This window comes from Passer montanus, unplaced genomic scaffold (genome assembly GCF_014805655.1).
Source record: "Passer montanus isolate IOZ18808 unplaced genomic scaffold, ASM1480565v1 scaffold31, whole genome shotgun sequence".
NCBI lineage: Eukaryota > Metazoa > Chordata > Aves > Passeriformes > Passeridae > Passer > Passer montanus.
Genome location: NW_024367819.1, coordinates 8,465,353 through 8,609,531, shown reverse-complemented (window position 1 = coordinate 8,609,531; position 144,179 = coordinate 8,465,353). Strand labels below are relative to the sequence as shown.

General features: G+C 39.9%; 2 protein-coding genes and 1 long non-coding RNA gene across 3 annotated transcripts in view; 1 reads left to right on the top strand and 2 right to left on the bottom strand.

The window, feature by feature from the left end:
* Positions 1–34,402, top strand: part of ANKRD33B (ankyrin repeat domain 33B) — a 46,893-nt gene extending 12,491 nt beyond the window's left edge. Inside the window, exons 2-4 of the mRNA XM_039714908.1 lie at positions 17,854–17,983; positions 23,506–23,646; positions 31,226–34,402. Coding sequence (XP_039570842.1) covers positions 17,854–17,983; positions 23,506–23,646; positions 31,226–32,076 — 1,122 coding nt within the window. The 3' untranslated portion in view covers positions 32,077–34,402. The remainder of the gene's footprint in view (positions 1–17,853; positions 17,984–23,505; positions 23,647–31,225) is intronic.
* Positions 34,403–48,174: 13,772 nt separating this feature from the next.
* On the bottom strand, positions 48,175–50,243 carry LOC120504923. Its single transcript, XR_005628143.1, has 2 exons — positions 48,809–50,243; positions 48,175–48,676 (listed from the first exon to the last, which is right to left on the bottom strand). It is a non-coding gene; the product is annotated as an uncharacterized LOC120504923 (long non-coding RNA).
* A 52-nt stretch (positions 50,244–50,295) lies between these two features.
* On the bottom strand, positions 50,296–101,999 carry LOC120504922 (death associated protein). Its single transcript, XM_039714874.1, has 4 exons — positions 101,842–101,999; positions 95,365–95,461; positions 53,031–53,073; positions 50,296–51,331 (listed from the first exon to the last, which is right to left on the bottom strand). Exons 1-4 carry the CDS (start codon positions 101,894–101,896, stop codon positions 51,212–51,214), a joined length of 315 nt encoding a protein of 104 aa, XP_039570808.1. The 5' UTR covers positions 101,897–101,999; the 3' UTR covers positions 50,296–51,211.
* Between the last annotated feature and the right edge of the window lie 42,180 nt (positions 102,000–144,179).

Here is a 144,179-nt window from a genome sequence, read left to right as displayed (position 1 = left end):
CCTGCTCACAAGGCCACATTTACAAACACTAACTAGTTATGTGCAAAGCCCACTTTGTTTACCTGTTGTGCATGTATCACTGAAGTACATCTCCCCAGCAAAGTGAGCTGAGAGCTGGTGGCTTCAGGCTGGACTGCTTAGAGGGAAACACAGACATTCTGTTTGAACACTTCACAAGCTGGGTGTGACAGGAGCACAGTTCACAATCTTGTAATGAATATTCTCGGTAAGCTAGCCTACTGTCATTTATCTGTCAGTCTGCGGAGTCTGAAAATTTAGGTCAAATATATCCAAATTCGAGCTTTGAGAATTTATAAAATTAAATTAATTGTTTTGAGAATTAAAAAAAAAATCAATGCTGGATTTTCTGTAATGTAAAATAGTAACTCTAATTGCAGCTGTGAGTTTACTGCATATATTGGCCCTTTTTTTCTGTTTACTCCCTGCCATCCACAAAACACATTTCTCTGGGGAGGAGGTTTTTAAAATAGTGCTTAGTTACCCTGTTTAGATTTTGAGTACTTGCCTAAAAATACTGTATTTTCCTCTTTCTCATGTAATTTCTATTTCTAGTACAGTGACTTCATCAGTTGTGATTTATTACTAATTGTTAGTGTTTATCATAAAAGAACTAAGGACTAGAGCAAAGCCTGTACAGTTTGGCAGCTTATCAGTCACAGGGGAAAGGGCAAGTGAGCATTGTTCATATGATGTAAACCCTTACAAAAACATTAAAATACTGTCAGCATTACATTCACAAACTTGTTTCTCTTCCCAGAGCTGTATCATGCTATTGCCTTTCAGATTTTAAAGTCCTCCGAGAATGCATTTGGAATGATTCTACCTCATTACTGGTGGTACTCCAACCAGTAACACTCCAAAATACATGATTTTGAAGTCTACCTGTATTGGGTGAGCTTTCAGGATTATTGCTACAAAGCAATAACAATTAGTATAACACTGTTATTTACAGAAATTCTACAGTAAGTTCAAAAATCCAATGTAAGATTTACAAATATTAAGGGGAAGAATGTGATTTTAGCTATAGGGTTTTGATACCAATGTTAGTTAGATTCAGTTAATTGCAACGAGCCTTCATTTTGGATATATGCTACTTATAGAAACTATCCAGAGATAGATTGAAGGAGTCAGACTCTGAAGGTAGCAGGAGACAGTCTGCCCATAATTTTCAGGAAGAAATGAAAAGACCAGATCTGGTCTTTAAAAGGTTTCCATATTACCAAGTAGCATTCTCTCATTTTGTGTCAGAGAAATAGAAAAATAACTCCAAAAAAATAGAAAAATTTCTCCAAACACTGAGAAAAACATTCAAAAATATTCTGTTACTGCTTCTAGGTGCCTGAATACTGAGGGAGAAAAACATAGGTTTTACCATTCTTCCACTGCTACTTTGTGGTCTCTTTAGCTAATAGAGATATAGAGTTCTCAGAAAATCTGGGATGAGAAATTGCAGCGTTTGGTTAGTAACTGTAAACCCTCTAAGCATGTCAACTTCCACTTCTCAAAGAAGAGAGAAGAAAACAAAACCCAAACAATATCTTCTGAAGTTGTGAGAGAGATGAACTATTAATTGGAAGGAGACCATATTTATTTTTTTGATTCCATTGATTTCCATAAAATTTTTCCTTTCTTGTTGATGTGAATAAAGGAAGATCTTAGCAGACCTTCCTGTTGATTTACTACACTGCAGCTTTTCTACACAAACCTAAGTGACCTTTCCATAAAATTTTTCCTTTCTTGTTGATGTGATTAAAGGAAGATCTTAGCAAACCTTCCTGTTGCTTTTACTACACTGCAGCTTTTCTACACAAACCTAAGTGACCCTAATTCCTGTTGAACTAGAAGTAAAAGCCAGTGGAAACTGACATCTCCACAGCCAACCTCCAGATCAAGGCGTTTTGAAAGAGTGATGAAAATTTTAGCAGTAGTGAAAGGGGAAACCAGGAGTTACTTAGGAAATTGATTATATACTCTCTGAAAAGATCTTAAATTAACATGAGGTATTTCTCCTAAAGCAAATATTTTATCCAGAGATCTATGATGCAGAAAGGCACATATTGATGAGGTTATTAACGCCATAAAAATGTAATATGAATGAAGATATACAGAAAGTAAAATACTGTAAAATCAACACTTTTCAAATCTGGGAGTACAAGTTTTCCTTGCATGGAATTTGAAAAGAGAAGGAAATTATAAGTTGTTAGTCTTCCAGTAGAGGCAAGATCTTGATATTTCCTCCCAGTGCTTTCTAATATCCAGCTGTGTAGAATAGGTTAGAACACACTTTTTATATGGGTGGATGTGAGACATGACCCTCCTGAATCAAAATTAGAAAGGATCATAACCTGTAAATGAGTCTTTGAAGTCATTAAGGTACATGTCCTTCAGTTTACTGCTCTATGAGTCATTGCCTTTGTGCAGTTGATACAATCTCATCTGACCTCTGTCTTCTGACTGAGTCATGGAAGGGGTTTTTGGCTCTCATTTGGTAGAACTGGGCAGAGCCTGGTAGCCTTCTGTAGCAAGTGGAATGTTCTCTGTGGAATAAAGAGCTCAGAGGCTTTGAAGTCTACATAGTTAGAATATCATCTCACATTTTCAGAAATGAAAGCATTATTTGTACATTTCTTTGGCCAGAGAACAAGGTGGGAATCAGACCTAGGAAATGAGACATTTAGCACTAGATGATAAAATGCATATTAGAGGAATTTAAAAAATGAAGAACAGAAGGTGTAAGTCTCAATGCCTATGCTTCTAGAGGTCAGGGCTGAAGAAACTGCACCTTTGTAGATTTGGTGGTAAGGAAGCAGAGCATTTGTTGGTGCTGAGCCCTGTGTCCATGCCCAGGGCAAGAGAAGAGCAAGATTTGGCAGCAGACTGTGCTGCTGGTTTGCCTCACAAGCTCCTGTGGCTGAGCTGCTCTAGTAGAGGGCTCTGTCTGAGCAAACAGGCTGGCAAGCTGAGGCTCCCTGGGGAGCTCTGCATGGAGCTGGGAGGTTTAATGCTGCTGAGACTTACTGTCCTCAGACCATGCGTAGACGGATTTAAGGATGCTCCTTAAAGGTCTACTGGTGAAGGAGAGCAGCTAGTGCTCCACATACTCAGTTGATATGAAATGGAAACCAGTGCCAAAAAAAATATATCTGGGCATAATATCTACTATTTAGCACCTTAATTGTGGTTGAATGTATTTAACTATCAATCAAATCTAGAAAAGTCAATCTTCTGTTTTTTCCTCCATCTTCTCTAAAACTGCTTGATTTTTTCTTGAGTATGGCTTGTGAGTGACTGCTAAATGGACAAGGGCTAACATTAGAAAAAACATTGTTATTCTTTATGGAGTAGGTACATAGTGAGTTTTGTTCAGTGCAGTGTATGCAATTATGTTGCACAGCTGAAAATTTATGTTGTCATACATTGCTAGTAAGAGAATACCCAATTTATAATAGAACAGTTAATTACACCAGCATTTATTATCTTCCTTTGAGATACAGAAATACCTTTTCATCCCAGCTTTTTATTCTCATTCTTCCTATTTACAGCTAACCACTCTATGCTTATTTAATGGTAGAAGAGTTTCCTTCTCCATCATACTCTTCATCATTATGAAATGTAAAATTTTCATAAATAATAATGGAATCTTCTTTGCAGTACTTTGTCAAAGCAAGTGTGCTTCTTCTCATCTCATGGAAATTCCATAGCTTTGGAGTTGGGCACCACAAAAATGAAGAAAATTGTGTTTATAAGTCACCTCTCTACTATTTCAATGAACAAGTCAATGAACCAATCATTGCAGTTGCAGCTTCCTTGTGAAGGTGAGAAGAGAGACAGACACTGATCTCTTCTCTCTGGTGACCAGTGACAGGACCCATGGGAACGGCCTAAAGTCGAGTCAGGGGAGGTTTAGGTTGGATATTTAAAAGGTTCTTCACCCAGAGGGTGGCTGGGCACTGGGAGAGGCTCCCCCAGGCAGTGGTCACAGCACAGAGCCTGACAGAGCTCAAGAAGCATTTGGACAATTGTCTCAGGCACAATATGACTCTTGGGGATGGTATTGTGTAGGGCCAGGAGCTGAACTCGATGATCTTGATGTGTCCTTTCCAACTCAGCATGTTCTGTGTGATTCTGAGTTTTAGTTTCCACCTGTACACTGAAAATTTCCTATAAGCCAGCTATCTTTTCTTTGCTCCAGGGCCTGCAGCATCATTCAAAGGTCCCACAGTGTGTTCAGATACTGCTCTCATTAGTGAGCTGCTATCAAAAAAAAAATGCCAACCTGCAGTCGAGCGAAGTCTTGACATACCCAAAGACTCTTTTAATTCCACTGCTGTGGCACACAGAGATGTGTCAAGCTCACTGCAAACAGCTGTGAGAAATCTCCATCAGGTTTTTTGTAGAGTGCTTCTTTTCAGCAAAAGCTGTTCATTTGTTGAGAAAGCTGTGCTCTAAAAATGTCTACCATTTCTCTCATAAATATAGGTCCCTAAATTAAAAAGCAGAGCGTTTGTATGAATTCCTGGACTCCTGTCTTAGTACTATCTGTTTTACAGTTCATCTAAATATTCTCCAATTTTATGGAGTAGGAGAATTGTTTCTGGATTGTTTGACTGGAACTGTTTTATAAAGTAATTTATATTAATGCAATAATATATATTGTATTAATGATTTAGCTGTTTTAACAAAGGCAAGTGATTTCTAGAAATCCCAGCTATTTGAACATAGATGTGAAATTGCTTCTCCCTCTTTTTTCCCAGATATTTAATTCTGTCTTCTTCAGATTCAATAGTATGTTAATGTTCAATTGCAATGGGTTGTATTCATTAGAAGATTAGGTTTTTAGATCCAAGCACAGAGGCAGAAGATGCTTTCCTGCCTTTCATTGCATGGAGCTAGACTCAGCTGAGATGAACAGGGTGGTCACAGGCTCTGCAGAAGAGGAAAGACTCACTCTGCTCTTGCCACCAGGCAAGCATGTGCAGTACCAGAATGTGCTGCATTTGCTTATTAAATTCAAGTTGTAATACTGTAGTTAACTTGAGACAGATAAGATGGTGATGCTACTGTGTCCCACTTGGGCATTTCAAACATGATTTTTATCTTTCTCAAACTGTCTACTCACACCCTGATACCTGTTACCTGTTACAGCTACAATGAATCCTGAGATAATAATACAACTGAGATAATAAAAGGGACATTTAAAATGGGAATGCACACTTAAGAAAAAAAAGAAACCCAACAACAAACCCCAAGCCTGCTTTTGAACCACATTATTCATGATTTTTAAAAAAGTTGAGTATAAAAAACCACTGAGCTACTGGTTCACCATTTTTCAGGAAAAAATGTCCCTCTGGACAGATTGATTCTATATCACAGTGTGTGCTTTCTCAAACAAAAAACGCCAGACTGAGCCTCTTTCAGATTAATAAGGTGGATGAGTCTATTCCCTAAATACAGTACTAAATTAATGTGAAGCTATTCACTAGGACTTGCAAGCCAGTAGCAGCAGTGTTCTTGGTTTAGCCAGGTGCTAGTCTCTGATCTTTCAAAACTGTAATTCTGCCTTTTCTTTAAATAGATGTATTTTTCACAGGGTGATGCTAAACCTTCAGGAAGGAACCATTTCTTAATGAGAAGCCTGAGGCATGCTGGATTTCCTCTCCAGTGGCTGTGCGCAGCCTATCAGTTACTTTATTACTTAAATAGGCAGGATTGTAGGTTTATGGGTTTTATAGTATGAGTCCTTGCTCTCTAATCAGCCATGAACATTACAGAGCCAACGTTGTAGGTGTGAGTCACAAGAGAACAGCCCTGTTTGCCCTTGACCAAAGAACATTTACATAAAAAATAGAGGTCTTACTGAAACACAGGTCATGTGTTGTGCTGTAATTTAAAATGTGATCACAGTCACCAGTAGTTCTAACAGCTATAAAAGATGAAAACAATGAGAATAAAATTTAGAGTGTTCGTGAACCATGCATTACTGCAAAATTGCATACTTTGTTTGAAAGTAGTGCTTTCACCTAGAACTGAAAATCCCCAGGATTCAGAAACTGTGTATTTTTCAACATTGTGTTTAAAAAAATAGTTTTTACTGCCTCTTTTCTCTCTCTCCCTCTCCCCACCTTTTTTTTTTTTTCCTTTTTATGGAGACTCACTTTTCAACGCAGTTTGTGGAGCGCTACTGATAAGCCATGCACAGATAGGAAAGAGCAAAAAACTTCCTGTGAAGTCAGGAACTGTGGTACTTTCCTCCAAGTTTCACAGGCCTGAATACTAGAAATACTACCTATAAAAATACATTGTTTTTGCCTCCAGCATGGTCATCTGTGATATTCCACAGCAGCTGCATTACATAGAGTTGTAGGATTACAGGATTGTAACCTTTTAGGATCACAAGAGTGGACACTAATCCACACACACAAAGCTCCACTTTAGGTCTCTGAGTGAAAAACAGTCCCATCCATTCAGCAGAGATTCATCTGTTGCTCAAAAACATTTGTTTTCCGATTAAAAAACAGAGACTTTTAAAATACTTATGCACAAAAAAAATCTTTTGCTTTGTTACAGCTAGGGAAAGAACAGGAAGGGACATCAATGAGTGGGAAACTAGTCTAGGTAAAACCAGAAGCATAACCTAGATGAAGGAAGCTTTTTCATTGTGGAAAGCATAATGAAACGTCTTTCAAGAACCTGGACACTTTGACATCCAAAGAACCATTGTCACTTGAAACAGTTGATGATAAACTGAAGAGGCAAGACAGTAAGATCCCTTCAGTAGGATCTCTGCTTGATAGAGGTAAAATAGTAATGGCTGGTCCAGGTGGAGGATCTCTTTTATATCTACCAGTAATATTTCAACATACCTTTCGTTCTGAACATTAGTATTAACCTTGCATTTCCATCAACAGCAAGGTTGTTGTTACCATGTTATCCTCTTGTTTGAAAAGAGGATTTTGGCTGTTGCTATGTGATAGCACATCTAGACAGAAGGATGTAAGGTGAATCCTATAGGGGAAATACTAATACTCTCATCTGAGACATATGTGCCCTTCGGCTGTGCAAGAGCAGCTGGTCCTTTTCCCCTGTCTTTTTTTTACTGGGAAAGAAAGTTTACCACATTTTTCTGGTCCATTCGGGTCAATTTCAGGATCAATAAGCTTATTATTAGAAGATCCAAGATCAAGAGGGAGGGTTATTATTAGAAGTGCTAGAGAAAAGGATGCAATGAGGTTCAAGAGGCGGAGCACAGGATTAGTTGGGAAGAAGATACAATGAGGGAGTTAGGTTTCCACTCATGCCATTGTGAAACTCATTGTCAAATGGCAGTCTGGTATGGAGACTGAGCTTCTAGTGCTCCTACAGCTTCTTTGGATCAAAGGGTGAGGAAATAGGCTGGCACTATTGTGTGTGGTATTACTGAATGACAGAATCATACAATGGGTTGGGATGGAAAGGAGTTTAAAGCTCCTCTAGTTCCACCTGATTGTGCAGCCCTGTGTGCAGTGTGTGCTCAGGTCCCCTATTTGCAGTCACAAGAAGGTTGTACAGTTGCTCTTCTTTCTGAGAATAGGGTCTCTGCAAGGTAGAGATTCCACCCTGATGGGTATTTTACTTCTTCAAGATGATTTTCTTCTGAGGAAAAAGAGCTTTTAGGTGTAAGGTTTTTGGTTTTGTTTTTTGGGTTTATTATATGGTTGGGATTTTGAATTTGTTTTTTCCCCCAGTGGCAGATTAGCCACTGATGGACAGAATTGCTCCTGGGCTCTTTCATTACAAGGTTTGGGTCTGGTGCGATTTCACAACCAAAAGACTCAGAAGAACAGTTGCAAAATGAATTTACAGAAGTTGGAGGAAAATTTGGGAAACTTCTTGGGAAGGTCTTTCCTAAACAAAACTACAGTACCTTACTGCCACAAGAGGGTGCTTGCAAGCTCATCGCTGGTCATTTCAGAGACTTTCACAGTGAAAATGTTCTGGGGGCTTTAAAATATTCTTTACAGAAGAGACGGATTAGATACAGTGGTAGATTCTGATGGCATGAAAGGTTGTACATTCATCTTTTGTTCAGTGTCAAGTTGAAATTTATCTTTATGAAGATTTTGTGAGAGGTCTCCTGAAAAAAACCTATGCATTCAAACACTCTATTAAGCTTCTTGCAACAGATCTCAACTACAACCTGCCTGCATCTGACAGAACATAACAAAAAGGAAAATGCATCTATTAAACACAGAAAGGAGTTGAATCATATGCTTTAAAGCCAAAGGGAGCTCTTTTTGACAGAGTTATGTCAGTGCACACAATGCATTTCATGTGGCTTCTGAATGCCCTACAAAATGCTTTTAAAATGATGTAAACTCTCCTTTTCATCCTAAGTGTGTATGAAGGTGTACATATATTTAAAGGCAAGGAGAGAAGTTGACAGCAGAGTTTGTCAGGCACAGGAGCTGAAGTTCACATATAAACTTGTTTCTAAATGTTCCCAGAGGTCGTACATGCTGAGAGAGTGCAATGCATGCAGGTCACACCAGGTTTGGTTATGCTGTTAGATGATCCAGCTTTGACTATCATTTTTTTTACCTTTCAGGAGGTTTGTCTTTCTGAAAATTGAGTAAACAAAATGCTTCAGTGTTAGAATTCATGGAAAGGCTACAATTTTGACATCGGATTTTGAAGTAATTGACAATTGAGAGACTCTCCAAAATGTTTTACATATAATTATATGCACAAAAGGTATAGTTTGGGCTTTATTACAAACACTCTTTCTTCCAGTGATGCCCAAACCCACTGCAGCTTTGTGCAGCAAATAGCCAAAGCAGCAGGTGATCCCAGCCTCAGGTGTCCTCAAGAGGAAGCAGTCAGCACTTTTCTGTTTTGAATCTATTGGTAGCTGGAAACAGCTGGTCCGAGCAAAGCACAATAAGATACTGTTCATTTAAGCACCCAGAAATACATTAACCTTGTGCACAGAATGGTTTCCAGCCATTGGGAGCCTTTGTGAGTGCTGCATATCAAGCCAGTGAAAGAAAAAGAAATGAAATTAAAATCCACTCACCATTTGCTGCAGCAGGATCCTGATGCTGGCGGAGACTGTCACATTGCCTTCCCAGTCCTCCGCAGTTAATGATTTGGGTTGCTAATGTTCAAAGCACCTTGAAGTAGACATGGGATTTGTGGTAGAAATGCCTTCAGAGTTTATATCGGGACCCTCTCATTAAATTTCAGTATCCCGAATCACAAAATAGTTTCGGTTCGAAGAGGCTTTAAAGGTCATCTGGATTCCAGCCCCTCTGCGATGGGCAGAGACACCTTCCACTAGAGCAGGTTGCTCAGGGCCCATCCAAACTGGACTTGAACACTGCCAGGAATGGGACATGCACAGCTTCTCTGGGCAGCCTGTCCCAATGCCCCACTACCCTCACAGTACATAGTTTACATTATTTTCTGAAGCCAGACCTCTTGTTTTTTTTTTAAAGCGGAATGTCCTGCATTTAGCACTGATGCCAAAACAGGCATAACATAGAGGACTGTATAAATTTGGTTGCTATGGATCTTGTGTTACTACCACCAACACTTTGAAATCTTAGCACTAACATTTGACAGTACTAACACTTATTACTACATGCAGTACAAACAGGTAAGCTAGGATTAATAAAGGCTGCATTATTTATCAGGGACCATCACTATTTATTAGTTGTACCCAACATGACAGTCTAAATAAAATTAAAATATGAAATGTAATCTGATGAAATTTGTGTTGCTTCCCTACCATTTTCCCACACTACTTTCTGTTCTTTGCAGCCAGGCACCTAATAAACAGAACACAGAACCCTTTCTCAAAAATGGAATTCTGGCCTGTTTTGCCATGTTATTGAATCCTGATACAACTTCCTTTTATCTCATATATAATGATAGTAACCTCCACTAGATGACCTGTTGGTTCATTTGAAGGATATTAAGCAGTATTTCCCTAAATTTTCCTTACTTAGTCCTTCTCTAAAATTATGCCATGTTTAGTTCTGCTGTGACCAGAATCTCGCATACATTGCAAAGCTTTATCTTGGACTGATTACACACATCAAATATCACTCTGCAGGAAAATTATCCCAGTTTCCTCTCTTTCCATATAAACTTCTTGTTTCTGTATATTGCTTTGTTGCATGTCATTCGGCTGTGACCGGCAAAGAAACTTCTTCCTGCTGAACTTCAGATTGATGAGTAGATTCCTAATCCTTTACCAGCTGTCACTGAAAAGTAATATAGTATTTTAACAAAATTGATATTGATCATGAATGTGTTTATCCACTAACATCTTGAGCATTTTTTTATTTTTATTAAATATATGTTAATGGAATCACATTAAATTTCCTAACTCAAGCATCTCAATGTTAAAATATGCCCAAGGTATTTGTGGCTGCTGCTGGTTCTTGTTCACGTGTTCAGTTCCAGCTGAGGTTCAGAGGAAAGAGAAGAAAAAGATTCTTCCTGTGATAACAGATCCAATTGCTGCTTTTTCAAGAAGTGTCATCAAGTGTCAGCATAAGTCAGAGGAAAACAGCTGGCAATGCAGCCCGGGCCTCCTGCCACTCAATCAGCACAGCATCCCTTGGCTCATACTTTTTCTGCAGGGTTGTTCCCAGTGTTAGATGTTATCCTGAGTGTCCTCTGCTTCTGGCCTACTTCTGCCATGGAAATGATTGTCCAGAGGATGCTATACAGCCAGGAACAAAGCAGCCCTTTTGTCTCGTGATGGAGAGAGGAGGTGACAGCCACCACAGGCTGCTGGTCAGGTTGTACAGTCCAAAAATGTCTTCTGTGCTTCATCAGCCCTCTAGGCCCCTGGACATGGTGTGATTTGGGGTGAGAGGTGGCAGTATGTAGGGTGAGAGGTGGCAGCAGATGGAGCAGATAAAGAAGTGTGAGAGAGAAGTCACCCTCCACGGCTCCTGGAGCATCCCTGGGCTGCAGGATGAGGTGCTGGGCTCCCGAGTGCCTGGATGTTGTCTTACCTGGACTTTGCCTCATGGGAAGATTAGAACTCCCTGCAGGAGCAAGGAGAAATGAAGGATCACTATTTTTACTGTAATGCTCCTGCTCTCCTCTCATCAGGCTTCCCATGGGCTGACGATCATCTCTTCAGCTGTCCTTTCTCCCAGACTTTGGTCAAGAAAGCTGTGTCAAAAGGCAGTGCACGGCTGGGAACATATTCCGGCCTCCCATGGAACAGTGAGTCCCCCCTAGGTCCCCATCAGCTCATGGGGATTAGATTTCCTACTGAATTATTTGCTTTTATTATGTATCTTGATATTATTTAAAAAATAAATAGAGAAGGGTTAATATCTCATAAGCATCTCTCAGAATTGCCATGTATTTCTTATATAGCCCACCCACTGGAATATCTCTGACTATACAGCATTTATTTATTTGCCTTGTAAGTCCCTTATGGCTCTTAGCAGTTACTTCTGAGGTTTCTGCCAGCTGCTTGCATCACCAGTGATGCTGAAACTAATTCAGACGACCTACACATTAGTAAATAAAGAAAATCCCACTATTTTTATTACCTTTTCCTGTTGTCTGCTTTATTACACAAGTGGCACGGGTTCTCTTTGTTGTGTAATGGAAGCTTTTGCAGGCATAGTAAAAGGAACTTTCCTGGGACTATTTTTAGAGGTGATCATGGGGATTTGGATTAGAATAGATTAAGTAAGGATTTCTGCAGAGATGATACATATACCTTTCCTTAAGACATGTGGCCTGACTGATTGAAGAGGTGTTTATGAAATAAGTGAAGATGAACGCATCCCAAAAATTGCAGCAGAAAAATGATGGGTCATCATCAGTGTGTCCACGGACTGAACTGTGTTTTTGTGTAGCGGAGCACGGTCCATACTGGGAAATGGATCTGTAAATGCTCATAACTCTGCAAAGCAAAGGGGTCCAATTTTGTGCCTTGGGTATTGAGGCAATGACAGGGGCAGTGCCATTTGAACTCAATTTTGGATACAGGATTAGGCTTTGGGCTACTCTGTTCCTCTGCAGAGCAGGCAGAGAATTTTTCACACTGGCACTCCATCCATGCTTGGATACCGTTTTGTACTTCTCTGATCACTTTCCCTGGCAAAATTAACCTCTCCCCCCTCTCCCCCTCTAGGCATGTGGAGTTTTGATCAAGCAACTGTTGGACAAAATTTATTTAATTTTACAATTCTTTTTTTTGTCACTTTCCCAATACAAATGTGCATGTGACTAAGCTACTGGCAGTCCTCTCTTTTAAAGGTCAGCCTAAATTATTTTCTGCAGATAATATTAGGGCTTATGTACTTGATGGATTTCTGTAGCACATAAACACCACTTCTCGCAGGACTGATGACCTGAATAATTACTTCATCTCTGTTGCTGTTGAAATAATCAACCTAAACCAAATATAAAACAAGCTCAAGCCACTTTTGAAAGTTTCTCAGATTGCCATTTTTATACTGGAAGGTTTTGTGCATGACACAAAAATTAGTATATAGCAGATCATGGTGCTCAGTGCTACATTTTGCTTTTTTTTAATACAACATAAATGTAGAATCTCTGTTAGAGTGAAGTTTCACATGGTTGCAGAGCTTTTACTGGAGATCAGAATTATCAGAATTACCCTGAACTGATTTTGGGAGATTTGCTTTGAAATACATGATCTGATTTAATTTTTTTTTCTTTGTAGAAGAATTTTGATTATATATATACTTCTGTTATAGTGTGAGTTTTGTATAAGACAAAATATTAAACACATGAATTATTATTTGAATGAATCAACAAGAAAATGCTTCAACACAACTTTTTATTCCTTTATTCTTTTTTATTCTTTCATTTCTGCTACTTTTAATATTTTTTAAATAACATGTTTTTAACTTAGACTTAATTTTCAATGTTGTCCTTGTATGTGATTATGGATTACAATGAATCATTATCTCATTTAATTCAATTACATGTGGTTTTAATCACTGCTAGTAAACCAGCCTTGCAGAATTGTCATTAGTACTTGCAGATGCGTGCAAAGCAAACTGGACAGTTGTTTATTGCAATGCTTGTGGAGAGCAACGGGTAATACCAATTTAGCCTTTTGCTAGACTCATTTTCTCTGGGGTAATTGGCAAAAAAACTATAATAAGCCGTTTTCATTCTCAGCATCTTGGTGGAAAATAAGTTGCCTGAAGAGAACTTTTTAAAAGCTAAATTAATTGTATGCTGTATGTGATTCACTTGTTATTCAGCTTGAGTTCAATATTGATCCTTGAATCTTTCTTGTGATCCCTATTACCTGTAATGATCTAGTGTACAAATAGCCTTACATCAGTAACTTTGTCATAATATCTGATTTATAAAATTGTCTCCTGAAATATCCATGACCTCACTTAATCAGACATGTTATTATGTCATTAGCCAACACAGCTGAGCAAAACAGAGTTTATTTTCATAGTGGCAGCAGTAATCCAGTCTTGCATGAAATCAAAGGCACATGGAGAATTATAATTTTAAACAGAATCAGAAGATTCAGTGCTTGAGCAAGGTGTTGCAACATCTGATTAACTTCAGGTAGTCCCATGCCTGCTACATTAATTTGTGCACTGTGAGAAGAAAAAAAAAAAGTAATTATACCTTATTTAGAATATATAAAAAGCAAGCATTTTATCTGTGACTGTTTTGTCATATATTCTAAATATTGTTAATTTTGCTGTCACTTCAAAACAAAGGCGGATCTTTCAAAACTGTGCTGGTTACACAAAAGATCAGATGCATCATATACTACAGAAAAACTGTGGGAAAGCTCTTTGTAATGCCAAATATTTACCAAAGGAAAGATAGAGCCCCCAACACCTGGAAGTATTGTGGCTTCTACTTGGAAAAAACCCATTCCTGAGAATGGGGAAAAACCCTTCTGTGGAAAAATGACAGTAAATGTTAATGTAGTTAGTGTGATGGATGGCTCACACATTCTTGTTTGTCACACAGGGCCTGTGCATGGTATTTGAAAAATGAAATAGGATCTGTTGCAAACCTTGTTTCATATTTTAAGTCTCTTATGCAGAGGATCTGTTTCATTGGTCTGGGAGAATGATGGGCAGCAACCCTGGCCACTGATGGGGGGAGAGCAAATCAGATAACAGAGTATCCTTGAAAAGCAAGGATACTGTGCTTGCACGTTGTGACATATGTACAGTTACACTAGTAATTGATGTTTATTACTATATATTAATGGGAATAGTTTGAGTTTTATTATTATTTAAAATAAGGTGTGTTTGAGGACATGCAGAAGGGAAGAGAGGCGAAAGGATGCTGTTGAAGGAGAAAAGTCCTTTTAGGCAGAGAATATTCTTTGAAGAATTATCAATCTTTCTTTCTCCTAAAGCATTCCATAAGTAGTGAGTACTTCTGAGAATTGATCTTACTGACAAAAATAATGGCAAGATTCAATTTTAAAAAATACATTTTTTTTTCATGTACACTGACCATTTCATAATTGCACTGTGGCTTTTCATATGAGGAGCAGAATAATGGATGCCTTTGGTAGAATATTAATGTCATCTCTCTTCTCAGGGTAACCAGATTGTTCAGGTTCAGTATTTTCTAACTAAAACTCATTTATTTTAGATTTTGAAAAGACATTAAGTGCACAGCTCTATTTTCCTGCACACTGCTGTGATACAGGCTACTGCTTTACTGATCTCTTCAAAAGGCAATTTACTGGCGGCGATTTTGTATCACTTATTAATTGAGACTGTTGAAGGAGTTTTTAATATATGGAAGTATTTATTGGTATATGAATTTAAAGATTCTAGACTAAGTCACTTTGATAGTGAGTGATTTCACATGCTGGGCTGATCTGTTTGTACTAGCTTTCAGCAAGCAGAATATAGACAGGGTTGGAAATGGATGCAAAGGGAAAAAAATAGGAAAAAAACCCCAATCTGATAACACAAATTATCATTGTATCATTGCACAAGGATTCAGGAAATAACCATCAAATCCAGAAGTTTATTGCAACTTTCATCATAAAGCTGCAGCCTCCTGCATCCCATTTCAGTATCTGACACGTTTGGAAGGGTTATGCAAAGGAAAGCAGTCCCTCAGCAAGCAGTCTGTCTCACCCACCTCCCACAGAACTGCAGAAAGGGTAAAAAAAGTCCACATCAGCTTTAGAGAAGGGACTTGTTTTTATTTTCTCATGCCATAGCTTGTTTTGCTTCTCAGCCAGGGACTTCTGGGCATACACTCTGCTGAATATTGGGTTCTCACACTCTTATCTGGCTCACTTCAGATTTGTAAAACTGTTCTTCAAAGATGATTTTCTGTGCTACTGCATCATGTAATCCCTCAGAAAGCTGCTGCTCTCTCTTGCCTTTCTTTATCCTTAAGCAAGCAGTCTTTGATAACATCTTTGGAAAATAAACTTCAGAAAATGTTGACACCTAAGTAATCCTTCTGGTTTTTAAACACAGATTGAGGAGTGAGTTTGATTGATTTGAAGATAATTTGTGTCTTGTGTCTGCTGAAATCAGAATTCCACTGTTAGATGCATTAGTTCCTATCTGTCCACTAAAAGTAGGAGAAAATCCCTCCATACTGTAATGCAAAGACCTCTTGTCAAAAAAAAAACTCCAAAAACCAAAAAAATCCCCACAAATATTTGTTATTAATTTTTTACACTATTTTACTATATTTTTCAAAATTTTAACTTTACGCTTCTACAAACAGAACACAAAAACCAAACGTTTTAAGCATCTGGTAACTATTTTTAGAACACAAAAATGATCTGTGAAAATATCCTCTAGATATTGGGTGAAGTAGGGGTTTTTTTCATTAGAGGTGATAGCTACTCTTCTTACAGCCTTTTTGAAACTATCTTCAAAAAATGCCATTCTTTTCAGGGAACAATAGAATCTCTCTTCTTATTGTTGAAAGCTTTTGGTCTCCAAAAAATTGTAAACTTAATTTTCTGCTAGCATAAGTAATGGACATTTACTGAATGACTGCATGGTGTTTTAAATCTGCACAGTTTTGGAGTTGTAAAGACCTATATCCTGATCATCAGGTGAAAAATTAAATTATTAAAGAATTTGAAATAATGCTCAAGTCCTTAGAAAATGGACATTGACACAGTTTTCTTAAAAGCTAAAAACTATTACATTACAGTAAAACTTGGATTAATCTGCACAATCCCACCAGGAAAGTACATATGTTCATAAAAAAAAAAAAAAAGCTGAAAATAAATTACTTTTGGTGAATCCTCTGTACAGAGTAAAACTTGGATTAATCTGCACAATCCCACCAGGAAAGTACATATGTTCATAAAAAAAAAAAGCTGAAAATAAATGACTTTTGGTGAATCCTCTGTACAATTTCAATAGAAGGCTTTGAAGTCTTACAGGTACTTCACAAGGAAATGAAGATGCCCTTTAAAAGCAGTGGTAGGTGTCGCTTCATGCTGAGGGAAAGAGTGAATTGAGAACAAAAGAAAGCAGAGTAATTATTTTATTGAGCGATGTAATTGAGAAATAACCTACATAGGCTGTGAACAGCCTGAAGAGCAGCTATCACTCCTGTACCTCAGTGAAGGTGTTTGCCACCTCAGCCAAGAGAACTATCCAGAATGACAGTGAAACAGGACATTGAATAAATAACCAGCTAGTTAAGATGACAATAAATCGGAAGCCACAGTTGTCATCTGGTGAACATCTCTGGCTTCTTAATGTCCATGGGGAGAAGAAATAAAGACAATGTGTAGGCAAGAGAAAAATGATGGAGGAGTCAGGGGGGGCCATTCTGTTTCCATAACCAGGTTCTCCTTGCAAGTGTTTCGTGTGAGTGCATTTCAGGCAGGCAGGGTAAGCAGGCAGTTTGAGATTTGTGTCTCTGCCCTCATCTTTTGGGCAGTCAGATGCTCACGCTGAGCTCAGGCTCACTGAGTGGCACACTGAGGGCAGCGAGGAGCGAGCGCTGATTTATCTGCGCCTGCCCTCCCCTACACCCATCAGCCCCAGGCAGATGAACGAGGGCTGCCCAAGCAATCCTGAAGACTGGAGATAATGGCTTTAATCCTAGTGGCCAAGAGAGCAGCCAGGATTAAGCACTGTGGTCCCATTTAATTAATGACAAGTGTATTTTGCTGTATTTTAGGAAAGCTGTCAGTTTGCTGCTGTGGAGTGAAACACTATCTGGGTACCAAGCGTAGTTACAAGGTTTACTCCTGGCTTGGCTTCCTCCTGGAAATTTTACAGCCTCCAGATGTCATAAAACACATTAAACAGGACCTCTAAAAGCAATTTAATTTTATTTATGATTATAAAAAAAGGAGGCATAGTTCTAATGGGAAATTTGAATTATTTAAAGGTAGTAACAGGCAGTATGAACACAACTCCTGCCTACCACTTTCCCTTCATGGAACAAATAGCTGTTTTTCAGAGAATTAATATTCAGAGCAGGTCCAGTTCATCTTACCTGCTGGATTCATTTTATTATATAATAAAATCAGATTTATTCTCATTTGGGTATAGAGTATATAGCCATATAAGCATAAGCCGTTTATAAACAGTTACTTTGCATGTAGCATAATGTAATACCTACCCTCTTAGGTATTTATGAGGAGTATCAAACATTACTTGCCAAAGGGCAGAGATAAAAAGAAGTGTATGGATCTGAACATTGTGCCTGGAGGTGATCACTTGTTGTGCTGGTACCTTTTCAGTTCTTCAGTCTGTAAGAAAAAAAAAATAAACAGCTGTCTAATAAGCTTCTTCAGTGAACATTTCTCAGTCTGGCAAACCTAAGTCTCTCTTTATATTTTGCTTACAGAATGGTCTTATCATTGCCTGTTACCAAGGCTATGTGGATATTGTGATAGCCTTAGCACAATGCCCTCACCTTGATGTGAACTGGCAGGACAATGAAGGGAACACGGCTCTAATTACAGCTGCACAGGCAGGTAAGGCTCTCTGTATCACCTCTTACATGCAGGATCTTGGGAGGAGTGTGTGTTTAGGCTACTTTATTTTAGGATTTTTTTTTCAAATCCCTGAAAGAAATTGTTTTGTGTAAAATAATTCTGGCCAGGGCCACTCCCAAATAGGTTTGTAGTGATTTTCCTTGAACTAATTAATCTACAGTAGTATATATCCAGTAGATTTAAGGAGTAAAAGCTATACATTTTTAGTAGATGCCGTTGATTATTTTAAGTTAAAAATAAAGAAAATCTCATCCCAAGTGTGCAGCATTGTAGTGCTTTGTTCCTTTAAGCTGATTTTCCAATGTTTGCTCTGGCAAACAACTATTGAACACTGTGGACGTGTAATGTGCTGCATTAGTTCTTTTCTGCCATACTTGCTGCACCCACCTCAGAGGGTCTGTAGGAAGTGATGACTGTAGGAAAACGTATCATCATTAAGAAATACCCTATCTGCTAAGACATCCTTCATCCACTCCACACCTGAAAAGTAAAAAACTTCACCAGAGTTTAGGATTTGCCAATGATCCTTTTGTAACAGCTAATGTCAACATTGACCATATTAATTCTGATGCAGGCTGCAGTTTAGCACAAGGTTTTTCTTTTATCCCACCCAACATGGTAATATACAGTGAACAAGTGTAACAGATCACTTAGATGTAAGAGAAGCTCCCAGAAGAGTTCCTTGCTTCCAGTGTTCAGTTAGAAAACAGTCATTTGATTATTTCTGTTTAAACTGAAGGGCTGTGCTTCAATCTTTAAGGGAAGGTTTAGTTTCCTCTAATGAGTGTTAACAAAGTGCTAAAGCATGTAAATCAGGAAAATTTTCTCCAAGGAAGGATGCCATCACTTCGTAGTCTAAAAGCATTTTCAGGGGCTGCCTGGCTCTGCATCTCTGGTTTCCTTTGCATTCTTCAAGCACACTCTGCAAAGACAGTCACTTTACAAGGAAATGCATAGCTGGCCTTTATCATGTCTGCTGTCTGGTGAAGGGTCTGGGATGTTTGTGGGAGCTCGTGGGACATAGTCCTCACTCCCGGACATTGGCTGCCTGAAGGGAACAAATTTCCATGAGGGAATATCAATGGGCTTTACAAGCCATGTCTGAAGATTGGAGCAGTTTGGTTTCCATGTCAATTTAGTAACAGTGCCACTGGACATTTCCTGGTAGTACCTAACCTACTTTGTGTTGTAGCAAAAAGTGAACTCTGAGAAAGTTCCTGCAAGATGGGTCTTCAGTACTGGAAGAGAGAACTGTGATCATGTTCATAGCAAAGTCATGAGTACAGTAGCTTCCCAAAGAAGGTGGAAAAGTCCCCAAAACACTAATCTACTTTTATTTATCTACCCTAATATAAATTTGAACTAAAAAAGGTTTAACACTGCCTCCTTCTTGATCTTTATAACTCATGATAATGAGCTCACAATTAATCCAGCAGGCTGACATTGACTTGACACTCTCTGCCAGTACTTGCTATTGATCCCAAAAGCAACTGGAAATGACTGTACTCAACAGAAACTTATACAAACCCCCAACAACTTGGATATTTTCCCCTGCCTGTGCTAATCTTGAGCTACAGGGTTTACATCAGTTATTTAATTAATTATCACAAGATACTGCTGTCGCATTAATAGAGATTACTGTGAGGCTAACATTGCCACCAGAGGAGTTACAGTGCAATAGATGCTGCTTAATTATTGCTTGATGTTAAATAATAACACTGAGCAGTGTATTATAAAGACCTGAAAGCAAAGCTTATGCAAGTTCACCTTTAGTGAAGAATTTATTTGTTGGGGGAGGGGTTAACTTTAGGCTGTGAAAGTAATTACACTTTTGCAAAATAAATTATTCTGAGATCGCTGGTATTTATACCAAAACTATGGGTTTTGCTGTGGAAAGTCTAATAGCAAATTCACCTTATTTCTGTGAGATGGTACTCGAAGGTTTCAGAAAGTGCTGCCATTTTTGTTAGGATCCATTGCCAGGTGGGCAGAATGTATGGCCAGACCCCAAAGAGGAGCTGGATGGGAAAAAACGTGTGGGTCTGAGAAGGTGTTCCTTGTGTTTTGGAGTCTGCATCCGCATTATGAGGTGTAGATACCAAAAGAGATGACAGAGACCTCTCTTCACTTGTGCTGAGGAGTTTAAAATCCACACTTGCCTATGCCATTTCATGACTGCCCAGCCATGATGCTCAAATATGAGCATCAGCTTGAAATAAATAGGATTAAATTAAAGAGCAACTAGAGTCTCAGAAGATGAGTTAATTCAGTTCCTCCTATTGCTTTTGATAATTTGAGATTCTCATCCTCCAACAAAAGTATCTAAGGCTGAAATTTTCTGCATGGGCTGAACAGAGAAAGACAAGTTGGAAGGATCAGTGAAAAGCAGTTCTGTCTTAACAAGCTTATTAGTACAGAAAAATGGTCACAAAGTGCTCTGCTTTGTGTATAGATATCACATCAGAAAATGGGTCTGTTTGCCTGCTTTCTCTATGTTTCCTATTTCTTATATCTCTTTTCAAAGAGAGCTTGCCTTCCAGAACTGTAAATGCATTGCAGTCTGCAGCAGGTGGTGCCCAGAAACGGGTGGCAATGCTATTGAAGCAGAAGCAAAATCATTAAACATCATTACAAGGAAAATGCTGAAAAAAGGGGAGATTGATACAATCATGCGATTGAAATAACAAGTGGAAAAGGAAAAGAAGGAAAATTACTTTTTTTTTTCTCAGTTCTGCTGCTGATGGAGACACAGCTACATCAGGGTATAGTCATTGGCACGCACTGGTGCTCGGAGGGAGTTGTATTCACTTACAAAGTATAGATGTTTTATGTTACAGCCACCAGTTCAGGAGTCTTGCTGGGAACACAAAATTGGAAGTTATCCCAGTTTCTGTTTATTAAGAAAGACATGAGAACACAAACACCTAAAACACCCAGAGGACAAAGCCTTCTGGGTGTCTGTGCTTCCATCCATCTGTGAGGCAGCATTCGCTACCTGCAGGCCAAACACAGCGTTTTGCAGGTACAGTTCAGGAGTGAGATGTTATTTGACAATGGGTCTTCCTTACTCTGCAGCTTATCCTTCTGCCTGTATTACACAGATTATTAGGTAATACTGTCATCATTATAGGCCTTTCCTTTGTGGCAGCAATTAAGTGAATTAAGCTATTACAGACATCTGTGCTGATCTCTAAATATGGCTCGCAGGGAGAAGAAGTGAGCCCTTGGCATGCCAGTTCTGGTAGGAAGTAGATCTGGCTTGCAAACAGCAAGAGCCTGCTTTGAATTCAGTATCACCAAACAGGCTGAGCCCAGGCTCATTTATTTTAGAGCTGCACAGGGCTTTCATAGCAGACTTTACATCACAGGAGGCTCACCCAGTTTATAAATTAGCTACAGGCTGCTTGTTCACGCAGACAGAGGAGAACCAAAGCAAACTTTGTGGCATTAAATCAAAAGCCTATGACAGGGTTTGAACTAAAACTTGGCAGCTCTGAGTTTTGCTTTGAATTTGATATCTGTTTGAACTGGAAATCTGAAGCAAACCTCAGAGGACAGAAGATCCTCCAGATTAAATCTGGTTTTCAGGAATCCCTGAGACACAAAACTTCTGTGAGTCACAAACTTCTTAATTTTATTTCTTATTATACTGCTGATATTTTTTTTTCTGTCTCATTTGAAGCCATTTCTAGTCCCCTGGAGAGTTTGGTTAAGAAAGGTCTTTCAGGATTAATTCTTAGGATCACCCCAGATTTGCAGAATATCTCTTACTGTAATTATACTTTTGGCAAAAGGAAGAACATCTTTAGTGATGTAATAACTGCTGAAAAATCTTCCATTTTATTATTTCCACTTGTTTCAGCTTGTCTCTGGTTTCTGTGGTCAAAAAGCAGGATTTCAACTGTTCCAAAACCTTCATGAAGACACATGTTATACATCACTGAATCAGAGCATGTCCTGCAAAAAAAATTTGGCACAAAGATTCTCCCAGTAGCAACTGACTCCTTTCAAGGATTTGATTTTATGCCACAGAATCAGCAAAGCTGAAATCTCTGTATTGAGTAAGCAGGACCAGGTCACTTGATCCTGCCCTGAACACAGTTCACTTCTGCTAGGTTGAGCTTGTTGTGGTTTGCTGAAACTTTATATTTCATTCCCATCGGACTGCTCAAGGGACAGGGAGCTTTTTATTTGGTTTTCTCTGGCTCTGGAGTTGCTCATCTCATCTGCATTATCTCTACATCTGCTCAGGTTTCATGAGAGTCTCCAGTTATGCAGAAAGGTAATAGAGTAAAAAAATTATCGGAGAGAAAGAGTAACACCTGCAACACAAATTAATTGGTAAAGACTTTCTTAACTTGCTTTTCAAAGTGAATGGAGAACTGTGTTGGTACAAAGTGGCTGCTGATTAAATCTATACCAGATGTGATGCTACAGACTTTTAAAATTGTCCTGTATGAATTATAATCTGCTTCAGTAACATTTCTAGATGAATTTGAATGGCATGCATCACAGAATAGTCATCTGGTCTGCAGAGCAAAATGAGAGAATATTTTTTACAGCTCTTACTAATTAAATTGTGATTGTTGCAGCTGCCTGACAGACGGCATTATTTTATAGAGCATCAAAGCATCATAAAATGATTGACAAGTGAAGGGAAAACTGTTATGAATGAGTCATAAAGGCCCTAGCTATTCATCTGATAGTCCAATTATAAAGATTTGGTGTCTTAATTGGTCTTCCAACCATTTAGCCAGAGATGCGTTCAGCTTCTCAGTATAGCCTTGTAGACACCAGTTATCCTGGCATACAAGGCACATGAATGGCAACAACAGTTGCCTTTAGAAACAGAACTGAAATAATTTATTTTACTACCAAAACTGAACATTCAATCCCATTTTCCAACTGAAGGAGAGTAGACAAGTGGCTTTACACTGTCAGATGGAAAAATAAAAATATGGGATGCTACACAAAATATTCCTTTCTCTTGTATCAGGCCTGGCATGGTTTGAAAGGATTATTGGCTGGAACAACTGTGTGCAGTCATCACTTTTTAATGAAGCACCATGATTGCAAGGCTCAAATGTACCAGGGGAGGGAAAAAGCTGAATTTTTACAATCAGTTACCCCTGGTGATGGGGCATAGGGTATAGAGATTCCCTCTGCAGTGCTACTCACTGGGTCAAGAAACTGGGGTCCCTCGGAACCTTGAAGTGACCATTTCTGGTCTTCAATTATTCCCTTACCTTAAACTGACTTTTCAGAAAGAAGAGCAACTCGAGAGAAGGTGGGAACCCAGATTTTCCACCTCCTATCCCAGTATTCTGGTCAAAATCAGGGCCAGTTAACCCTAAGGCTGATGGCTGCATTGAGTGGAAGAGGACACAAAGAAAAGATCTACATTTTCCAGTTATCAGACATGCAGGAGTAAATTTTTGGTTTATCCTTGAGACAGAACCTGCATTGTATGACATTTTCTCTGCTTTTTTGTTTCTTTAAAGGGCACATAACCATTACAAACTATTTGTTGAACTATTTTCCTGGGCTTGATATTGAGAAGAGGAATGCGTTTGGATTCACAGCCCTGATGAAGTCTGCAATGCAGGGCAGAACAGAATGTGTGAAAGCCTTGATGATGGCAGGTATGCAAAGTGCTTTTCTTCTTCTTTGTCACCATCTAACAACTACCAAGAAGAAAACTGGCTCTTGGGATGTAGGAGAACTCTGGTACAGCCTTCCCTGGAAATAGGTGCAGCCTTTAAAAAAGCCATAGCCAAGGCAGTGAAGGCACGTGCTGCAGGAGTTTGCTTGTACAGCCTCACCCAGGAGCTCTCCTAGAGCTCTGAGGATGAGATTGATTGTCTTCAGGAGAGTCTGGGGAGCAGGATCATCAGAATTCATAGAACAGAAGTTAATGAAATCCATTACACAGGTGGGAAAGACATGCTGGCCACATGCTGTCACCTCCATCTGTGACAGCCAGTGCAAAGGTGGGACCACAGCCAGACCTCCATTTCTGCCTTGAACTGTGCTGGGGTCTGGAAAGCTTTGGGGGCTCCAGCTCCTGTCAGGAGTGTTGGGTGTAGGGGCCACATCCCACCAGGGAACACTCGTGGGAAATCTGGTCACTTATTTTTGCTAATGCCTCTACAGCTCTGAGTTTGGTCTCCAGGTTTATGAGCAATGGGGCACCACCAGGTCTGTGTCTGCTGCGAGGAGGGAGCTGTGGCACAGGGAATGAGCAGGTCTCTCTCTGTCCACCTGTCTCTCTTCACATCTGAGAAGAGGAATTATGTTTCTTGCTCTTGGCTCTTGTCTGCTGTTGAATTTCTGGCTGTGTTGCATTGGAAGGTGAAGGGGTCCTGGAGAAGAGACTCATAAGGCCCCTTGAAGGGCAACAGCCTCTACAAGAGTGGTCCTAACCTTTTTCAGCCACAATATTGTATGGGTTTTTTATATGAAGTAATTAGTATATAAACTGTTGGATAAATAACTAGTTTATATTAATATATATTCTTGTTTTACAGATGCAAATATGAAAACACAAATTAAATATTGTGGAAATAATAACAAGTGGCATGTGAATATTGTTACTGTCTAGATCAAGAGTCCTACAGGTCCATCTCATTGAGAGAGATCTTGAATAAGAAGTTCATTTCAGCGATTTTGCTGCCACAAGAGTCTAACCCTTCATAATCAGAGTATTTTAAGTCACATGACTTTATCAAGCATGACATTAGTATCCTTCATTCCATAATATCCAGTTTCTAGACATTGATATGGCACAGAAAACATGATGTGGTAACTGGTGTGTTATTTTCTGCTAGGTCCTGTAGCCTCTTACTCTGGAACAAAGGCTTAGGAATTGGATCATTCATTTTAAATTTTTATGACAAAAAATTATGAAACTGCTGTCAGAGCTCGAGCACCACTAGAAACAGATGCACTTTCTGGACTCACATATACTTCATGCAGATGCTAGTTCAGAATTTTCCAGTGAGTGTTATAAATCATCACTTAAAATGAAACTTCAATCCTATGATTTTCTGACTTGTCAAATTTGCCTTATGGTGTCATGACCTATTATTATCACTAGAGATCTGAGGGAAGCTTGTTCTTTCTGTTTGGGTCACTAGAAGCTGTTTCACAACCTTTCATCTATGTAAATAACTCAGTACTTGTTATTCTGATTCTTATACTAAAATATTACTGTCAAAGTTCACTTCTGTCGTTGCTGCCTCTGGCATGTGAATAGCCTTTTATTGTTTCCATGATTCATAAGAAAACAGAATACTGGGGAAAACAAACCTTTAGACAGCCAGAAAATGGCTTTTTTTAGCCTCCATCTTGAGTTTGCCTACAGAAAGCATTATCAGCCTGTTTTTGCGTCAGAGATAGTGAAGATACCAAGGATCGTCCACCAGCTAAGGATCTGATGGGTTAATATACTTTTGATTTTCTAAATTGAAGTTTCAGTGAGTACTTGCAGTTCCTCAAATTTTCAGCTCAAAACAGGGGTCACAAAGGAAGTGAAGTAAATTGCCTGCACCCATTTTAATATCTGAGTATTTTTTAGCACTGCACAGTCTGGTGAAATGGAGGGAGGGAAGGAGGCAAATTCCCATTCAGAATGGATTTAGAAGTAGTTTGGGATTTAAGAGACACTGAGTGGGTGCCAACAATTAAGTACTAGTGAGCTGAAGAATGTAAAAGAAGTTATTAAAAGATTCGGTGAAAAAATCAATTTCACAAATAAACCAGCAAAATGTGATATTAAAATGTAAAAATGCATGGCAACATAGAGGGGAAACACCCATAATCAGCTGTGGGTCTACTTGCACAGCTACAAAGCAGTTATGTGTGTTTAGAACAGGAGGTTTTTAAACCTGGTATCCATTCAGTGGCTTGGGTAAGACCTCTGCTGATGGCCAGCACTTATGGCAATGCAGGAGGTCAGCAAAGCAAAATAACTCACCTTCCTCGCTGCTTTAGCATGGATTCAGCACAGTCATATGGGGAAAGAGGTAGCAGCAATGTGTGACAGATGGTCGGAGCTGGATTGCCAAAGTGACTGCTCTTTCTGAAATTTGAGTTTGTGGAGGGCGGCCAAGGTCAATCACTACAAGATTAAGGCACTCTGAGACACTTGGCCATAACGCTGCTCTTTCAGAGGGAGCCCTTGGAACATGTGAATTTGCTGTTTGTGAGGCACAGCAGGTGAAGGGGGGCCCGGTCTCCCATCAGCAGTTTGTCACAGGCTGCTGCGCTGCCAGCACCGCGCTGCTGCCAGCGCTCATCAGCAGAGCCAGCCAGAAATGCTGGTTGCTATCCACGTGTCAAGCCCTGCTGTAATCTCCAGTCTAAACTCAGTGCTGCTTTAGTAATGTTGTCAGAGTGGCCCTGGATCTGGAGGCTGGGCTTTAAACACCGCCCATAAAACGGGCTGGTAACAGATGCCTGAGCCTCCTCAGCCCCGTCTTTAAACTCAAGATGCCAGTTCTGCATCTCAAAAGGATGTGAAGTCTTAATAAAACAGGATATTTATATCCTAAAGGAACATGTGCATTCAAATTAATTGTGCTGAAAATGATCTTCAGGGAAACTTCTAGGAAAAGCAAGGCAAGTGGCAAGTGCAGCATTCCTGAAAGAAAATTTGTAGGCTATAGTTACACTGAAATGACAATTAGTTCAATAAGACTGCTATCACATTTACAAAGGGACATGACTACTCATGTATATTCCAGATAAGGCATTCTGCTGAATGACAAGTTTGTTCAGGAATGTCTCCTGATTTGTGCAGAAAAATCAATAAAACCATGGTAAATCACACCTTAGAATAGATTTTGTGATACAATGTACAAAGTCAGCATTGATTTCTCTTGGTAGGTTGGGATTTCTATACTCTGTAGTGTTTTCTGAGACAGAGTTTCCAAAACACCTGGGGACCCATCTGTCAGAAAGAAGGGGCTTCTCCTCAGAGGAAGGTGAGGCAAGGGTGACAGCAAGGCCTCAGCACCAGCCTCATCAGTAAAGGTGCTCCTTTAAGGAAGGTGGCAGGGCTGGTGACAATAACCTGGATCAGGCAGCACTGCATTGATTGCCAGGCAAGTCCATGATGACAAGGGTAAGTTCATAGGGACAAGGTGGGCCTGAGGTCAAACAAGAAATTAAGTCTGTGGGTCACAGTCCAGACCAGCAGGGCACAGGCATAGCCCAGACAGGGACTAGAGCTGAGCTTAACGCCCAAGCAAAGGTGGAGAGCCCCCAGTGAGCATTTTCTCACACTGGTCTTTTTGAACTAGTTGGCTCCAAATTCTCACAGCAGCACCATATCAGAATTGGAATGACTTTTTCTTGAAGATAATGGTAAGCAGCTGTCTCTTGCTTGTTTACAAGCTGAGAATTATTATTTTTTTTTATTTGAAGACAATTCCTATAGCTGCTGTTCTTCCTGTGTTAAGTCCTTGCCATGTGTACATCAAGGAAACAACTTCCACATAATTTGCCACAGTCACAGTGAGCTCTTTTGGGAAGGAGTTCAGACTCAGGCAAGTGTTAAGAAGGGACCAGGGAAAGAGGCTAGCCTGAGATGAGAGAAATTCAAAGACAGGAAGTTTGGGTAGGGAGGCTCAAAAAGAGGTTAGTGAAGCAGGAAGTATGTGTTGGTATATCTTTTTCCCTCCCCTCACTGATTTATGTGTAATTTCTGCAGTCATGAACTTCATCAAACCATTCTGCCTCTGAGATCTTTCAATCCTTTCTTCAAATCCACAGCTTGTGAACTCTTACATTTGATTCCCTCCTTCTCTTTGGCTCCTTTCTGCCTTCCAGTACAGGTCCTATGCTTGACTCCCTGCTGTGCTCTGAGTGTCCTTTCTGCAAATTTCACTTAAATTACACTTAAACTATTATCAGCAATTTTGCTTAGGGTGTCTCCTTCCACACCCATTCTTGATCTATGTCTCCAGCATCTTCTCTTTAGATATTTTCTCAGAGACTTAGGAACTAACTTAACAAAGCTGAGGTTTTTATCACTTTCCCTGTGCTTTATTTTTGCCTTTATTTTCCTGTAATGACAAAACATCCTTTATGGGAAAGGTTATACTGAACCCATCACAAACTGATTTGTGGTTGCTTTTCCTTATATCAAGGCCTCCTTATTCCAGTTTGAAATGCTGTCTCCAAGATAATCCAGGGGATAAAAAAAATTATTTTCTGTACCAGTATTCTGGTAACAGTCTCATTACCAGAATTCTCTGGTCCTTTCCTCAGATTTCTGGACATCTCCTTCTTGTGAAGCAATGGGATAGACTGTCACTTTTGTAACAAGATCTGTAGGTCAGTTTTGTGTTGGCTGTTTGAAAATGGTCCTTCATCTGGTAAAGAAGTCCTTCAATAAACCAAGTGTTCTTTGTATCCCAGCTTTAAACTCTTTCAAGAAACCCAGAAACTATCTGCAGGGACAGAGATATGAGTAAACCATGACTAAATGTTGCAGAGCTCAGTATGTTGAAGGCAGCTGGGCAAAGTGCCCGTGCCTGTCCCAGGGAACAGATCTGCTGAACAGTCTGCAGACTGGAGCGTGCGAAGCTCCCTCTGAGATCAGTCAAAGTTCAAAGGCAGAATATAAACCAAAGGATTTTCAGTTTAAGAACCTGTCTGCCTGACACCAGAGAGTGTGTATTCCCTCATTCTCCCATTGATTTAATTCATTCACCTTCATACCCATGTACTGTAAGGCATCAAGATGTGTGTGCCCAGGATCACTTGGATGTGAACCACAGGATATGGTGCCAATTGTCAAGTCCTTGACATGTCTCTGAGATTCTTTTTAATTGGTGCCACCAAGCCAGTTTTTGGACAGGTCTTTTGTATCCCTTAGCATTCACAAGCTGTAATCTGCTGGCTATTTGCAACAGCATCCTGCTAACTTCACCTTCCAGAACCACTTGCTGCTGCTTATTGTTCTGCAGCAATTCTTCCACAGGTGCACTTGGAATTGAGCTTCCTGTGTCCTTTACAGAGCTCTTCTCTGTCAGCAGGAGATGGCAGGCATGTCTGGGCACATGCCACCCTCATTGACAAATGCCCACCCTAATATCATGGGAGGATTTCCCTGCAATTTTCTGGTTGCCAAGGAATGTGGGTACAGTACAAAAGAAGTTGTAAAGGACATCATAGGGCAGACTAGGATGCCTGCTTCTGGTGATACCTGTATGCTCTTTTCAAGCACCCAAGTGCCCCAGAGGTAACTCCACTTGAAAACAAAAGAGTGAAGAACAAGGGCAAAAGCCAATGTGTGGGGTCTTATAGGAAGATGGAGAGGATAAAAGGGATGCAAAGATGAAAAAGGATACAGAAATATGTGAAAAAAAGAATGGTTATGGGGACAGACATCAGAATTGGATAGATAAAGATCATAATCTGGGAATGGGAGGATAGACCACTCAAAATAATTTCCTTCTCCCAAGTGCCCCAGAGGTAACTCCACTTGAAAACAAAAGAGTGAAGAACAAGGGAAAAAGCCAATGTCTGGGGTCTTATAGGAAGATAGAGAGAACAAAAGGAATGCAAAGATGAAAAAGGATGCAGAAATATGTTAAAAAAAAAAAAGGTGGGGACAGATGTCAGAATTGGAGAGATAAAGATCATAAACTGGGAATGGAAGGAGGATAGGCCACTTGAAATAATTTCCTTCCAGGACATAACACTTCAAATGTCTAAGCCTCTGCTGTGTAGCCTGTATCCTAGCTGCCTCTTATGGCTGGTTCACTTAGTAATAACAGAAGGTTTTGGTAAAAGGATACAGAAATATGTGAAAAAAAGAATGGTTATGGGGACAGACATCAGAATTGGATAGATAAAGATCATAATCTGGGAATGGGAGGATAGACCACTCAAAATAATTTCCTTCTAGGACATAACACTTCAAATGTCTAAGCCTCTGCTGTGTAGCCTGTATCCTAGCTGCCTCTTATGGCTGTCCACTTAACAATAACAGAATGTTTTGGCTAACAATTACTTCATTTCCTTAGGGCTGGTAATCTCAGGTAGATGAGAACAGCTGCTCTGGGTTCAGACTGAAGGTCCATCTCACCCATTATCCACTCTTTGACATTTATGGAAACTTTCCTTATATTTGATCACCCTTGTTACCATCTTCTCAACATTTCCTAATTCTGCAGGGTCCTTTCAGACATAAGAGAGCATAAATTGGGAGAGGATAAAAGGGATGCAAAGATGAAAAAGGATACAGAAATATGTGAAAAAAAGAATGGTTATGGGGACAGACATCAGAATTGGATAGATAAAGATCATAATCTGGGAATGGGAGGATAGACCACTCAAAATAATTTCCTTCTAGGACATAACACTTCAAATGTCTAAGCCTCTGCTGTGTAGCCTGTATCCTAGCTGCCTCTTATGGCTGTCCACTTAACAATAACAGAATGTTTTGGCTAACAATTACTTCATTTCCTTAGGGCTGGTAATCTCAGGTAGATGAGAACAGCTGTTCTGAGTTCAGAATTACCCATTATCCACACCTTGACATTTCTGGAAACTTTCCTTATATTTGATCACCATTGTTACCATCTTCTCAACATTTCCTAATTCTGCAGGGTCCTTTCAGACATAAGAGAGCATAAATTGCACATTTGTTCTTTTCTCTATTTCCCCTTTTTTGCTTTCTATTTTCCCCCATTTTTAATGCTTTTTAAGAAATTAATTATATTTTATTTGCTGTTTTTACCCCTAGTGAGCAGTGAGTGGATATTTTCATGGAACTTGTGACCATTAGCCTACAACCTTTCTTCCAAGTGAAAGTGACCAGTAAAAAGTCCACTATTCTATATGGGGAAGGATTTCTTTGTAGAGAATTGTTTCTCTCCATATCTGTAACTCTTTTCTTGTAAGCTCAAGTGAATGGATATTAAAATAGCAGTCAAGATTAAATGCAGGTGAAATTCATTATTTCATTATTTGTAATTTTAAGATAATTTCATATATGCAGTCTTAATGTCTTTTACCTTGTTTTAAATAAATAAGGAATTCATAAAATCAGGAACCAAATATATCCTTATTGCATGTTCATTTTGACACAAATATTATTGTGTATTTTATGTGATATTTTCTTGTAGGGATCTGCCTGACTCACCTCTGATCACAGCAACAGGAATGTGGGTGTTTTAATTAATTAATGCTAATTGTTTTTCTTTTGAGGGGCAAATGTTCATGCAACTGACCCAAGCCGTGGACTGACTTCATGGGAATGGGCTTGTTTCACAGGAAGATCAGAGTCCGCCTTTGTCATGCAGAAGCTGATGGACAGGCCATGCCCAGAACAGTTTTCTGATCAATATAAACCAGAATGGCCAAAAATGAAGGAACTTCTTGCCAAGGCTGCAGAGCCAAAAAGCTGTTTGCAGAAGATTTCTGAGTGCGTAAGGGCAGCTGTCTCGTTCCGGTCTTTCTATGGCCCGGAAGAGGATGGGGTCCTCGACCACATGGTGAAGGTGACCACAAGTTTGGGAAGTCCCTTCATCGCTCTGGGGTGCCGGACTGTGTGCCCAGGCAGCCCACCTTGTGTGGGGAAACGCAGACTGGCAGTGCAGGAAATCCTTAGGAAGCAGAGAGCAGAGGAGATCCGATCTCAAGACAAAGATCACGTTAGCAGCTACGAGAAGCTCTTTCAGAACTCCAAAGTCACCGTGGTCCCCAAGAAGAAGGAGCGTCGAGCCAGCCTGCAGCCCATCAGCGTTGCGATGTCCCAAGTGACCACAGTAGCCACAAGGAAAGCAAGCCTCCTGCCTCTCCACCTGCTTCGACGCAGCAGCGTCCGGCCGGGGTTTGTCATCCCCAAAGTCTGTGTCAGCAAGGCTCCTCCACCCACCTTCCAGCCAGAAAAGGCGAGGAGGAGGAGCAGCGCCAAGGAGGACCCCTATCTGCAGATTCCCAAGTGGAGATACAAGGAGCTAAAAGAGGAACGGAGGAAGGCAGAGGAACTGGAAAAGAATAGAGCAGCAGAGGCTCAAAAGCCCAGGCAGGTGTCTCCTGCCCAGAGCAGGACCTGATTTGAAGGTAGTTGCTGAGAAGGTTCTTGAGCTGCTAGTCTTGTTATCCCAGCAAGATAACAGACTGAATGCCTTTGTGCATGCCTACTGCTCATGGAGCTGGAATACTGAGTCACAGCCTTCAAGGAGCAGAAATACAGCAAGGGCTATGCCACAGCAAGTCTGATGGTGGAGCAGGAAAGTATTTTGAGCTGGAAGACTTACTGGGTTTACTGGTCTGCTGTTGACAGGATGTTCTAAGTGGTGCAGTCCACTTGTGGATTCCTGTTTTTCCCGCTCCTGGTGAATGACTGTGAAACAGCTTGAAAAACGTGTTTGAAATGATTGTATTTTGTGTTTGTTCATTTTGTAATGGACAAAACTAAGGAGTTGTGCTTTTGACACTAGAAATTCCTCCCTCTTCTTCATTGGGTAGACATATTGCAAAGGTTTATAGTAATAATTAAAAGTTTAGAATTTAGCACAGTGTTGGTTGGCAGTGAAAATCCAGGTCTGCAGTTGTTTTGAATATACTAAGCACTTTATTTCTATTTTGGTAAACAGATTTTAAGTACAGGTCTATACAGTCTGTATGGATGCAGTTCTTAATGCTATTATTTGCTGTGTTGAACCTAAAAAGGGCTTAATATTAAATATCTGTGCAGTTGAGGTATTCACATCTTCTGCAAGTATAAATCAGGTGCAGAGATTTCTTTGAAGAAATATAGAAGATGAGACAATTTTTGATTGCCACCATCACCTAAGATTTGCCTCTCCCAATAGATTTCCCTTTATCCATTATCTATTGTCTCCTTTTTAGTCTCAGGGAATATTTTGTCATTGCTTTTAACTGTGAAATAAGGGAGATGGTGAAGCACAGTGGAAATTTTTTTAGGTTGATATTTAAGTTTCTTTTTAAAGACTCACCAGGTTTATTGTCAGCCTTTCCAGGATATAGCCAGGACAAGAATATTATGCAGCTTTCAGAGGTTCAAGCAACATTCCCAGGTGTCAAGTGCAGCTACACGCTGTGAGTGCCCAGTCAGAGGTGCAGTACCAGGCAGCTCAGGCACTGATGTCACTGTAAGCTTTGGCACCACACCTCTGGGTGCCCCAGGAGGGCAGTACCTCACCCCCTGTCTCCACACTGGGACAAAGTATGGAAGTGCATCTCCAAGTGGCAGTTCCCATGGGTTGCTGCAGGTTTTTCTGCTTCATATTTAGGGTTCCTCTGGTTGTACCAGCAGTCAGCCTGAACAGCAAGCCAAGCCCTGGCAAATTCTGGTAAGGAAGGGCTGTACACCTGCTGCATGCTGAGGAAAGACCACACTCACAGAAGTAGAGGTCCAATGCAAACAGCATAGAGCACAGGCTCAGGGTAAGGTTTTGCTCAGGCATTGCACACATTTGAACTGAAATGTGCTGCACTGTGTTCTCCTGAAGGTGTTGCTGTACTGGAGCCCAGGCAGACCCCAGCTGGTGCAGCTGCTGTCACCAGTTTCTCCCCTCAATTAAAGAGAGGGAAAACTTCTCCATCCTTTAGTCCCACAGCACAAAGGCTGGCCACAGTCTCACTGAATTTGTAATGAAACTGTGCATGTCATGGGAGAAATAAATTCAGTTGATTGAAAACTAGAGCCCAGATCAGCACTGCCATTTCCGGTCTGCGGGGTCTGACAGAGGTTAGGACAGATGTGGGAAACAAGGATTTTCTTTGTACTTCTGTGCTGGCCAGACTGCAGTGCCAGGTGGTCTCCTACATCAGAGCTGGAGGAATATACACCTGCCAATACACCTGCCCAGTCCTGGGAATATGAATAGCATTTTAATCTGCAAGTGCATCAGTGCTGTTCAATTCATAGTCACCAATTTGGTAATGGCTTTGGGGTGACCAGAATACAAGCTGAACTCATTTATTTGGAAAGCAGGAAGACAGTCTTTTGGCTGGCTGTGGCAAAGGTATCAGGATAGATTTCCAATTGGTACACTGGACTGAATGGTTTAACTGTTAATTTTTGTTTACTGCCAACCCAGGGTTTTGAAGATTTAGCACTCAGATTTGGTTCTGAAAAGCAACCTGTGCTACAGCTGAGCACTTGAATTTGCACTTACAGTACCACCTGCAAGAGACCGACAATGGACAGGTGCACTCAGGGATTAACGTAGAGTATGTTAGAGTTAGGGGCTGGAAATTAAGCCTATTTTCTAATCCTTTGTACTTTACTGTGTTTATGTGCATAAATGTGATATTTCCATTAAAAGAGGCACAAGATGTTAAACTTATTTGGCACTCTTATTCTTCAAAGGGGTTGGGGGATGCTGCCTTTCACTTTCTTGTGCATCTAAAATCCCATTCACTTTCACCAAAAGACTCATCAGCATCACCTAAAAGCAGTTTGTTTTCCCTGGAGTTATTGTGGGTTAACTTCACACTCCTTGTGATTCTTTTCCCTAGGAGTTAAGGAAAACTATTGCTTTTGTTTCCCATCAGGTTTTCACTGGCCATGTTGCTGGAGAGAGAAGTCATTGCTTTGCTGGCCTGTGTCCATGTTGCTGTGCTGCAAGCAGCTGGTATCCCAGTATCCTTGCTGAGAGCGTGACTCCACTTGGGACATCTGTGTAAAGCTTTGCACTTGCTAGTTTTGGCTGTGCAGGCCACAGGTTTCTGTGTCCTCATTGCCTTCCTCCCCTGCTGCCTCACTGCTCTCCAGTTATCTTCCCCTCTTCATCATCGTCCTCACCCTGAAGGCTGCACCCCTCACTTGCTGTTTATCTTACCTGTCTGAAGGTTGTAGTGGGCAAAGCTCCCACAAAACACTTTCTAAAACCTGTGGCAAATGGACCACAGTGGAGGAGGAGGAGGAGGAGGCACATGTGGCTTGCTTTCAGCCATCTGTCCCCTTGAGCTGCTGCTGCCGAGGAGGATTTGAGTTCTGTTGGATTTCAGCACAAATAGAGTGGCTTGATCTGTGCTTTGTCGTGGATTTTTTTTTGCCCCAAGAGATCCATAACTATGAAATGCCAGACAATACTGGCTGCACTTCAGGTTGCTCCTGCTCACTCAAGCAGCACAGTTTACCTCCTAAAAAAGAGCAAGCAAACCCTTGGCAGCACCTCCTGGCAGCTGGAGCCCCTGAGGGAAGGCAAAGGTGTTGCTGCAGAAAGATGCGCCTCAGAAGGAAAAGGGACATTAATTCCTAGGGCAGAGGGAGGTTTTCTACCTGCCTGCAGTGCCAGGCTGTAGTGTGGCACATTAGTGGGAAGAATGTCCTGGAGTGTTGTAACTGGAGTGGGGGCTGTGTCTGCCATCACAGCCATTCCTTGTATCGGTACCATGGGAACATCTCACCACGGCACTCCCAGGAAGCTCCCAGCCCCTTGGGCCAACCTAGCTCTGCAGTAACTGTAGTAACTGTACTAACAGGGATTTAATGACAGTGACAGTGGAAGATGGAAGTCCAACTGCTTCCCAATGTCTTCTAAAATTATACTGTTCACTCATCTCTGGTAGGAAGAGTTTCAGCATGGGGGTTCCCTGTACCTCCCTCCCAGAAGGCACCATCTTCCTCATCACCCAATACCAGCCACTGTGCTGGGCATCATCCAAGTAAGGAAAAAAACAAAAAGTATTTATAGATACCTCCAAAGGTATCACAGGCAGTCACAGCGTTAGAGAAGAAGCTCGGAAAATGAGAAGGACCAATTCATCTTATTCTGGAGAACAGGAATTTTCTTCTGTTTGGAGAATTCCTATGTACAGCTAAATATAGCATTTATGGAAAACCTTTGTGAACTCTGGACCCTTTTTGCTTTGGCTGTGAAGCTGCTGACCACTGGGAAGTATAAATGATATCAGCCAAGTCCATGCTGAGACTGAGATGTGCTTTATAATGCTAAATATGCTAAATATGGATATCCCAGACTAGGCGAACTGGATGCTCCAAATCAGTTCCCCACCCATATAAACACCTATATTATTTTAATTATACTTGGTATTACACTTAACCATACCTATAAAACTACCTACAGGTAACACAGGCACACATAAACGTCATTCCTATATAAAGTAAGAATGAGATACATATATAAAACATATATATATATATATACATAATTTAATTTTTTTAAACATATATTATTAACACATGTACATCTAAAAAGCCTCTTACCTCCTAGTGATAATGTGGAGCACTTATATATGTTAATGATGACCATCTCTCAAAAAGCCAGTATTAAATAATTGTTCTGTAGAGGAACAAATCATTTGGGGTATATTATGGAGGCTACAAAGGGAAAACAGACCAGCTGCCTTTTCACTGAACACTATTGAGCACTTGCATGAGAAGAGGCAGGGGCTTATGTGAAAATTGTACTTCATTGGATAATTAAAGTTATTATGCACATTAATTTTGCCTAGTCAGTTTTAAATTTGCCACTTCTCTTGGCACATTTGAATTTACAATGGTTGTAGCATGCTTTTATATCTATAAAACTGTGCACAGGTTTGTGGATAATTAGTGGGCCAAATGCTCCTCTTTCAGTTGTCTCTCAGGGAAAGAGAAGAGGTCGGGAAAATGGGTTCAGGTGGTTCATTTTCCCCTTCCTGTTGTAGCAGCTTCCCACACGAATGACAGTTTGCTTCTTTGCCCAAGCCCTTCCTCCCAAACAGACAGAAAATTAACAGAAACCCTCCAGAGGCAGATGTGCCAAATCTGTGCTCGGGGGTGCCGTCCTGGATGCATCCAGTGATTTCTCACAAGGCACTGATGGAGCAGTGAGCTCCTGTAAATGTGGATCAGGAAAGGGGCACAGGACATCTGTGCTCCGTGTGTGTGTGTGCCAGTGGGATTTTTACTCTGGATGCCATAGTAACTGAAGTCAGCTCTGAGAGGTGTTAACCACCAAAGGTGCTTCCTGAGCCTCTGTGCACAGCTTTCTGCTGACAAAGGTGATAAAATATTTACTTTCACACCACATGCAGCAGCAGGGAGTTAAGGTTTCCTTGTGTTTGCTGCCACTATACTGAAGCCAGCTTTTTGCAGAAGCCAGTAGTGTGGGGGTGCTCTGAATTTTTGTGTGAGAGTGTTAATGTGACACAAATCAATAAGTAAATGGGGAATTTAAGTAATATCCCCCCTAAAAGTTCTGTTCCAAACCAAAGTGAAGTCATGTTTGAAAAGAATATACAAACACAGTTGTACTGAGGGCAGACATGCTGTATTATCAGCTTGGCTGCTTTCACAGGCAAGTCTAGTGGAACAGTTGTCATGCAGCATTTACCCAAGTTCTGTGCAAGGGAAATGTGGTCTTTGACTGCCTGGTATCCTTTTCAAAAAGCTGCAGTTTCAGCCTCTTGAAGTATATTCATATGAGTCAAATAAAATATTTGTTTGGTGAGCAACAGAACCAAACAGACCAGCCATATTAAAATAATTGTTCTTTGCTTCAGTCTCAAAAATTTGTTGAGCAAACAGAAATTCCACTAACATGATCATAAAAATGCACTTTGTGGGTGTTTTACACAGTCAGTTTCTCACCTGTGGCTTTGAAAAATGTGGGGTTTATTCTTCCCATGACTGACTGCATTATCCTTTTTTAAAATGTTCATGGGCACAATGAGCAGTGTTTGCCTGTGGTTTCCCAGGTCTTATGCAAGAGCCTTTTTAGGCTTCTGAAAGGTTTCCAACCCTCACGAGAATCTGCATGACTGACTAGGAAACTGTGCTCAGAGAAAGCCCAGGGAAAAGTGCTGTATGTCAGCTGTCCAAAGAAGAGATAGCCAGGCATCACGGCGAGGTCTGGTCTGTACTTAAAAACAACACAAAAAACCCCAATTGAGCCATTTTAACTGAAAAGTTAAGCTGAACTAATGTGCACAAACTCTCTTGGGTTGGTTTTAATCAGGCTGATATTCACTTGACTTAACCAATCAGAAGCAGTTTGTGGTTAAAGAGATATAAATCATTCATCCTGAAATCGGTTTCCGTGCAGAGAGCTGCGGCAGTTTAGGTGTGTTGTTTCCAGAGAAGAGGGCTGCCCTGCCACATCCTCGACCTGGGGGAAGGCTTTGACCTGGGCTCTCTGCCAAACCGTGCTGGTTTCTTGCAGATTCCATTTTTCCAAGCAGGTACCTGTTGCCCTTTTGCTCATCGTTGATGAGCTCTCTCACACACAGCAGCCAATGGCATCTCCTGGAGCCGCTCAGTGCCTCTTGCTCACCTTTAGCTAATTACCAGTGTCACTTTCATTAACATGGCTCACAGCTGCCAGGGATCCTTCCCTTCACACCATCCCCAGCAGCACGCTGCAGCTTTGCTCTGTCACTTGGATTTGGGAAAATCTAAACCCCCACATGCAGCGCTGGGTAAGAGCTGCATTGTCACCATCCTCCTCAGAGAACTGCTCTCCTCCCATCAAGTAAAACACTGGCTTAATCTTTAATTCAACACTGTCTTTTGAGGATCACAGCCCCTGCTCAGGAACAAAGTGAGCCTGACAACAGTCAGAGTCAGAAGATGAAATATTAATCCATGCTTTCGTGACATTCAGTCTGGATTACAGTAATTCCCTGTCTGCAGGTCTCCCAAGGCCACCTCCTACAAAACACAGTTTGTACAGCAGCCAGCCGTGGGATTTAACCACTGCAGACAATCAGCCCACCTCCCAGCCTCCAAACCTGGGGCTTGTCTGGAGACCTCTCTTCCTTCTTTATCTCCAGGTATGCTCTTCAATTGCCAGATGCAGATCACATTCATAACTGCGGCTATTTTTAGTCACTAGAAAAAAATCCCAGCTTCAGGTTGTGTCAAATTAAAAAAAAAAAAAAAAAAGTGTAAAAGCTATAAATACGATAGGAAGATTCTAAAAATATGATAGACTATGACTGTGGCTCTTTCACTCCTAAGCCCATCATCCCAGGACACAGAATATATGTCAGATGGGTCACTCTTCTTTTAGGGCATTGAATGGCATTTCCTCAGGGTGAGAATTAGTTAAATTGGAAAAGCAACAAAATGAGGCCATAGTGAAGAGCTGAGTGTTATACACCAGTCAGCTCAGATCTGACCAAAGTAAAGAGAATGTGAGGTTGAGTGAGAAAAAGAAATCCACCACCACAAAGGGATATAGCTGAAGAAAACAGGGAAGAAAACAAGTTAAAGCCAAGCTCACCATCTGGGATTTCCATAAGCATCAAGATGCAGCTGTTCCTATGCTGGCATGTGTTGGATCAAGTGCAGGGCTTGTACTTGTTTATTTCCTGTGTGCCTCAGTCTACCCCTCAACTGAAGGTAAATATTTCCTTCAATACCAAGTTAATTCATAAGGTCAGCTCTTGGTTATCAGGTAGTGAGGGAAAAGGACGGATGGGAAAATCCACGGAAAAAAAACCATGTAACAAAAACTATGTCAGTCAAGCAAAGCAAGGATGTGTCATCTCTTGCCTTTGGAAAAGCACAAAAATTCTTCAGAGATGGCAGAAGCAGCTGTGACAGCAGTGGCCAGAGTGGAGCCTGTGGCAATCCCAGTGGCGGTGTTCAGATGTGAGGTGATGGTGAGGCTGGACACATCCAGGGCACAGATCATCAGCTGCTCATGGCTGCAGAGTGGCTGAGCCCACACAGCCTCTGAAGACAAAGAAGGGCAAGAGTGCTCATGCATTCCTACAGTACAGATATATAACATTAAAGGTGCCCTTCCTCAAAACACATTTGAAAAGTATACTTCCCTCTGAGTCACAGGAAGCTACAGTGCCCTTGGCCTGTTTTTCCTGCCAAGTGATTTCCTTAGGTAAATGAGTATTTGCTGTATAGGAAAGCCTAGCCTAAAAGGCAAGACTAAGGAAGTTTTGCATCAGATACCACCATCATGTCCTACTTTGCTGAAGAATTCCAGCTTTTGAAGATTCCAGTGGGCTATTTAAGAGATTTATGAAGTTATGAAAGCAAAAGTCAGGTCCATGCAGTTTAAATGCCATAAAATCCCTGTGTTGCCATCTCCCATTAGCTGGGTTTTTCTTAAAGCCTTGTGCCAGCTGAGAAGGCACATCCGAGAATGACACTTAGGGGGAATTTAAATGAACCCAGGGCAGGGGAAAAAAAGGAGGGAGAGGTGGCAGCAGCAGCCCAGCAGCAGCAGCAGTAAGTCAAACAAAGCCAAGATCTAATTTAACAGTGATCATCCCTCACACATTTATTTAAAAATCACATTAATGTATGGACATGAATCTTCCTACAGAATTGTGGGTTTACACTCACCCAAAGGAGCCTTTGGAGTCCTAGACCCATGGAAGAGTGAAGAAATCCTTGTGGCCTGAAGGTCTGCCCCTCAAGCCAAAGAAGGCAACACTGCTCACATTTTCAGAGTAGTGTCAAGAAAACCACAGTGGTGGGAAGGAGTCGAAATGAGAATTTTTGATTCCCAGGCTACACCCAGACCTCTGCAGGAAGGTCTCCACTGCAAAAAGGTCTATACCTGTGAAATATTTTGAGAGTACTCATACCTTTCCTAGGATTCCTTGCAAAGTGTTTCTGCTAATTTCAATTTTATCCACATCTTTCATTTGAGAAAATATCTACTGAGTTGAGCAGTGAATGCTGGGATGCTGGCAGGGTATGTAGCTATTTAAGGGCTTTATCACATCTGTTTTCACAGGCAAACCCTATTAAATTGTAACAATAAACCACATAGATTTTACTAGTAAGCAATCAATTTCCATGAAAGATAACAAAAGCTTTCACTGAAATGGGCTAGAAATCCAAATCCCTTAAAATCTGAGTCCGTATTATAAGCACCAGGCTGTAGGCACTGCAGTAAACACTGCTTATTGCGTGCTCAGGGTGTGTTTTCTTAGGTTAAGCATCACCAGCAGATGCAGTCCCATGTGATGGGGTAACCCCACACACTTTATGCCTGCTGCAAACTCCAAACATATCCACTGGTCCAGAACAAAACACTCTTTTTGCCCTCTCTTCCAGCAGCTGCTCAGGGCACAACAAGATCCCACAGACTCTCCTGGTGGCTGGACGCCTCTGGTCCCCAGAAATGCCTCATGGGCTGGGACTCTCTGGGGTGCCTGGCCCCCAAAGATCGTGCAAGGCAGTGTCCTGAGAAGTGGCCCTGGCAGTGGCCCTCCAAGCTCCCACATCAATAACCCTTGGGGGTAAAGCTCAGAGACCCTCACCAAGGAAGGGTACAGAGACCACACTCTGGTCTTCCATGGCAGCCCCTGGCTAAGACCAAAGGCTGTCTACTGCATCATCCAGAGAACTGACAGGGACAGAACAACACAAGGAGGCTCACCTCTAATAAAAAAGGATCTTGAGAACTCTTAAAAATGCTTTCTAATACTGCGTAACACCTTTTAGGCTTTGTTGATGCTCCAAGGCATCAACATTTCCAAGGTGCATTTCTAAAAAGGCTCTAGCATTTTCCTCTCAAAATATCAAGGTTAGAAGAGCTCAGCTGCTGTAGCCTGACACTATTATTTTTCATTAATATCTTCTCCAAATTCTGTTAATTGGCTAAACCATCCCTCAGTGAATCTACAGAAAAGGCCCACCTGATGCTCAGCATCCACTGGCAGTTTTAGGGAGTGAAGATCCAAGCTCAGCTTGAGTTCTCTCCCCTGGATGCTCTCCCAGCCGCTGCTTTTAGTCACCTCCTGAGTAAGTTCCTGAATCTACAGAAAAGGCCCACCTGATGCTCAGCATCCACTGGCAGTTTTAGGGAGTGAAGATCCAAGCTCAGCTTGAGTTCTCTCCCCTGGATGCACTCCCAGTCACTGCTTTTAGTCACCTCCCCACACCTGAGTACACCTCGAAGCAGTCTAGTGCACCACAAAGCAGTACCAGTTACATCAAAGTTAATCTGTGGCTTTGTAAGGCACAGGCAGGAGCAGGACCATGAAGTGTTGTGACAGCCCGTCCTTGAGAGTGGCAGCACCGGGGAGCGAGAGGCCAGCAGATGACACCACTGCCTCTCGGTGACTCCAGGCACACAGGGATTGAAGATTTCACTTTAAGAAGCATTTCTGTTAAGTTTGCAGAATAAAAACAAATTCACCTCTCCTTTTACACTTGAAGAGCTTCTGCTGAACAGCTGATGAAAGGCAAAAAGGCATCAGCTCTATGGTTATAAATGCTAGCAAATATGGCTGAAAAAAATATACAGAGCTCATATTCAGTCTTTGTAGCTTGTATTACCTATTAGAACTATAATGCTGACAAAGTGATGTTCTCCATTTACATTGGCCCTAGCATTTCACCTTGAGCACAAATGCTAAGCTCTCAAAATGGAGTGCTCAAGATGAGTATGAAGGTGCCATCGTTACTCAGCCACCTTTCAGAGTATTCATACTGGGTCACTAATGCTGTTTAGAATTGTTTCTCAGGGTAATTGGTACAGCTCTTCTGACTCAAGTGCTGTGCTTTAATCTTTTCACTCAGCCACAGAAATATTTATATTTTCAGAACATAAAGCACAATAAATCAAGAGTGAAGTTCTTGTTTGATTCTGACTATTGAAAGCATTTCAATAGCACCTGCAGGCTGAGCTGACATCTTGCCAGTTGTTTTGCAATCTTTTTTGATTATAGGCAAAGCAACAGGTAAGTAAAAGAGAAACTGCAGAGCAGTAACCCTGGGACTGATTTATAAATAAAAAAAAGGATATAATTTTTTAAATATACATTTATATATAATGTTTATATCATTCCTCAAAAAGGGGCTGTGGTTGTGCTTATGCTTGTTTCTGCTGAAACAGACTCTACACTTGTTTACTAGTAAACAAAAAATTAGGATCTTTTTCCCTTAGTTATTAAAATCAGGTATACTGAATTATACAACATGTCTATGTTTAGATGTACATGTACACCTGTGTGTTACAACAGTGATTCCCTCCTCCCTTCTATCTCATAAGCTAATTTACTCTGAACCATTTGGTTCAACTGTTTTCAAAAGAACTCATATAATCTTTTCCTCTAAACTTGCTGTTCCAGCAAGGAGCACTGCACAGACCTGTGCTCCTTCTTCCAAGGAGCTCTGTTGAATTCCAGTCCCTATTTTTGAAATCACAGGGCCTACAAAACGACAGTCTAGGGTCATATTTTGCATGACAAATTTTATTTCATGCCCTGAAGCCAGAGCTTCACAACACATTTGTGAATCAGGAAAAAGCCGAGAAATCAATGTTTAAAAAGTGGCTTAGCAGTGACCAAGCTGCAGAATTGAAGATGGGACACAGCCCTGTAACACCAGTATTCCCCTGCAGAACTTCACAAATACAACTCACAAAAAGGAAAGGATCTGCCCACAAGTCTTCTCCAGCACTTTTTAGGTTGATAGAAAAGTGTTAGTTACAGTGTTTGAAAAGAGGGATCTTTGGAGGTCTCCACCTCACGTAAAATACCTAGTCTGATTCTCCAGTCCTGCAAAATAAATCTGAACTTACCTTAATTCCTTGGAGAGTATCACTGAAGTTAATGGGACTATAAACACAAAGTAGAAATCCTCTAAAAGAAGAGTGGCCTCCTATTCCATCTAAAAGATGGAATAGGAAAATAACCTGTCTTGAAGGAACCTACACTTGTAGGAATCCTAAATCTCCCAGGGGAGATCTGCTTAGATGACATTGGTAACATTTTCCATACTTTTTAATGTACAGATTCTGCCTTTTATGATTCGTTTTTATCCTGCACCCACTAACAAAGTCATTCCTGTTGTTAGGGACCAGCCATCAGAGAGTGACACACAGTACACCACGACAGCCAGGAACAAAACCAGGAGTATAAACAAACTAAACATGCATTTAGGGGAGAGGAATATTATGGGTCATGATAAATAGTCAGATCAAGCTCAGTGCTTTCTTTAAATATTTACCTTAGCCACTACTGGCTGGTGGTGAGCCAGTCATCAGCATGCAAAGCACAGCTCTAACACTGTGAAGTTTTCAGTGTGGATGTTGTAGGAGCTCTTTGGGGCCACAAAAAGCAAAATCTTAACCAAGATCCTCATAACAAGCTCAGTTGACAGGCTTATTTAAGGCTTCAGCCTTTCATTCCAAACCCCTCCAGCTGTCACAACTGTCACATCAGCAGCAGGCTAATGTTTATTATGTTCTGGGTAATAAATCAGGCCCTAAAAGGAGAATTCTTGCATTTGCTATCCATTATCTCTTGTCCAGAGGGAAGGAATTAGCTTCTGATGCGGGTCTTTTTTATTAGCAACTCAGATGTAACACTAGCTACACACCAAAAGGATGTTAAAGGTGTTCACCCAAACTGCATGTTCCAAAGAATCTGATCTCCCATTGTTTAATACCTTTGGGATGAATGAAATCTTACATCCTAGTTTTTAAAACTGACTGTTCTCTTATTGTAGGGACATACACACACACACACACACATGAATATTAATTAGGTCTCAGTTCAACTGAGTATGTCTTAGTTCTACATCCTATATCCACATACATGCTGCCTTTTGCAGTGAAGAGAGATAACATATATTTCTTTATGCTTAACCTTGGAGGTTAGAAGAACCAGAATTTATTAATATGTATTTGCATTTGCAGATTTCCCTCATCCAAAGGCCTCTTCCATGCAAAAAGATTCAAGGACATGTAGATTTAAGAATCAAAGAATTGTCCTCTCAGTATGTAATTAGGCATGGGGAATTGAGGTCACTGAGCAGCACAAGAAATGGCCAGTGTACAGTTCTGAAACAATATGACAGCTCTGCTTCTTTTCTCTTATCATCCTCTAACAACAGCTTTACAGAGCACAACTGAATCCACTTCTATGCTGATCCATTTACTGTTCTACTTTTAATATTTAAGGCTTTACTTCTCTAATCACAGCTCCTGTTCACCGTTGATTTAAATACACCAGAAAGTAAAATTAAGTGTGCAACATTCCACTGGCATGTGCCCCAGTCTGGTGGTCTTCAAGAGACAAAGCCAGATGACTTTATCTTCCTCAGAGATACCATATGAAAAATTAAATATAGCTTAAGATGAGGTGCACATCTCATCTGAGAAATAAGGCTTAGAAAAAAGTTGTTTTTTTTTAAATACCAAGTGAAGTTTTCAGTTAAATACATTAGGTTCACAAGTAAGAATAAAACAAGGAAAAAGATGATGCCTCTCTTCCTTCAGACTCAAACACTGACACACTTGGTGCAAGTTTACTCCAAAAGGCATTGAAAATGTGGTTTCAGTCACATCTGAAGCATGAGAAGATATTTGTCATTTCAGCTGCTGTCAGCATACAGAAATAAGTGGCTAACTCTTGCTTTTCATTTTAACTAACTCCACTGTTCTATATTTTAAAAGGCACTTCTGGCTTAAGAGAGAAGCCAACTGGGCTCTGTTGTGACCCTGAGATTAACTCAGTTGGCCAGAGCATGGTGCTAACACCAGGGCTGTGGGTCCCATCCCCCAGGGGCCATTCACTTAATTGGACTCGCTGGATCCTTGTGAGTCCCTTCCAACTCAGAGCATTCTGTGACTTGGAAACATTGCTGTGCTCTCCAGTTCACTCACTCCTCGGTGTGTAACAAAGTGATGTCACTATCCACCTTGACCTGGTATCAGATTGACACCTGAGCAGCGAGTACACATGGCTCCTAAGAGCCCATTTCACACACCTGCATAACCTGCCACTTGATTCTCTGCCAGAAGGGAGAATAAAGACCATTATGCTAAGCCAGCTTTAGTCAGGACAATGTGAGACTATACTGAAGGTAACACCATGGTACCTTGCTGACACTGATGTGAGCTGCAGTGTCATTAGCAGCTAACCAATTTTCATAACCCTTAAATCACTGTGGATTACTAATGCTTTTCTTTTCCTAAAGCTACGAGTGACCTATAGAATGCCAGGCACTCACGTTTTCTAAAAATACATCCAATGTAAGCTGGACAGCAGAGATTATGTTACAGGCCTTCTTTCAAGGTCACTTGCAAGATCTATGCATGCCATGGCTTTAGTATCCTTAAATTCAGTTTTGTCATTGACAGCATTCTGTGTTTTGCAAAAAATCATCAGCAATCATGCATGCCTGTGAGCTCCAAACAGTCATAAACTACATTCCCAGAAAGGAATATAATATTCTTTTTCTCACCTCTGATCAGAATTCTGAAGGGAAGGAAAACAGTCATTGCAATAGAAATTACTGCTTTGTTCACAGAGTGCTTTGTCAAATACAATGCACTCCACCTCTCCTCTCAGGCCTCATATCTGAATGCTAGTGCTTCCATTTCATGATTCAAGGAATAGTATACACTACCTGCAGTCTTTTCTCTGATAGGGGATGAAGAAAATCAATAAAGGCATATTCTTGAAGGAGACCCAAAACCACAGGGACAAACAAAATACAAACCTCCACCTTCTTAAGAAACTGCCTTTACTAATTCCATATAATAGGATCATGCACAGCACTTACCAAAGGTTACAGCTACAATGCTGTTTTATTATACCCATCTGCTGAAGAAACCCCATGATTTACTGCTGCAGATTTGACTCGGTTTCTTCTTGAGCCAGCCAGTCATTAAGACCTGCATCCCTCTGCATCCTTATATAGCAGGTAACATTAGCTGTAACCTGCTATGTTTAAATGTCTTTATCTGTGAGAGGTTTGTGTGCAAAGAATGTAAATTAAAACAGAGATTTGTCTCAATTCTTTACATCATTGCAGCCTCTGACCAGCAACATATCCCCCTGTTGACTTAAATATAATTCTAAACTTAATATACCCAAATCTGAAGTGGACACAAGAAGTGTCTTATGAAGCCCACACCTCCCTCCCCTATGAAGATGGCAAGTATTCAGAGTTAAGTTATTCCAAAGGGATACAAACGTAGGTCCATTTGTTCCCTTCACCTTTGTATGGAAAACTGCTGGGAGTATTTTCATTAAACAGCCAGGAGCATACAGTGATCACACTACTTTGGAAAGAAGTACAAGACTTTTGTTTCAAGGCATTCAGTGACAAAAGGGTAGATCATATTGTTGACATAGAAGTAAATAATTTCTAATTACTAACAACATTTGCAGTACCGCTGATAGCAAAGCCATGAAATTTGGAGTAACAATGGACAATGCAATCAACAGCATGCCCAACATCATGCCCACGTATTTTCCCAAAATGTTAATGAACGGTATCTTTTGAATAATGTAGCACGAAAAGGAGGCTGAGAGGAGACCCTATAGCTCATCACAACTACCTCTAAGGAGGATGTAGCAAGGTGGGGTTGGCCTCTTCTCCAAGGTAACAAGTGACAACATAAGAGGAAATGGGCTCAAGTTTTGCCAGGGGAGGTTTAGATTGGGTACGAGGAAAACTTTATTCACCAAAACAGTTGTCAAGCTTTAGAACAGGCTGCCCAGGGAAGTGGTTAAGTCACCACCCCAGAGGTATTTAAAAGATGTACGGATGTGGCTCTTAGGAACATGGCTTAGTGGTGGATTTGGCAGTGCTGAGTTAATGCTTGGACTTGAAGGATCTTTTCCAACGTAACCCTTTCTGTGATCATGTAAGCACAGAGTCCCAGGGCAGTGGCCATCTCCTCTGCACTGTATCACACACATGTGCTGCATCACACATTACACATGCACTAAACACGGGATGCCCAAAGTATTAGAAAGGGCTCAGAAACACTGCAGCAATTTCTCCATATTCTTCAGCAAATCACTTGTGTTATGGCCTGCATTGTGTAAACTGCAGCTTTATGAACAGCTTGCCACCTCTTCTGATTACAATACTTGCTGTTTCTGAAAGACTAGAACTTGCAAAGCAATGGAAAATGTTATATTTAGTTTCCTTTACCATCCTGGTTTATTACCAGGGTTAGATTGTCTAGCTTCACAGGGGCTGAGCGAGCATCTCCAATTTCATAGAGGAAAACAGCAACTCCCATTCTAGCTGGTAGCATCTACTTTTTATTTTACATGAGACTGGACTATTCAAAATAGCTCATCCACTGTGTCATAAAACTTCATAATAAATTTCACTATCTATAAAATGTTGATTAGTCATGCAGCAATCTGTAATAAAATCCCATAAATGCCACAAAGCTGCACCCTGCTGATTTACATTGCACTTACAGAGAAAAAAGAGCCCAATATACAACTTCATGCTTTATTGTTGCATTATTGCCACATTGACAATTACAGCAAATTTCTTTTGCAGTTATTTCAAGGTAACATCTGAACAACTCCTGTGCTTATATTCTATTGCAACATATTTTAAAAGTATCAATAACCATCAGTAAGAAATCCAGTTCACCTGTTATGATTATTTTGGAAAAGGTAATGCTTTGGTAAGGACATCTATGTATAAACATGGATATCTCCCAACAATATATAGCTTTCATGCAGAGACATTTTCTAATCATATATGAATTTCTGCGCTCTAAAAGCCACTAAAGCTATCTTAAGAGCCACACTTCATTGTACAAACTTACATATGTATCTAAGTAATCAAAGACCAAAATCAGGTATTGTCTATATATGCTGTATATATTGCATTAATAACCAGGAGCAGTAGTTTGCAATTGGAAAGCATCCATGCTCCTAACTTTTACTGTCAGAACGGAGATGTGGTGTGGCTTTCAAAACTCTTTCTACCTATTACAGGACAGGGAGCAGAGGTACCCAGCCCCACCTCACTGTGCCTCCACACTGAGGTTTAGTTTTCCACTGCAGTCAATGGAGCCACGAGTGACGGAGATGTGGTGTGGCTTTCAAAACTCTTTCTACCTATTACAGGACAGGGAGCAGAGGTACCCAGCCCCACCTCACTGTGTGCCTCCACACTGAGGTTATGGAGTCAAGAGTGATCCAGCTCATCCTGAAAGACTCTTCCCTTTGGTCAGTGATGCCATACCTGAGCTCTGCTGACTCCTGACTGCACCACCACTGACTACACTGACTAGACACTGCTTCAGATACAGGCACAGCAGGAGGCAGAGCTGAATCCCACCCAGCTCCCCCTCAGGCCAGCAGGTACCAGGAGTGACTGTGATGATCTGCTCCATTGATGACACCGCACACGGACAGCTCCAGCTGCACCACCAACCAACTCCTGTCCTGCGTCTGCCAGCAAATCATCTCCACCAGAGATTATTCCAGGAGGCTCACAAAGCTTCCTTTATGAGTGAGCTGCTCAGCTGTGAATCACTTGTACACTCATAAGCAGCTACAAACAAGGCCTCTGCTGCACCGACGTCAGAAACAGAAAGCAGATCTGAAAAGTTACGCATATTCTAACACAGAATTATTCTCACAAACAACACTCGTTCCTTAAGGCAAGTATGGTTTCTAATCAAATTGAAAATAAGGACTGCATATGTAGATTGTACATCCTTCCTTGGGTTTAGAATAAATATGTCCATGCATATAATTTGTAAAACATCATTTCCATTTCAAGCCTACAGAGATGGAAATGTCAGGTCCCTACCACCCACATGAAGTGAGTTGTTCCACTTGTGAAAAGGGCCGTATTTCCCATTATTTTGTTGCTGTTGTTTTAAACCAGCTACTCAGGAAATAATTATTAAATCTGCAGAATTAAAAAAAAAAATTCTAAACTTTCCTCACTGTTTTATAACCATAAATGAACTGGTAAAGCCCCAAGTGACCTTAAAATTTCACTAATTTGCCAGGTGAATGGCTGAAACATTAGCTCCCGCTTTTTTGACATCATTAGAAACTTTATAAACCTGGAGGCCACCAAAGACTGTAGTGCATTTATAGTCAGTTAAAAACAGAAGGACACTTAAAAATAGGTAGAATGTATAAAACTTTTTTCCTGGTTTTTACAGAGCTCACGTGAGTTACAGAAGGAAAATGATGATAGAGCTAAGTGATTTTGAACTGAGAAATCAAATGTTTTAATTATCTGGTAAAAATAAAATGATTGCTCTCTTTGGAAAAACTTTCTTTTTACTCCCTCATAACACCACTGTATTTCAGAGTAAGAAGATTAGGAAAAAAAAAAGATGTGCAAAAGAGATTGAATCATAAACATCTTTACTAATGGTACCTCTTAATTTCAAAAGGTGATCTCCAATTCTAAATTAAAAAAAAGAGGATTTTTGACCAGTTATTTTAAGTTCAATACGGAGGGTCATGTACTCCTTCAGCTTGTTATTGGAATGTGAAATCATTACCTCAAAAATACAGCCCCGAGTGAGATCCATGAGATTACACTCCCTCATAACACCACTGTATTTCAGAGTAAGAAGATTAGGAAAAAAAAAAGATGTGCAAAAGAGATTGAATCATAAACATCTTTACTAATGGTACCTCTTAATTTCAAAAGGTGATCTCCAATTCTAAACTAAAGAAAGAGGATTTTTGACCAACTTATTTTAAGTTCAATACGGAGGGTCATGTACTCCTTCAGCTTGTTATTGGAATGTGAAATCATTACCTCAAAAATACAGCCCCGAGATCCATGAGATTACAAATGAGCTGTCTAGAGCAGCAGTGTTCTTGTAATTCTGATTTCTCTCTCCTCTCCATTTCCACAGACCACCAGAGGGAAAAATCTCAGCAAGACTGTGCAAGTGCAAAGGGGTGTAAAGAAGACTCAGCTGGATCTCTGCCCACTTGAGAATGTATGGGGGCCTATCATCACCTCCCTGGCTGAATCCAGAGGGCACGGGGGTGTAACACTGTAGGGTACTGAAGGCTGCAAGGGTTCTACATAATCCAGACAACCACTGACTTCTGTCTCAACACACCCAACAAACTCCCTCCAGACAGTAAAGGTACCAGTACAAAAGGGCTGTTCTTCCTTACTGGCTTAGCATAAAAACTACATTAATTAAACTATCTGCTAATGTAAGGCCACAACTAAAAGTAGAAATTTTAGGCCCATTAATCATTATTCATACTGAAGTTTTTTTATCTTGGCAATAAGAAAATCTTATAAAAAAGCACCCCTGATCAGCAAATACTCAGTACAGAATTTTCCATCTAGGATAACAACTGAATAATGTCTTCATTCTTATTAACCCTTGAGAATTAAAGTAAAAGAAACAGCATATCATTTTAGGTGTCAATTTTACAGATTTGACAGTGTGAATACTAAAGGGGTTTTGTCTTCTCTTGAAAACATCCACTGAGAGCAGGCTGGCAGAGATCCTGACGGGGAGCTCACTTGCGAGGCTGGTGGATGTGCTGTTTGACGTGCTGGGGGTGAGGAAGCTTCTCCACAGAAGGATGTGGTTTCTGATGAGCCACCTGAGCTGCAGCTGGAGGGAAGTCCTTATCACCCTGTTTGAAGAACACAGCAGGAAAAGTTTAAGGAATCTTAAAAGTGTACTTTCTAGTTCAAATAGATGTAAATTCTAAAAAATGTGAAAATCAGATGAAAAATAGTCTTGAATGTTACTTTGGGGTCCCCCTCTACACATTCTATGTTTTTATTCTTATTAGCCAACTTCAAAATTTTTCTTATGCAAGCTTCACTTCTTCCAGTTACACACACTATCCAATAATATGATATCTTAATGTGACCCCAAGGGAAAAAAATAAAAATATTCCTATTTTCAGATGTGTTTGGTTTCCAAGAAGCCACTAGAAAGAACAGATTATTTTAAAACTAAGTTAAGGCAGTATGAAAAATAGCTGCACAAAAAGCCTGCTGTAGGAATCAGAGTTGTAGAATGGCCTGGCTTGGAAGCAGCCCTAAAGATCATCCAGCTCCAACACCAATGCCATGGGCAGGGATACCCTCCACTAGACCAGATTACTCAGGACTCTATCCTGAGGGATGCAGTTAAGTCACCCCAAAGCCTTCCCTTTTCCAGGCTAAACAATGCCAGTTCTTTAGGAAGAAAGCAGGGTCTAAAACTACTTATGACTCAAATCTTAGGGATGGCTGGCTTTTAAGTTTAACATGCTCTGCTCTGTTAGCTCTCAGGTGCTGCTGCTGGGCAGTCTCAGTCCAGGTGTAACCCTTATGTCACCTGTTTACCATTGCCATTTCTAGGGTCAGTCTCATGAGGCAACAAAAAGCAACAGGCAACAAATACTATCATAGAATACTAAGTGCTCAGTAACAGGGGGACAATAGCACCACAACTTCCCCCTTCAGAAAGTGGGACAAACGTATATGCCAGAAACTCTGGCAATCCACTGGCTCACAGGGCAACAACCTTACACTGTTTTGTTTTGGTTTTGTTTTAATCGGGATGTTAACTTGTTACATTTCCTATTTTTTTCTCCACTCCAACTTGCTTCCAGTGTTCAAAGATCTGTTCTCCTCACACTCAACATTTTCTGTCTTCTCTCCCCTGATGTTGCCAATTGCTCATTCCTTATGGGCTAAGGAAAATGGCATTCAGCTCACTCTTTCCTGTGGGATCAGACACAAGCATAGCATCTTACAGTAAACCACACTACAACCCCCAGTGATGTAAGGTAACCACCACATGGAGCCATGACAAAAACCCGGCCACAATGCACGAATTACTGATCACATGATTAATGGCCACTTAATACTAAGGATTTACAGGTCCTGCTCTTAAAGTCCAGGGAATAACACCCTAAATCCCAAGCACCTCAAGGCACATATGGCAGCTGAAACACACTATCTTCAAGCATGTAACCTTACATGCAGGAGGGTTGCCCCTCATCACAGATCAAGCTACAGCAGCAGTTTAATATGCAGCCACTTCCAAAGGAAATGAATACAGTAATATCTAGCTTAGATATAAAAAGATAATCCAATAAACTTAAAGTGCTAAAATTCAAAGAAAAACAGTGGAAATAATTTCAATGAATAATTTCAATTTCACACAAACCCAGAAAGAATGCTCAAAGGGCCTTACACGAATATAGAAAACACAAAGCCTCCTCTCACAAAAGAGGAAAGGGTATGAAAAAGATTAATTTTGCTCTGATTGGAGGTAATTCTGAAAAGCTTACAGTAATTTCACTATGACTGAAAGAAATTTACTGATAATCTTACCCTAGCAATGACACCGGAGATGAACACTGCTGGCTTAGGTGGGCTGAAAAAAATAAGAGAGATTATTTGTATCAGTTATTTAGAAGGTAAAAATGAACAGGAAATCACATATACAACACAAAAAAAATGTGGCATATTTGGAAACTGATTAATGTTTCAAATAGACAACACAGATTTCCTCTTCAAATGACTATTGCCTTAGCAGTACCTACTGCAGCCAAAATCAGACCTGTAGGTTATGGCTGCTGTTACTTCACATTGATTGTGACAGCAGTAAGAGGCTAGTCCAACATTACTGCTTCTTAAAGCAGTCTTTGTTTGCATTGGTTTCTTAATCCTCAAATTTTATATATAAATTGCCAGCAGTACTTTAGACTTGGTGTATTTGTATTGCACAATGAAAACTGCAGCTGGACTAAAGTCACTGCTGTGTTAGAGAATAAAATAAATTTCAAGTTTACATCTGTCAATCAAATGAATGAGGATGCTGAGCCTCAGAAAGAGCAACACACTGTACTTTAAATCACAGATTTTCAAGCAGGTAGTCTACTCTATTACAAGAAAAAGAAACATGTCTGTAATCAAACAAACATTAAAAAACATAAAGCAAAGCCTTTCCTGGTTTCTCATTTGCAGACCCTCCATCCACACAACAGGAACAGACTCTCCACAGCCAGAGCTCTCTGTATCTTGCTCAGCATGAGTCACTGGTTTCCCTGGGTCACTGTTCTCCTGAGCTGAGCACCTTTACCTGGAGCCACAGCACAGCCATGTCCAACTGCTCGCCCTGCTGGCACTGCCAGTGTCTGAACTACAGACACGCAGCAACCTCAGTGCCTCTGGGCAAGTAAAACCACACATGCCTGGAGTCTGCAGAAGGGCTGGGACCTGGAGCTCCAGAAAATCTCCACAACAGGGGTAACTCTCCTGTAAGAAAACCACGTAGCCTGAGGCACTGCAGAGGGAAGCAGAGTGGGGAGCTGAAGGTGTTCCTCCTCCTGAGAACATCTGTGGGACTCAGAGCAGGTCCATTAACCTGGACCACAAGAAGGGTTCTACCCTGAGATGTTACAGCTCACAAGGCTGGAATAACACAAAGCATACACAAATCAAATGACTTATTAGAGGAATGATAGTGATTACTATGATGCACTTTACAACTACAGCTTGTAAAGATTTATTAACATGATGTTGTGTGAAGTTAAGATAAGCAGCACAGTATTAGACTTGTTATAATGAACTCATAAATACTGCCTGAGCCCTGTTTAAGTCAAAAGATTTATTAACATGATGTTGTGTGAAGTTAAGATAACAAGCAGCACAGTATTAGACTTGTAATAATGAACTCATAAATATTGCCTGAGCCCTGTTTAAGTCACTGGTATTGCTACTCAGTCTCTGAACAGCCTGGTTATTTAACAAGGCTCAGCATCCCTCCTAGACATTTTTAAAAAGTCAGAAAGATAAAGACAAGGTTAGAAAAAAAGGAGAAAGGACGAGACTTCTGCTCTAAAATACTTCCATGGAAGAATAACAGTGATATTTCCTGCCATGAGAAATAACATTTTAATAGTTGTATTAGACTTTTTCTATCCAATTCTCTGTCAGTACAAGCTAATAACAAGCAAAGATCAATAGCAAAACACTTCCATTTCATTCTAATTATACTGAGCCAATTAGTATGTTACAGTCTGCATGAGACTTACTGGATGCTGAGTAACAAACTCAAAGAAATAACTCTGACTGAGAAAATACAGATGTACTGCAGTGGCTCAAGGTACAATTCACACACTTATACCATGACATTATAAAGGAAATGAACAGTAAATGAAAAAAAAAAAAGTATGGCAATTTATTCTTCAGCTACATGGAATCTGGCTTTAGTCACACTCAGAGAAACTGTTTTTTGCTTGACATTGTATTATTAACAATACTGGAAAGTGAAAAAGTCAAATCAGATGGATTTTTTAAAAATATTCTTAACATGACCTTTCAATGTTCATTATGCTTGGATGATGCATGAAATTCAAATCAACATTTGCCCAACAGAGCCTGTATTTGCTGAATGTGCCACAAGCTGTCCACCAACTACCACACTGTATTACCTGCTTACAGGTTCATTATTCTTGCTGTGTGGTTCATAATTCTTGCTTTAAAAACAAGTGCTCCATGGGTTTAGCCAAAAATGACAACCAGAAGGAATCTCTTGCATAATGGTAATTTCAAATACATCTTTTACCACTGCAAATTGCAAAAATCTTCTCAGAAACCCCAGTCTCCTGTTGAAATGTCATGCTATTAATATTCACAGGGCCCAAACTTGCAAGTGTTCAGTCTCCCAAGGATATGATAGAGCTGGATAGAGTGAGAATATTTGGCAGATTTTTGTACTTATTTTAATGTATGTTCTTTTGTCTCAGGAATTAAGCAGAAGATCCTGTAAAGATCATGGTCATTTTCTGGTAAGGTAAAATCCAATCTGAGGTTTATGCTTCAAGTAGTACTTCAGAAGCAGTCAGCATACCTTTATAAAGAAGATGAAAGTCAGCAGTACCCTTTTCCTAGTAAAAACTGTATTTTTCAGACACAAAGCATTTATCTTGGACACTATCAGGACACAACAGATTCAGCCTTGTTTGTATGCAATGCGTTCTGTGACTGTCTTTAGTTTCCCTGCCTTGGAAACAGGACACTGATTAGGGCTCTCTCACAGGTGTGTGGTAGGCACCAAAACACCTCACTTAGGGTTCATGTGGCACATTCTAGGATAGTGCTGACACACACAGAGCAACCTAACAGGAAATCAGAGTTGCAAAAGGTATCTACTCCCAGATACAGCTGGAACAGTTTTCTCCTTGACTTTCCACCTTGTTTGTCATCTGCATGGATTTTTGACTTGACCCTCCCTGCTCCATACTAGATTTCCAGCTTTTAAATGGAAGAACTAATGGGAATGCCAACCCAGCTTCCAGCTCAAGTGCCTCTACCCTCCATCCACAAAGATCTTGCAGAACCTCTGGCATTTGTTTCTGGCTGTCCCAGGTTTCCATGATCAGCTGCAGGTGCACACGGTAATGAGGCTTTACCTCTCTATTTAACTTGTTACACTGGAAAAATGCTTCACTCCTACAGAAGACACACCAGCTTAATAGGAAGCTCCTTTCCATGTATTAATTATCCTGTAGCAGGGAAAAAGACCAAAAGCTGGCCAGAAATTACCATGATTGAGTGTGTCACTATTTATGTCCTATGTCAAGCCACTGGCTTTCCTTATATTTTTACCAGATTACATTGTTTCAGAAAAAAAACTTTAAAAAAGTAATATTATTCATTATCTTTGATGATCTATAGAACCAGAACCAGCCAGAGCACATGTAATCACACATCTATACTAATGAAGAATTCAACAGATCAGAGAAAGGCCTGGATAATCAGCCATTGATTCATGCTTTAATTTCATTCCTAATGAGAGAAATCTTTCCACAGACGAACTTTGTCATAATAAATTCAACCTCTACAGCCAGACTCCCAAACCACGGGCTTCTGTTGGAACCAGATTAGCTGCCAGGACCATAACTCTGTAATTGCACTCTGAGACATCTACTGGGAATGCAGTGCTGCAACATCACTCATTATCTTTCCCAAGAACTTCCTGAAAATAGAAACAAAAATGGATAACAGGCACAGGCTATCATTGCTACATTTATAAAACACTTTTAAGTGCTTTGAATTCCATTGGTGTTTTACACAAAGCACAACCTACATTTCCAGTGCTTTGTAAGCTGTGATGGTTGTTCTGAGGATATACTTAATCTGATGAAAATTGGTTTGACAGATGTTGTTTTGAAGATGCAGCATTCCTTTGTCTAGGCATCAGTAAACCAGAAAGAAAAAAATATTTTCTGACAAAAACTGATTTAGTTTATACATATATGTACTTTACAGCTATTTAATGCACACATTTATTTAAAGTTAATGAATAGTCACAGCTGATACTGTGTAAGCAACAGTTTTGTGTTTGCCAAAACTGGTTAGTGTTTGTATCAATACTTTCAGAGCAAATCCTTATTTTGTTATAACATATGGAGAAAAAGAACACATCTGTTAAGATCTAAGTGTTTAGAGAACTTACCCTGATTTTACATGTGTGATGCTGCACCTGTTTAACATCAGATTCTCTACTGGATTCATTTATCCTGACTGTTCAAATAGAATATATTTCTATTATTCCATAATACTTAGCTTACATAAGATCTTTAGCTGACATGGAAGGTAAATCACAAAGAAGATGAAATAACTTGCAAAGATCATTTGATGAAAAAACTTGCAAAGATCAACTAGATGAAATGAGGCATTAACAATACTAAAATCTTATGCCTTCACCTTAGAGGTAAGTATGACAGACATACTATAAAGACAAACACAGTGACACAAGAGTTTCTGTGAAATCTCCTAGAGGCTACAGAACACACATAGGGCAGATGAGTGTTTATCCAACTCCATTAAAACAGAGAACCTGACTAAATCAGTTTCTAATTTAACAGGGAAATTTACAGTTACACAATTTACAATTATAATTGTATCTCTGTCTATAAATGCAGTGAATGTGTGCACATAGGTGCAGAGGCTGTGCATGTATGCACACAGAGATGACACAAATTCACAGCTGTTTCAGAGTGAGCACATTGCTGTGGGGGGAATGAACACCTCCAGCCATTCTGCTGTTTGGTGCACCCAAATTGTCTACTGTATCCCTTACCTTGGATTGGATACAATGCTTGAAGTTTGAACAGCAGATCCAGTCTGGAGGAAGGACTGTGAGCACTACTCACAGTGCAGTCCAAACCAAAGGGCTCCATTCGGAGTTGACAAAACCAGGAAACACCCCCAAGCATTGCTGCTGTCCACACAAACATAAAAGCTCCTAAAATGGGAAGTGGGTCTCACTGCAGCCAGACAGTGCAGAAGGTGAGTGCCCATGCACACTGGTGATCAGAAAAATCAAAATGACCAAGACAAAGAAAGAATGAGAAAAAGCAATAGTAAAAATAGTAGCTCACAGTATACCTCTACTAAAATATGGTATTCAGACCAGGAACACCATATGTAAAGAAAAAGAGCAAAAAATATGTATACAAAAAATAGCTGAGAGAGCACAAAGAACCCACATAAGGAGACAGCTAAGAACTCTTAGCATACAGTATACAAAGGAGTAGGTAATATTGCTCTCACCTACCTTCGTTACAGTGTAAGTAGAAAGTGACACTTACAGAAAACTAAATTTAAAATTATTAATAGCAGATACCTTTAAAATAGAACTAAATGTAGAACCTCCTCAAAATAAGGCATCAATTCAAAATTTCTACTACGCCAACATTCAAAATAGGTTAGCCTACTTTAAAAATGACAAAACTATATAGATGCTGCTGTGGGGGGAATGAACACCTCCAGCCATTCTGCTGTTTGGTGCACCCAAATTGTCTACTGTATCCCTTACCTTGGATTGGATACAATGCTTGCTTCCAGCACAGCAGATCCAGTCTGGAGGAAGGACTGTGAGCACTACTCACAGTGCAGTCCAAACCAAAGGGCTCCATTCGGAGTTGACAAAACCAGGAAACACCCCCAAGCATTGCTGCTGTCCACACAAACATAAAAGCTCCTAAAATGGGAAGTGGGTCTCACTGCAGCCAGACAGTGCAGAAGGTGAGTGCCCATGCACACTGGTGATCAGAAAAATCAAAATGACCAAGACAAAGAAAGAATGAGAAAAAGCAATAGTAAAAATAGTAGCTCACAGTATACCTCTACTAAAATATGGTATTCAGACCAGGAACACCATATGTAAAGAAAAAGAGCAAAAAATATGTATACAAAAAATAGCTGAGAGAGCACAAAGAACCCACATAAGGAGACAGCTAAGAACTCTTAGCATACAGTATACAAAGGAGTAGGTAATATTGCTCTCACCTACCTTCGTTACAGTGTAAGTAGAAAGTGACACTTACAGAAAACTAAATTTAAAATTATTAATAGCAGATACCTTTAAAATAGAACTAAATGTAGAACCTCCTCAAAATAAGGCATCAATTCAAAATTTCTACTACGCCAACATTCAAAATAGGTTAGCCTACTTTAAAAATGACAAAACTATATAGATGCAAGGCTTTGGTTAGACTGGATTTTTTTTTGTCAAAATATGTTAGATTGAAGTTAAATCATTAAAACTGCATTATACTAATCTTCTAGATGTAATGATTCATATTTATGATTAAAGAATGGGAATGACTTTTCATATTCATATTCATGGAAATTAATGGTATGATTTATCACTGGCGATCATCTTTTTTAAGTAAACCTGACAAACAGATATATGGAATCTATAAATACGTGTTTTTCAAAGACTTTGGAACCACAAATTACATCATCATTTTTAGCAATCCAAGAATAATGCTGGAGTTTGTGACTTGATGCTTCCTTGTTTTAATCAAACCATCCACTGGCATGTACTGCGACTCATAGTTTGCCTATAGCTGTGGAAAGCAAAGAGCAATTTCTGTGAAAGGCACGGAGAAAGCAAAGGAGAAATTCCTACAAACCCAAGAGATTATGGCACAGCACCTGGAGCTGCACCCAGCTCCCTGACCCTCCAGGCAGAGGCAGCACACAGACAGCATACCCTTGCCCCTCCAACACCCCAGAACAGCAAGGACTTGAAAAGTGAACAGAACCTTCCACTCATCAGCTTGACCTCTATTTCCCTGCTCACTTCTGGATAAACACCATTCCTTTTCCTCACAATTAACTTAGGCAAGCAAAATGAAAACCATATACAAAATACTATGATCTGCAGTTACTCATTGATCCCCCAACTGCTCCCTAATGAGAACAAGTTTTGTGGGTTTTTACTTTTTCCTGGCATGATATTCACTTCATGAACAGGTTCCCCAAGTATTCTGAGCAGAATTTCCTTTTCAGTCAACAAAATTTCATACTTGAATCCTGCCCTTCTATTTCTGCAATTGAAAGTATTGTGCCCAGTTGTTCCAATAATTCACCTTAATCTTCAAAGTTGTTTGGGAATTTGTATCTTCTGGTTATGAAATGTGAACTACTCTTAGTTTCCATCTAATGCTTTCTCTAAAGATGTCCAGATATTACAGGGGTGATTATTTGAATTTACAGAGTTGCCTTTGATTTTGGCATTGTCTGCAAAAATAAATTCCAAGATGATTAAAACCACACTGAGATGATTAAAATCATACTTCTCAGCAACAGAATAAAACTAACAAGCACCCTGCTCATCAGCCTGCTTGAAATAATTTCCCATTGGTTATAATACATTTAGGTTATTAATTTTCTGGATAGAAAAGTAATAATTAGTCTGACTGACTACCAGAGGGAAATGTTTTAACTGATTGCATGGGGACATGCAGTATCTGATATTCTATGATAATTTATTGTGTTGTGGTCATTTATCTGCCAGAGCTTTCAGACCTTTAAGATCATCCACAGGATGGCACTGTTGAACCTCAGAGTCTCCTGCAGATGGAAGTAGGGAACACTCTCAAAAACATCCAGATGCTGCAGCAAATACTAAACCAAGTAAAAAGCAGCATTTCCCCTTGATGGCAAATCTTGACGAAACACAGTACATACACAAATACACACAAAATTCTTACACATACCTACAGATGCTACTTCATGATACAACTTTCCTGTCTGCGTGTCTTAGGCTGTGCCCTGATACACCCCAACAGAATGCAATGCCCTATCAGAAAATTTTAATTACTATTTGTTTTGCTGTTCACATACAAGCAAATTGGGTGTCCTGATCTTTTAATGAGGTGGCAAATGACTGGCCATTACATTTTATAGCAACTGATTGACATCCATTATTCTTACATTCACTATTAAGGCATTGCAGCATATGGCCTGATTAATCTCACCAGCCTCTCATTCATCTTTTGTTTTAGTTAATGTATAACCCATAAAAGGAAATTATTTAAGAAAGAGATCCACCATCTCTTATCTATATTGTTGTACATGATATTGCTATCAGAGAATAAATTTCTCTTTTATGCTGCCTTCTGATCACAAAATGAAGATTTAAGTATTTCACCTTTTCCATAGACTCGGAGGATTTAGAAATAGTCTGCAATTCTCCAGCTGCTGGTTGATTTATAAAGGTTCCATCCTGTTATTGCAGTATCTCCATTAGCTCTTAGTGAACACCAATAACCAACTTTTCACATACAGCTACTGCAGCATCAGCTCACTTAATAACCTGTAACTACTTAAAAAAGAAAAAAGAGGAATGAAAACTGACATGAAGTAAGTAGTGCTTAAATGGTGATGTAACTCCCAAGAAACTCTAAAATAAGGAATGAAATAAGGGAGACTTTAAGCATTTGCAAAATTACCAAAGACTGTGGTTCAAAAGGGAGAGAAGACCAAATCTTCCACGTGTTTGTCAGGTGCTGAAGCGCATTCCCGTGCATGTTTCCATGACAGCAATGCACTTCCATGCTGAAAATATCATGACCATGGGCCTGCACTGCAGTGTCTTGGCTACAGAGATGTAGGAGCCAGTTGTGGCACTGTTGTACTCCTCCATCTCTCAGCAGATGAAAGATGGAGCGCAAGTGGAAGAACAGCTTGATGCTGTACTAGGAATACAGGATGTCAGTGCAGTGAGAAAAACACAAGAAGATGGAAGCTGAGAAGGTGAAAGTCTTATCATTTCTGCCCAGGTGAGGCTGTGTTTGTCTCAGAGCCACACAGCAGTGGCCCGAAATTTGCCAACCTTTCCTGTTAAGAGTTCATAACCAGAATCTGGCTTTCAAATGTTTTACAGTATTAATCATTCAGTAGATGTGTACCTTTCACTCTCCTACTGCTTTGAGCAAGTACAGTATAATTTGTTTTTATCCCCAAAACCAGTGCAGACATGAAGTCAAATATGCAGGCATCTGCACATGCATAAATACTACATCACCTTCCACAGCCATGCAACTGTGGTGAGGAGCCTTCTCAATCCAATTTTACACTGTGCATTCTGAATGGTTTCCACTCTACAGTCGCACTCTACTGTTATGTGAAGCTCCCCAGAGCAAATGTCTCTGCCCATAGCACAAGGAACCATGAAGATGTTCTTGACCATTCCAACAGGCCACTCCTGGGGAAGGTCTGAACATGATAAAGGATGTTGTTGGAAGGTCACGGATAGTATCAGATCACAGCTGAAGATTGTGTAAACTGACTGTTCCTGGCCAAAAACTTGCTTTAGTTCAAACCCTGCCAAAGTTATCGACACAATTTTCCCTATTCTCCAGTGGCAAGTGGAGCCATAAATCATGTCATCCAGACATAGAAAACATTATTTTAGTATGCAATTTTATATTCAGAGCTCACATAGGAGCAACAGAAGACAGAATTAAGAAATGTTTTTAACTTAACAGATTACTTTTAATAGCAAGAAACCCCCTAGTCCCTAATACACTTAGCCCAGATAGGTTTTTACTGCGACACAAGACAAGAAACAAAGTCCTCTAAAAGGGACTCAGACACGGGTGCATCTTTGCTTAAATGAACTTGTTGAAGTACAATTTCTCCACAGAGAAGCTGACCTCCACTGACCTGAGAGGAAGCAACCACTCGATTCTTCTACTACCATAACTATGCATGTGCTGAGAGATGGTGGTTGGAAAGGCAGAATCATTTTCCATCTAGAAACATTCAGTCCCCTGAACACTATCAGAACAGGCTGTTTCTTCCTTCCATATTAATCTTATGGGTTTAATCTGGAAGGTCAATATCAGATATTACTACAATCATCTGCAAAACTTCCACTGTCAATGGGACTGGGACTTGGTGCTATGAAAATACACAGAAAATAACCTTCAGGAAATCAATAGCAATGGGATTCAAAGCATTGTAATCTGAAGGATGTCAAGAGGAGTTCTTAGACACTAAGCTTTCACTCCGTGTGAAATAAATGTCTAGCTTTGTAAAGTGATAATAGAAGCCATGACAATTCAAATGGATAACAGATCAATGTGCTGTTAAATCTGAATATAGTACTAAAGTTGTACCCATTCATTTCAATGGGATGTAGAAATCTTAAAGCAGCTACAAACTCCTGAATGTCAATACCACTAGTGATTTTTCTGTTAATCAAAGAAGAATGACTGCTACTTTTCTAGTTCAATCTCTTAGATCTGCCACTTGCTAGTGTTCTGTTTGTTTGAATGGCTTTAGTAACAGCGAAAGCAGTTCATTTCCTTACAGAAGCACCACAGAACCTGCAGGATGGCAGCTGAGTACCTGGCAGCTTTACCTTCTACCATACAGAGCAGGGTTAGACTACATTTTTTCTGTTTGTGATGCAGATCTTTGCTTCTTCACTTTGTTTCTACGGGACAAACAGATCAGCCTCTCTGAGGAATGAAAATAAAACATGCATGCACAGTGTCAGCTGAGCTTACATTTATTAAGCCACAGCAGTACTAGTGGTACTTCATGCTGCGAGTTAGTACTAGTGTTTTATACGGGTCATTTCCATGCACAGCCCAACAGAAAAGAATAAAGATGCACTAAAAGTTACTCATTTTACTTTATCCACAACCTGGTGGGACACCTCTGGCTAGAGTACTGTCTAAAGCTACATTTCTGTTCTTCCAGCTGAAGGATGTCCCCAGCAAGAACACAATTTTTCCAAAATAACTGCCTGGTGGCAGTACCTTTGGCCACTGTCTGGATGTTTTAACAAGTGACAATATAACAATGGGAACTGACTTAAGAAATCATTACCCTACTCATCTTTGAAAAGTGTACCTATTTAAGCATCAGCTTATGTCTGACTTAAGAAATCATTACCCTACTCATCTTTAAAAGGGTGCCTATTTAAGCATCAGCTTATGTTGGATTAGCAAAAATAACAATACCATTCCTCTGTATGCTTCAAAAGCCTGTTTCTGTCATTCTCTGTATATTTGGACACAGAAGCATTTTAATTAATGGCTTTTTATTTACTAATGAATTGGGACATGCAATGTAAAAGTCTACTGACATGCAAATGCAGAGATTTCTCATGATTCAGGTAATTTTCACTTTTATGTAGAGACCCAGTACATCAGTGTGAAGAATAATGAAAACATACACTACCACAATCAGATTTTCAAATAATTAAAAAGTGAAAATAGCAACTGTCATAATAACTACACACAACCAATTTGTAAACACTACTTTTCATAACTTTTCATAATGTGGTGTGACTCACAGCTTATTCATTTCAAATTTTCCTATTTGGAAGAACCATTTTGTAAATAGGAGCTATTTCTACTACAAAAATGTATTTTCTATTATTTTTCTCTTGATTCCATAACATTTCCTTATTTCCCCTCCCACCTTTAAGAGTCCTCAATATGCTGGGACACAGAGCTAAACATGTGTGGAATGCTGACTATTTTAAGAGTGCAGTATAAAACACATCCGTGCTGAGTGTTCATTACAAAAGCAAGTGGTTAGAGGGAGCTCAAGATCTGCAGGAGCAAGCACCAGAGGACATTTTTCAATGGTACTTTTTTGGCAGAGGGTACAGGGGAGGTAATGATCCTGTCCTTCTCTAACAGCCTTTTAGCCCCCAAGGACTTGATCCCAAACCAGTAGCTTTTTGTAGTTGTTTTTAATTGCAAGACATTAACTATGCAACAGTGGCAAGTAAATCACCAAACTCTTTATTTGCTATGATGTGATGACTTTGGATAATACATTTCCAAAGTCAGTGCTTTCCTGAAAGCGTCTCTGTGACTTGCAGCATCATCACTTCACATGTGAATACATCAGGAATCTGGAAGTTGTAGCAACCAAATTTTGCTACAGGCTGGAGTGTAAGATGATGCACTGCCTGACTCAGCTGAACTCTTCTGAATTCACACGATCCTAGACACAGTTGAAAACCTTTGCAATGACAAGTTTTAAAAATACTTTAGAGTAACAACAGCACCAATTTAGATCTTATAGTTCTTTCTCTTTTTTAAAATCAAAGACTCAGGAAGAAGACAGAAAATATACTGCCCTGGGATTGCTAAATCAAAGAACATAGGAAAGGATTCAGATGGTTATCCCGCTTTCATCAGAAAAACGTCTCATGAATGAGTGTGAGACACAGTAGAAATCACACTGACAGAAATGCATGTATCTGAGAAAGGCCTCAGTTTCCATTAAGGCTCTACATTCTGGTTTGATATCTCACAATAGAGATAACCTTAAAAAACTGAGCCCCCCCCCAAAAAATCCTAGTTTTCATTTAACTGAAAAGTAGAGGTATTATTTGAATATTGTATTCAGAAGAGAGTTGCAAAACATAGAATAGCAAAGGTCAGCAGAATGCAACAACTCTACAAGCAGCAATAATGCTTTTTTGGTGTCTATCTGTTGTCACTTCTCAGTCTCCAAGTGACTCCCAGAGCACCTGCTCATGGAAGGTGCAAATAAGTCATAAGGCCAGACTGTGTTTGAGGCTGCTCGGACACAAAGAGCTGTGGTTCAGTGAAAGTCTGTTCTCTGAATAGGGGCTGAAAAAGCCCCAAACAACTGCATTACTACAGGTTTCTGGTAACAACCAGATAGCTGTGACCTCAAAAAGCTCAAAATAAGAACACAAGAAACTTCAAAATAAGAGCACAAGAAACCAAATTAAAGTCTGAGATATCTACTGCTTGTACTTGTATTCACTTATAATCCTTTTACATTATATTCTGAGATAACATTTTATAAACTGATACATGTAAATTTTTGACCAACAAACAAGTTTGCACACTCCTTTCACATCAAATGCCTACCCATTCATTCCATGACTACAAAAAAAAAAAGGCAAAAAGAGCAGGTGTGAAGTGAATGTCCTTAATTTATCAAAAGGACAAATAATTTTCTAATTTTCATCCTCCATATTTATGGAAAAAGTTTCCATTAACCAACATGGCATTCCTATTATTAACCTGCACTGTCAAGAGAGGAGACAGATTCTCTTGTGTATTCTTGCTCTGAGTACTTGCTGCTATGACATTAAAATTGACAGAAGGGTATTGGGCTCCTGTCATATTTATTTAAAATCTTCATACAGAAGAAGCCCACAGAGACATACCCTAGGCACCCAGATGACAGCAATGCTATTGCTGCTACATAATGGCCAGCTGCAAACTGAAGTTTAATTTCATTTTTGCCTATCAGAGGGATCTCTTCCAGCTACTTCCAGTTGTGAAGAAACATCCATGACTTTTACAGCAACAATCCTCATTCATAACTGTAGCACATCAAAAGGAGTAGAAAGTAAAGTGTGCAGGAGCTTTAAGGGAGAATAGCAAGTTTTATTGTGAAGCTCTGCTACAGAGAACAGCAACACTTCCAGATGCAGCACAGAGGGGATAGTAGCACAACCCAGAGCTCAGAAAAAACACTATACAATCATGTTATTTGATCCGTGAATAGAAATAAGAAGCGTAGGGCCCATTCACCCTAAGTTCAGGAGTTTGTGAGTACTGAGAAGAGATACAGTAGGAAAGAAAACTGCAAGGAGAGAGAAAAGAAAGGGAAAGGGGGAGGGGAAGGGAAAACAGGAAAGAAAAAAGAACATCTTCATTGGCAGTACTACTGAATATGCATCAGGAAAAATTTCCCTAAAACACAGTGGAAGTGTAAGTTCCTATTCCAGGCCCCAATAACAGGGCAGCAGAGATATCCAGGGATACGCTCCATGTCAAGAACAAGCTATCTTGTTTTGTAGACAATAGTAAGGCTAGAGAAAGGCCATGAAAAGACAATGCAAGGATGCCACTGATCTGCCTATGAAGTGCTTTGATGTAGGTACTCCAGGGTATCAGTGACATGTTGCCATGGACTTCTCACCTCATGCAGACAAAGAGCTCAGCCATGACCTTGTTAAGCATACAAAGGGACACAACACTAGTGCACAAATATTTTTTCTTCTCCCCCTTTTCTGTGTGGGTGGGCTAAGTATAATCACATGTATGTGATTTCCATCCAATTCCCTTCCCCCCAATTTTAGTGACAGGGAGAAACTATCCAAGTGTTTTGTAGCCTATGCAGAGATGAGGAACACTGCCATTCTTTTGAAAGACCACCAAAAGACAGATTTGCAACTCATATGAAAAGCACCAATAACCTATCAGGAGTAATGAACTACCAGACATTTATGGGTTAATTTTGGTACCTCTGCTATTTCCCGAAGTCCAGTTTCCATACAGACCACTGGAGATCCTCAATCTTTTGTGAATTAAAACGTTACGACTTCGGCATGTGAAAGAGGAAGGCCACAACCCTCCACAACAGAGGAAAAATGAATGGAGAATTTCCCACTCTCTGTATCTGCCTGTGCTGGCATGACAGACCACACTGTGTGACAGAAAGCAGCTACCTAGCATTATGTCAAAGGGAGAGCTATGATCACCCTTGGAAGTGGCAAAGTCATGCTGATTTTAGCCTGCATTCACTTTGCAGAGCTTCAAGTAACAGTAGGGTGTTAACAACGAATGGAAACACTCCAGAAAACACAAGCTAAGCCAATTCACTACTATACAAAAGTCCAGCCTGAAGTAATTCCTGTCTTTCTCTAGGTATCACAGACTGGCAAGCAGCCCCTCATAACTTTCTCATAAACCACTCAGTGCTCAGAAAGTTTAATTTTTTATTTCACCACATGTTATCTCACTGTCACTCTTGGCATATGAAGCAATTTCATCATCTGTTACCATTCCTTTTAGGTATAGTAATCTTGAGGAACAAATTAATTAAAAACTTAAACCAGACTGACAGGTGTGACTTCAGCAGCAGTTTTTTAATGCAAATGTGTATTTAGAACTTCAGGAAAGCTGGTAATTATTTCAGGTAGGTCATGTTTTAGATCAAATTAAAATTTTAATATAGCAATGGGAAAGTGTAATTTGATGATGTTTATGTCCTTGGAAAAACTAAGGAAACCTATTCAGCATTTCAGCTATTGTGCACATAACACAACAGTTTCAAATGCAGTTTGTAAACTTGAACTCTGGCTATTTTCATTAATATAGCCTGCTTCATTTTTCAAATGTGACTGATTTAAACAGGAACACCTGTACCTCTGAAAATTGAGTGAAGATTGTTAAGAAGGGTAGTTGCACTTGAGAAACCATTTCTGAATTTTCAGTAGAATGGGTGACTGGGCCTGCAGAACCTCTGTCACAGAAGCATAAGAAAAGGGAAATATCTGATATAATCCTCAGGGAAAATATGGAAAGAATTTGAGCACAAATTCTTTGAGCATAAACAGGATAGTGCAAAAGAGCTGGTCATCCACCTTCTCACACATGCTTTTTTACTATTAACAATTTGCTTGTAATGACAAGGAAACATAGTATTGTGCAAAATGTGGACTTGACAGGCCAGAAGTTCATAATCCTTTTAAGCACAGAACAGGCAATGCAAGCAGAGGCCAACTCAAACATGGTTGCTAATGTGACCTTGTCCCCGGACCTGCCCTTCAGTGCCTTCCCTAGTGGTCCATCTGGCTGCAGCTCAGGCTCAGTTAGCAGTGCCCATAAACAGATGCCAAGCCACAGATAAGAGTCCCATCACTGCAGCCTGTGCTGGGTCAGTGCTCAGAGCAGGCTGTCTCTCTGGAGCTTCACATGCCCATGGCAGCTGTTTCGCTCTGCAGATCACCAGCTTTTTCCTCCTTCATGGAGCATTTCATTATGATTGTATAATATTTTTTTGCACTCATCTGACACTGGCAGCCTACTGATCAGAACTCTGGTCAATTTGGACCAACACAGCTATACAGACAACCAAGAGCAGGTTCCACATTGTCCCATCAGATCATTTATAAGCTGTGGGGATGGCAGTACACACTCTGAAAAGGCTAGATGGCTGTCCTGGATCATTCAGTCTCCTGTATGTGCTACTTGGGTAGCTCCTCCTGGACAGCAGCACAAAGGACAAGTGCTTCCTGTAAGATCCCTCTTAGTAGAGGTCTGCCACTATACTTCAGATATAAATTGAAAATCAATCTTAGATTCTATCACTTCTTCAACCTAAGAGAGTCTTGGAAACACTAATTCCTAACTTATTCTCTGGACATACTATTTACAGAGTTCATAAACCAAAATTGCCTTCAATGATTTGAGAAGTAAGAGTCTAGTCTAGACAGTCTAAAAGTCTAAAAGACAAACAACACTGAAAAAAAATAGTAAAATAAATTACAGAACTGTAGTTACAGAGCACTCCACAACAGAACCATGGAAGGGTTGAGGATGGCAGTGACCTCTGGAGATCATCTGATTCCAGCCCCTGCTCAAGCTGGGCAATCTAGAACAGACTGCCCAAAACAATGTCCAGGCAGCTTTCTATTATCTCCAAGGATGAAGACTCAAAAATCTCTTTGGGAAATCTGTGCCAGTGCTCAGTCATTCCCATGGGAAACACCTCTTTTTTTTTTTTTTTTTTTTGACTGATGTCCAAAGAGAACCTCCTTGGTTCTCTTTTGTGAGAGACCTATTTCAGTTTGTGCCCATTTTCTCTGGTCCTGTCACAAGGCACCACTGAAAACCACTGTCTCCCTTTCCTCTGTGCTCTACTTGCATGTATTTATATATATTGAAGAGCTCTCCCTGCCTCTTGGAACCCCTCTTCACAGCAAAGGTGCTACAATTTCTTCATCCTTTTTGTGGCCCTTCACTGAGTTGATCCTCTTCAGTAGCTCCAACTTCCTCTTGTACCAAGGAGCCCAGAACTGAACACAATCTTCTGGCATATCAGCCCTTCCTCCTAGTTTTGTGTCATGTGCAAATTTGCTGTGGGCATGGTCTGCCCCATCACCTGGATCATTAATGAAGATGCTGAAGAGGATTGGACCAGATCCAGTACTGACCTCAGGCATTCAGTGCTGATAACTGGCCTCTAACTAGACTTCCTTCAACTGATCTGTCCTCTCTGGGCCTGGCTATCCAAGCAGTTTTCAACTGACCTCTCCCTGCTCATCGAGCTCATGCTTCATCAGATCCTCTCTAGGGAGATCTTTCAGCAGACAGCTTTGAAGGCCTTTTTGAAGCCTAGGTAGAAAACATGCATTGTCTATCAAGCTGATATTTTCATTGCAGAAGTTTATTAAGTTTATCAAGTATGACTCCCTTTGATGAATTCATGTTGACTTTTCCATCACTTTCATGTCCTTCTGGTACTTGAAATAGTTTCCCCAATTATCTGCTCTGTCAGGAAGTGAGGTAAGGCTGACCAGTCTGTAGCTCCTGGGTCTTCCTGACTGCTTTTTCTAAAGTGCTCATAAACACTGGGAACTTTCTTATTATTATTCCAAGAGTTTCTGTTAGGTGTTCAAGGAAAAAAAAAAGCTATTGTAAGGGTGGGACTGAAAAGTCGAAATTATGAATAAGCTATTTCGTTCTTCTAAAGATTTTAACTTAGCTGAATCTTTTAACTGTCAAATATAGCTCCATATAAAGCATTCAAAACTTTGTGAGACATAGACATGAGATTATGCAGTGATTATTCTGAAATAAATACCAAAGATAATTACAGAACTATGAAGTGATCAAGAAACACACATTTGCATTTCATGGTTTAGAATTAACCATGTACATTCCTCTAGAAAATACAGAAAACAGTGAATTTCAGGAGTATTACATTTTGCTATAGATACAGTCTTAAAAATTATTATCCACCAAAATATTTTTTATGTAGTGCTATTACACAGTAGAATTTGATTTCCTCCTTTCCTGCATTTATGAAGTCAACTTCTGCATAAAACAATTCAACCATTCCAATACAATTCTCATCTAACAGCTGAGAGACTTCTGGGTAAGGAAACTTCAGGAATTATTACATGGAGACATATTTGAATTAAACAGCACATGTAACACTAAAAATGTACTGTACCGGTGATACAAAGTCTAGACAAATCTTGAGCTCCTAAAAATGGAAGATTAATGTAAAATTTCTAGAACACAGACAAACTGGAAAACAATGGGCCTCTGCAGTCAACACTGTTCATCTTCACAGAAAATGTGTGGATTAAGAGACATTAAAAACTTTACAGAAGACTGGTGAACTTCTGACTCGGCAGCAACTTAGTCAAATCCCATGAAAGTTAACTTGTAAATGCCTTTTTTTTCCCCATTAGCCTTTTTATCCTAAAATAAAGCTGTCCAAAGGTTGGCTGGTTGCTGTTTAATCACCTTTTGTGGGAGACCAATCATGATAGGAGAAGCAAAGTCTCTGTCTGAGTTACCACAGTAAAATGCAAGTAAAATGACTTTAAAAATCCAGTTCTGAGAGCAGAGAATAGGGAACCAGTGATAAAAGTGACACCCCAAAAATAATTCTGCAACTGCAATATGTAAACAAGGCAAACAAATTAGATCCTAGGAAGTGCCTTTTATTTTAGTGGGCTGGAGATGCTTCATACTATCCAAGCTTGGACACAGGAACCTGCAATATCCCCTTTAAAAGGAATACGTAAATACCCTCTACATCACAGTTTCCTTTGGCTGACATGAATTCCACAGCCAAGAAGAAATGCACACTTCATATATAAGGCTGATATCAAAACTTCAATTAACAAGTTTATCTTACTCTAAGACACAGGGCAAATATTTTTCCTATTGAAAACACAAAGCCTGTAACAAACATTTCTTTCCATTTTTACAATGATACAGGATATCTAGACCTCAGGCTTTCTACTTGTCTATGTGCTCAGGTCTATTAATCTAATTTAAAAAAAATCCAGTGCATATCTAGATGGCTTTTCCTGTGCTGTAATTTGACAGCATTACTTCATTCATTGCATACAATTTCAACTTTGAGAACTTCATCCAATATAATGTCTGTCTCAGTAAGAATTAACCCCTTATGCGTGGCAAGAAGTGCTCTCCAAGATGCTGAGCTGTTTGGTTGCAGCAGACTGATGATAATCTCACATGTTCTATATCATTATGCTTTGAATTAAAAAAAACCAACAAAAAAAAAAAAAAAACAAACAAACAAACGAAAAAAAACCAAACAGCAAAATTACCTCTGTTTCTCCCAGGATACCTTAAGACCAGCAAACTGATTAGGTAAGGATTGTTTTCTGGGATCAACTGGTTCTTGCAATTCAGCTAAGTGAATATAAATGCAAATAAAGATCTTGAAGAGATGCACAGCAGAAGTCACAAGGTGAGACTTACATGACATTACTTATTTGAACACCTATATGTATTTCAAAACATATTACCTCTTCGCTTATCAGAAATTCATCCTGATACTTCTTGAAATATTCCTGTGTGATAAATAGCTGAACTGGAACAGTTCCAACCAGGACTTGACTTCTTCCACAGCAACAAGACTGTCTACCCTCTGCAGGTATCTACTCCATAAAGTGCAGATCTTGTGGAAAACAGGGATGTAGCTTAAGTCTTTGAAAAACTATCTTAAAAGAAAGATCATCTGCTCTGCCATACTGAGTGTGAAAGCAACTTTAAGAAGATGTGGCAATGCCACAGCTTATCAGGGACTCTCAATTGCCACTTGTTTGTCAAGAACATTCTCTGTGGCATTTGTGCATGTGGCAAAAAAATGAGGTGTTGAGGTGACAGTCCCAATAATGGGAACACATTGTTCCAATGATGGGACACAAGCAAAGCAAGATGTGCAGGAATCTCCAGGCACGAAACAGAATTCTGAGTATTTCAAATATATAAAGGTTCACAAGACCAAGAGGTCATCTAAATTTTTAGCTCTGCTAGGAGCTCTAATGAGATACACCATCTGTGCTTGCAGATAAAGCATTTCTGCTCACAGGTATCTGCTCTGCATGGCTAAGGCAAAGTAAATACAGCTTCACCTGCACAAGATTTCTCAAAGCTTCATGAGCCAAATAAGACTGTCCTGCAATTTTGGCAGACAGCAATATCCCCAAAAACAACATATAAAACAACAGCTATTCTTTATCACCACTGCTTCTATTTGTTGTCCCAACTATACACTGTTACAAAGGAAAATCTCAGGAGATCCAAGGGCAGAAAATATGAACTTCACAGGCCAGGTAGGCATAGAGGCAGACAAAAAAGACGAAAGACTGGGATTTGTGAAAAAAGAGGTAAAGACACCTAAAACTAAACTGGAGAGAAACCTGACATAGAGTGATAAGTTATGAAATTTAGGCTATAGATGATGCGGCGGATGAAGAGATCAGACTAAATTTAACAACTAATATAACTAATTTCTCTCCTGTATTCCTGGTGAACAGCAAGCTGAACATGAGCCAGCAGCATTTTCTAGTAGCCTATAAAGCTGGCTTTATTTTGTGCTGTAGATTAACCTGCTCTGCTGACACTAGACCACATTTGGAATAATGTGTTCAGTTCTGGGCCACCAAAACATCAATAAAGTAGTGTCATCTTGGGGAGGACCATCAGGATGCTCCCGGTGTTGGACCATGTTTCCTCTGAGGAAAGGCTCAGGGAACTGGGTTTGTTAAACCTGCAGGAACAAAGGCTTTGGGAAAACCTACCAGCAGTTTGCCAATGCCTGCATGGATGTTACTAAGAAGACAGAGCCAGGCTTTAAACAGTGGTGCATCACTGTAGGATGAGACAGCAGGGATAAGTTGAAAAAAGGGAGGTTCTGTGTGGAAAAACTTGCCATGAGGACAGTGGAGCAGAAGAACAGGTTGCTTGTAGGGATTGCACAGCCTCCAACTCTGGAGATTTACAAGACCTGGTTGAATAAAGTCATGAGTATTCATTCTGGTCTGAGCTCTGCTTATCCCTGCTTTGAGCCTATACTAGAGATCTCTCAAGCCATCTCTGACCTGAGTTATCTCATGATCCAGAGCCTGGACTGTGTCCTTAGATGCTATGGTTTGTAAGTGGCTTAGACTTTTAAACCAGGCAATCTGCATCTAGCAATTGGTTTCTAATAGTGACCAACTGCAAAAGTTCAGCAAAAGTGCTAATGACTAAGTTCAAAGTGATCATTTCCCTGCTATCCAGGTCATCAACAGCTCTTTGTCTTAATCTGTTCCTATCCATTTTGGCAATTGGATGAGAGATTTCCGAAGTCTCACCATGGTCTTTGATGCATGCATCTGAAATCTGCTTTGGTCAGCACGCATCTGAAAGCACCTTCAATTAATGTACGCTCCCATCTAGCAGGTAACCAGTGGAAAACAAAATTCTGCTAATGGTATGTAAATTGTTTTAAAATGGAAGAGGCTGAGAAACTGAAAGACAAGTAGCATGAAGTTGTGGATGAACAAGATGTTACTTACTGGAATTTAGATGATTCTACTCACTTTGTCTGCTAATAAACAGAATGCACAAATTGCACTGAATGTTCAACTAATTTCTCTTATGTTACCCTCACATAAACCCTGTCTTTCTTCAGCAAACAGAACAGACCTCTGGTTATCAATGAGGATTACAAAAGAGGTGCCCTTCCTGGAACAGCTGGAAAGGATCTAGCAAAAAAGCCAGGGAATGCTCAAGAAAGAAGACATCTAGAACTAAAGGAGTCTAGTAATTTCCCAGAAAATATCCCAAAGCTATACTTAGTAAATCACATAATCAAATTTTTCACAGATTAAACTTTCTTCTTTTTTTTTCTATAGTGTCCAACTTGAGATGTTCAATTCAATGCAGGAAAGGCCAATGCAAATAAAGGCAACAGCAACTATAGCTGGAAAATACCAAATGCTACATGCAAACTAAGTATTCTATTATGACTGCACCTTAGGGTCAAGCTGGCTAGCCTATTAATTATACTTTAACTTCAAACTTGGCTTCTTTATACCTGAAGAACATTTTAAAAATAAACTGATTCAGAAAGCACCACTTACAAGCACCATCAAAAAGCCATAAGGAAATTATTCAGAGACTGCTGTGAAAAAAGATTTTTAAAGTGTAATAAATAGGAACTAGAGCCACGGGAAATTCAATGGGTATTATAAAAAGTTGGGCAAGCACCTTCTTAATGGCATAAATTCTGTGGAATAAAGCAAGTTCTGAAGAAAACCTGAAGAGTTGATCAGGCAACTGAAGTTTATCAGTGAATATACAGATGGAACAGATTTGACCCAAATCCTTAGGTTTGAGGGGATTTGTTTGCTTGACTGAAGTCATAATGTTATTTTAAGACAACTATTGCACATATGGAGCTTCTGATTGGTATCATTTCAGTGTGATGGTCTAATAATTAAGAGAAGTTAAATCTGAAACAGTTGTTATTGAATTCTCAAGTCTGAAAGAACTGACAGGTTTTCTGCAGCCCCCATTGCATTTAAAAGAAAACACCGAAACAAAGGTCAGTGAAGGTCAAGTTGATTTCTTTTTTTAAGCTTAGCTTAGCCTACTGTAGTAATATCATTTAGGCTGGGTATGGAAAAAGGAGAAAGCTTTTTTTTGCTCTTCTGAAGATCGCTTTCACAAGGGGCGCAGGGCTGCACACAGCTCATTAGATGGTAAGCCTGCATGGGACTAAATCTCCAAGTTTGCCTGTAACAAGTGAAGTTGGAAAACAGAGTTCATCATACTAATCATCACACAGACGAAAGTTAGCTACTTAAGCCACAAGGGTAAGTGATAATAGTAATGAGCCATCTGTACTGGCTAGCACTGCATGAGGTAAGGACACTGCTGTGTCTAGTTCCTGGCCACAAAGGAGAAGGAGCTGTATCAAGAGAAATACATTTTCTTGCACTCCCTTCTGTTTGGCAAGTTTAATCCCTTCTGCCATTCTAGTAAATCTTGATTTTGATCTCTTCCTTCCTCTCCCTCTTTCTATCCAGCTCTTTATTAATTTCAGTAGGCCTATCACTCAGTTTTCTGCCCTATCTAGTACAGTTCAGGGAATCTCTCTCAAACTCAAGACAATCACCTTCCCATTATCTTTTCAGAAAATAGTAATCTTTTCTTCCAAGAGTCTTCTATTCCTTGACCCTCCCTTCTTTGTTCTAGAAAGATATTCATCCCCTCAGGATCTTTAATTCCTTTTCATTATTATCTAGCTCTGATAAATTACTGTTTGGAGACTTTAGTCCCTGGATATTTCTACAGCAAGGATCCTCTGCTGATTTACTTCTTGTTGCAGGATCAAAAAGGAACTTCAGAAAACAGAACATTTCCCTGCTGCCACTAACCAGTACCCCTCCAGAGATGACAGCAGATTGCAAAAGGAGAGGGAAAAAAACCAATTCCTTAAGAAAGAAACAAATGCTTACACATATTTAGGAGTCAACTCAACTTGAAAGCTTCACTGAAAATCTTTCTGGTACTGTTGCAGTTTTGGCTGCTGTCACAAGGCAAGAGCCAATAAATGTTAAGTGACTTTTCAGAAAATCAAAACAACTGCTGGAACAAAGCAAAGAGAAGAAACTGGTGGCAGCAGTAAAGACAGCTGCCTACAACGACAGTACTTAGCCCAGATTCATGCCTGAAGTCCTACCTTCCTGACAAACCACTGCATTTTCTATTTCAAAGCCAGTCTCACAGCAAGCTGCTTTTAATTTTTGAGAGAGAGACTACATTCTGGGTCTGCCCAAAAGGTAATGCCTAATTACACCAGTCTGAAGCCGTAACAATAAAACTTTGATGATTCATACAATTGGTTCTAAGTTTATCTATGTGATTTGCCAGGCAGTTATTTTCAGTCTTCACTTTGATCAGAGAAAGTGACCTTGCTGTCCTTTTAATACCAGCTGTAAAATAAACTTGCAATTAGTTCTTTAAAGTTCAAGTGATTCTAATGAAATCTCTTATGACCAAAAATGCAAATTAATTCTTTAGTTCTACATCTCAGTAGTTTAGGGAATTCGGATTGCTCTCTATCCTGGATATGCTTGAGTAGGGAAGAAAAACAGGATAAACATACTAACATTACCAGAGCTAGCAATATTTTTATGCCTATGTTAATTAGCAAAGATTATAAAACAAGAGTACAACAGTTTTTAAAAACATTTGATGAAAAGAGAACAAAATCTTGCATTATTTCTACATAAGCAAAACTTATAGGCAGCTGCTCCTAAGAACATGCATGTTTCAGCTCTTCCTTTCTCATTAAGTCAAACAACAGTTAGATAATAGAGCTGAAAACGATTTTTGGTACCAATGTATTTATCACGTTTCCCAGCACATCAAGCTGTCAGACTAACAATTAGTTTCATTTCAAATTAGACCTGACAGGCAATCCCTTGGTGACAGAACACACACTAATTTAGCTAAAACACATACCTCTTCTCTTTCAAAATACTGCCTCCATCAAGCACACAGCTTTCTTGATACTCCTCCTGCTAGGTAGGATTCCTCTTCCTGTCATCCCACAAATTCTTACAGCGAATACAGCAAACCTCTTAGTTACCCTTAAGTGGTAAACAAAACAAGGGCTTTCTCTGCTCCCTAAAGAAGCAGACATGAAATCCAGACTTAGGTGTCACCATCATACACTACTGACCCTGCTAATAATGAACAGGAAACAAGACAACTTCTCCTGTTAAACAAGGATGGCAACCCCTCTGAGGAACTGACATTCAATAAGCAAACTACCCTCTACACTTCATTGCTTTTCCTCAGACAGATCCTTCATCTACCCATGGCTTTATGCTTTTGCAGCTGAGGTCTACAAAGAGCCTCCAAGACTGAGGAACAATAGCCAAAGTCACGCAATGGGAACATTTGATGTTTAGCTACCAGAAAACAAAGGACACTGAAGGACAGCTGTCTTCCCATATCAAATGAAAAGAAATACTCAAAGAAATGCCAGGAAAATCAGCCTTGAAGACTTGGTATTTTTAATTCAGTATCAGTCAGTGTTCCCTCTCCTTCACAGCCTCATCTTGCCTCAGGAAGAGGTGTCAGACATACAACAGCAAGCAAACTGTACCAGAATCTGCTTATAAGGAAACTTCTTTCTACCGTATCATATGGAAGCTGGTATTTTTTAACAAAAATGGTTTACACATAAATGAGACCATAAACATTGCTACTCTAAGTCTTTGTTTTCAAACCTTCCACAGCTCTTGTTTGCAATAACACCAAATTTCTACATCAAATGTGCTTCAGCTAAACATTCTTTTTTCGCTTGGACTTTTAAAAATACAGCCATAAGCTAGTCAAGGGTCTGAAATTCCCTCCTCTCAAAATATAAAACAACATAGGCACTACCTGTAGACACAGAACCACCAAATGGTTTGGGTTGTAAGAGTTGTTTAAACATGATCTAGTCAGACTTTCTCTGCCGTGGGCAGGGACATTGGGCAGGGACATCTTTAAGGTTGCCTTGAGCAGTCTCCTCAAGTTCCCATCCAACCTGATTTTGAGTACTTCCAACAATGGAGCATCCACTACTTCTCTGGGCAACCTGTTCCAGCGCCTCATGACCCTCACAGTAAATAATTTTTTCTTAATATCTAATCTAAATCTACCTTCTTTCAGCTTAAACCACTGCCCCTTGTGGTAACTGGTCCTATTAAAAAGTCTGTCCCCATCTCTCTTGTAAGATCCCTTTAGAAGATGAAAAGCCACAAAGAGGTAACCTGGGAGCCTGTTCTTCTCCAGGCTTAAAAACCACAACTCTCTCAGCCTTTCCTCATAGAAGAGGTGCTCCAACCCTCTCACCATTTTTATGGCCTTCCCCTAGACCAACTCCAACGGGTCCACATCCTTTTAATCTTGGGAGTCCTCAGAGCTGGACACAGTACTCCAGGTGGGTGCAGACCAAGGTACAACTTGCCTTCTGGGCTGCACATGCACATGTTCAGCCTCTCATGCACCAGAATCCCCACAAGTTTTTCTCTGCAAAGCTGCTCTCAATCCATTGATCACACAGCCTGTGTGATGGCAATTGTCCCAACCTAGGTGCAGGACTTTGCACTTGACCATGCTGCACTTCACCATGTTCACACTGGCTCCCCTCTCCAGCCTGTCAAGCCTGCCAATCAGCCTCGACTCAGTCCTCCTGCTCACTCAGGCAGGAAGTGCCAAATTATCTGGCAAAGCTGATTCCTTTTTTAAGAGACTTGGAGTATGTCAGATTTTCTTAACCTATTCACAATACTCTTGAGCATGTTTTGCTGAGGAAACTCAAGTTCAGCAGCTGTGTTTATTGCATGCCAGGTAATGAAGAAGAAAAATATGAAGGACTTGGATTTAAAACCAAAACTTCACAACTGATAAATGAACTTCAATAAGAACCAGCAGAGATCTCAACAGAGCAGTGGCACAGATGCAGAAGATTACTTTATAAATATTTTAAGGAACTGTGCACTGGATACTGCTTCCCAGTGGGTGCCGACAGAGCACACAGCACCACCTGCACCAGGGGTCAAAGATCCTATGTTTAAAGGCAGGTAAAAAACCAGAAGACTTTAAAGCTGGTGCCTCCACACCTTTGCTTATCCTAGGAGTGTAACACCAACCTGACTGCCTTGCGTGGCTCAATAATATCTTGTATCATCTCAGCTGGCCTGAGTACAATCCAGCTTGCAGTCTTTAAAATGTGCCTCAGGCCCTGAAGAATTTTTCCATATATTATCTGGAGCAGGAAACAGATACCCACAGATAACAGCTCAAGTGGCCTGTAGGGCAAATACCCAGTTGCATGCAATTTCTTCTGGATGATCACAGACAGGTGGGAACACAATCCAACAGTTTTCACAACCATTTTTTTTTTCTCAGAGATTGCTTACAGAAATGAACACTTATGCTGCTTCATTTTTTTACTATGACAAGATCATAAATTTACAGTTTGTAGTTTCTAACTCACATTGGGCTCATATAAAGCAAATCATTCACCTCTACAGAAACGTGAGAGAAGAAGTAGTCAACTTTGTCTCCTCACAAATTTCTTTTCTCCTCATGAAGGTATTTCAAATTGGAGTTAGGGGGTCAGCAGTATAGTCTGCAAACCCAAAACTACTACAAGCTTGTTCCTGGCTGAGCAGAAAAGTAAGCACAGAGCTCAAATGCTCTGTAGATAACTTCAGGCAACGGATTACTCCTCCTAGCTGGTGGAAGTAGGGGAAGTAGGTTATTTTTCACTCTGGCTGCAGCCTAGACTTCAGTAGTTTTATTTGTTAACCAGCACAAAACTGGTTGTTTTTTGCATGGCCAGGGCTTCCAACAGCAGCAGAGCTCCCACTGCAGAGATGTTTAACTGTTTTACTGTATGACCTCACTGACAGCATGCTGGCCCCACCTCCACCCTTCTGTCTCTCCCTACCACCATGCCAGAGACAGGAATCTAGTCAAAATGCAAAGGTGCCACATGAATATTTCAGACAGTAACAAGACTGCCAGCAGCCTGAAAGTGTTTCAATCTGCAAGGCAAAGCAGGGACAACAGTGCAACTGAAGGGATTTTCATCTTCTGTTTCTCATGTTGTTGTGGTATTTGATCATAAAAAACCCTCCCTATCCATAACTCCTAGGTTAAGACTGGGGGAGATTAGCAAAACCAAAATAATGCAGGTTCTTGCTTATCACAAACCTTATAGGAAAGAGCTCCAAACCAGGGTGGTCCAAGAATGGAACTGAACAGGAAGGACAAGTCCTTCTTGAGCTCACACCGACCTTCCAGCTTCAAGCTGGGCTTACAGTGGGTGCTTGTGACCTCATTCCTAAACACAGTAGCACCCACAGCCCAGGCACCAATGCCACTCACCATCCCAGCTGACAGCCCTTCAGTTAAATGCCCTACCAGCAGAGAGAAATTCTGGAATGGCATCAAACTCTGCAAAAAGGTTTGGATTACAAAGGCCACTGAAAAATTAAGAGAAAATGGTTGGTTGAAGGCTGCTGTATACAGGAATAGAAGAGGCTTCATGCTTTCAGAAGACTCCTCTTGCCTCAGGAAATGCTGCTGTTGCTCCAGTTTAAAGAGATTTACTTTTGAACGCTGCTGAAGAAGTGTCTCTGGTCCCAGCTACCGCGTGGGCACGTGACAGACGTCAGTTCTGATCATCTCTGGCTTGCCTGTAATTACCAGCTGATGAGTGCTACCACAGAAGTCAATATTTATGTTGCCAATACCACTCCCACCAAATGTGAACTCTTCCAGGACATTATATCTAAAAGAACATCTCCTCCAAATGAAATATTTCAAGATGCCTAGCAGCAGATGGACCACAGACTTGCATCCTAAATGAAAAGCACCAGGGCTGCAGGGGCAGGTGGGTGAAGAGAATTTTATTATTGAATATGAAAAGTCATGAACATCAAATACCACACACTGAATTAAAGCAACTTAGCTCTGTATAAAGATTTTCCAGGCTTCTTTCCATAAAGCAATAATTCATATCTTCCAGTGATTTATTTTAGGGAAGCAAAAGTAAAAGATGTATACACAGAATCAAATTAAACTTTTACATCAAAACCATCCATATCTTGATATTCATCCAAAGATTGACTTTGCAGAGACCATGCTAGTTAGACTAACACGTGGTACTTAAATTTTTCATCTATATTTACCAGGTTGTTTTCTCAATTTTCATCTGGAAAAACACACACATTTCTCCACAAAAATCTATGCCAAGTTTATGTTTTTTTCTGAGAACACTTACATTTCCTTCCTTTCCCATATTGCGAAAGCTAAAACATGACTTTTAGGTGGGGTTTTTTCCCCTCCTCTTTTAGTCAAGCTTATTTTGGCAGATATGAATCACCAACTAACACTGCAACTCTTACCTTCCTTCATCTTATAAAAGAAAAACAATCAAACTGAAAAATGTATAAATTGAGGCTCATTTCCTCTCTTCGCTTTTCATTCTTTTCTTGTATCTGCTAGAAAAGCTCAGTGCATATTTACATCCATGACTGTAGTCTGAAGACCAGAGAAGAATTACTCATATTGAATTTATGGCACATATTAAAGATAACAGATAGAAATCTAAGGAAAGCCTAGGAAAATCAAGGTGCTAATTCATACACTGCTATGCCAAAACTGAACTTCTGGAAGCACTTCTTAGCAATGAAATCTTAAAAAAAACCCCAGACCAAACAAACATATGTATGCCTTGAATTCACCCTCCCCCAAACTAATTCTCAGAATCTAGCCAGGAGACATTTTCTGAGGTACTGTAAACAGTACCAGTGTTATGTCTGAGAAATTAAGATTTACATTTTTTTTCTAGCCCTTTTCGCCTATGGAATCTTGTGAGATTAAAGGTATTAATAATATGTGCAGCAGTGGTGAATCCAGATAGCAATAAAAGAGAATCCAAAGAATAACTGCTTTTGAGTAGTCCCATGAATTTGCTATAGAGCCTACAGACAGTGCACACAACACAGGATACAGAGACCCAATCCTCAAGTAAGGCTGTGGAGGCAGGCCTGTCACTGCCTGAGACTCTATCCTATTTATCCTACTTCCAGCAGGGCTAAGAAAAACAGCAAGTTATTAGAATAACTGAGAATTGGTTTTAAAATGCCTTCTTAGAAGGTGTTTCTCATTTTTCAAGTCCGTAAAAATCCAGCGGAAACGTTTTGCAGTCTAATGGAGCAGTACCCGGGTTACCTCTGTGACCAACCAATACCAATTGTCCTAGAGTACCAACTGCATTCCATTAATTTTCTAATCCAAAACTTTTTTTTTCAGGCTTTACTGATGCACTTCTGGAGTTCCTCACCATTGGTGTGGCATTTAACTAAGCAAAACAGCTATTTACCATCAGCACACTTGAAGATTCACTGTTTACTTCCAAGGTCACTGACAACAATCAACCCTGCTACTGTTGCATAGATCAAGTAATATGTCCACCATTACTATAAACACAGCTTCTGTTTATTCATTCAAATCCTAAGGCATGACTGTTTGCCCAGAAGCTTGGCTCAGCACTGCCTTCTCTACCGAAAGGTGCAGCACACTATGGAATCTCATAGCTGTAAACACTTGCTGAAATTATGGCAGACTAAACATCAACTGTGAGGATTCAGCAACTCCAGTGTTAGCAAACATCACTAAAAAGGCTGTGGAAACCCAAGGCAATGTCTGATGGAAATTTTGCTGCTAGGTTCTTTGCATAGACACGTTGTCCCGTCTGATGATAATATTTTTCACCACATTTTCTAGTAACATAATTAAGTTCAAATAAAAACAAATGAATGCCACTTATGTCACAGAAGCTATTTATTTGCCAAGGTTTCTCTCAAGTATGTACATAGAGATAGCTTAGAAAAGGAAATACTAAAAACAAACGAATAAAGATTTCATTTTTTTTCAGCAATATGAATGCTATTTTAGATTCAGCAGATGAATCTATTACTTAATATCTTTGTTTGCATATTTTTGCATGCTATCTAACAAGTGTAGTAGTATTAGAAAATCTTAGCTGAGGATTTTCTAGCAAGAGAATGAGTATTTAAGGTAAAGTTACTGTAAAATACCCCAAAATAGAGGTTATATTTGTTGGCTAAATATTTAATAGGATTGGTATGAAAATCTGAAACAATGATCAAGTGGAAAAAAAAGTCTGTCTATTTGGTATGCACACAATTCCAAAAAATGCAAACAAGCCTCCTTAGTAGATAAACTGGGTTATCATGGGATATGGCAGAAGACACTCTCGAGAATCACAAACTGAAAATAGAGCAGAGGAATAAATCAAATATCATAATGATGGAGGTTAACAGTGGGATCCTGCAAGAAACTTGAAAACAGGTCTAAATAGATGACAATATATGCTAATGTTAGTGAATTATTCAAGACAAAAAAAGCCTGAATGTAAACAGTTACAAGAGATCTCAGAGGAATGACAGAACAATAAAGAGAAAGAAGAAAGATGGCACCATGATAAATGCAGAAAACACACATCGAGAGAAACAATCCTAACTGAACCTACATGTTGATGGCCTCTACCACAGGTATTAATAACAAATGTTGCAATCACTGGGAAAAGATTTTTCAAATCAGCAGCTTAATACCTAAAAGGCAGTTAAAAAGACAACTGGAACACAAGAACAATTAAGAGAAGGAAATGAAGCAGAAAAATAGAACTACGTCAGCGCATATGTCTGGGGGAGGCTTTTACCCTCCACACTGCAATTGTAGTTATGACCCCAAAAAACCAAACAAAAAGATAAAAGAGAACTCAAGAAAAATATACAATAGAGAGGAGAATGTAAATTATTCAGTATTTCTTAGTATGTAATACTTGAGGGACACAGGAAAAAGTTACCAGGCATGCAAACAGAAAAACTTTTTGCAGCACACACTACTTGGACTGTAATGCTGCCTTGTCAGAAAGGGGATCATCAAGGTGAGAAAAGTCCAATGGTCAAAAGAGGGATAGAGAAATAGGAACTAGGTTGAATGCAGTAATTTGATTAGCAAGTTCCTAAGGAATTATTTGGATTGCTAGATGCTGAAGGAATTTATCAGGCTCATTGTACACAAATTCTTCTTGTACACTGCCCCAAAGGACCATCTGCTGGGGAGTGCTGCACAGGCAGAGTTTTGGGCTGGCCCTGCAGAGACATCCATAGAAGAGAAAGACAGAGATTATAACAAGGTTATAACTCCAACTTTCCTCCACTGCATTGCTACTTATTTATTGTTTTAGAAGACATGGGAACAGGCAGGGAGACATATGAAACATCTAGTGTCTTAAGCCATTATGTAATAAACCTACAAAAATTTTTTAAAAGGTAGAAAGAAAGACAAAATCTGGTGCATTAACTGTGAGCAGTTATCTTCCCTTTTCTCCTCCCACAGCAGAGGACAACAATGTGCATTAATTTGGCAATTTTCTCTTCCCAGTAAAAGGTATTAAAACCTGAGGGGAATTATCAAAGGAAAAAAACCACGCAAAAATCTTCTAGCTTATTTGGTATGCAGAGATTTCCAAAAGTGCCAATAAGACATCTCGTTAAACTGAGTTAGCATGGGATAAAGCAGAGAGAAACGGCAATAGTGAAATACAGAAATGACACATAAATGGCCTTAAACATATGACTATTACCTACCTATTCCTGTTAGAACTACACAGCTCCTAAACAGCAGATTTATTTATTTCTCAGTCTGACACAGAAAATTTTTATAGAAGAGCCAAGTCCTGATCATCTAATCAGGACCAGCTAATCTGTTAGCTCTGCATAGGAGGAAGAAAGGTATACAGGTCTCTCAACATTAACACTCTTCTCAGGAGTTAAAAAAAAGGTGATTTAGGAAAATGCAACAGGATGAGAATAAATGGTGATCACTAACTAATAAAGAAATAATTTCAAGGGTCGGACACAACACAAATAAGAATTTGAACTAGGAAACAAGGTGTCATGAAGAGAGATCTTCTGAAGAACAGCAGAAGGAATAAATAATACATTATCAGCAGGAATTCAAATTTTCTCTAACAGTGATTGTTTATAAGACATGAAGGAAAAATGTAATATTGAACTTCAAAGCCATATAGAGGTAATTCAAACCATCCCAATAAGGGAAGGAACCAAGCCAACCAGTGTTATCAGCCCGAAAGCCTATGCTTGGAGAAAACAGCAGAACACAAAGCTCCACTCTTCAGAAGATGTTTTTTGTTCTGGCCTTTTTTTCCCTATTGTAAACTGGAAGAAGAAGAAAATCTTTCAAACACACCAGCAGAAACAGAATCATGTAATCTCTGAAAACAGGAAATTAATTCTACAGCAGTCTTCAAAGCAAAAAATAAGAATGCTAAACTTCATTTAGTCTAAAGCCTTCTAAATAGCCTTATGTGGAAGAATTTGTGGTAATGCTATTAGTGTCACTGTTGATATAAAACAGCATACACATGGCTAAATACTCTCTTCCTCTAGAATCAGTGGGTAGCATGATACAGAAATAAAAAAAAAATCACAGAAGTGAAAAATACTCAGTTTAATTTACTAAAATTTCATTCCATCACCTCCCATACAAAAGCAACATTTTAACAAACAAGCCAAATGGGGCTGTCCCTTAACTGGTTGATTAATTCCTTAGCACTCCACAAAGTCAAAACATTAATACATTACACACACAAAAAAATTGCTTATTAGCAACAATAACATGTTGCACATGAACACATATGGTAATAAGCTGTACGGAAAAATAAAAGATTTAAACAAAAATAAAAATCTAGCAATAGCAAATTTTGTAAGTAGCATAATGCAAAGTACTCTTGATCATCCTGATAACCACTAATCAGTAAACACAGTTTACATGTTCTAAACACTCATATGAGGTTGCAGTCTCAGGAAAGTGACCAACAGCACTGGAATGCAGTCAAGCTTATTAGCAACATTCAAGATGTGCAAGGATGCACACAGTGAGTAATGAGATTTTGCTTACTGAATTATTTTGCACATTTTTGGTAGTTCCAAATACTCTTCATAAGAGACATTTCGACTTGAAGTGTTCTAGCAAAAAATCCAGCCTAGTTCTTCCACTGTAACACCCAGAGCTCTGATTTATTTATTTAAAGTAAAAAAGGCTTTAGAGTAGGGTTTGGAAAGCAATGGGCAAACACTCAAAAGTACCTGGATGTCAAACACTGCTTGATTCAGTACTGCCGTGTGAGGTGCTAGATGAAGCCAGACATAACTGAGAGCTAGTCTAGTAATTAATTGCAGCTCTAACAAGCTGGGGGGGGGAGGGGGGGGGGGCGTAGAAGAAAGAAATTAAATTTCAAGATTATTAGGGAAAATAACTAACCACTTTGGTTGTACCCAGCAGCAACAAAGCCAGCTGTCCTTTGAATACAATACTAGCTCCAGGCACTACATATATTCTAAGGAATAAGTCCCAGAGAAACCGAAATTTACCAGAACTAAGATTTGTGTGAATGTTGCTAAAGTATTTTTACTAACTGCCATCTATTTAACATGATGTCTGTGACCAAGATGAGGTCATTAAAATGTTACAGTAATATCAGAAGGCAGCAGGCCTATTGCAGTGAACACTCCCCCAACAAGCAATGTACGGCAGTGAACAGGACTGTGAAATGCCACACAGACTAAATAAAGCTCTAATGATGACAATGTAACAAATGCTTTCAGTGTTGTTCTTCTCTATCTCCCATGTATCTCTTGCTTCTAGTACCAGTGTTCTGGGAGCAGCTGGGAGTGAAATAAATTCCCTCCTGTTTGGCACAGTGACAGTTAAGAAATGATAATTCAAAGTTTATTTTAATATTTAGCTACTTCAAAGTTTGGTGCCTGATGCAGCTGAGGCAGAAGAAACTTAAAGGAGAAAGGTGCTACTGGAAAAAGATCCCCCTCCTTGGCACACAGCGTCAATCGCACGCACCTCCTACTCATTTTCAGCTCTTGGTGACTTCACTTCAAACATAGGGTTTTGATGCTAAATAAATGAGTAGCATCTGGTCCTCTGCAAGCTTCTTCTAGGAGAAATTCATACCTTTGGCTTTAGAAATACTCTCAGTGTTGTTGAACACTTAAATAATAGAGATTTGGGCTCACTTAGCATAGTGAAATGGATTTGCCTGTACTTGTGTGTTTGACAATTTTTGTGTTTTATAATGCCTGTGCTTATAGACTGGCCTAGTCATCTTCATCCCATGCATTCCAATACTTCAGAAAGATATCAAAAGAAAAGAACTAGGAAAAATACCACAAAAACAAGCTATTAGTTCAAGAACATGGAATGCTGTGCTAACTAAGCTGTGCCACGGTAAAGACACTGCTTCCCATCCATTTTCCTCTCATATATGACTAAGCTGTTCTTACCTTCCTCTTCACACAGAATACAAATTAAAGACTTTCATTCTTTTAAAATCTTTTTTCTTACACCAGCTTGGCTGACAATTCAACTCAGCTTTCCAGCTAATTTCATAAGACAGCATATGTTTTTTCAGGACAGAACCTGGCTCTCGCCGAGCTGGATGGCGTTATCTTCTATTCACTTTGAGGGGGAGAAATATCAGATCTTTTTTAGTTTTTTCACACATGCACACAGTACTTCAGGAATGTGAAAAGAACTATCCATATAATGTCATAACTGGCACTTACAGTGATGGATTTATCAACTTACTGCTTCAATCATCAAGAAATACTGGAAGCATCAAATAGTCTTTCGGAAGACTCTCATCTTCCTGTATGAGAACGCTTCATTCATAATCTTGCCTAGCTTTTTCTCCATTCCCTACATTCACAGATATTTTCAGTTCTTAAATGGAGATATTCACAGCCTATCTTCTTGCTTTACAGCAGGTCTGCATTTAAAAACCAGTATTACACATTCTATTCTCTGTACATACACTTAAGTCTATTACTGCATAGGCATTTGATAGAGTTCAACAGAGGTCATAGCAATTACTTTGCTACTTCTCAAAGTAACTGGTCATCTGCAGAAGGTATTGTCCGGAAAAATCACATGAACACAGCTAATATTGTTTTCAGGTTTTATAACTAATCAAATTATGTATGTATAAACTTTAGCTGACTTGAGCATCTGCTCATCATAAAAACCCTAGGCAAAAGATTGGGACACAAAGATGAATAACAAAGTAGAAAAATGCATTGAAGGCAGTGCCACTTATGGAAAGGAGAATAGTGTAACACTATTAAGAACCTATTCCCTTAACTGTGAAGTAAATTGAAGTCCAAAATAATAAAGATAAGAAGGGGGAATGGATTAAAAAAAACCCCAAGCACTAAGCACATCATCTTTTTTGGAAATAAAGATATTTAGGAGAAGGTAGGAAGATATTTCCCTAACTGCACTATGTTGCTTAATAATGATTATTATGCTTATTAATATTACAAAATTATAGTTGCAGTTCGTTGACAGCCTTTTTCCAGCAGAACCTTCTTTTAACCTTTGGAATATTTAGCCAAGTAAAGAAAAAGTTAGTCACACATAGCTCTAAGATGACCATGGGGTAACACCCAATATTTGCTTCAATTTGCATCTTTCCCAGAAACCACAAGCATAATATTCACAGCCAGGTTGCTTCTCCATTGCATTTTCACCAGAAATTTCATTTTTAAAGCCAGCTGCTTCTAAAGCTCCATATCTGAGTAACAAGAGTTCAAAGGCCAAAGACAGGAATAAAAACCTCGGAGTCATATCCATTATACCAATACATTTAATCAAACTTCATTTTTTACGTGGTCAAATGTAAAATGACAATGAAATCTATGAACATAACCTCTTTTGTGCAACCATATCAGTTCATGGAGGTAGCACAATCAGGCCACAAAGAGGGGAAAAAAAGAGGAGGTTGGAAATATGGTGGAAGAAATTTGACTTCTGTCCAAGAAGAGGATGACAGATGCTTTTACAGAGTACCAGTTCACTCCTTCAGGGCTGCCTCCATCCACACAGTAGCCCAAGGGACTTTTGAAGCAAAAGGGGACTTAGTCAGTTCTCTACCCACCAAAGCTGCACATTTCCTCTCCAGAAACTTATGCATAAGGTGTAGCAGTCTGTCTGTCCTGACCTGTCTCTTTCCTTTAACCTTAAATATTCATCACACTGTGTCAATGTCTGCTTACATTTCCAGTACTTTGGTTTTACAGATACATGAACACAGGTACCAAGGTCTTTTTCAGCTTTATGTCAGTGAACTTCATGGGAGGAACACTAATGGGTTATTCACTCCAAGTATTTATGGAAGTTCATTGCTACCTGCTCACATTTATATCGGTTTGGTTTCATGCTTAACAAGCTGCAAGGTTTTGGGGTTTTTTTTGTTTGTTTGTTTGTTTACACATAGAACTCTCAAGATTTTCCTCTGTCAAACACTTGTTGACTCTACAACAAACCACATCAGAACCACCAGGACTGGAACATCTTCATACATGATGGAAACTACCTCCTAAAGAATGTGCATGCAAGTGAACTGAACACAACACATAATTTCCCAGGTCTTAGCTGTCCTGAAGAGCAGTTCTTCCCAAGCTAAAGGGTCAGAGCTTTGACACTTTCTACCCTAGCTAAAACAACCAAAACAATAAAATACAAAGAATGGAAATGGTTCCAAACACTTCCATATTCAGGATGTAAACAGACGTACAAACCTTCTCTAACGGCTTAAATATATAACCAATTTATATATTTAAAATTCTGTCAGAAGTTTGGTCAACATGGGTCATGACAAGGTAAAAACTAAGAATATTTTAATGACAAGAGAATCCTCAGGGGCAAATAAAAAATGGAAATAATGCCTGTGACTTATTTCCTGTCAGTTGCAGCAGAGCAAAGTGAGAGAAAGGAAAAACAAATTTACTCTTGAATGAAAGCATATACCCACAGCCAAGTTTTTGAGATTTTCACTGCACTTCTGAAAGAAAAAAACAGTTTTAGATCAACTTGCATATTCAGACTTAACAAGTAACACTGAAGGATAACAGGGGCCTTTGACAACTCCTCTCTCACCATGTAACTAAATATTGAGAGTACTCTTTGGCATACAAACACCCATATGCTTCATTACCATAATTTTGCTTTTCAGTCAACATTCTAAATTACTCTCTTGGTTTTTTTCCTTTCATCCAATGGATGAAAGGCGAACATCCACACTGTAAAAGTCAATAATGTTGGGTTCACAATCTCCAAGTAGGCTTAAGATACAAACCACATACAATTTACACATATCTAAACTACACTACTGCACTTAAGTAATTAAATCATGGTAATTACCCACTTTGTTTCAGAAATATAACAAAAGAGAAGACAAGAGTCTTTAAAACATAAAAGCCTTTGCAGTTTACCTGTTTGTTAAAAACAAGCCAGATACTTTAAATATATTTTAAAATCCAGATCCTGATAGATAATTACAGTTTCTTTTTCTTGAGATCCCAGAGTGACAATTAATGAATCTCTTGTGCAAAACTGAACATGAAGCTCTCAATTCAAATTATCTGTCTTTCAAGAGTATTTATTATGCCTAGAGTCAGCTGCTGGCACAGGAATGCACATGATACTGCAAATCTCAGTCAAACAGGCATTAATGGGCTTTTAATAAAGCCTAGGACTGTGAGTAGCCTATTTATTCCAAATAATTTCTATGACAACATACAGTCCTGAAAAATTATGGTTTTGATTCATAACCATACTTCTATTTATATGTTTCACCCTCCTCTAGCATCACAAAAAAAGCTTCCAGCAGCCATCAGTATGACTGTCAATCAATAAAAACTGCAACCGTATCCAAAAAACCAAACCAACACAAGTGTTAAGAAATTACAAAACCCTGAGAAAAATCAGTAATTCATCAGTACAGAAGTTCAGCCAGCCAGCATCCTAGCTCTAAACAGGTTGATCAAAATCACTCATCTTGAAAAGAAAGTGGGCTGAGGATCCTACCACACAGCACAGTTTAACACGCACACCCTGACCATGGGGGTGCCACTGGCTTTGATACCACACATATCTTTAGTTCACCTAAACCAAACTGTGCAACTTTCTTTCACTGAGCCTTCTCTACCATATCATCATATCCAGACATTCCTTTTTTTATGTAAAACTATATTTATATTAGACACATAAAATTATTTTTGCTACAACTCAAGGCTGAGACCTGCTCTGAAGGAGAAGTTTAAATTTGTGCAAAACATTCTTATCACATATTGTTTTAAGGCATTGCAAATCACCACCCTGACAAATCACCCTACAATTTCATGAAATGGGATGTTGCCATAACAATTTTATTTTAGGAAACAGAATTGAGTAAAATACTTTGAAGAGTAAGTTACAGTAACTGACTTCAAGTTGCTAAACAACTGAGAAAAAGAAACATCAAAGACCTACCTGGTGAATGTTAAAGTCACCTTTATCACAGCACAGTTAGCTGTGTCAGGGGTGTTTACCTATGTCAGCTTCGTTTACATTAAGACTAGAAACACTGATCCAAGTCTTTTCCTGCAAGCTGCAAAAACAAGGCCAGCTGTCTCCAAAGCCACAAATAGTTCTATGAAGTGAAGCCGAAAGCTTTCTTGCTCAGCAACTGCTCAGATCTGTGCCATTATGGGAGGCCATGTGCTCTCAGAGTTCCCAGAGAACTCTGGGAAAGACTGAATTTTTCTGCTTCCATTTACTGCCAGTTCCACTAATCTGTTTTCAGGTAAGTTTACAATGAGATTAAAATAATAAACTCATCCAAATAAACTCCCTCTTCACAAACAAATTACTCTTCTCTATTTTCTTATTTTCTCACCCCATTGTCAGCTGCCCATATCAGCTGACAGAGATTTCCTGAAGGGCTGTTTGCTTCTTATGACTTCCGATGCAATGGGAGTAGAGATTGCATCATATCAACAATACCACCTTAAAATGGTAGGCTAAAACCACGACTAGTACAAAGTTAAAAACACAGATGTTTCTACATCTGCCTAACAAAGAGACATAAACCACCAGCTAACTAAGCCCCAAAAGTATGTGTATATTGGTGCTGGAGTAAGCAGCAATGTACTTCACCCCTCCTGACAAATGCATTTCCTGATAAACCACACCTCACACACATCAGAAATCCAAGGGTTTTCAAACAGCACCATGAATCATCTGGAGCAGACACAAACTCTGGGGGACTGCACCTTCCAGCACAAAAGCAGACGATGAGCTGCAAACCTAATTCAACTTTGACTAGCTTATTCTGTCTATGGCTAAATACCTTCTTGCTCACATAGCTTGTACTGCCACCAGAGCTGTGCAAGTATTCCCAAAGGAGTCTGCAACAGACATATGAAACCCTTTCCCTTACATACACAAAAGGCTCTCAGTTCTACCAGGAAAACAACTTCTCTTGACTTGTAAACAAACTTGTATCATAATTCATATTAATTCCCACCTAACTATGCTTATGTCCTCCTGCTGCTTTCTTTCTCAAGAGGAGTAGATCAAAGAAATAAAATAGTTCAGCTCAATGCTGAGTCTGATACACAGACTGAGAATAACTGTATGTACAAGTGCCTGATACAAACCAATAATGTATCCTCTACATGAAAACCAAAGCAAAGGGCACACTCAAAGTGCTTATTTTGATAATCAACAGGTCAGGTGGATGAAGGAATGGATTTTGAAGTTCCACAGCTAGTTAATAAGATAGCTCTAGAAGTCTTTAAACCTTCTCCTCTGTCTTAAAAGCATAACCTTTGCTCACAGTATTAAAATACAGTTTATTTTTGTTAGCATCTACAGATCAAGAGTTCACCTCTCTCCCAATAATTCCGGCCTAGCTGCCTAGGCTTTGTTTCACACTGGGGACTGGCCTCAGGACACCTCACCTAGACTCCCTGAGGTGATGCTAAACATTTCAAGGAGGCACCTAACACATGCCAGCTAGGACTGGCCCTTCAGTCCAGATGACCAAACTAATTAATCTCTAAAACACACACAATGTGAACATGAAGTCCTCAGCACCCGCTGCCTGCCCCTACAGATGTGCTTCGACTGTGTCACAGCACCTGCTACAGCAGACACAGCCACAAAAATCAAGGCTAAATTTTAACTTTTCCCTGCACTGTTTGAGTGAAACAGGGAAAACATAATCTTGTTTGAAGAAGGGAATGAATCAAGTGCTGTGTTGTAAGAGAGGCTTAGATATGCGAACAGGCACAAGAAGTCTTGTCATTTGGATCCTGATGAGGCTCCTTGCCATGAGGCTGGCGTGCCAGGGAAAGATAAGCAGGCATATAACACTGTGCTGGGTCTGGCTGAGGTGGTAAATTCTCCCCACAGCAGCCCCCACAGGGCTGTGCTTTGCACTGGTAGCTAGAAACACCATGTAACATAAAACATACCGGTTTTCACTACTGCTCAGCAACACTTCCACAGAACCTAAGCTGCTCCTCCAACATTATCCTCTCACCTGCAGGCAGTGGGTAGACCAGATCTTGGGAGGGGACACAGCCAGGACAGCTGACCCCAAGTGACCAAGGGAATATTCCATACCATCTGCCCAGCAATAAAAACCAGGAGAAAGGAAGAGGAGGCAGGGAGAATTCAATACTATGATGTTTGTGTTCCAGAGCAATCACTAACACATACTGAAGCCCTACTTCCCAGGAAATGATGGACATCATCCCCTGATGGGACATAGCGGATACATATTTTATTTTCCTTTGCTCCCATGCATGGCCTTTGCTTTTGCTTTATTAAACTGCCCTTATCTTGACACGTGGTTTTTCATCTTAGTTTCTCCCTCCTTACCCTGCTGAGTAGGGAGTAATAGAGCAGCTTGGTAGACACTGGCTGTCCAGTCAAGGTCAAATACCTTAAATAAAAGGATGCATCCCCACACAAAGTTTAAATTGAACCCAAGATAAAATTTCTTACTTCAGACAAAACTTGACTGCAATACAGACACTTTCAACTGATGTATCACAGTGCAGAATTACAAGATGACCAACTTGGTTGATGAAGAAAGGACACAAATTTTAATTCTCCTGCCTGGTACTTGAATTTATTAATTAAAATTACTTTTACCTTCTCAGAAGGGTGTTTCTTATTCAAGTAAATAAACACATTTGGGTTTATTTCTAGACATTTTCACAATGCTTATTTATTACCATTATTTTACATGTAAAATAAATATTATCTAAATTAGTCTACTTACAAAAACACAGGAATGGTTCTCAAGTTTATTTTTTTAACTTGAGCAAATAGCAAGGACAAACCCATGCCCTAAGTTAGTAGATAAACATTTCAGGTAAATATAGTCTTGGCTGGAAAGAAAAACAGCTAGCTGAGGAAAGCAGCACAAAACCAGGTGGCTTTTTTAAGAACAGTGAAACAGCGACAGTCCATCAAACCTCCCTGCTTTCATTTCTAAACAGCAGTAATCCAACAAATCTAGTTAAAAGTGCTAAATAACTGAAGTCTTACTATCCTCCACCACCAAAACTGAAAGATTCCCATCTAGAAAGAAAAGCAGTACCATATATTTTTCCTTGTCTTTTAAAAAGTACCATATTATCAAAGACCACACAGACACAGGATTAGGGGCCAAAGGGTGAAAGGAAACACCCAGCACACAGAAAGACCAGCGCATATATGGACTGCCAGCCTAACACCTGTGTCCAAATATGCCTAGCCTCTATGCTTCTGCCCAGTCTGAACTGAAACATTTTAGGCAAGCTGAGGTTTTACTTCTATTGTACTTTTTTCTTCAGCATTCTCGTACATGGCAGGATCATCTAAAGAAGGCTCAGCAATACGAAAATTCCCAAATTCCCCAATTCTCTTGAAGGAGTGTCTAACTTGCTACTGCTTTATGATACGAAAACAACTGCACCTCTAGTCTGCTAGTCACAAGGAAAATAAACTGGTGATAAGGTTCAAGGTCATGGAAATTCACTGTAGCACATGCACCAAATCAAAGTGCTCACCTGCTGGTTTCCCAGTCTTGGTCATCCTTATCTTTTTCTTCTTTGGCATCTGAATTGTGTGGGTGTTTCTGCACAATCCGCATCCCGCCAGCTTTCACTGGAATGGAAATTAAATAGATAACAACAAACCTCAGTCAAATCAGCGTCAAGTGAAGAATGTAAGTGAAGACCCACCCTGCTTCCTCCTGATACTTTGCATAGTAATTTAATAGTAACCACAGTGTGAAAAAGAGGCACAAAGTGTTAAAAAATGGCAAGCCTAAAGAACAGATACTTCAGGACCACATCTGCCATTCTCCTTCACATGAGAAGGTGCTTATCCTGAGAAGCTGCAGCTCATTTTACCACCTGCTTCCAATGACATTTTAGAAAACTCAATTCTGTTTTAATTCCCCCTCCACCCCATACTAACTTGCAGCAGTCACAAGAAACTGAGGCAATTACTTGCAAAACACTACATGAAAGGCTAAAACCAACAAAACTGATTTGTCATTTCATGTTAAAAACTATGTCTATAATAAGTGTATTTACACAAAGAAGTACTTCACAAATAGTGTAATAAAAATTAAAATTTAGGAAAACTGTTAACTTGCTTTTAGAACAGAGTTTTTTGGTTTGCAAAACATATGAGCTTCTACAACATTTTCAATCCTTGCATCATTTAAGTTTTAGAAATGATGCAGACATGAAAGCAGCCCTTTGAAACACAAAACAAGAAGTGAAAGCAAATCCACTTATGTGCATCACTTATCCACTCCAAAGTGCAATCTAAAACAGGAACCAAGCCAGGCTTGGCACTGCAACTACTAAGCAGAGCAACAGACAGGTTGCTCTTGATCTGCTTTCTGGTTCAATAGTGTACTTTTCTTTTTCTTCAACAATTCAACATGCTTACAGGACAGCACAGGATAAGACGATGCATCTCGTTAGCTTAATTGGATAGGTTACACTACCATCAGCAACCACATCAAAAAACCACTACAGTGGCCAGAAGTCAATAAAACCACTTAGAGACACGCTGGTTCGTGTTTCACAGTGCCTTGCCACAGTGTCTGTGGTGAGGCTCGCAGAGGTGTCACAGCTGGAGCGAGCAGGATGCCAGAGCAGCACTCGGAGAAGCTGAAGCTGGCAGGGACAGGGCGGCTGCGCTTCTGACAGCCCTCCTCTGTCCTGCCACAGAGGGAGCAGGGCCTCTCACAGCTCTTCAGTGCTACCCCAGAAACCTAGATGCAGGTCTAATTCCCAATTCTTAACCAGGACAGCAATGGAAAGGCCACTGCTGTGCATAAATTTTACAGCCTGGGTGAAGGAAAGCAGGAAAGAGAAAATTACGTGCTCCAGGAGAAAGTGAAAGCTCTTCGGCCCTGTCTTTTAAAAACAGATTTTAAGTTCTGAGTGATATTTGAATTATAAACTTCTAATTCAATAAAGGTCATTAACTATAGACAAACTCAAAGAAATATCTTTTAAAACCTATCAAAATTGTGTCCTCTTATCATGCACTAAAAACCCCAATCCCAAATCACTAACCATTTTGTGTTCCCTGTCCAGCAGAAAACTTTAATTGGAGAAATGTTTCACATGGGACAAGGAAAGAAAGACTACATTTCTTTGTAGAAAATTACATTTCTTTGTTGCCTGAAGTGAAGCAAAAATTAAAATTCCAATTAATTTTTCTTGATTCAAGCTCCTTAGAAATTTAAGTTTGTTTGCAAAAGCAAACACTGAGTTTTGTCAAGTGCAGCCTTCTTTTAACATCTCAGTTAATCAAAGTACTGCTAAGCTTTATTTACATTTATTTATAAATTATTAATTTATTTTAATTAATTTCTAAATTTAACATCACTGCACAGTCAGGACCTTTTACTTATTTGTTTCAAATGACTTTTCATGGAAGATGCTGTCTCCACAGCAACATTTGCCAGGGTTAAAAACAACAATTCTGAACTATACATACACTTCCACGTCCTTCAACATCTAACAGAAAACTAGAGAAAATGATACCTGAAGATTTAGTGCTAATTTAGATCTAAAATGTCTCTCCCCTCACACTGTGCATCATCAGGCCACAAGCCACTCTGTTTCTCTTTATCTGCCACTGGAAAAAATACACAGCTAACACATTCAGATTTGCCTGTATGCAGAATTAGAAAGCAGGGATTAAAAAGCAAATAACCAGACAACTAAATGACATAATAGTGACTCATGCAGCAACTTAGAATTTTAAATGTGATTTTTTGAACTAATATTGTCAGGCATAGTATATACAGCTTAAAGTACTTTGGTGCATTATTGAATTATATTTAGCAATCCAAGGTTACTGTGCAGAAGGAACCAGCAAACAGCTGCAATAATCATGTGTATTTGTGAGACCAGAAGTGAAATAATTAGATAGCATTCTGTACATATCTGCCACCCATGACACAGCATGTTTATACCCAATCCAGCTTCAGAAGATTTAGCTTAAGATGATAAATACTCTTACAGCATAATTCACCTTCCTTTTCAAAAGGTATCAGCCAAGCTACATTACCTCAGGTGTGACAAAAGAAGAACTGATTACATCCACGAAGCGAATGAAAAACTCAACACTTGTGAGATTTTTCTCAGGAGTTATGAGGAATCATCTATTTCCTACTTAGCTGGCATTTACTACATAATTTGACTGATGCTTACCATGGTGATTTTTTCACTTATAAATCATACTTAAAAGAGCTCAGATTTCCTTATCCTGCAAACAAAGGATTTAAACAACTGATAAACCACCTTCCAGAACATTGTCAGGCAGCAGTGTCCAGAAGTGGATTGTGTCAACGACCATGTTGGGATTAGGAAGAAAACAGCTCCTGTGCTGAAGAGCAAATGCAGAGCTCAGGTGCTAAGGCAGGAGAGGACAGGAAATGGATCCCTGGAGTGGTGACAGCCAAGTGGCCCTAAGCCTTTCCTAAAGCATGAAATAAAGAAGGGATCATTTGCCAGCACACTCAGAAGAGCAAGTCTATCTGCTTCACTACTAAATACAAGTTTTGGATTTTAATTATCATATGTCATGTTTTCCCCTTCTTGAGAGGCAGACAGGACTACCTTGTCAGACCTGTGAATGCCAGCCTGTGTTCCTCATCAGGGTATGACTACTCCTGGAAATGTATTAAATAACTGTGTTAATCAATTACCACTCAAGCTGATTTGGAGTGAGGAAGCATTCTACTTTTTCCTCCCTACCCCCACTGCTGGACTCCTCTCTGTTTCTGAGACTGGATTCTGAAATAATCCCCACTGAGTTGGAGCGAGTACCAAGTGCCTAGAGAAGCACAACAGGTCAGGGACAGGGCTGGCCCCAGCTCGCTCAGGGGGCAGACCTGAGGCAGTCCTTCCCAGGGAAACCTTCCAGCTCAGCACAAACCACCCACTGGTCACTGCAACCAGACAGGAACTTCAACAAATCCAGAGTACACCAAGGGTCTTAGCAGCTTTCCTTTTCCTTGAGCATGCATTCAATGTTACCATAAACATTTATTTCTTATGTAGTGTGTAATAACAGATTCCATTACAATGATAAGATGTATGAAAAGGGAAACACAAAATACACTGCTTTACAAGATTAAGGGAGTATATGTTAATGTTCAACAAAGTAAGAAAAGAAGTTATTATATGCCTTCATTTCACAGAAATCTCAACTCAGAGCTATTTTTTTTAATATACAAAAAAGCATGTAACTATTTTCACAAATCATAAAACTTCATAAATACACTATTAACACAATCACCTTCCACAGTATATATCAGATGAACAGCTAAAGGATAATTACACAGATCTCTTCAGAGGAACTGTACAAACCTACTCAGCAATGTATTATGGGCACACTTGATCTCACAGACAAGCGGATATTTAATAAAGATTAAGTCAGGGCCCTCTTAAATTTCAGAGGGGAGGTCAAAGTCGCTTCCTGCACTGAGGTCTTGAGGTTTCTTTCCATTTCATTACCCTTTGTCTTTTCAAGTGCCTTTTCCTTTCCCCCTATGTGAAAGATCAATGCAGAGATGAATACAGTGCAATCAGTAAGCAAGGGCCAACGGTGCACTTGAAAAACAACAGATTTGTCAATTTTGCTTTGAATTTCATGACCCAAATCCTTCTAAACTTACATGTCCAACGTACTCAGTAGGGTAAGACACATCTGTAATTACAGGCAGTGCTCTTTATGGAACTGGATGCAGAAAAAAAATTTTTTAGGGATGCCCCTAAAAACCTGGGCTTTTAGGCCATTTATCAAAAGAGATTCCCTAGTTACACTTTTTCTTGGATAGAAATTTGCCTTGTTATTTATGAATAAAATTCCACCTGTATTAATTTTTAAAAAGAATTTCTTACTTTCATTTTTATTAAAACATGTTTGCAGACTGATCTATTGCTTTATTCTAATATTCAGGGATCTAAACAAGCTTGAGATTTAGAATTAAAACCTATCTTCAACCACTAGACTAAATATATACTCTTGCTAGTCATAACACTTCTTGTGGGTTTTCCAGGTGGTAAAAGCCCAAAGGGCCAAACAGTTTAGAAAAGTCTTCTTCCCAAAGGGACTTGAAGATATGGTAAAGCATTGGGGGTTTTTTTGTCTCAAAGACAGGCTGAGTGATTACCCTCCTTCCAAAGATAAACTGTGTGTGCATGTTCACAAAAAATAGAAAGAAAAACCAAAATAGGTATGCCTTAAATGGCACATAGGTGAAGGTGTTCTTCAACTCATATGTGGGCCCATGTTTTAAAAAGTAAAAAACTCAAACTGAAATATTCTGATAGCAAAGGAAACCTGTACTGTACTCCAGTTGAGATTTTACACTGTACATTGCTAGTTTATCGTATGGCTTAGAGAGGCTCTCTTCAGGTCTTTAAAAATTTTCACCAGTTTCAAAAGACAGGTTTTGAAGCAAAACCCTCAAACATGGAACAACATCAGAAAATACAGTTACAAAGCACATTTGTTTCATCAATGGTGCAGGCGGAAGACAGAGCTAAACCAATGTAAGATCTTAATGATCCCTCCACTCTGAAGCTGACATGTACCTCAAGACAAGCCAGCTAGAGGAGCTAGGGCAACAAAAGCTGTCAGCACTGGAAAATGCTTTGGTTTGTTCCCTGAAGCAGCTCAGCAAGAAGCAAATGCCATGACAAGGGAGGCTGAAGGACTGGAATGACTGCTCAGCCAAGAGACTGACTTACCTGCACTGCTTTAGTGTATCTGCCACACAAAGCCATTATTTCTCACTTTTCTTAGAGGAATTTCAGGTCCTCATTATAAAAAGCACAGAATTCAATTATGGTTCAACAGCTATTTACAAATTCAGCTTTAAATCCCATCAACTGATCTGAATATAAAACTAGCGACCTTGGGATTTTTTACTGAAACACTTAAAAAAAAGCTCGCCAACTACTCCACAGGGAAACACTAGACAACATATGTAAAGCTGCTGACGCAGGGACCATAAGTTCCCCTTTTTAAGAAAACTGTAAGAAGCAAAACTAGCAGTACGTGAAGGGGCACAACTTTGATACTGCGAGGAATTGAGCCCCACCTGTGTATAGAGAGGAGTTACCGCCTATGGACCCTGGCAGATGAGTGTCCGTCCCACTGGAGGTGACACACAGCCCCCACCCTGACCATCCACTCGCACACAGCAGCAGGACGGAAGGCGATGGAGCTCCTTTGCTGGGCACTTCTCAACAGCTTTACCTGTTTCCTACCCTGCCAGGCTCCAGAATCGCAGCCAGGAGCGCGCAGGATGCTCTGGCACTCACACCGTGATGCCCACAGGCCAAGTGGATGCACAGAACGCTCCTGGTTTGCAGTGTCTGTTCACACTCTACAGGAACAGCCCCGCAGGCTGCGTGGGGCCGAGACCGCTCTGCGCCCCTTGCCGCCACCACCACCAGCCCCAGGCGGGGTTCCGGAGGCCTCCGCCGCCTTGCGAGGGCGGGATGCCGGAGAAGACAACGCAGTCTGCCTGCCGGGTGGGAGCCTGGAGATGCCAAGCTGCACACACCCGATGAGGGCTTGGCCCCAGCCGGAGCTCTCCTCGGGGAGAGGCAGGGCAGGGAGCGTCGCCCCGCCACCGGGAGACGCTGCCGGAGGGCAGAGAGCGCCGCGGGCGCCCGCGGCTCAGGCGGGGATCCCAGCGCAGCTCCCGCGGCCGGAGCGCCGCATCGCGCCCGGGCAGTGGAGAGCGAGGAGATCCGCCGGGGCTCGCATCCTCGGGGGCTCGAACCTACCGGGGCTCACACCCCGGGGCTCGCATCCCCGGCAGCGGCGGGACCCGCCCGAGGCCGCCCGGGCCCTCCTCAGCCCCGGCGCGCACAGGAGGGGACCTGGCGGGGAACCGGCGCCCGCCCCGCCGGCCCGCGGCCGCCCCGGCCCCCCCGTCCCGTCCCCCGGCGTGGCAAGAGAAAGAGCGGAGAGACGGGAACCGGCGGCCGTACCAGCAGGAGGGTGTCCGGCCCGCGTCTCTGCTTTCTCTTTGGGAGGCGAAGACATTTTTACTGTGGCAGCGGCCCCGCTCCCGCACCGCGTACCCGCACCCCGCCACCCGGGCCCGGCGAGCACGGCCCACGCCCGCCCTGTCAACGTGGCCGCCGGGGGGGCGGTGCCGCCGGGCCCTGCCCCGGCCGGGCGGGGACGCGGCGCCCGCGGCAGGCGGCGTCTGCCGGGCCGTGAGGGCAGCGCAGGCGGCTCCTGCGGCCTGATCCGCCCTGGTGGTTTTGTCTGGGGAGGGAGAGCGGCGCGGGCAGTTAACAGCGAGGTTTTGAATCGTCTGCACTTCAGATAATACTCGTAATTAGTGACTAATTGGCGGTGTGCGCCTTGCGTTTGTTGTGTTCTGCCCAGCCGCGTGTGTGTGAGCGGCGTAAAGAGCTGGGCAGTTTTTGGCTGAGGTAGTTTTACTTCGCGATAGTGGTATGGGCCGTGGTTAGGAATTGTGCTGGAGACCCTGTTTGCTTCAGACCTCATTGCCGTGCTGTTTGAAATTACAGACCTGATTCACACAGTTTTAAGAACATTTCCAAACACTTGAGTTACCTTTTCAGAGTTATGTGGAAAGGCACCGCATGTAATATCTGAATTAATTATATTAGCAGCAAGGTGTAAACCATGCCGGCCATTCTAGTTTTCTTTTATAGTTTGAAATAAGAAAGCAAGTACCCCAAAAGATGAGCGTATGATGTTTGAAAGTTGACCCTGCCTCCGAAGTGATATAGAAATATTTCATCACACCTTTGTTATAGGGAAATTAATGTAATAATATTTTATTTATTTGCTATCACTCCATGTGACAGTTATCATTGCAAAAATATATGTGATGTGTAAATACACACTTTGGGGTTCTTTGCAACAGTCCAAAATATATTCATGTCATGGGATCCTTAACAGCCTGAATGAATAAATGTTGTAAAAATACTGTAACTAAGTTCTTACATTTTGCTGCTGGGTTATAGCAATGTCTTACACATGCAGCATGTTAAAGTCTTAGATTGTATTTTCAGCTCTGTCACCTTCCGTGTAGTCTTACACAAATTACTCCAATTCCCTTCCTGGTCTCTGTCAAAGTCTATCCAGATTACATTTTTTTTCTAGAGTAGTAGTATGAGATTTTAATGCTTTTTTGTCTATCATCCTCTGAATTCGAATTAATTTTCACTTTTTTTGGTTTACCCAGGTTTGTTTGCTTTGGATTTTCCTGTGCTGATTACCGAAGTTGATAGAAATTTTTGCCGTTGCAGGTTTAATCTAAACCAGCTGTTATAGAAATTAAATTAAAGAAAAATGTGCTATATTACATTAAAACACCTGCAAGTTAATGATTTTTCTCTAAGAAACTGTTTAATTTAATAATTTCCTATTTAAGCACAAAGTTTTAGTACATGAAGGTGCACTGGGAGGAAGTATTACACCAAAGATGTGCTTTGGCTGTTCTTGCTACAGCCAGCAACATTTCTTTGTGTTATGAGAATTCACGTTGCCATTAACACAAGTATTTGTATGAAGGCTTGCTGTGGCTTCGCAGCTAAAATACAACACCCACCCTGAGTATTTCTCAGAGACACAGGGATGAAATTTCCTGAAAGCGCAGCTGTGCATCATGTTTGGAAGCTGGGATCTCAAGGCAAACCATACTAGTGCAGAAGGAGCAAGAACTGGAAGAGATGAAGACAGATTGGAAGAGAATGAAACGAGGAACAGGAGGACTTGGCATTAGCGGACCAGGAGACAAGGTCAAAAAGTTGAGTAGGGGGTGGTGGAGAGGTAACATGAGAATTGTGAAGCAGGGCAAACACCATGGCAGAAGGAAAGAAATGTTTTTCCTCAATGAAGTAGGAGCCAGAACTGGTTGAGTGAGATGAGGATGAGGACCCCAGGGAGAAGGGAGAGTGGACTGAAGCAGAGCATCAGGCTTGTGGAAGGGAGAAGGGAGGATCTTTCTTGCTTTCCATGGTCTGGAGGTCGTCAGATTGATCTCTCTATTGTTGTCAGTGCACATAATTACTGCTTTCCTCAAGAGGCAGGGGTCTGTGCCAATGGTAAGTTTCTACGCTTGCAGAAGAATTATAGAGGTGTCAGTATGATACCATAGGATAGAATTTAATTTTTAGATATTGTTTTTTAATTGTTGCAACAAAAGCAAAAGGAAGACAAAAATCCAAAATTACAATACATACATAAGTAAATAAATTAACATTTGTAGAGTCAAGCACCTTAATGAGGAGATGCCATAAAGTTTGTAAGTGGTACTTCAGTTTTGTGAAACAGTGTGATGGTTTCTTTGGCAAATAAATGTAAGGCAACATGCATTCTTCTAGCTAGTGGCAGTGCCATGATAATTAGTAGCAATCACAGCTCAGAGAGTCTAAGGATGGAAAAGACCCTTATGATCATCAAGTCCATCCGTCAGCTTAGCACTGCCCATGGAAGTGTTCAAAAATGTGTGGATACGGTACTTGAGGACATGGTTTTATAGTTTGCCCTGGGCAATCTGTGCCAATCTTTTACAACCCCTTCCATGAAGACATTTTTCCTAATATCCAGTGTAAACACCACCCCCACTCCCAGTAAAACTTGAGGCTATTTCCTCTAATCCAGTTACTTGTTACCTGGGAGAAGAGACTGGCACCACCTGGCTACAGCCTCCTTTCACAGGGACTTGTAGAGAGCAGTAAGGTCTGCCTCCTTTTCCCCAGGCCAAACAATGCCCTGCTCAATTATGCCAATGTACAAGAAACAGGGAGGCATTTTTAGTGACTGGCAGTAAAATGCCGGGATTTTTCAGTCACTTAGTCATTTCCAGCAGGCCGAATTGTTTGTACCAGCACACACAAATGGCAACAGTGGGAAACTTCATCAGAAAACAGGCAGAGTTTTTACAAAAAGTTGGCTGTGGAGTCACTTCCTTTGCCAATTCAGCCACACCTGGTGCTGACACACTTTCCCCAGAGACTGTAGCAAAGTCAAGTCCCTACTGGAAAACAAGTGAATGACAGCATCACAGGGCACTGAAATGTTGCAGCACACTGAGGGAAGAGTAAATAAAACATGTTGTTTAGGGTATTTCATGTTGTAACGTGTTTTGAAGACTGCTGGATGTTTTAGAATAGAAGTATTTTTGTGGAGGGTTCTGCCACATACCTCCTCAGTGCATGGGTAAGAGCTGGTAATAGACATCTTAAGTCTCCGTGACATTATCCAGCACAATCAAGAAAGAGAACTCTCCAGCTACTACAAATTTTAGCTAAAATAGCAAGCAGACAGAAGCTATGTCTTTTGTGGTGATGGTGCAGGGAAAAATAAAGCCAGCCAAAAATAGGAAAAAGCGCTTTACAAATCCCAAAGGCTAAGTTAAAAAAACAACCTGAAGATAATTGTTAGGAAAGTAGGCAAAAGCATGCATATAACAGCTATTTTCAGTGGCAGTTGGACATTCACAGCACTTTTGACAGTAATACCAGGTTCTTATTTTTTGTCCTTTATAGCCCAAAGTATGTTCAGTAAGTAGTCTTTTTTTGAAAATAAACAGTCTGTTGAACTATGATTAAGACACCATTTTTTGTCAGTTTTGAAAGTGCTCCCCAGTACTAAACAGATGGCTGTAGTTTTTGGTGCTTTCACTTGGGGCCTGCAGCAGAATTTTGAGTTCTTTCTGAAAACACTGCCACGCATAGAAAAGCAATTTTTGGGTTCAAGTCAATGGTAAATTATAATAGTGCAACCTAGGGTCACTCAGCATTTAAAAGGCAGCTAACTGCTTTGCCACACGACTTCTGCTCTCATTTCCAGCACCCATATGCGCATACATGCTGTAAATCCTGGGAAGTACAATAATCTGCTCTGTTTAGCTACAGGGTAGGCAAAACTCTTTCAGTGAACAGTGTTTTGTCCAATTTATAGACAGGCATCAAGTCAATGAAAACTACCAGCTGATTTTGATAATGAATCTAAAATAGTTTTGCCTCAAAGCAGGTAGTTGTTTTGAAATTTTGATTGTTTTATTTCAACAATGTGTTTTAAAATTTTGTTATTTTTAAACCTGAAATCCATGGGGAAATAAAATAATTTTCTCTTTTTGTCTTCTTTTCTTTTTTTTTCCCCTGCCAGTTAATAAAAATATCAGTTATCTGTATAGTTCTAACTCTTTGTGACATTTTTAGGGTGCCTTAATTTCTGAGAAATGATAAAACAAACCAAAGGGTTTACTTAGGAATTTGATCCTTCACTTTGACTTTTTGAGTTTGCAGATCTTTATTTGTATATGTTGCCGCCCACTACTTAAAAGAATGGGTTTAGTCTGATGCAGCCAGTTGGGAAAATTCCTTGCTTTGTTACTTACGTGGAAATATGTAAAGCTTTTAGCAAAAGTCAAATAATGTAATTTTAGTTCTGTCTCACTTTTATGCCAGACTGAGAAAAGGGTGTGGGGTTTAGCATTGTGCTTTGTTAGGAAATTTTCAGAGATTGTGCAAGATGCCACCCAAAAAGGTGGTTTTATTTTAATGTGCAGACTTGGAAAAATAGTTTGTGTAAGTTAACAAGCAAATAAATTTGGGGCAAGGAGTAATTTGCTTTAGTAATGATTTTCTACCCTTCCCTTACCAATTGTCATTGCACTGACTCATTAAAGTTACTTGGGTTGCAGTGTTTGCTGGTTTCTCTGTATCTTGATGATCTGATTAATTCCATTTTGTTACTCTAACTGTACACTTATTCTGACAAGGGACTCAAATTTATTTGCTTTCTTGATTTACTAATTCAGTTTTCCAGGAAAATCTATATAATTATTTTTTTTTCTTTAGAGTTTGAATAAGTTTCCATTGGGTCAAACATAAATTTGTTGATTGTTAATAGTTTCTGAATTGAATTACAATGTAATTGTGAGACTCAATTGCTCTTTTTCTTAGTGTTGTACTAGATTTCCTTGGACATATTTCTGATAAAAAAGTATGCTACAGGTCTTTCTCATGAGAAAGGTAGAATGATGATGTTTTCAGAAAGAAATGTTCCAATGTTACATTGCCACTCTTATATTATATTGTCATGAAGTTCAGACTTCTAAGCTGTTATCAAATATTAAATCAGCATGAAAAGCAATTTCTCAGTGTGATGGATTACTACTGAGATATGAATCATATTCCGGAGGCTCGTAGCAAATTAAGAAATTGTTCTGTATGCCTTTTCACAAAAGTGGTCTGTTACTCTGTTAATATCTACCTTAGCTATGACTGCTTTTTGCATTTGCTCCTCTCCACCTACAATATTATTTTAGCTGTTAAGTTTTAGACATGGTGCATGCTAGAGTGACATAATTTGTTGTAGGTTTCTTTCAAGAACAGGTTGCTGTTTGCCATACAGTTGAAGTAAAAATTTATATTGAGTTCACATGAGAATTCTGCCTTTAAGGAAAACCCAGATGGAAGCTGCTATCACAAGACATCCTCAAATTAAGCTACAATTTATTGCTTTTCATTAAATTAAAATAAAATTATATAAAAATGGTTTTACCACTATATACTAAAAGGAAAATAAAGAAAATGTGTGTGAGTTTCCAGAGGCTTTGCCTTCCAAAATATTAATTCTTCCTCCAAGGCAGTGCACTGCAGTTCTGCTTTAAAATGCTACTCATGGTGATACTACCACAGAAGTATTCTGATACGGAAGTTTCCCAAAACAATTTATAGATTCAATGGAAGAAAGGTAGAAAGCAGGGAGGAGGAAGAGGGAAGAAGAAAGAGGGCAGGGAAGAGAATAAAAGAAGGAAAGTAGGGAGGAATATGTCTGCTTCAACAGAGAAAGTAGATTTCATCTTTTGGAGGCTTTTTATCCAAAAAGACCAATGTTCTGCGTAAAGGCCATAGTTTTCATTATCCCCTGCCTTAGAATGGGTAAGCAGAAGTACAGAAAATTAAGTTGCCAAGACAGAACTAGTGGCAGAGATGAAAACAGAAAGCACTGCCAGTGCCTCTTGGGGCACAGTTCTCTCTCTGTTGTCTCATTAATCTGGGGTTTACTAAAGAAACTGTGTATTTTATCATGATAGAAAATGGGCACATCAGTGATGCCCGCTTAGAGAGGGTCTTATTCTTATAGCTCTGTAGACAACGAGGCTTCTCTCCACTTGAGATAAATGTGCAGAGCCTCTTGCGGTTTTGGACTTTCATCACAGACTCTGGATCAGTGTGAGTGGGGACTGTGATTGCTCCTGGGAGTTACTGGTGTTCATACCAAATGAGGCTCAAGAGAATTAGGTGTTGCACTCAGCAAGTGGGTCTTACCCACTCCTCTCTTCCTTTCTGTCCCACCCCATTCTGTCTTATTGATTTGTACCTGTGCAAGCTGTGCTTTTTCAAAAAAGGAAGGAATTGCTGTTGGTTCAAAGTTGAAAATGAAAAAAGTCAAGCTGATTTAACTTCTTGATGTTTGCAAACACATTGGATTTGGTGGGGGGGAGGTTCTACATTTTGTTTCTGAAAGCAGTTATCATCAATGTGGGGGTTTTGTGGTTGTGATGGAAACTAAGAACCTGGCTAACAGCAAGCCTTGCAGTAAGCACTTAGTACAGAACTGATGGTTGCTTAGTGTCCATATTTCATATTTAAAGTCAGATACCATGGTATGTAGCATCAAACTTCATTGATTTCAGTATCTTCAGGTTCTTTCTAATCTTTCACAAAAGCTTTGTTGGCTTCAGAAGGAGTTTTGTATGTACACAAGTAAGTTGCCTTTAGCTTCTAGGAAATAACTTCTCAAGACTGTAGGTTTGACTGCTGCAGGTGCTAAAGAGCTGCCATTAGCACAACCTCATCATAGGTCAGCACCTTTCAGTACCTGACAGTGTGGTGTCTTTTAGCTTAGATACAAGCAACCACTCCTAAGGCAGCAGTGGTACTCAGCTTCCCACATCACCAATACCTGACACAGGTATTGGTTTTGCCTGGCTCTGCTTTATCCTTCTGATACATCCAGACCTATTCTAAAAGACATTTTTTCTTCTGAAAGAGCCTTCGTGCGTTGGTTTCAGACCTAAGATTTCTGTTAACTTTGCAGCAAACATATCAATTGCAAAGTTCTTTACACTCTGCATTATTTATTTATGTTCCTTCCAGAAAATGTTAAGTAATATACAACAAGAAATTATATATTGTGGTGTATATTTTGTCCAAATGTGTCTTTGTCTAGAGTAATGTAGCAATTTTTTAATCTGAACTGATCTGAACACATACCTCAATTGTAAATCTACCCAATAATTTTCCTTTAGAAACACTGCTTTATGTTTCAGAGAGAACTAATTGCTAAACAGAAAAATCCCTTTTCAGTTGAATTCTAGATGCCAGATTTCCAGCTATAATTCTTCACTCTTATTAGAAGGAGTCTCAGTGTGTCAACATTCTTATTGATGTTTTCTGCTGAATGCTTTGTTATAAACTGAACATAATTAAATGTAAGTAGACTGGTATTTCATCACAGCTCAAGGGTATAAGGCTAACACATTTTTTTCTCCTGTTATCTCTCCAGTCCTCTTTCTTCTTACATGAAAAGAATGCAAAGTATCAGCATTCTTTAAGTTTGGGAAGTTTTATAACCTCTCCTTAGGAAGCTGCAGCATTTGAACAATGGTGGAAGCGCTGTTTTGCTTTTCAGTTGTATCCCAGAATTATGTCAATTTTAATGAGTATATTTTCAAAGTGCTTGCTGGCTGAGAGATAAAGGTTATAGATGTTTTTAGACTATAGATCTGTATTTTATTTTTTCTTTGAACAAAGGTTCAGTTTGTTTAGCAGTTTTCATTTTTTCCTGCTGTCCAGATTACATAATTTAAATTTTTCTTTTTTTTTTTTGTTTTTGCTAGTATTACAATTTTTTATACTTTCTACAGAAGTCTAGTCTTTACGTTCACCAATTAACCTCTGTTAAGAATTTATCAAAATATCATTAGAATGTTTTTCATGCTTGTGCTGTATCAGTCTGGGATGGCAGTAATTCTCATCATAACTGCCCTTATGGCCCTGTGTTTTGGATATGTGAGCAAAGCAGAGTGAGCAGTGTTTGGGCTGTTGCTGAGCAGTACTTGTACAGCATCGAGGCTTTCTGTATTTCGCGCTCTGTGCCCTCAGTAAGAGGGAGAAGGGGATGTGAGTGTGTGTGTGGGTGCCTGGCTGTTGGCCCAGCTCATCCCACCGGCGTGCAGACTGTGGGAAGCTGAGTGCCAGCTTCACTGGAGTGGAGTGGCTGGCTGCTTGTGCCAAAGATGATTGCCCTGTCAGGTACTGAAAGGTGCTGACCTGTGATGAGCCTGTGCTCATGGCAGCTCTTCAGCACCTGTAGCAGTCAAACCTACAGTCCTAAGTGGCTTCCAGGAAAATTTGTTCCCCAACTTCTTCAGACAGGGCTGAGCGGCCTGTTTTCTCTGGATCTTCCTTCTTGTCCCTCTTTTGAAGAGGAGTGTGAAATTTACATTCTTCTGTCTTCAGAAACCTATTTATGATTGCCACGCCCTTTCAAAAGTGATACAGAACTTGCAATGACAGGAGACAGCTGTCCCAGCACTATTGAATTAACCCCATTAAGTCTCATATGATGGCTTAAGTGATTCCTAGCTCTGCTCATTACCCTTTACCATGAGTAATGCTTCAGTTGCACTGACCATTATTAAGTTCCTGGCATACTTGAGAGAAGAACATGCCAGTAAAAACTGAGGCAAAAAGAGCATTAAGTACCTCGCCTTCTCTATAGCCTTTGTCAGTGCCGGCCACCATATTTTTGTGTAGTACTGTTCTTTCTTCCCTCCCTTTCCAGCTAAAACCTGAGGACAATAAGATGCCAGAAGCTTTCCACTTCCCATTTCAGTGCCTGTAGTGCACTGTGATGAATTACCAGAGGCAGTACCAGCCACCAGGCAACACACTGACAATTGCTTTCTTGAAGAAATACTGTCCCTGGGTCTTGAATCCCAGCAAAATTAGAATCATGATGTTGGTCTGGTAATAGCTGAACTACCAATTTGGTGTAACAATTTGCAAGCCATGTTACAAGGCCATGGGGAAAAATGTCTGATACTGCCAGGTCAAGGAAAATGTGTATCAACAAGCACATTGAGGGTCACCACCATCATTTATGGACACTGTGCAAGGGTAAGATGTTGGATGAATGGATCATTCTTAATTCATCACAGTCTGTTGTCAATATCTGTGCTAGAGGACTAAAGGGTCCCATAGTCCTCTTTTCAGAGACCTCATTTATTATTTTTTATGGGCCATTTCTTTCCAATTCTACTGATTTTAAGTTCTCGGCTGTTACAGTATTCTTGGTTCCCCCGGAAGGACAAGTCTGCTAGAAATATTGTCGCTTAGGGTCATCCTGAAACAGCCTCAAGTTTGTACAGATTACCTGGGAAAGTTCTGCCTCCCCAAACTACCTCATCCTTTTGTCCAAAGGTTAGTGCTTCTTCCTTGCCCTTATCATCTTATTATCCTAATTGCCCTCTTCCATGGCACAAACTTATCTTCGTTTACAGACCTGTGTCTAACACAAGAGTTTGAGAGTTTATAACCCTAAAAGGACAGTGCTCTGCACTGGAACTAAACTGCACTTCCACCATCATTAGCAGCAGCCATAAGTCACGTTCATGCTACTGTCCCTCATACACCAGTTAATTTCTGTTTAAATTCAATTGCAGATTAAAAATGCATCCTTCAAAGCCATCTACTAGGCATGCCTCTGCTTCTGTAATGCTTGTTGTTGCCTCTGGCCTCTCCTTTCTCTGCTCTGTTGCGGTTTCCAGTGCAACAATGAAAATAGCTCCATGTAGTCCTCTTTCAAATGTCTATACAGAAGATTAGCCAGTCCTCCGTGTTGCTACTAGTTCCAAGCACCTGATGAAATTCCCTTCACCAACAGGTTGTTCAGGAAGAAATGCCCTGTTTCTTTGCTCTTCTCAACCCCATATGTCAGTTAAATGCTGGTTGTTTTGCTTGCTTCTGTTCACATAACCCTGGATTTTGGAGACAATCCTGGAATAAAGCTCTGCTGCATCAAACTCACTCTCAGCAAATGAAATATATATGATAACAATACAGCTGCTTTTTAGTCTCATGGGCATTTATCATATCTCATGACTCCCAAGTCTGTAAGGAAAAATAAAAACGCAATATTAAAAATACCAAACAAAAAATTTCACACAATCCCCAAATGCTTGCACTCTGTCTCTTGGAGTGGTTTTTATGGCCTGTTGCTCATACTCCTGGTTCCACAAGGGCATTTCTGCTGTCCCTTCAGCTTTGCAAATGCTGAGAAGCCCGCAAAGGTAACCTGTGCCTGGGGAGGCTTCATCTGTTCCTGCAGTGACTTTGGAGTGCTGTGGCAATGTCTCAGAAGTGCTGTGTGAGAGCCTGCATGCTGCACTGACCACAATTAGCTGCAGCATGGACCTGAAATGAATCAAACCCTGTGCTACAAATATGTGTCAGCTGGGGAAACTCTTCAGACATCCCATGCCTGACTTATTTTGTGACTTCCCTGAGCTCAGTTGTGTCAGGGATTATATCTAACAGACAGATGTGGCATAGTCCATTGTTATGTTTTTATAAAACATGGGTGAAGCCTTAGGTGAAATGAAATTTTCTTATTAAAATGATAATATACACTGACTTCCAGAAGTATTTTCAGTTTTGATCGGGTAGGAAGAGAAGTGCATCAGCTGGTGATAAACTCATTAACAGTTTGCTAATACTCAAGCCAGTGAGATGACTATGTCTGTTTTGCCAGAAACAAAGCAGCATTTTCATAGGGGCATGGGAAATTAATACTCAAGAGAAAGGACCAAAGTGAAGGATCACTTTTCATTTAAGAAGTGAAAGTTAAAAATTTTGTGGGAAGAGGTGAGAAAATCGACTAAAGTCACCCAAGCTCCACCTAAATGGAAAGAAATCGTGTAAAAGATAATGAGGGAAGTAGGAGAAGACTCCAGCTGTGATCAGTTGATGGGCTGAGCCTGTCTTCTCCCCCACAGGGATGTGTTTCTGGTAAAGAACTGTGTTCTTTGCATACTGAATTATCATCTTGAGCCAGGTTTTACTGGGGGTTGGAGCTTCTTAGTATATTGCTTTGAATTACTACATAACTTTGGGTGTATATTTGCAGTCAGATACTATCACCAGCAATTTTAGAACCTTAAATTCTCACAATTTCATTTATGAAGAGTGCTATTCTGTAAACTGTTAATGTAAGTATTTCACGGGTGCTGGCAGTCACTGGCAGTGGGTAAAGGTGTGGACACCCATGAGGGGTCTCTCTGTTTGGTGTGTGACCCTGAACAAGTCCGTGTCTGATCTAGTGAACTGATCACTGAAGGGTACCCCTAAGGGGATGCTGAAGGCTGGTTGGGCATAAGCATTTCTGTGTCTTGGCTTTCCTTGACAAATCAAACACAAAGGGTTTGGGTAAATCTCTTTTTTTCATCTGATAGAAAAGAAATTTCATCCTTAAAATGTAAACATTCTTTCCCAAGCCAAGATCCCCTTCCATGACCTCATCCTGAGGATGTTTTCAGGTTTTTCAAGACTGAATCGTCTGTCAAGAGGATGTGAATTTCTAGTCTCAGCTGCCTCATAATGGGTGAGAAGAAACTTTAGAGCCAACATAAATAATGACTAAAGATCTGCATGCATTTTCTGTTTCCTTTTAGCACTTAGGCATCAGAAAATTCTGCAAGAACCTATTTTAAATTCTGTAAACATATATTTTTTTGCCTTTTAGTTTAGGCTTCAATTAAGGGTGATTCCAAGGTAAATAGCTAATGGCTTAACCCCATAGGTGCAGCTAACCTTAGAACCAGGTTAGTGTAATATCCTTGCAATACTCAGCAGCCTGTACTTTTTTTTTTTTTTTTTTCATTTTAGAGCTTGTCAGACAGGGATTTAAGTGGAAGAAGCATTGTCTGGTGACTTGAGCTAGTCAGAAAAGCACCAGAATAGTGGAGGAGAATATTTAAGCTAAGAATTCTTCCAGTTTCAGTGTCAAAGCATTTCCTAATACTGAATGAAAAGATTTTTTAAAATGTTGAGTTTCATAAAGTGAAAGGTATGCAGCACTGGGAGAAGCAGTAGGAAAATGGTCTGTTATAAATATTTGAACTCTTGCTGAGGTATCTTTTCTCCTTTGTCCTCCCTGGTATAGCTAAAACTAACATCTCTATTCAGCTTAAAGAACCAGGTCAATCAACTATTGAACACAGAGTGTTTGTCACCTAGGGAAATGAATAATTAATGTAGCCTCACTAATCTGATATCAAAGGGAAGGAAATGTAATAGCAAATAGGCCTATGTGTAAGGGGGAAAAAAGGAAATAGCAATATTTTATCAGCTCTGCTTAAGTGATTCACACACATAAACCTGAGCTGAGGGTGCAAACTCAAATGCTTAGTGAAAATAGGCTGACTGAAAAACCAGAATAATTTATTTTGCTGGAAGAAAAGTGAGATGAAGGAAGAAAAGGTTTCTGAGCCTGTTCAAAAGAAAGCAAGGAAAGTATTTTCAGCTGAAGATTTTGGACTTAGAGATGAAATCACTGCTCCTAAGCTTGCCTATTCTCTAAGGTAATGAAAGATTCAGCCTGCTTGTATTTCTGTAACTTCCTCAGTATATCCTGCCTCTGAATGTAACTTAACCAAATCTAGAGGTATAAATCCATTTCATTTTCTATTCACTGACAGAATATTTCTTTTTAATGGCTCTTTCTCTATTAAAAGGTAAGAATGTGTTGGGGGGATGGTGGGAGAGTATTCTGAAGATATTTGTAGAAGCTTGGTTAAATTTTGAAAGGCAATGCTGTAGTCCAAATGTTCGAAATTGTTTTAGAGCCAGTACAATTCACAGAGAAAGTGTGGAAAAAGAAGTGTAAAAAAGGAAACAGGAGCTGGTGAACAGGAAGTATAACCACAAGAACATCTCTTCAGATGTTGAGGTCCCCAGAAGCTGCAGTGAAATTTATGTAAGTTTCTATTTTATGAAACAAGTGAAAAACTGAGCTTCTAATCAGAAGTGTGGAAAGGATGGTGGGGAACTCAAGAGTATAGTGGGAAGAATACTCTAGGGGATTGTATATACTTTTTTCTCATATTGCTGTGTATATTTTAAAGCCTTTTCTCCATGAGAAAGTTGCACCAGTCTGTTTAGGTGTGCGGTTAAATATGATAGACATTCCTAATTAAGCTGAAACCATTTCTTCTTTCTTTAATTTAGGACAATGAAAAACTTGCATAAGCTATATAGAGTATCAAAATCTACACAAGAACCTACATTTGTTAAACAAGGTTGGTTTAAAACCTGGTTTAAATGGAATTAATGTATTTTTCTGTTGTGAGGAAGGCTTCCTGCATGTCTATTGTCCCCATCAGAGACCAACCTGATACAAATATTTCACATCTGTTGAGAGGCAACTGAGGATTCACCATTTTTCAGAGAAGTATTTTGAAAAAAAGCTGGAAATAATAAAATTTGTCTGTCTCATAAAATCAATGGCAAGAAAAAAAAGTCAAATACCAGCACCTCAAAGAAACAGGAAATTCCATATACAGCACAAAACTGAATGACAAAATCAGAACTAAAATATATTGAAAGACAGAAGGGCTTGTTCACCAAACAGCTTTAAGAAAAGCAGGAGCATTCACAGAGTTGGAGGAGCATCACATTTAGCCTGGTGAAGGAACCAGCTGACAAATTCAGAGAATTCAAAGCATGTCATGTTTAACTCTCAGAAGAGTGAAAGAAGAGCTAGTGACATGTCTTTGTTTTTAACAGGTTGAAGCCAAGTCAGAAAGGCTGCTGTGTTTGCACGTCATAGGCAAAGGGCACACGCAAAGTCATGTTCATCCTTGCTCTGTTCAGCACATAAGAGAACTGCAATCTAGACTTAAAAAAGATCAGTGTTGCATTCTGCTGCGAGGTGGGTGGACCATAGGAAATCTGTTATCAGAGAAGGAAACTGAGCTCCTTTCTCAAAAGGTTGATATGGAGATTTTCTCTTCTCCAGTGGTTCATATATCGTTGTGAAAGCATAGTAAGCAGTAAAAGGGAGTGTGGGTAGAAGACAGACTGCTCAGATCTAAGAAATAAAGCAAAATACAGAATTTGAGAAGACATAAATGACAAATTTTGCAATATTTTTAATGAAAAATTTCCTACTTTTAAAACCATCTGTATGTTGCAATGAGGTGACCATGAGAGAATTATGAAAAGATAAAGTATATGAGATTATTTCAATAACACAGAATGGCAGTGAAGGGAGAAAAGCAATTCTGGTAATAAATGTAAGCTAAGGAAAGAAAGAAGGCATAGCTGAGAAAAAAGAGAATCCACGGACTAAAAATACCTAGTGGTAGTAGTAGGAGACCATTACATGGCTGACTGCAGACTAATTGCATTTGTTCAGTCATTGTGAAAATGGATACAGATGGGATGCACAAGTTTGGAAATATCTTACTGCTAAAGAGAAAATAAAGCACATGTTACGTGATAAGCCATTACCTAAGATGATGTTGGAGAGAACTCAGAAGATCATATGACTAAAGTATTCTTTTCTGCTTTAGCAGCTCTTTTAATTAAATTTACTAGTTCTTTTTTCCCGACAAAACGAAATAGAGGGTGGTGATTGGGTGAAAAAAGGAGGCCGATCTTAACTAGTGAGATAGGTTTTTTTAGTCTGCCACTGAGTAAATCTTCTTGCTTGAAACTGAACTTAGTTTCATTTTTCCAAGTAGAAACAGCTGGGGAAACAGCTGATATCAAACTTAACAATTCCTCAGAGGTCTGAATACATTCCAGATTAAAAAGGAGAAAAAGAAAAGCCCAGACCTATCTATCTTTTGTATCTGTTTTTCATATAATGATAATACAGCTAATGGCAACTGAAACTCACAGCTGTTACTCCTGACTGCTCTGATTTTATTAAATGGTTCCTGGAAAGTTATTTTGAGTCCCAGCAAATTTTGTATTGGTCAGAGGGAAAGCATAAAGTATAAAAACTCTGTCTCCAGCTGCATAAACTACACAGTGGAGTCTTACTTAGTTCTCAAAATAGTAGGAGATGGCTGATATATGCCAGGGAGGAAATCTGCCTTGCCAGTTAGTGTCCATCATTTCCCACAATTCAGACAGATTTGCCACTCAGAGACACCAGGCAGCCTTTAGGCCAGATGGCTGGCACATCATTCTCTGCAGCTGAGGAAGGACACGTGGTACCCTTCTCTGGAGGAATTATAAGAGGTACAGGGCACTGTGTTTCTCTGAGCAGGGTGACTGCGACATTTAGCGTGAGTCTCTCAGAGAGCTACTTCACTGTTCATCACTGCACCACAGGTAAATCAGCTTTACTGCATGCACTTTTCACTTTATTTGTCTCTTAAAACACCCTGACACAAAACTAGTACATGGGGGTTTTTTTTGTTTTTTTGCAAAATGCTTTGAGGCTGCTGGATAAAAGCAGAAAGAAAATGCAAAAGACATGTTGTGAATAGATTTAAGTCTGAAGATTAAAATACTCCTGCGTGGTGAGCAACTCTGAGGTATTTATGGTACTTCTTTAAGCTCTCTCAATTACCCAAATAAAGAGGAAGTGTAAGCCCTTGAGCTCTGGTAATTTAGCCCAAATTTTCATTCATTTTGACTAAATTGCTACAAACTTACACAAGCCACATTAAGCCTGAAGAACAGGAGACAGCAGTGGGAAGGACCTGTCAAAGAAGACCTTATGGCCTTTGAAAAAAATCCTAGAAAACCATAGAAAAGATTAAAATTGCACCACAGAAACTCAGAAAATTGAATTGCCGGGGGAAAAAGAGCTTGTGAAGAAAGGAACAATAGGGAGGGGAGACTGAGCCAGTGATAGTAGTTTCAATGTTATTTAGAAGAAAGAGGAGGTCAGGCAGAGCAGTATACACCAAAGAATTGTGTCTGGAACTTCACAAATCAGAAGGAAGAGCTCACATACTTGCTAGCAATAATCCACTTTTTTCACATTTAGCCGACAGCAACAGGGAAGACTGAAAAAGCACTCCTATGGGTACATAACTAAGAAAGTTTAGAGAGCATTGCTATTCACTCTGAGAAAGACGGATATTAAATATTTAAATAAATTTAAATGCACCTATTCAGTTCTAAGTCAGAGAAAATCCGCAAATGCATCAAAGATGCGTGGGGGTTTTGGTAGCAGGCTTTCCAAGGAGAGGACCTGAAAAGCAATTACCTGAGATGTAATACCTAAGCATCTGTCATGTCTGAAAACCAGGTGCTTAAGCTGGTATGACAAAGCCATTTTCCAAATATGTGGGTTGTCGCTGCAAAGGAGAGGCTCTAATTAGCATTCACTGATGTGTGTCCTGTGGACTCCCAGCCTCACTGGCCTTTGTGTGTTCCTCCATCTGAGCCTACAAAAGACTAAGCAGAGATGCCTGTAACAGGTACATTTCTCGCAGTGACTCTAGAACCATGGCTGGTCAGGCCAAACAAGAGCCATGCTTCCTGGTCAGAAGCAGGAGAGGTTAGAGAGGTTAGAGGTTAGAGCAGCTGTGTGGATGGCAGATGTGCCTACAAGTCTGGTTCTCTGTACCTTGACATCAGAGGTGGCCCTAAACAAGTCACTTAAAAATAATAATTTGGAGAGAATCAGATGAACCATAATGCCTAATGTCGCAGCTCTGATGTCTGACTTATGCAGTTTGATGTATTTACCTGAGTGGAAGCTTTTGCTAGGTAACAGAAATCAAAGATCCCATTTCCACTGAAAAAAAAACCAATTGGAAGATTCATATCCACACCAGTGGTTTTCTAGGAAAACATTCTCAACAATGAACAGGTCATTATCCCAGTGAAAGGGAGTAGGAGAGACTGCTGGGACATGCTATACTGGCTGGAGCACACTTAACCTAAGGGTCCATGTTATATTTAGACACAATTGTTCACCTGCAACCGTGTGTCTACCAATACATTAAACAGCACTAAAGAGTCTTCTGTGGCCATGAGCTTTGTACATCTGGCATGGCTGGCTTGACCTGTGTGTATTCATGACATAGCAACCAGCCTTAAGTCTCCTCTGTGGGGTGTTTCTGTGACCCCAGGATGGACATACCAGGTTTCTGCCTACCTTTTTCTTCATAGTGTCCAAGGCAAGGAGAGTGCTGAAAGGCAGCTGGCTATTGCTGAAACAGAAGCCATGTGTTGCATGCATTGTGATGGGACATGACAGTGTATAAAAATGGTTTTGATTGCACAGTCCCCTGCAAGTGCACCGAAGGTCAAACAAGTGTGGTACAGTCTTGTCCATGCTGCCTGGTGTTCTTGGTCTTTGGTTCAGCTGTCACAAAGGCTGTGGGCAAACTTGTGTTAGGGACTGTGCTGAGCAATGGGGCACAGAGTCAGGTGGGCACAGAGCATTCTTGAACGTGCCTCCAAATCTTGTTGTAGTAAGGTGCACAAGTACAGTCAAAAAACCATTAGTCCATGAACAAGAGCAAAATTTCAAGCATCTAAGTAGCTTGACTGCTGGAAACAAAAATGCTCAATGGAATAAAAAGGAGCTTTTAAGAATCATGTGCTTAAATTGTTTTCTGGCCTTTGTGTACCTCAGCATATCAGCAGTGAGGGTAATCACATGCCCTTCTGCTCAGTGTTGTGAGGATGAATAATACAATGATTTTAGAGAATTCAAATAAAAGAAAAATGAGGGCTAAACAAGGACTTTGGGCAGTTTGGCCGTGAAACACAGTTTGACTGCAGTAATATCCTTCAGTGTTGAAGATTCTCTCAACTCTGTCAACTGCAATTAACTGCACAATTTTAAATTTGCCATAGTATTGTGTTGAAATTTTCCAATTCCAGATACCTCTGTATCCATTTGAATAACCACTGAGGCAGTAGTATGTGCTTAAGCCAGGTTCCTCTGATCCACACTGCTAATGAGGATACCAAAAGTTGATATATAATATTATTCTTGCACTCCTTCTTTTCATGTGAATCTCCTGCGACACTCACCAAAGTGCTCAAAGTACAGCTGGTCAGCCTCCAAGGTGCACTGAAATCCCAGGTGGGTTGGGCTGTTTCTGTTCCATGCTATAAGCTCCATGACAGCACTGTGATGAAGAACCCTGTTCACTCTCCAAAAACTGGAGATTCATTGCAAAGTAGCGTGTCCTTCCCAGGCTAGGCTTAGTTCATGCTGTTGTATGCTGCATAGAAATCTCTCTGATGCCAGCATTTGGCATCAGAAATCCCAATTCGTTTTTTTTCCCCTTGTAGATCAGAGAAAATATTTTAGATGTCCTTTAGTGTTGCTTTTGCAGTACCTTCAAATCTTCTTTGATTTATGAATCCCTTCTACCACAGGCTTTGGTGCAGTTCGTGTAATCTGTTACTGCTTCCAACCGCCATTCCCTGTGAAGGACACACTGTAGAAGAACTGGGTCTTTTGCCCAAGCATGTAGCATGGAAACCCCTTTCCTATGAGGATAGGCTGAGAGATCCAGGTCTGCTCAGCCTGGAGAAGAGAAAGCTCCAGAGAGCACCTTCTAGTACTTAAAGGGCCTGTAAGAAAGATGGGGAAAAAATTTTAGTAAGGCCTGTTGTGATTGGACAAGGAGTAATAATTTTTAAACTAAAAGAGGTTTGGCCTAAACTAGATGTGAGGAAAACATTTTTTACAATGAGGAGGAATAAAACAGGGGAGCAGGTTGATCGGAGAAGTGGTAGGTGTCTTATCTTCGGAAATATTCAAGGCCAGGCTGGACAGGGCTCTGAGCAACCTGATCTATTTAAAGAAGTCCCTCCTCATTGCAGAGCGGATGAGATGACCTTTACTGGTCCCTTCCAACCCAGATTATTAAGGGTTAATAACTTCCATGTTGGATCTGGGGTCAGTGGACAGGGTTACAGGGAAATGGGAGCTCTGGTTTTTAGAGCGGGAAGTTAATTTCCAAGGTGTTGTACAGTTTATTTCATTTGTAAGAGTACTCTATCCTGTTCCCTGAGCACCCTGGGCCTGTTAGGAAGAACATTTCCAGCAGGTTTCCCGCTGCTCAGCACTAGTGAGGCTGGCTCTGGAGTGCTGGGTTTCCCAGTACAAGACACTGGCATACTGGGGCAGGGGTGAAGAGCCACAAAGATGATGAAGGGACTGGAGTGTGTGTCACTCCAGTGAGAGGATGAGAGAACTGGTACTGTTCAACCTGAACAAGACGGGGCTCAAAGAGGACATAGATTAAATGGAGCCAGATTTTTCTCAGTAGTACCCAGGGACAGGACAAGAAGCAATGGGCAGAAATGGACACACAGGAAATTCTACTTAAACCTGTGAAGAACACTTCTTTTACTGTGAAGCCAAGTGAGCACTGGAATGGGCAGTCCAGAAAGATTGTGGAGTGTCCATCCAGTGAGATATCTGCACATGACCCTGAGTGACTTGCTGTAGGTGACTTTGTTTTGAGCTGAGGGTTTGGACTGAGAGTCTTCAGAGGTCCTTCCAGTTTCAGTGGTGCTGTGATTCTGTTATATCTGTTTCCAAGATATAATAGGGACACTACAAGAGATGATAAAGGCTATGAAGTGCTTAAATACTTCAATAATAGTGTGAAAAAATTACCTGTAAAGTCAAGTTTAGAAAATATAGTTTTCCCTGGAGAATACTAAAGAAAGGCTGATGATGTCTTCATGCCTAAATACATTGCTCTCTAAAGCCTGTGCAGTTTCAGGTGTTTTAAGTACAGTCATTTGCTATTTGCTCAATTACAGAGATACAGTTCCAGCTTCCCAGGCACATTTAAGAGCTGTATCAGGAACTTAAAATGAGTCATGCTGTAACTAAGGGTTTTCCATCTTTGTTTTTTTCTTGTTTTAGCAATCGTATTGCAGGCTGTACTGCCTAGATTCAGTTCTGGTACAAAGGGAATTTATTTATTCATTTATTTATTGTAGGAGGAAATTGACTTTGGTGTGAATGCTAAATAGCACAATGGAAATATTCCACATCTGGAAAAGCCTAATGTTAGGATACATTGTTCCATTGTTTTCCTGTCATGGCATATTTAATCGTTGCCAAGCATTTTGGTACATTTATGTAATGCCAAGGCAGATTCTCAGTGGAATGGAGTTTTTATCTATCATGTTAATGAATGGTTTAATAATACAGTAAGAAAGACTACTCACATAAAATGCTTTAATGATGGATGTCAGAACAGTTTCTAGAATGGATTTGTTTTAACAAAGGCAAATGTGCTTCCTCAGGCATCTGTGGGATTGCTACTAATAAAAAGAAGAAACGTCATTAAACTGGTAACATCATGTGCCTACACTTTTATCACCCTTACTTTTTTCTTTTATTACCTTTTATTAGATGTTTTTGGAACATAAATTGTAAAATATTTTTGGCACATTGATCAGTGGAGTTGAAGAACCAGTGTTCATTGCAGTGTGTTCCTCTTGTATCATGTTCCCCACAGCATATTCCTGTAGCACCTAAGCCCCCCACACACAGAAGTTAGAACACTGCCACTCTATTAGACTGATGTTCCTTGGGAATAATCAATAGCAAATGATGATACTATAAAAAATGCAATCAGTGTACATTAAACAGCACTAAAGAGTCTTCTGTGGCCATGAGCTTTGTACATCTGGCATGGCTGGCTTGACCTGTGTGTATTCATGACATAGCAACCAGCCTTAAGTCTCCTCTGTGGGGTGTTTCTGTGACCCCAGGATGGACATACCAGGTTTCTGCCTACCTTTTTCTTCATAGTGTCCAAGGCAAGGAGAGTGCTGAAAGGCAGCTGGCTATTGCTGAAACAGAAGCCATGTGTTGCATGCATTGTGATGGGACATGACAGTGTATAAAAATGGTTTTGATTGCACAGTCCCCTGCAAGTGCACCGAAGGTCAAACAAGTGTGGTACAGTCTTGTCCATGCTGCCTGGTGTTCTTGGTCTTTGGTTCAGCTGTCACAAAGGCTGTGGGCAAACTTGTGTTAGGGACTGTGCTGAGCAATGGGGCACAGAGTCAGGTGGGCACAGAGCATTCTTGAACGTGCCTCCAAATCTTGTTGTAGTAAGGTGCACAAGTACAGTCAAAAAACCATTAGTCCATGAACAAGAGCAAAATTTCAAGCATCTAAGTAGCTTGACTGCTGGAAACAAAAATGCTCAATGGAATAAAAAGGAGCTTTTAAGAATCATGTGCTTAAATTGTTTTCTGGCCTTTGTGTACCTCAGCATATCAGCAGTGAGGGTAATCACATGCCCTTCTGCTCAGTGTTGTGAGGATGAATAATACAATGATTTTAGAGAATTCAAATAAAAGAAAAATGAGGGCTAAACAAGGACTTTGGGCAGTTTGGCCGTGAAACACAGTTTGACTGCAGTAATATCCTTCAGTGTTGAAGATTCTCTCAACTCTGTCAACTGCAATTAACTGCACAATTTTAAATTTGCCATAGTATTGTGTTGAAATTTTCCAATTCCAGATACCTCTGTATCCATTTGAATAACCACTGAGGCAGTAGTATGTGCTTAAGCCAGGTTCCTCTGATCCACACTGCTAATGAGGATACCAAAAGTTGATATATAATATTATTCTTGCACTCCTTCTTTTCATGTGAATCTCCTGCGACACTCACCAAAGTGCTCAAAGTACAGCTGGTCAGCCTCCAAGGTGCACTGAAATCCCAGGTGGGTTGGGCTGTTTCTGTTCCATGCTATAAGCTCCATGACAGCACTGTGATGAAGAACCCTGTTCACTCTCCAAAAACTGGAGATTCATTGCAAAGTAGCGTGTCCTTCCCAGGCTAGGCTTAGTTCATGCTGTTGTATGCTGCATAGAAATCTCTCTGATGCCAGCATTTGGCATCAGAAATCCCAATTCGTTTTTTTTCCCCTTGTAGATCAGAGAAAATATTTTAGATGTCCTTTAGTGTTGCTTTTGCAGTACCTTCAAATCTTCTTTGATTTATGAATCCCTTCTACCACAGGCTTTGGTGCAGTTCGTGTAATCTGTTACTGCTTCCAACCGCCATTCCCTGTGAAGGACACACTGTAGAAGAACTGGGTCTTTTGCCCAAGCATGTAGCATGGAAACCCCTTTCCTATGAGGATAGGCTGAGAGATCCAGGTCGTTCATTGCAGTGTGTTCCTCTTGTATCATGTTCCCCACAGCATATTCCTGTAGCACCTAAGCCCCCCACACACAGAAGTTAGAACACTGCCACTCTATTAGACTGATGTTCCTTGGGAATAATCAATAGCAAATGATGATACTATAAAAAATGCAATCAGTGTTCTGTATTTGAGAGTGTTATAAGCCTTTTTTTCTTTGTTTAACTAGCAAGTCATGGCTGCATTTTAAACCTAACAGGAAGAAACTCTCTAACAGGTAATTCAGATTATTACTGTAAAATAGTAAGCGCCTAACTTTTATTACCCTAAAATACTAAGCACCAAACCTTTATTCCTAGTTTTTCTGTAAAGATATAATTAGAAAAGTTATGTTAATTTTTTTCTGATACAAGGAAGAGAAACAAGACAGGTATGGAAAAGAGAAGTCCTGAGTAAAAGTAGAAAAAATAAGAACAAAATTAAGGACACAACAGCTTTCTTTACAATACTGAAACTGTTTATATTATAAAATAGCAATTCTTGTTGAATATTTTCTCCTGTAATGTCATAATAATCTCTAGTATTATGTACGAAACTGTTTTATTTAGCAGTCAATACCTGCAAAATTTGTTTTGCTTTCTGAAGTAGGAAAAAAAGTTGTAAATTGCACATCTCTTTTATAAAAATATATCCATGCTTTTCATGTCTTGTGTATATCCTAAGAAATACACTGGGGAGACAGTCTTTTCTCCCTGCATGAAACTCTCATTTAGGAGTAAAACCTCAGATTAAATTATTTATTCAGTCTCTCTGTGGTTTTGCTGCACTGGAACCATAGAGTTGCAAGCTTATATTAAATATATTTCAATTCAAGTTGGAAACTCTGCCAGTGGCCAGCATTTGGTGCATCAGATGGGACAAGCAAACAAACAAACCAAAATCTGGTTGTGTACTACTAAACACCTAGGGTAGAAATTTCATCTTTAATCTTGCTAAGATCATTATTAGACATAAAGCAAGTGACATAAGTGCTTCTGTTCCTAACATTTGTATCCTATTTTTGTCCAAAAGGAATTTTTGGAAAGCTACTGCAGGTAAAAAAATTATCTGATGTAGTATATACATATAACACATGTTCACATATCAGGTACACATATCAGTTAAATGTGTTTGTGTATGTATATATATTTAGATATATCAAGTAATACACAAGAAAAATATGATATCATTTTAGTCAGGCATAGGAGATTATTCTGAGAAATTTTCCAAATATTTAGTTTCATTGATGAAAATAACATTTAAAGGTTATTTGCAAATTGTTTGTATTCTTTTTCTGTGTTTTTTGCCTTGACAGCTGTACTCTAAAGCTTTGACAAGTTTCCAGGGGAACTAATGTCTGCAAATGTGACTGATAATTGAATAACACAATTTTATTTCCTAATGGTACTACTAAATCTAATTGGCACAATGCACTCTCCTGAAATCTTTGTGTCTTTAAAAAGTGAATCTTCTTTTTTCAGTTCTATAAAATATATATAATTAGTGTTCATTATTGCACAAGTTATGATTTGTTCTTTTTTTCTACCCTTCTATAAAGCTGGAAAAAGATGTTAACATACAGGCCCACATAAATGTTTAGAAAGGATTTAGATATCTAAGACCAACATTATAAAGTTACCTTTTTTTTTTTTAAAATATATTACTGGTATATGTGTGCTTATGAACAAACTTATAAGAGTCTGAGTCATTTCAGGGCAAAGCCTCTCCAAACCTACTCATGCACAGTCTCGGGTAGCAGCCACAAGACAGGTACTTGGCCACCTACTTTGCCAGAGGGACCTTGTCACAGGCACTGCCTTAAAATTGTTATGCAAGAAAATTATTGATAGCTGTGCATTTTTTCTGGTGTTGTGTTCATCTTTCTAGTGTCCCTCTAAGTGTCAAAATTAAAATTTGAGTCTTCCTCAAGATGAATGGTGAGTCAGAACAAATCATCAGCGTTCTCAGCTCTCAGTTGGGCACAGTCATGGGGGTGCCCCTCTTTCACTCCTGCAGTTTTCCTGTCACAACCTGCCTCCTTCTTTCTGCTTCCCAGCCACACAATGTGCCCTCCCCCTCCCCATTGCCCCACAGGTCCTACTTGTTCCACAGTGACTAGGTAGGGGTGCCAGCCTCCTGTGCTGGGGGCTCTCAGACTGAAATCAGAGCAGGGGAGGTCACAGGGATGTGGCATTGAATGATTGCTGTCACCATTAAGAACAGCTCATGCCAAGGCAGGACACACACATCCTGGGACCCTGCACTGCCATCTTTAAAACACAAGCCTCTGGCCATTTATTTGATGGCAAACCCAAAATTTACTGAGTCACAATATGGTCATCCTGTTTTGATCAGTTTTTCCCAGTTTTGGTCATTGTCACAAGTAAGACACAGATACTCAACCTAGTACAGCTGCTTTTACTTGCCAATGCAAGACTCCTTCAACTTAGGGATGAATATCTAAAGGAAGGAGTCATGAAGAAGCAATCGGGTCCAGAAAATTCACACCAGATCCTTTTGTTTCTCCATCCCTAGTCAACAGATATTTTACAGATAACTTACAGTCACTTGAGTCTCTGCTAGTCTCCCCCAAAAAAGGTAATTTTTCTATTAAAAATTATTTTATTTCCTCAGAATGACAGCAGAATAAGTTTTCAGTTCCTCATTGCCCAGAAAAGTTTAAGTATGTCTATAGTTATAAGTTTAAGGCTCCATAATCCAAGGGGAAATAATCAGTGTTCTGCTGCACTGCTAAGAAATACACAGGTCTATAGGGCCAGATGGGATCCTCCTAAGAGTACTGAGGGAGCTCACCACAACACATTCCATGATTTACCAGGACTCCTGGCTAAGTGGGAAGGACCCAGGTGACTGGAGGTTCGAAAATGTGACACCCATATACAAGAAGCGCCAGGAGGAGGATCTGGGGAACTACAGACCTGTCAGCCTGACCTTGGTGCAGGGAAATGTCATGGAGCATGTCATCTTGAGTGCCGTCACATGGCACATACAGGACAGCCAGGGGATCAGGCCCAGCCAGCATGGGTTTAGGAAAGGCAGGTCCTGCTTGACCAATGTGATCTCCTTCTATGGCAGGGTAACCTGCTTAATGGATGAGGGAAAAGCTGTGGCTATTTTCTGCCTGCACATTGGTTCTTTGACACCACTTCCCACATAATTTTCCTGGAGCAACTGGCTGCTCATGGCTTGGATGTTCACCCTTCACTGTGTAAAAAATTGGCTGGATGGCCACTAGAGAGTGGTGGTGAATGGAGTTAAATCAGGTTGTCCCTGATGGGAACTAGTGGTGTTCCCCAGGGCTGTGGTTAGGGCCAGACCTATTGAATATCCTTCCAAATGATCTGGATGAGGGGATTGAGTGGACCATCCATCAGTTCTCAGATGACACCAAACTGGGTTGGCATGTTAATCTGCTGGAGGGTGTCCACAGAAGGGCACTAAGGCTGGTGAAGGTTCTGGAGCACAATCTGATGAAGGGTGGTGAGGGAGCTGGGGTTATTTAGCCTGGACAAAAGGAGGCTCAGGGGTGACCTTGTTCTTTACAGCTCCCTGAAAGGAGGGTATATGAGGTTGGGCTTGGTCTCTTCTCACAAGTAACAAGTGACAGGATGAAAGGAAACTGCCTCAAGTTGCACCAGGGAAGGTTTAGATTGCATGTTAGGAAAAATTTATTCACTGAAAACATGTCGGGTAATGGAAAAGGCTGCCCAGGGAAGTGCTGGAGTCACCATCCCTGGAGGTATTTAAAAGACATGTCTATGTGGCTTTTAGAGACATGGTTTTGTGGTAGGCTTAGCAGTGCTGAGTTCATTGGATTCAATGATCTATAAGGTCTTTTTCCAGCCTAAAATATTCCATGATTTTATGACTATTTCTGCAAAGCTTCAAGCCAGCTCTGCCTCAGGTTAGAAGTGTGGGATCCACATTATATCTCTAGTCAACAGCCATCATTTTTTCTACTCAAGAAAATTCCCTTAGAAATCAATGGATTGAAAGCTTTGGAATTTGCAATAGTAGCAATAAAATTTTTGGTTACTAAATAAGCCTCCAGGCAATCCACAGTGCTTTCAACAAAGATGTGTCTTTCCTTACTATTCTAAACTTGCAGAAATCTTTTATATGGTACAGAGGGGCATATGTCAAAAAAGACTACAGCCTGCCAAACCACTTCATGAGTAAAACTTTCAGAACATAAAATTTTACTAGTGCGAGAAATTAGAGAAAGTAGGGAAGGGGCATCTGCCTCCTCCAATGTGCAGGACAAGTCACCAGATCATGGTGAAAGATGCTTCTGCCAGACCTCGTTCAAAATTGTCAGTGCTCCAACTTTGCTCCTGTTTAGTGTCTTTTGTCGTTTGGTTTTTATTCAATCAGCACAGTATGTTGAATCCTCTAGGTGCAGAGAGATCTATAGCCACGTGTCCACTACTGTTCCTGCAGGCCTCTCAGGATTCAAAGTCATAAACAACATAATGCTGCTTTGATACTATGCTTTAAATTCAGTAGTTTGAGACATTTTTCTCCAATCTTTGCTATTCTTGTTTAAAATCAAATTTAAATTAAAAGCGAGGGAAAAGACTAGCTCAACTTTTTAGTTATTCCTGTACTGTTGTCTAGAGTTATCCTGTCAGACTCAGATCAATAATCACATCTGACAACTTCAAGTGAAGGTTTATTCTTGACTGAGGGGAAATAAAATAAAAGTTGGTGTAGACCAACTTTATTTGTAGAATGACCATTTTTCTCTATTACCCTATATAGAGGTGTCACAAGAGATAGACTGCATAGAAGACTCTGAAGATACTAAAAAGTCCACAAAGTGACAAAGTGCTTATTTATAGAGTTGAAATATTTCCCAGAGTTCTATCTTAACTGCAGCACCCTTTTTATCCCAGTGTAAACAGATTCTGATTTTAAAGGTAGAAGCCACTATTATGTATTTAAGTGATCTTCTTGACTTCTCACAGCAGAAAATTTCTCTTTCCTTTTTTTTGTTTTGTTTTGTTTTATTTTTATCAGCCAACAAATACATTTCATTTTCAACACACAGTGTGGGCAGAAGAAAGGCTCAGGGCACAGGTGCACCTGGCAGAAAGGACAGGATTTTGCTTTAGTAATTAAAATTCTACCCTATATTTAACAGTACTGAGAAAAGCTCAGGAGTGAACTTCCATAAGGACAAAACTCTTTTGTTGTGTCTAGACAATTTGCCAGTCTACAAGGGGTGTAGAGAAATTAAAGTAGAATTTGAAGTGATCTTTAGATTTTTTCTTGCAGTTAATATGTAAATTTTGCACAATAATATTCCAACAAGTCCTGCATTTTGCTAACTAAAAGACATGGGAATGCTACAATTACTATCGCTCCCACTATTCAAGTGTTTTAACTGTTGACAAATGAAAATAATAATCCATACTCCCCATGGGGGATGGTTTTGCAATGGAGAGTAGTGGTTAAGTTAAAGAGGTGGTTAATGCATCTCTGGAATCAACATCTTTCTAAATGTTTTGAAGCAGCAAACACAGATGCATGATCTTTATGTTTGCTGAAAGTGATGCCTTGTGGAGGCTGATCTAGAACAGAGGCTAGATGGAGTTAAAGAATAAAGCAGGTATTTATTAGAAAGTCTCAATGGATACACCTTGGGCAGCACAAGAGTCCAGCCAGGATGAACCAGAGTACACCCTAGATGAACCAAAAATGGTCACAAAATGGACAACTGGTCATGGGGTCTCAAAATTTTGTAGGTTCTGCTCCATTTGCATATTGGAGCTAATTATCCAATTACAGCTTTAGGTTATGAAGCCCCATCCTTCTTGTTTTTCTCTCTTTAGTCCATTGATGTTTATGCTCTTGGGCCTGAGGTTTGGATCATTTGTCCTTGGTCCCCAGCTAGAGAAGGAATTGTTTTGCCTGCCACTCTGTGAAGAGACCTTACTATCCCCTAATATGAAGCTCAGAATTACACACAAAACCAGCACAGAATCTGAAAAATATAAAAGCTAAAACCTGAGGCATCAAAAGCCACATACATTTTTATTTTTTTGAAAGCATTTTAAAGTTTTCCCATAGTTATTTGATGTTTGTATAAACATTAATGTTTAAAATCTCTTCCTCATTTCCAACGCATCTAGATAAAACCTTTTTAAAGCAAGTCCAATTTGCAAAATTTCCTGCTTTTCCATTCAACATGGTGAGAGCCAGCTACTTTTATTGGACACTCTGCTTGGTAACTGAGAAGAGCAGTTCCTATATCAGGAAGCAGGCAAGAATTCTTTTTTCTTTTGAAGTTATTTAAAAAACAATTTATTTTTTACTCACATGCAGGCACTCAAGTTAGAGTGCAGCTCCACTTTAAGGGAAGGCTTAGGAATCAGAAATAAATCCTATATCCTAAAAATATTTCTAGTCTAATGCTTTAGCCTCATTGAAGTTTATATTTCTACTCTAGGAGGGTCCTGATATCAAGCAGATGGGAGAGTTCTTGTAGGACTGGACAAAGCTAAGATAAAAGCCAAAAAAACCCCATAGTGATCAACAAAGAGGTGGGGAAGACAGGCAGAACAAAACTGTAAGCATGTGGTAAAAGAAAACATCTGTGAAAAGTAAAATGACTGGGGTTTATTTTCATTTTAATTGAAAAATATCAAATATAACTTACAGAAAATGCTACAACAAGGAAAAATAAAACATTATTAATGAAAGGCATATTTCTGCTTTGAGTTTTATCAAGAGTTGTTACAAATATCTCTCTTTCCTCTAATGTAATTCATATTTTACTTTTTATTTTCTAGATTCCTGGCAGGTACACAAAGCAAATCACAGCCACACTGAAACTTTATCCCTTCAGGAAACCTCTTGCAAAGCAGATGACATTGGAGATGCCCCAGCTAAAACGCAGCCAGTTCAATGACTGCAGCATGTTCCAATATTTGAGGCAGTCCAACTGGAAGTAAACAAGGTGCTGATTCTCCATCTAAAGAGTAGATTCAAATCAGAAGAAAACACTTGTGTTGATAATGTCTCGCTTTTGGTAACTCTGCCTGGGGTAGAGAAAATTGAATTCGGTCTGGAACTGATTCTGGAGAGGTGGTCTATTAGAATTATGGTAAAAGGAGAGAAGATTATTCAAACCCTTCTTAGGAAACAGAGCATGAATGTTGTCTAAAGACTTCAGGGCTCAGCATACATTATCAGGAGGGAAAAAGAACTACTTAAAATATTGGACATGTAAGAGATATGTTTTCTGGAGCACTTGACCAGGGTTCAAAAGACTTATCTTCAACGGCATCCCAGCACAATCTGGATAGTGACCTGCATGTTTTTCTGCCCAAGCACGTATTCAAATTAGCATGTTTATTCTCTCTCCAGTAGTTTCACATGAAGTAGAGCTACTGTAACAGAAGAAACAGAATCTGCTTCACATTATTGTAAACCAGAATGCTGCAGCCTGGTGTCTTTCAGATTGTGGTATGCCCAAAAAACATGAATGCTCCATCTTCTTCCTAAGAAAAAGGTGCAAAAACATTGCTGCAGCAAATATGTTCTTTTACACAGCCCTCATCTCCACTTTGTTTTGGTAAGGCTTGTACTTCTTTTGGGATTTCTGGAGCCAGATGGTGGAAACATTTTCCTTCATAATAGGTATATCAAGAGAAAGCTGAACCGGAAGATCCCTTTTTTTTCCCCATTTTTTTCCCCCTTTCCTTTTTGCTTAGGTAAGCTCTCTGCCTGGCAGAGGCAGCCTGCTGTCTTGTGTGGATTCTTTAGGCACGTGTCTCTCTGTCTCCATGGTTTATACAGGGAAACCAAGCCTGAAAAAAACTTAGGTATTCTGCCTCGTTGATGGCTTCATGACACAAGTGTGCAAGATTTAAGAGTATGAGAAAAAAGTTGTGACAGGCAGATGTTAGTGAAATTGCCTCAGGCTGTGCTGGAAAGTCCTCCGATGACAAAAATGTAGCCTAGTTAAAAAATTTCTAGATATTCATGGTAGGAATTATATAAAGCTTTGATTTTCCTTGCTTACATAAATCTACCTGGAAATCTTATAGTCCAGTTGAGTTTATTGTGCAGAATAAATATTTATTCTATTTTGCAATCCCTTCTATTTTTTAGCATATATATATATTGTAAATTCAGTGCATGATTTTTAGTGCATCAGTGTTCAGATGACTAGAGGCCAAGATGTTATGATCTCCATATAAACTTTTCATTTTTTTGTCACAAAAAAACCTTATCTAAAAAGAAGACCCTGAATACAGTAACATTAGCTATGCCTTGCTTTTTTTCCCCCATGTCCCATTTTTCCAAAGCACACAGCAAAGTTATAAAAAATTGAAAAGTAGAACTATTAATGAGTCTCAACCATCCTGATGGGCTTATTTTCTTTTCTGCTTAGCAAAGAACCACACATTTTTTTTCTTTTTTCAGCATAGCACAGTTACTTAAGGCATCTAATCTTAAAAATGTTGGCTCCAATCAAGGAAAGGGAATAAAATATTTAGTCCAACCTGAGTCAAAACCTATTGAAAAATCCACGCCAAAACCACAGTCTAATGTTGCATTCTTTGACCATGTTTTCTTTCTGAGCAGTCAGCCTGTAGAGTTATCATTTCCAGCCAGATCTCACAATTCCCAGAAGATGGCTGCAGGAACTGGTGAGCAGCTAAAATGAGCATCAAAGATAAAATTACTAACACTATAGTTGAAATGATGTGTGAAAAACTGGAATAAAAAAAGGTAATTAACTTTGAGACTACTGCCAGAGCAAAGGCTTCGTAACAAGCTGTGCAGATTATTCAGAATTGGGGGATTTAGTTTTGTTTCTAAAATAGAATGCAGATTACCTTTTAAGTGTCTTCTTTTTACAGTCTTGTTTGTGAGTAATCCCATGAACAGCTGTTTAGCCCAACACTTTGAGCAAAGAGCCCAAATGACTGACCTGATGTAACCTCTCTGCAGCTACTACTGCTCATCTAGACTGTGATCTGAGACTCCCACTGCAGTGTAACTACTGCGGTTAATTAATAGATTATTTTCTCTCCCCAGTTTTAGGACTTCAATGAAAAAAATATAGTGAATAGCCAGACTGCTGCCAAAAGTAAAAAAAGACCTTGCTTCATAAAAGGACAAACAGGAATTGATTCATTATGCCTGAGATATGCAGGACAACATTGCAAATTAAATGCAAAGGATTTTACTATATGATATTTCACATGCGTTTGACGCTTATACACATACTTAAAACATTTGGATGTTCCAATTGTGTCCTTACAGTTAAGTCAGTCTTCTAAATGTTGGATTGTAAGGACACAGGCAGTAGCTGCACATGTATATTTCAGAATTAGTTCTGCTTTTACTGTCCAAGTCAAGCTGGAATTTGAGAGCTGTTCCTGTTTGTGCTATTACCACACCCCATTATTAGATTAATTGATGTCAGGATGTACCAACAAATTAAGGCTTCTGAAAAGAAGCAAGTTCTAGTCTATGCTGCAGGTAAAGGCTTTTGAAATGTACCAATTTCTGCCACTAAGGTAAATAGGGTATGAATATATATCTATATATGTATGAATGTATAGACAGAGACAGACATTCCCAGGTAAGCAGACATTTTTTAGATGGATCTGCCCAGCTGTTGATCATCTTAGCAGTGGAAGGTGTATATAGTTGCTCAAGAGACATGAACAATTATCATGTGAAAACACAGTTCCCTCAGAATCCTCTTCACCTTCTGCATGTGTTTGTACTGAGCTCTCAGTCATTGCTGCATGATCTGGTTTTTGTATATGGAAAGTTGGTACAGTAGTCTGGTTTGAGTTTCATGTAATTTCCCCTGACATGCAAAGGCCAAAATGAGAATGATATGACTCTTGTATTAATAAGGACTGGGAAATAATTATTCTGGTTTTGCAGTTATTCAACCTTCTGCCCTGCTCTTCTCGTGAGTGAGTGAGTGAGGGAGTGAGTGAGTGAGTGAGTGATTTTAAGGAGCTTACAAACAGCTCTATTTAGCTGAGAACCTGATCCATGAAACAGGTTTCTGAATTAGCGCAGGCTAAGAAAGAACTGATGAAAAATGAATGGATGGAACAGAACAGTTGTGAAATTCTCCTTTTCCTTCATTGACTTAATAATGGGCAATGACTACCCAGTCTGTTCCTAAACCATTTAGTAGAGTAAATATGATGGCATATTTCTAGTTAATCAGTAATTACTATCTTAATATTAATTGCAGTTTGTGAAATGTAGTGAAAAATCTCAATGTGTTGATGTGTTGAAGAAACAAGGCTAAGCCACTTTTTGAGCTTGAAGCTTCAATTATTTCCTTATGCATTTGGCATAGTATTTTCAGGCTAAGCATATAAAACAAAGAATAATAGAACAGATTGATATGGCTCATTCAGGATAGCAAAGCCCACAGTATAACAAAATTGTGACACTAAATACATAATATCCTGGTGATATTCACAATTGGTGTAAAAAAAAGAAAAAAAAAATAGGAAAAGTGTCTTGCCAGAGAAGGAAGGATCACAGAGTAATTACTCACTAGTTCTACCTCCAGCATCTAAATGGTTTTTGTTTTCAGCCTTGATCAGTTATTAAGAAAAATCAAGTATATATTTGATAATTCATTAATATTTAAATTAAATTATTTTGTAATGTATCATTAGTTGGATATTTAATATGTTGTACATATATGAGGTTGAAGGCAGACATGTATATGCTAGAAGAACAAAACAGATATTAACACTTTCTAGGATCACTCCCATGCATCAAAATAATAAAAAGGCAAAGTTGAAGTACTATGTAAGCTAAAATAAATTATTTTATAGCTAAAGAAACACTTCAAAGATAAAAATATTATACTGCAGTGACAAAGTCTTCTTTTCTGATAATAATTCTTTTGAGGGAATAGTTTGTCATCGGAGACTCTGGCCACTTCAACAGCACTGTGCTGACTGCTTCCTTATTTCAGACAGAATAAGTCACTGAGGTCTGACCAAGCCTGCCTGCACTCTCAGGACTTGAAAGGATGAAATATGCTGTTTAGCTGGAGTAGCCCCTGGCATTTACAGTTTTTGCAATCAACAAAGGCTGCTTCTGCCAAAAAGATTACTTTCTATAGCCTAGCTAATGCCTGGGAGCCTGTGTAGAACAATCTACATCCTGCAGTACACACACAAGTCGTGACTGCAATAACCCAGAGAAACCCTCTAGCACTCATGACTTAGTGAAATCTTGTTTCAAGCTAATCTGCAACCAGAATGAGATCATCATTTTCACTCTCAGATGCCCTGTTCCTGATAGAGAGTGCTAGGGACCAGACGTGCACAGCTGAGGCAGCTTCAGGCCAATGTGCAAAACTCTCTTCTGCAGAGAATCCTGTAATGAGAATTTAGAGACTTGCTGGACTTTCTTCTTGGAGGGATATTTTCTCTTGAAAGAATGAATTCCTTCCTTTTGAAACACTGAAGCCCCTATAATGAAGTAATCATCAGAGCTGTAAGTCAAAGTGACAGATGGTCTCAGCTGCTATGACCCTGCAAGTAATATATTCAAGGATATCAATGAGTGGGTCTTATTAAATGTAAAACTTAGAAACTGAAGATTTCCCATTGAGCTGATCTATTTGCTGTAGTTTTCAGAGGTTTCAAAATGGAAATTCTACTCTGCTCTTTTGAGACCCCACCTGGAGTGCTACATCCAGCCCTGGCTGCCCAGTATGAGGACATGGACCTGATGGAGCCACAAAGGAAGGCCACAAAGATGATCAGAGGGCTGGAGCACCTCTCCTGTGAAGACAGGCTGAGAGAGTTGGGGTTGTTCTATATGGAGAAGAGAAGTTCCCGAGACAACTTTGAGCACCTTCCGGTACCTAAAAGAGCCTACAAGGAAGCTGGAGAGGGACATTTCATGAGGGCAATTTTTATGATCCATTTATTAAGAGATGCCTCTGCAAAGTTAAAGTACAAACAAGATCATATGTCAAAGTCAATAATATGGATTCTATTCAACAGTGAATGTGAAGAGAGATGGGAAGATATAGGAAATGGGGGTTAGGAGAGAAAAAGAGTCAGAGATAGAGAATAAGAAGAAAGGTATCACCATCCCATGGATTCAGGCGATATCCTGTTGGTCTTTCTTCTTCTGCCCTTCTTGGTGGTGGGGGTCCCCAAGTCATTCTTCTGGGATATCACCTTCATACAGTCCAAGTTCGGTATCCAGAGGGTGTAGATGCTGTGCCCATAACTTGGCATGGCATGTATAAAAGCAGTTGCTTCCTTTCCCACAGTCTGTCACAGTGAGAATTTTTTCTGGATGCATTAACTAGGAGGTGATAAGGAAAGCTCACCTCTGCTAGGCCTGGAGTCATTGCCTTCTTGTTGCACGTTCCTCTCCTCTGTACTTACCTGAAGTTCCTGCTGTTTTGGTTTATCCTACAGCAAATTCCTTCTGCAGACTTGATAATGTTTAAAGGCAATTGTGATCTTTAAGTCTCTTACAGCATGTAGTGACAGGACCAGAGGCAATGGCTTTAAACAGAAAGAGTGCTGGTTTAGATTAGATTAGACACTGGGGAGAAATTTTTTACCATAAGGGTGGTGAGGCACTGAAAGAAGTGGCCAGAGAAGGTGTGGATGTCCCATCCCTAGAGGTATTTAAAGGCAGGTTGGTTGGGACTCTAGTAACGTGGTCTAGTGGTAGATTCACTGCCGATGGCAGTAGAGCTCAAACTAAATGTTCTTTTAAGGTCCCTTCCAACCCAAATCATTCTATGATTATGTTTAAAAATGCCTTCTTACACAGTACATTCTACCTCGTCATAAGTGAGGAATTGTCTTGTGATTCCAGAAGCTAGAGTATTTGAGGAAGTTCAGCTATGGTGCCACCAGTTTGTAAGACTGAGGTTTTCCTGATCTGTGACTGATCAGAAAGATTTTAACGGCAGTGCAAATGATATCAGGAAAATCTCATGTTCTTTGCTAAGGTACTGAGGATTTATTTTTGTGCTCATTGCTTAGGGGCCACATTTTTAGCACTCTTTGATTTGCCTGGAGTTTGTCTTGCTACACAAATCTTTTCTCACAGACTCTGGGGAATTCTTTGGAGAAAAGACCTACCTAGCAAAAAGCCATCAGACCCTTGTTGCACTTTAACTGTGAATTTATGTCTTTGTGCCGACAGTTTTATTTAGTAGACAATATGAAGGTCTCAAAGTAACCTAAGAGTAAAACTAAGAGAAACCTAAAGAGAAATAAAAACCTAAGAGAATAAACCTAAGAGAATGTGCATATCAAATCAGACAAACCCATTGTAAGGAAAGGAAATATTTTTATCCCTTTAGCTAGAAAACTCCCCCTCCCCTTTCTCTTTTTTGGTTTGTGTCAATCTTTCTTCTGTAGTTTAGGAATGGTATTCCCCAATTTAATATTCCCACCAAAACACTCCAAACCATGCACTGCTTGCTCACTTCCCCTTGCCCCACCCTATTCTCCTTCCCACTGAGGCAGGACGGAGAGGAGAATTAGAGGCAAAAAAGGTAAAGATCACAAGTTGAGGTAAGAACAATTTATTGGAAATAGCATGAGATAAGAAAGCAAAAGGTATCAGCTAGAACGTTGATAACAAAGTGTACAGGATAGGCAAATTATAAAGACACAGTTGTTTGGAAACTGTGGTACCCAACCACTCCCTTTGCCACCCTTGACCCATTACACTTCCTCTGGCCTTGCTCAATGGCTTCCAGGGAAAGAACAAGTTATTCCTCCCTCCAGAGATTTGTTCTGACTCAGCCTGCAGCAGCCAGGGCAAGGCTGTGGGGTAATATAAGGCACATTATGCAGTAAACCACAAACACAGCAGATGTCAACGGCCCAAGCTGCTCACTTCCTTAACTTTCTCTGTTGGTTTTGTGGGTCTTTGCACAAGAAATGGCATTTGTTAATAGACACATAGAATCTTTTAGGTTGGAAAAGACCTCTGAAATTGTTAAGTCAAAACAATATTTTGGCACAGCCAAGTCCACCATTAAACCAGACCACCAAGTGTCACATCAAAACATCTTTTAAATGCCTCCAGGGTTGGTGGCCACCACTCCCTTGGGTGGTATGATCCAGTACTAATAAATACTAACAGTGTCTGTTAGAAATACTGATTCTATGAACAAAGGACACCTATGCTAACACATCTGCAACAGACTTCACTCACAGAAAAAGAGAGGAGCAAATGAGCAAGCAAACTGTACATAAGCATCTAGAAGATAATGAAGTGACACATTCAAAATGGACTTCTTAATCTCTTGTATTTCCTGAGACTCCTGATGAAGGTGAGGAAAATGATGAATCTGACTCCATGTTCTTAGAAGGCTAATTTATTACTTTATGAGCTATATTATATTAAAGAATATTATACTAAACTGTACTAAAGAATACAAAGGATACAGACAGAAAACTAGAAAGAATACTAATGAAAAACTCACGACTTTCTCTCTCGACACAGCTAGCTGTGGTTGGCCAATAAGTAAAAACAATTCACATGAAACCGCCTGTTGGATAAACAATCTCCAAACCATATTCCAAAGCAGCAAATCACAGGAAAAGCAAATGAGATAATTATTGTTTTCCTTTTTCTCGGAGGCTTCTCAGCTTCCCAGGAGAGAAATCCTGGGCAAGGGATTTTTCCAGAAGATATGATGGTGACATGAATTCATCCAGAATTACAAATCTGTGTATATGGAGGAAGCATCAGGGTTCATATATCTTATCTTTCCATAGGCATTGCCTTCCATTAGTCTATAATTAGATTAAAGAAACATGGACTACTACATTAATTAATTTTATGCAGGGGAAAAACTGTCTAGAAAATAAGACACTGTCTGAATGGGAGACATGCAAAACAGCATTGCAGTAAGGGTTGATCTGTGTACAGTGTTTCATAAAATTTTCATGATTAACCTGAGTCAGGAAGTTTGGGGACAGAAAGTGGGACAGTGGAAGCAACAGAAGGAAAAGTATGACTACTGAATCTGCAGATGATGTCAGACTAGGAAGGACCTTAGAGTGCAAGCTTAGGATTCTGGATAATTTTGTTGAATTGGATGAATATTCTTCAAAGAAGGCTGCTTGCCATTAGGAATAAGAAGCAATATACTTAGTCAGGAACAGTCCTTTATGTTGACATAGCAAGAGTAAGAATTGGCAAGAAATCCTTCTGTGGGGAAAAGAATTATAGCAAAGAATATAAGTCAGCAATGTCATGTTATTGCTTAAAAAAAAAAGCAGCCCTAAACCCTCTATACTGAAAGATAATTTATATTTTTATATCTCTATATATGGGTAGAGAAAGAAGGGATTATATCTTAAAAGACTGAATTCCACTGCAGTCAGCATTGCCAGGATCTCAGCAGGACATCTATGTCCACTTTTGATGACATGCTTCAAAAAGGCTGAGCAAAAAGCCATTGCAGAGAGAACAATGAGGGCACTATAAAATATCACCTACAGGGAAAAGTTAAGTCAACTGAGGGTATTTAATCTGGAGAGGAAAATGTCAAGGAGAGACGTAATAACAGTCTTCAGATGTTTAAAGACATTGCTGCTAAAAGCAAGTGAATAAGCTCTTCTCTATGTCTGTAATACGCAGGGGGATAAAGTAATAGGTTTAAACTCAGGAGGAAAGATTCAGGTCCACATCTGGATTTCAGGCATACTACATGTTCCCACTGAAAGAAGAAAATTTAAGTCAATGGAGCTTGATTTTTCTCAGCAAGGTGACTGCACATAATAGGGACTCAGGGAATGATCAAAACTTCCCCGACGATTACTGAATTTGATGCTACCCCAAGCTGTGATGTGGAGAGAGGAAAGATGAAGAGTACAGTGTAAATAACATTGCAGAAGAAAGATTAAAGAGGAGAATTAGGAGGAAGTAGGTGAAAGAAAGCAAAGGGAAATAAGTGGTGAGGGGAAAGTAAGGATGCATGGAGAAGATAAAAAGGTGAGGATAGCGGTGAGAAAGAGAGAATCTTCCACAGAAGATTCAGTCCTAGATGGATCCATTTAGAGGTCTGGGGTAGAGACATAGAAAAGTGGTCAAAATAATTATTGCCTCCCAGATTTTTCTAGATAACTGTACTTTCCAAACACTTCCACAAAGCCCTGTGTTTGCTTTCTTCTGTCCTCAGGAATGACTGTAAAACCACCTGGCAGTTTCATCACTTTCTTCTTCCTAGTGTTCTCGCAGCAGGTCATTGCACAGCACCAAGATTTCTCAGTCAGTGTTCTCAGAGTCGAATACTTCGGCAAACCCAGCTCTTTCTGTGCTTGAATTTGGGTACCAGGAACCAATTACTTCGGAAAGTTTAGTTATGAGCATCATGTAGGAATTCTCCAGCAGGAGACTGGGGGATAAAGTACATTTCTCCATGGCACCATTCTGCTGGCTCATACCTTCTTTTTATTCCTGCAGGCTCCTTCTTTACTCACCCCATACTTCCCAAAAGCTGCAACATGGGAATCAAGGGAGCTGTAGGACACGATGTAATTTGATGCTTGACTACCTCTTCCATCTGCAGCCTTCAGATGCTGCGCAGCAACCAAAGCCCAGGAGTTAGACATCCAAATAATACTTCTGAGGCAGTAACATGCTGGTAGCTTTTACTGTTCCTGTAGTATAAATGTAAAATAATCATCATAGACCTACAGAGTATAGCTAACACTACTTGAAGTAAGGATGTATACCCAGCGCAGAGATGGTTGCCCCTTTTGGGCAAGTAGTTATATGCTCCCACCTTTTCTGTGGCAATGGGAGGGAATCACTAGCCATCATGATTTATTTGTGAATGCTAGTGTCACTGACAAAATAACAGGGAGGAGAACCATCAAACAGCACGCAAGAGGGGAAAAATGTCTGAGCAATTTTCTTCCCATGGCACAAAGTATAGTGTTGCATCTTTGAACAGCCAAATATTTAAGATCACACAGAGGAGGCATTTAGAGTTGGAAAAAAACCCAAGTTCATTTAAAAAATGTGTTTCCCCATTAATGTTTTCAGCCACATGTCTGTAAATCATTTATCACCTAATTCTCTGCAGGTGCTTTGTCTTGGAAGTACAACTTTTTCCCCTCTCAGCAACACTGCTTAATTTGATGAAAAATGTTGTCATGATGAGCTTCAATAATTTTCCCCTAGCCAATAATTCATTGAATTACAGCCAGACTAGTGCAACTATATGAAATTAGAAAGAGCCCCCAACAAATTCTTCTGTGAGAAAAGGAACTGAACACTCTGGTGTTTAACTGCCTGAGAAAGGGGTAAGATGGCTGTGACACCAATTTAAACAAGTCACAGACCTGCTGCAGTTCTTGGGAGGTGGGAGAGTTGCTGTAAGCCAGTGTTTTTCACCATCTTAGTAAAAAAGTTATGCATGAAAAATTCAGAAGGCTCTAGTTTTCATCAAGCCTTCTTCATCATGTGGTTTTTTTTTTCCCTTTAGGGAATGTTTTCTAACTGGGTTATAATTAGGATTAGTATACTTTTTAAATGTAGGTTGTTTATATTGGTAGCAATATTCATAGGAAAAGAAATCCTGATGACACTAAGGTCTGTCAAGCTGAAGAGAAAGTCATGAACAAACACCAAATAAGGTAAAAAGGTCAAACTAATAGCAAACAAGTAGTCTCCAAATCTTGTCTGCAATAATGTTCTCCAAGTCTGAACACAAAGCTCCACTTCTGACATTTCTGCCCTTTTTGGTCTGCTATATCGTCACTTTTAAAATTATTTCCTAATCACAAGGGAAGAGAAAATTAAAGTGACCAACCCTTAGGTCCCCGGAACCGTGCCTCTCACCACATCCTGGACTGATACAGAAGAGCATCCCTAGTGTACAAAGAAAATGTTCTAATGAACTTATTTTCTCCCTCACTCAGACATAAAAGATAGTTTTCCTGAAGTGAAGCTGCTGTTAGAAGGTGCCATTGATGTAAAGCAGCAGCAGGCAGCAGGTGGCCATTATTTCTGGATTCCACTGAGACAAGAGGAAATTATTTTCTTGTTTTGAACAACAGAAAAAATTCAGAATTTGAAAACAAATTTCAAAAGTCTTACAGTATAAATCTATGCTCCTGCTTTCACTTAATTCAGAAGGTTCTCTCTGCTTTCATGTCTCTCATAAAGAACAAACACTACTTTGATAAGGTTTCCTCACACAGGGATTCTGAAATCTCAGCTCACAGTCCTCCTTCACTTTTTCAGAAGGAATTTTCAAAACTGATGAAATTTCTAGAAATTGTTTGTTGGATGTCCCAGGGTATTTCCTTCATATCAGAAAGTAGGCAGTCTCCAGAGAGAAAAAAAAAGTGTCTTGATTTCAACAGAATCATTAATTGATGCATTATCCAATGCTAACTTTTTTTTTCCTTATATCTAAATGATGATTTGTGTTTACTTTATGCAGATTCAGAAATCCTTAAAAAACAAGCTACGTCTTCTACCCTTGCCTGCAATAGAGAACAGTACTCCATGACTGGACAAAACCAAATTACTCAAGGCTCATTGCACATAGGTGGAAAGAGCAGATTTTGAAATACCTCAACACACTGCTTTTCATGTAATCAGACAGATTTTTATAGGGAAGATTGCTCTTGAGGAAATAAATGTGAAATAACAGTAAGCAGCAACAAAATTCTTGGAAGGATGGCTAAGGCCATCCTGAATAACTGGCTACTTAAAGGATGGGAAGCTGAGCAGCATTGCAAGACTGGACAGTGGCACTGGACAAGAGAGTGCAGTGCTTCTACATGCAATTAGGAAGAGAAAAGTAGGGGATGGATGAAGCGACCTCGAGTTCTGCCCTCTTGTTTGTCTTGGTCCTGCCAGAGGTTTCCCTGGGTAAACAGCATCCTTGAGCTCCACCATTTCTCCTGGGTGTTCTGAAAGCTGGTGACAAGGATGAGCCCTCAGTATGGCTTCGCTGTCCCTGCAGTGCACACTGGGGCCTGCAGTTCTGTGACTGGATCAGGGTGTTTGGAATTGCACTCTTGCAGCTAGTGCAAAAGAGCTTTCTGAAGTGTGGAGGTATGGACTGCTCGTGTACTGTCTTGGAGCAGTAGGCCAGCTTGCACTCTATGTGCTTCTCTTTAGAGAACAAAAAAGGCGTATCAGGATGGCTCCAGATCACTAAGCCAGTGTTGGAATTAAGTCAGCCATTTCTGTGCATATTTGAATCTGTTATCCCACTGTTCTTTTGGAGTTTATCACTTTTTAACCTGTATTACATGGTTGGTTGCCTGTGTTGTCTTTTGTTACATATCAAGTAGATGCTGAATCCTGTATATATTATGTAGCTGCACTGCTGTGCTGGACAGAGATTTGCTGGATGCACTTAATATGACAAAAGCATTTGATGCACTATTTCAATACTACTAAAAACCATTAAAATGCAAACTGCAGTTTCAGTTATCACAGGAGATAGTACTGTGAAGGTTCTTGTTTGTGCAGAGATGGCTAAAAGTTCAGTATAACATGGTTTTTATGTGAAAACAAGAAAATTTTGTGTGAGAGATTAAAAATATTTTAAAGTTTTGCTTTCTGGTTGGGTGGGAATTTCTGTTTGTTTTTTTTGTTCTTGTTGTTTTTCTCCCCTATGTTTCACTAGAAGGTAATTTCATTCATTTGGGAGAACCAAACAAAGCAATGGTGCTGACAGCCTTTCACTATCTGGGCTGGTAAGGGGTCTGCAGTTAGAAGGAGTTGAGCTTTTGTAGTCTGCAGAGGAAGAAAATAAGGAGCCATGTAGTAGCTGCCAGGAGTACTTCAGGGAAATTCACAAAGATGAGGAGACAAATTCTGCATAGCAGGGCACCAGTTGTGTCTTGGTGACTTCAGGTGGAATTTGAGGAAAAGCTTTTCCCCTGAGAGGTCAGTGCAGCACAGGAGCTCCTTGCCTGGGAACATGGGAAATCTTGAAGATTTTCAAGAAGTGGCCTAGCAAAGCCATAGCTGACCTGAAAATGAGCTGCTGATACTTGTGATTTGAATGATATAGTGGACTAAATAATTTTTAGAGGTCCCTTCCTGGCAACATGA

What these genes read in the sequence shown, in the direction of transcription:
- LOC120504922 (XM_039714874.1), bottom strand. Translation starts at nt 101,896, where the DNA reads ATGTCTTCGCCTCCCAAAGAGAAAGCAGAGACGCGGGCCGGACACCCT. An exon ending in CAAGACTGGGAAACCAGCAG is followed by an intron (nt 53,074 to 95,364) that starts GTGAGCACTTTG and finishes TATTTTTTTCAG; the next exon opens with CCCACCTAAGCCAGCAGTGT. An exon ending in TCTCCGGTGTCATTGCTAGG is followed by an intron (nt 51,332 to 53,030) that starts GTAAGATTATCA and finishes TTCTTCAAACAG; the next exon opens with GGTGATAAGGACTTCCCTCC.